Here is a 144179-nt window from a genome sequence, read left to right on the forward strand (position 1 = left end):
TATTATATTTAATTTTTTTTTTTACATGTGTGTTTCTCAAAATACATCTAACTATTCTCCAGTATGCAATTATATACACAGTGGAATTCATAGTGAAGAAGTAGGTGGCCCAAAGACAAACATTAAGGGGTAGTGGCTGCTGGAATAATAGAAATATTAGTGATCCTGAAATGTTCTGCTGGAGGAAGTTATCTCTTAATAGTCAGAGGATCAAACCCAATTATGTGAAGAAATTTTTGTGTGATAATTTGTTGTAAATCAGTTGTCAAGTTTCAGCACTCAAGATGTAACCAAAAATTAATATAACAACCAAAATGTCGATTAATGAAAATCAGCTGAAACCAATCTAGTTTTACATTCTTCTGTACATATTTGAACGTCAATGTTGATTTTAGAAGTGGTCTGAAACAGATTATTCATTATTTTTTGTTTTTTTCTGCCAATATTATCTGTGAAAAATTGTAAAATTAATAAAAGAAATTACTCTGAATTTCAAGGATAAAATAAAACAAGAAATATTAGAAGTGACTGATAAAGATACATCTGTCTTACCTCACACAGCAAAATGATTGAAAATTAGTATAAAGCTTATCCATGTAACAAAGATGGAAGAATTTGATTCTGTTTCCTCATACTACAAGAAATTTATAAAATTAGCTTGGTTTACATTTGATATTTCTCATTGTAGTCACAGATCTGGTAGAGCTTCTAGGCTTTTTTAATGTACTACAATATAGGAACAATGCTGTCAGTAGAACATTGTATCCTAATTTATCTAAACCAATCTGCTGTTGGTATCTAACTTTAAAATATAGTACTACACACTACAACACGGTTTATCATTCTCTGAATGTTAATCAATTGTTATTACTGCCCTTGGGCTTTTGAAAGATTGCTTTAATTACTAAGTCATTTCATTCCAAACTTACGCGCCTGGATCAAAACAAACATAAGTAGGAAACAGGGTATATACATTTTTTGTTTGGTTTTATTTTTTTTTTTTTCAGGGTCAGACTGCTGTAAATTCTGCAGCCTATCAATATGAACACAGAAAGTATTTAGGTGAGTAGACATAAATGGTGGCTGTCTTCTGAGTTAACTGTAGGTCTTGTTTTCTAGATGTGGACTGTCACATTCAGTATGATTGGGAAAAGTACTGTAGTTTTTAAGAGAAAAAATGCTTTGCATAGTTATTTCACATGTGGAACCCAAGGAAAAAAGACCACACTACAGCAAAGGACGTGGTGTAAAGCGCATGAAAACTGTTAGTGCACAGCTGTATGTGTATCCATGAGCCCTTCATCACCCTTTCAAAGGGATGAACGTGGCTGGAAGTGTTGACAATTCTCTCCTGGACGAGTGTGCCTGTGGGCGCCTGCCTGCAGCATGGCAGCTGCAGGGACACCCCAGCAAAGCAGCAGGATGGGGCCAGGCTCTGGCCAACTTCTACAGCCAGCAGGTCTGGAGGGCAGCCCCACCCCATGCCCTGGGCACCTCCCTGGGGATGGGATGGGCATGGGCTGGGCTGAGGCTAGGCTGCTCCTGGGTGGGGTCCTTGGGGGGCAGGTCAGGGCAGTGGGGGCATGGGGACCAGCCCTGCTGCGGTGTCACTGCGTCAGGGGCTCATGGGCCTGGGCCCTGGCCAGAGCCACGGTGACAGCTTGGCCAGGACACATGGGTGTCCACAAAGCCCTGCCCGGATAAAAGTGATCTTGCAGAAGGTTAACCTAATGAAAGGTAAACGTAATGAAACATGGTAATTCCTCATTAGTGTCACCCTGTTCTTCTAAGTTCTTCTAAGCCTTCTGATGTTTACATTCTTGTAATGAACTTTCTCACACAGTTTTATGTAAATAATTATTGTTTTACATTTTTCTCTGAAGAAAGAGAAATTTGTTGGGCTGTTGTCTTGTCCAGTGTCATTGGAAAGGTAGCACTTTCATCCTCCAACCCACTGTCACTTTTGAAAGTCTGAAAATGTTGGAGTCAAAAATTAGACTTCCCTTCTTTTTACCTTGGAGGTTCTTAGGTGCATGTTGTTTTATTTCGTGTCCTATAGCAACACATTAGCAAAGAACCAGGACACAATGCAGCATATCTGTAAAGAAACTATGTTCTTCTCAACACATAGTTCATTGCAAAGATTATATTGTATTTTGTTCTTTCTATGTCTTTTCTAATCTGTCAATATGGTTTTTTAGAAGTCTTTAAATCAATAAAATTTATTTAATTCACTTAAAATTTCTCAGGCTTTGTAATATTTTTGTTTATTTATAACAAAGTTAGGTCCTCATAGAACATAGCTGCTTCTCCAAAACAATGATCAAGTAGTCAAGCGGAAGACAGATCACTCTTGTTGTGACTTTCTTTCATTTTCCAGTCCTTTCATTTTCCAGTCCTTATATTTATTTTTCTAAGTGTTTTCTATTTTTTCTATTATTATAGGGTAAAAATCTCTTGCATGATCAAACATCTTGAGTTTGAAAGGTCTGATTAGATGATTATACCTCATGACAAATGCATTTTAGCACATAATCAAATTAAAGCAATTATCGTTGTTTAATGAGATGTAAAAACTGCTGAAGATATATTTCCAACCCATGTGCTAAGACATGAATTTGAGGCTGAGGGAGCAGAGGTTCAGGTCTAACATCTTTTCACAGAAGTTTATGTAACCCAAACCAAAAAGGAATCATCCTATAGATCAGAGGTGGGAGGTTGTGTTGTAGTAAAAATGTAAGATGTTTAAGATATCACAACATTTGCTGATTTCAGTAGAAGTGTACCAATGTGGTTGTTGTGCCAATTACCACATATTAAAATAAATTTAGAGAAATTCAAGAATAGGATAATAAATATCTCTCTAGTATGAATTTATTTGTTATGATAGTCTGAATACTTAATGAACTATAAAATATTTTTTCACAATTAATGGTATTTTGGAAATTAGATACTTCAGATGAGCACTTTATATTGTGTTTTGCCACTGACTCTAGTCAGATAAAAAAAATCAGTATTACACATACTCTATAAAAGTAAAAGAATGAATTTTGTTATCAGATATATTGTCTATAATGCCCGGCAAAATTTTAGAATCTGAGTATCCATCAAACTTGCCCTATTCTGAATTCTACTTTATCTACAAAAAGCACATAGTAATTGAAGTTCTAATTGTGGATATTCCAACTTTAAATTAAATAGTTTGGATTACTTATACTCAATTACTTTTATTTGGGCATAGAATACCACATTTAGCTATTGGGGAAAAAAGATATTGTTCATCTCTATATTATTAAAATTTCTCTAAAATATTATATTTCTACAGTTCTAGCAAAAAGTACTGAAAGTGTATTTAGCTATTTTTTAAATTTAATAAACAGCAAATACATAGCATTTTGTATATTTTCACAGTTATTCAGCTGTAGTTCAGAATTTTTCAACTATGAAAGATAACAGGAAAAAAATGCGCAATAAATAGAATTTCTGACTATTAATAAGCAAGACCCTTTCATTTAAAAGAATATGTAAATAAAATATAGTGCCTTACTTATCTCAGAACAACATCTATACTGTAGCAAAGCTACTTGTTTGTCACATATTTTTGTTCCTTAGTCACAGGTAATAGTGTGTCACTCAGCACACAGGCCCAATGAAGAAATTGAGAAGAAACCTTTCTTCCTCCTTGGGCTTTGAATTGAACCTTATATTCATATCTTGTCTAATTTTTTTTCCGTCTTCCTACTCTCTGGATGAATGACTGAGAGTATCTTCATACATTTCCAGATATTCTGTGGAATAGAATAACTTATTTTTAAAAATCAAAATTTGCTGTAAAAACCACTTAACGTACACATTTATGATCCAGTGTGCAAGGTTTATTTTTAATGTATTTTAGAATGTATTTTCAGAAAGTTCCTTAGGGTCATGATTTTTTTCCATTTTTGAGAGTCAAATGGTAACACAAAGCTTTATTTCTGACATAACCTGTACAGTCACATCACATACAGATGACAATAATAGGATGTCTAAGAAACAAACAACTTTTTATACATATGTTTACAGGGATGGAAATGTATTATGAGGTAAGCCTTTGTTACACTTGATATATTTCTCGATTGTCCACAGTTAAATATATTTCAACTGGCAATTTAAATATGAAACCTGAGACTTCCAACTGAATTATACATCTCTTTACAGTTTCTCTTTATCTGTTTCTTTTCTGGGCTTTTTTAGAGTAATTGAAGGGCAAACTGAGAGGAGATAATACAATTTCTAATCCCTTCCGTGTTTATCAGTATAACAGTGGAAATATGTACAAGATCTATAAACTCTGTACAGTTTTAATTGATTTTTTCCTATTTTGAGAGGGTCATGTTTCTCTTATTTCAATTTGTCTCAAAGCACTAATTTCCAGCATTCCTATATTCATTAAAATACTTTATCTTGAATCTGAATTGATCAACTAATTAAAAGTTCAACTAAAAAAGAAGACTAACAGATCAGTTGATGAAAACTGAAGGATGCAGTATATCCTGACATCTCTGCTTTACTCTTCTTCTGAATGGAGCTGTACAGTATGGAATAAGAATGCTGATCTTGCAAGAAAATTCCCCTCTGAAATATTTTTGCAGCTTATACACAAATCTAATGTGAGTACTCTACCAATCCCAGTTGTGTAGTAGAAGTTGAAGTGAATGAGCATGGGAGGTCAAGGTTAAAGAGCTAACCTACTGTAATGACAAGAATATCATGGAAAATCACAAGACAGAAATCTCTTTGGGCAATGAACACGAGGAAGTTTTCAATCCTTTAATCATTTATTTATTCATTCATATATTTGAGTCTGGAATGGTTTTTAAGTTATTTTTATTGTCCTTTTACTTAATGTTAGTGCTGATATTTTTGAAGTAAAAAGGTTCTTCTCATCCCATCTCCAGACAATCAACAAATGTCTTAATAAGTTCATGCTATGGAGACTAAAACCTGTGTCTATGTTCATTAGATTAAGTACTTTACTACTAAGCCTTCATTTAAGCATTAGGAAACAGTTTCTTTTGAAATATTTTTTAATTTAGGAGTACAAATAATTATTATTATATGCAGCTTAAAATTCTTTCAAAACATACTAACTGGGCAATTTATGAAATTACAAAAGACCTGTATACACTTGACAGATCAGAGATTAGATTACAGATCAAGTGTGCAGTCTGATAAATTCTAAATTAAAAACCAAAATAGAGAAAAAAATGCACAAAACCTACAGAAGTTGTAGTGCTGCGAGATAAGCATTAAAAAATGTTGGACTGTTGAGGGGTTTTTTTCTGTAATTCTTAACCAAAATTCTCAGCCAGTTTCAGACTGGGATTTCCATTTGCATTAGTGCAGAAAAAAATGTTTAATGCTAGCTGGTCAGGAAAGGGCAGGCAAACCAAGCTCTACCATGTGTTGTGCATTCCATGGTAAGCTAAAGGCCTGAAGGAAGTCTATCCTTCTAAATGACAATTTGGTCTTTTTCTCAGCTGCTGGTGAAGTGCCACATGTATTGCTCATTACACAAAGAAGATTTTATTGCTGTAACAGGGCACATTGAATTTAATGTTCACTGAGGACATCACGCAGTTCACAAGAGTGAGTCACACAAACTTTAGTCATTCGAGCCTTTTTTTGAGCAAACTGGATAAAAGGAAGAAAAAAGGCTTCAGCTATATGCTAGATCTTAGACTTATATAAAGGGGAAGTCAGGAAAAAAAGCAAACAAAAACCCATCCTCTTAGAAAGGAACTTGGAACTGAAAGAAATACAGTCAAATTCATGTATTAATGAGAAGAGAACATTTGGTTTCTTGTCAGTCAAGTTTTCTAGCTGAGTATCATTTCTTATTGTATCAACTGCTATGAACTGAAAATGTGCTGGGAAAGTAGTGAACTCACTGGGATCCTTCTTTTGAGCTGCACTTACAGTACTGACTGATGACAGATACTGGTTCAGCACCATGAGAAATTTTCATTTTGAAGGACTAGCAAACTCAGGGAAATTCAATTTATACGGGAGTCTTCTGGTCAGGTTTAATTCATGTGTGTCTGACAGGCTGTGTCTGCACATTATTGTGATACCTCAGGCATTTTCTAAATACTTCTGGGATTTTTAGAAGAGGAAGGTAGGTAATCATGCCGAAAAGAAATATTAAGCAATTGCTCATCAGGCAGTATAACCTTCAGAATGTGATGAAAAGCATTCCTTCTGGTTTGTTCTTGCATGTTCTCTTTTTATTTAAACCTGTGATAAAAAAAGGACAAAATGCAATCCAATAAATGCTCTCTAATTAAGTGCAAATACTTTTTCCCAGTAAGAGTCAGGCATCACTGAACTTTTTAATATTAAATAATGCTTTCAATTAAATATTATGCTCTCAAATGTAAAAGAAAAAATAACATGAAAAAACTTAAGTTCTCTGACACTCTGAGGTAAAAAATCCAGGATGACAGGATAGTTTCATCAGTGTAAAAAACACAGAGGAGTACTCAGTAATGAGTGCAGTAACAAAGCAAGTGCAAAAATGCAGAAATTATATTTTAGTGTCCTTATTCTTTTCTTTCAGTTGCTAAATGAGCTCCATTAAAAAAGACAATGCCTTCCTCTCTGGTTCTACCCATGCATTGAGAAAGTGAAATGTAATTCTCTGCTATATAACCTCTTTAGTTTGGCTGTATCCAATTACAAACATAAGATTGAGTAGTATTTCTTTTATTAATTTTTTACGTTAGTCAATCAAATGCTTAAATCAATAAAAAGAAAGCCTGACAATTAGTCCTATCATTTATAATAATATCTCCTTTCTCTTTACTTTGTCTAACCCTATGTTTACAAATCTTTTTACTGACTCTGTATGTGCTTAAGCAGTAAATTCTATCAAAGCATATTTTATCTCAGGCCTATTGCAAATCTGTGGTTGCTACTTAGTCACTTAGGTACCACACACTGATTAGGAAACATGCGGTCCATCATTATAATGGTTTCAGGTATATAAGGCACAGTTTATTTTAAGTAGTGGTACATGGAAACAAGTCCTTAGATAACCCACATTCTTGATAAATCATTTGGATTTTTATTATATACTGACTGAAGGAGAGTGCAGATGTCAATCCTATCTTCCCAGCAACAAGCCTGATTTAATTCTCCACAGTTCTTTCCACGCTTCCCCAAAGTTTTCTTAATGAAAAAGAGAAATCTGAAGACTACAGAGATAATTCTGATAATTTTGTCATGGGTGTGACGTACTCAGTGATTGGAATGGCAATCCAAAATCACAACTTATGAGATTCCAATTCTATAGAAAGAAAACATCCTGCTAGTACTGTGACTTTCAGCCTTTCCACATATCAGAGGATGTAGGGTTTTGTCTCTTCAGAGTCAAAGGTTGGTAGGATATGAATTACAAGTTGTCATCTAGAGCCGGCAAAAGAAAACAGGTTTCAAAATAAAATTATTTCCAAGAACAACAACAACAACAACAAAAAAAGCCAACAAAACAAAAAAAAACAAACAAAAAAACCAAAAAACCAAAAACCCAAACAACAACCAGCCAAACAAAAATCTATGGCCCCACCCACACAACATGAAAAAAACAAGATTGTGAAATTTTTAGCCTAAGTAGGAGGTGGACAAATAAGAGATGAATGTTTACTTTAAAATATAAGACAGCTTTTTTGCAGGAGGTAGATGATAAATATTTAAGAAAGCAGCCTGTGCTATTATGTGTACTTTATATAGGTACTTTACTGTAGCTGTTATACTAGTTAATAACTATTTAAAATATAATAATAAACAAGGAAAGTTCTGTGACAAGGTTTAACTGCATTTATAGTTAATAAATATATCTTTAAAAGGACACTGAACAGAAATTCTGATATAAGGAATGTGCTGCTCTACCCCCTACTTCTTTCCCCTAGGATGTCTTAAGAATAAATTTCTTCACTGAAGGAGGCTGAGAAGAAAGAATCAGAAAAGTGTAAAACATGCTCATTGCTCCTAGCAATAATCATAAAATCATGCAAAAAAACATAGGGGGCACACTCCTGAAACTGCTAATAAATGTAAAGAGATAAAAGCTGTGATTCATTTTAAAATAGTGTGATGCACATGTTCTCCATAGTCAATGCACTTTCTTAGATAAGAGATGCATCACTACTATAATGCAATATTAGTATCCAGTATACGACGTTTCAGCATTTCTACATTGTAAGAATGGTAATATCACGGATGATAATTCTTTGATTTCCCTATTAAGCCTGAGCAATGACACTATTTCATTTGATTTTCTGCTCCAAATCTATGTGTAGGGTGACTACTTAAATGAACTGCTCACATATTTTCTATGGAGGAAACTTAGAGTGCTGCAACATATGGCTCAGATATAATGGAATTTAGTTCATTAATCTGTCCTGAATGACCATCACAACAGAAAAAGCTTAAGTCAAGAACTAAGTGAACTGAATGGACATTTGAATGGAGATAGCCATTAAACTAACAGAATACTATCTGTGTATGTGTCAAAGGACAGAAAAGGGGTTTGCTGTGGCTGATAAAAATATATTGAATAATGTAGGGGCTGAGAATGATGTAAATCACATGGAAAAAGGCATAGAGATTGTAATGAATTTGGCTGGGAGGAAGTTAATTTTCTTCATAGCAATCTGTATTTAGATTGGCAATTTAGTATTCTAGGTTGGTGAGCAAAATTGTTGATAGCACACCAGTTGTACTTATTCTTGAATAGTGCTTGCACAATGTAAAGACAGTATCTGTTTCTTTCCCTGCTTCCCCTGTCAGCAAATTTGCTAGGGGAGAACAAGAAACTGCAAGTTGTAGTAAACAGTGTCCCGGTCCGTGGCAGCAGGGTTGGAACTAGGTGATCTCTAGGATCCCTTCCAAATACCTCTCTGTGATTTCATGATTACAGAGAGATACAGCCAGAGCACCTCAAGCCAGCTGGCCAAAGGGACATTTTATACTTTGTGATGTCATGGTGAGCAACAAAACTGGGGCTGGGTTATCTCCAAAGTAGCCACTGCCCAAGGACTGGCTGGCCATTGTTCTGCAGGTGGCAATGACTGCTTTTGCACCACTTGAGTTTGAGGGTTTCTTTTTTTTGCTTGTTTGGGGTGGGTTGTTTTATTTGGTTTTTTTTTCCCCATAATTTATTAGACTGCCTTTATCTCAACCCAGAGGTTTGGGTTGTTTTCCCCTGTTTTTGCATTTCCAATTGTTTCCCTCATCCAGCTGGGTGGGGTCTTATCTGCCACCTTGGGCGAACACACTATATACAGGAAATTGAAGTATAAATACAATTAAAAATGGTAAGAGCCCTTTTGTTTCTACCCCTTTTCCTGGTGCTGTTCTTCCACTTACTGTGCTCTTCTGTGTTCAAAGACTGATGGCTGTGTGAAGAAGGTGGGGACCGGGGTGTATTATAGCAAGTTGTCAGTGTCTGCAGCCACCTGTTGGAGAAATACCATTCTCATGTTAATAGTTTTTTTTCCCCTCCAAGAACAACATTTACACATTTGATAACAGTTTTACAACTCTGATCTTTCTTCATTAGTCTGCAGCTCCACATTACTTCAAATTCATGATATATGTGCTTTTTTTATGTCTTTTAGATAGTTTTGCTCAGATCTGTACTTCTTTAATTGACTGTGGGTGAGCTGATTATAGCCCTTAGGTCTTTTGTGCCAGACCAAAATCCCATCCCTTACCCCATAGCTGCACTCTTCTACAGTGTGTTCTTTCTCTACACTTCTGAAAGCACCTGCTATTCAATTAAACTATTAATTCTCTATGTTGTCATATTAAGGTTATAAATATCTATAATATAGATATTTATAATTTATAATATTTATAATTTATAATTATAAATTAGATATTTATATCTAAATATAAATATCTGGATAGAATAGTTCCTAGTTGTTACTAATGTCTATTTAAAACTTGTCTTGTATCATATACAGATAATTAAAAGTAAAATAAAATAGTCATGGACTGCTGGTATCTTAGAGAAGATGCTGATAGAGCTAAACCAAGCAGAAACAAAGCTACAGGAAAGTTGAGAAAATTTCTGACAGAGCAAATCTGAAAAACAGCAGTTGTGACACCTTTGACTTCAGTACAAGGCTCACAACCCATCATTGGCAATAAAGGGCTACATGTTAAAATTAGCTCAAAGAGAAAGAAAATCAGAGTCAATATTTCTGACATAAAATTATACACTTAAGGTGAGAGGGAAAGGAATGGTATTGGTAAAATTTGCTTTTCAGGAGAAGTGAAATGTTTCAGGATTAGTGTCAAGTATCTGAATGCAGAGTAGCAAGTGCCTGCTTCCATTTCTTACTGCAGGCTAGATTCCAGTATTCATGGTTTATTTCTTTATATAGAACTGTATTCACAGCAAGTATTCAAAAATATTCAAGGAGAATTTTCTATTGATTTTATCTGAATATATAGCTGCCTTTAATTGCAGCTTATTCAGGTAGTGGTGAAAATATCACTATTTTCATGTAGCTAAATACATGCCTAACTAAAAAACCTTCAACAAGTTATGGTCTGAGTTTTATTGCATGTAATCAAGATACTGTTGCTATTACTAGAGTCAAATTGGAAAAGTTCAATTTGACAAAAGTGGGAAAACCAGCGGGTGTCACAAAGACCTGCAAGTGACTGTGGATGGATTTTTGTGAAACAGTAATACTCATTTTGTGACCCAAAGAAAGTCAGACTGGTTGTCTCTGAAGACAGCAGTATGGAGTAAGCTGAATCAGACACTAATAACAGAATTTTATAAAGTCTTATTTGTTCTTTTGACTGTTGCTATTGAATCCAGAAAGACTGGAGTAAAATCCAAAACTAAATTAATCTCATTAATTTTTAAAATACTCAACAATTTCTAAAGTACATAATATAACCAACAATTTAGATTCCTAATTTAGGCTCACAGATATCAAAATCTTAGCTTGACTGTGGACAAGAATCATATTATAATGGATTGTCATGAGATGCAATCTGCTGGTTCAATTTTAAAATTTTTTGCCTTTTTTATCCTTTTTTACTTCAAAAGAGAATAGAATATATCATAACTTCAGATGAAAATAATTGAGTATAATATAAAAATAATACACTGATTCTTCTGTAAGAAATTTAGCTTTTTGTTTGGTACTTCAAACTTGGTGGATGTGTTTGGTATGTAAAAGAAGTGAAGGTATGTGAAGTATAAGGGAAAATATATGGAATGATAAGTGAGCAGAAGAATGAGAAAAGAAAAGCAGCTTGAGGAGTAGTGGCAATACAAAGATCAAGAAGCTAATTAACCAAGGAAGGATTAAAAATAAGATTGCTTCATTTATTCCTTTGGGAGACAGAAGAGTTGTTAATTCATATTTTCTTTAGACAATTTACTTCCTCTCACAGAAAGTGCTCTCCAGGCTGCAGATTCCCTCTTCCACCACAAAAGTATCCTCCTGATTGAGTAAATCCCTTTTGCTGACACATGACCACTGGTGCTTTTGTGCCAGTGATCCATGAACTTCAGTGCACAATTGCACTGTCTTGTCGACAGGAGGAAAAGACTGAATCATGGCAGCACAAAAATGCTCCAAGGAAACAAGGGACACAGAGAGCTCCCAAGTAATTCAATGTGTCATACTCTGTTTTCAGGCCAAAGTAAATCTGGTAAAGGCCAAATGGACAAACTAGACTTATAGTTCAGACTTTAATTCAATTTGAATAACTCAATATGAATAATGTTATTTAACACCATGCTTGAAATCAGTTATGCTGGATGATGTGGTTTATTCTTTAGAGTACAACAGCAGAACATCAGCAAGTTTGATTCTTTTTTGTTTAAACTGTTTAAAATAATCTCTTAAGTCAATGATATTTCCCAAAAATAGGAAGCCGGAATAATTTAGATGAAGTAATTAGAATAGTAATGTTATCTTTATATTTTTATAGGTAAAAGAAAGTGGAAGAAAATAGTAAATGCCATATGCATTAGTTGTAAATATCAAGAACACTGATCTGGATTGATCTGCTGTTTGCATTCTCATGCAAATCTTGCCATTCATGGTTAATCGTTAGAAAACACAGATAAAATAGGAGAATTCAGTAACTTCCAGAAGTTTGACAGAGACTGACAACACAACTGTATTCCAAATGCTTCTGAAAAAGCTTTGACAACTTAAAAGAAAACAACAGCCAGACAAAAACCCATTAACTGAGATATTAGATGCTGTACTGGGTGGGGGGAAAGAAGTGTACCTGTCTCCTACATGTCTCATAACTAAATATATAACTTCAAAAACACAGGGTACACATGCCACTACCAGTTTACTATGGCAATCAGGAAGTATAAAAGCAACTGTATTTCCTATAAAAAAATCTGAAGTTTCTAAAATTCACCACTATGCTTTTCTAACTGCCACTAGCTCAACAAAAATTGCATCCATTTTGAATAGCTAAGAATGTGATTGCTAATATTAGTTTCTGTATATTCCATTATAAAGAATATTTTGGTTTTCTCAACCATTAGCTATGTTAACAGTACAAATAGTCATATATGTAGGTTTTAGTTTTATATATATTAAAAACCATTTTCATTTACAGAGCTTTGAAAATAATTTTAATAATCATGCTTAAAGTACAAAAATAATCCTCTGGAATATTAAAAAGATAAATTAAAATTAAGTACTGCATAAAATTTGTTTTTATTAATTTCCTTGCTATTTTGTCACATGCTGCTGTTGTTGAAACATGTGGAGGAATAGAATGTAAGAAAATAAAGATAGTGCAGAAGGTAATCTCACACCTGAGGAGCTGCAGCTGTACTAATCACCAAAGATTAGGAACAGGCCTGCCTATAATAGGCCACAGCTGTGTCCAATAGGAAGATGAGTGCCACAAAAGAGTGGGTTAGAGTTTGTTGATTGTGATGTGAAGGAGGAGTCAGTGCTGCAGGGAGCTGCCTGTGAGAAAGCACTGGGAAGGTATGGAACCTTTGCAATAAGGTGATAACAGAAACAAACAAGAAAACAGAATCTGTTTGAGGTTGTTAGACTAGGATGTTGATGCTTTTATGACATTTCCAGCAAAATTTTAATTTTTTTTTTTTATTATGTTCATATGAGCATATTCTGTTACTCTTCTACCAGAGTCCCCAACTCTGTGTGACTCTTTTGTTATATGACCCCAAAGAGGTTGTTTTAGATAATCCACATGCAGTGTGTAGTTCAATAACAAATTTACTTATGAAAAATACTTGATGTTGCATGAGATTTATGAATTAGTAGAGTAATGCAAAATACATTGCATAGCAGAATAAGAATGTAAGTTATGTCTAACAGAATATGTATTAATTGTAACAAACATTTCAATCCCATTGTCATTCTCAAAATCAGTATCTGATGTGCTCACCACCACAATGCTGAGCATCCCCAGTCCCCAGAATGGACTGCATGAGTTGTGTATTCCAGCTGAAGCTTATTACTCCCTTCAAAATACTTTTGAATTTCTCTAGTTTCCATAAACTATGTCAGGCTGAGACCCATATTCGCTTCTCCCCCTCCCCACCCCCATGCTTGGCTAGCTAATTAGGGGCACATTTGCACTGTTTTAATGAGCTCAGTGGTAAACCTTTACACTACTTGATCCATTCCAGAGCCCTGTGCCTGAAATACAATCAGCTTCTACAACAGCTGTGGGCAGTCACAGCCTGCATTACTCCCAGAGCTTAATAGGCTCATCTCCCTTACTGTTCTCTGAGCGTTCTTTCATTGTAAGGATTTATTGGTCAGTAACACCTTCCTTCTCCAAATTTTTTGATGTCAGGAACTAAAATTTTTGTTAAAAGGGCAAGGTTAAAGAAATTCTCTTTGTACCTGAAGGAAAAAGTGAGGAGATTTGAAGTTAACTCAGCATGATAGATAAGGAAAAAATGTAAAACTACTTAGTACAGCTATTATTGGCAACTCATTTTTATTAGCATATATATTTTGAATATTATAAATAGTATTTATATTTTTGTTTTTTATTCCAATATTAGTACTGGAATTTCAAGTGCACCTTGAATTTACAACTCTTAGCTGTCGTGATATCAGTCTGTATGTGTTTTGATTGAAGAGCCCCTCTTGCATGGCCAGCATTATCAGTGGCAGCACTGTTGGCAGGATATAATGTCAAGCGTTGCTTTCACATCCAAGCCAATTTGAACTGTAAAAGCTAAGAAGAACTTTTGTATAATGAAATCTGTTCTTCTGAGAAGCAAGATACATGCAGTATTAGTGAACTCTGTTTCTTGAGATTATACACCCCACTATTTACCCAAGTAAATTTCTGAGATGTGAAATTATAAATATTTCCATAAAATTGACTATAAATTTATTTTTCCTAGCTAGGGATAATATGAATATTTCCATTTTGAAAATATTTAGAAGACACTGAGATACTTTGATTTGTCACAATTTGTTGCATATTTCTCTATCTCACAGGTAAGTTGTCTTTGAAATATTTCACTCTGCTTTCCTTTTCTAACCATGCAGCTAACATCCACTGTGTACTCTGCTATCACTGTGTTGTTTACATTTTCACTAATTTCAATTTCTATTTAAATGCCTGTAACATAGATACAGTGTGTGGAAGCATAACTTCCCATTTCATTTGTGTGCTTGGCTCATAAATGCATAAACAAACAAAGGGAGGAAAAAAAACCTGACAGAAAAACCCTGACTATTTTGTTATCCTGTTTTGTGGGTTCTTTATCTTGTGAGCTATTATGAGTCTTCTTTAGATTTATTTTTTCATGGTAAAGTGAGAGCTACATTCACCATTCTTTTTCTAAATAATGTCTAAAACATTCTACCCAAAAAGGCTAACTAAGAATTGCATATAAAAAGAGAATAGCAAAAGTAAAGCATGCAGAGGCTATGGTATGGCATAAATATAAAACCTTGAAAAATATATAGATACTGAAACATGGGAAGTTCCATGTGAGGATCAGGAAATAATTTTTTAATGCACTGGCACGTGTTGGCCGTAGAGGCTTCAGAATATTACAGAGGTTGTACAGCATGTAGATTGCTGGAAAATACTCAAAATTCATTTTGACATGGTCCTGGGCAAAATATTACAACTGATCCTCCTGAGTAGGGTGACTAGACTAGGTGACCACCACGTGACCCTTCCAACACCAACCTTTACTTGATTTTTCAAGTTTCCTTTCAGATATAATTTGTAGCAGGAGAGGGAAGGCAATGAATTTAACATTGCTAGCAAAGCTCTAATGAATGTTGTAGAAAAGATTACAACTATCTATTAAATTGATGTGGAAGTAAAATTGATTTTATAAACAGTGATAAGCAGTGAGCTAACTTAGAATATTTTTTTTACTGTCTTACATCTTTATGCTCCAGAACTCAGCCTTGTCATCTTGTCTGTTGTATTCCACTGGGACAGATTTTATGGTGTTTCAGTTACACTCTACAGAAAACATTTAAATCCATTTCTTTAGCCTCTGCTTTATACTGTGATGTGCAGTCCCTTTCTCAGTTCTTTGCTGAGGCTTTTATTTATGGAGAGGAATGAAGAGCTAAAGATTGCAAAATGCCAGAAGGAATTTTGCAAAGTCTGGATCTGTACCTCCAAAACTGTATATGAGTCATTCAGTGGATACAGTGACTGTGTTGAGTCCCTCTGACATGAGGAAAAAAAACATAACTTGTGGTACATTTTTGTCTAGACCAGTAGTTAATTTGTTGTTGAAACAAAATCTATTATGCTTTCAATTATCTAATTGTGTTTAATTGTTGCTCTGGAGTTCTTTGAGAGTTTTACACTGCAAGTAGATAGAAGCTTGTAAGACATGTGAGTATTAAAATCCTTCATTTGCCAAGAATACCTGGAGTTATAGTAGTAAATATTTATTTGTGGCAGGCAGAGCTAGGTTTACCTATAAAGAAAAACATGTGATAGCTATTTGTATGTGGCCTGTCATGCCAGGTTTTTCTAAAGTAATTGAGAGGTTACATTCTTTTCTTTGTCATGTTATTCAGGATTGTGTCACTAAGAGAAGGCAACTATAACTTTTTCCAATAGAATTGGAATTTTAGGATATTTTCAGAAGTTCTTAAAATGTTTTAAAAAGAGAATGAAGCTATTTGGAAACTCTAAATGAAATTTATAGATAAGTTTTATTAGCATCAAAATGAATATAAACTCTACCACATTTGATCTTAAGTATAGAAATCATATATGGAATCTAACAAACTCTTTGTATGGACCTTGAAGAAAACTCAGATCATTATGACTCAAATATATAGCCATGTCTGTGAGCAAAGAGCAGTTCATTCAGAGCCTTCCAGTGTTCACATTTTTTTCAAGGGTTCTGAGGAAGCCTAATCAATTTACTGCTACTGAAATAAAACAGTTGTTCAGAAAATCACATCAGTCTTGCCTTAGGCCAGTAATAAAGATAAATAACTTCTCCAACCAAAACATCAAGACATCTTTAAAAGTTGGGTAGATGGTCCAACATGAATTTGGCCAGAAGACTAGACTTAATAATCTATATTTCAGTATTCTAGCATCTTAAAAGAGGTTTCTTGTTACATTTGAAAAGTATCACCACCAGCAAGAGTTTGTCATATCAGTAGAAATTTTGTAAAAAATAACCTGGCTGAAAAAGAGAGCAAAAAATAGAGGCAGCTCTCTCTTTAAACATGAAAGACATGTAAATGATAATAAATAACCATTCACACTGTATTTGAGAGTGTCATAGAAATAGGAATCAGAGTGGATACCATTTCTGTAATAACAGATTCTAAAGCACTTTTTCAACATTTTTTTAGTTAATACACTAGAATAACTATGAAAATGATGCACCACCTTACATCACTGACTCATTCAACAAGACAATGGATTACTATCTGCTTTTTTTCTTTCCCATATATAACCCCATATTTTCCTGCCTAAACTCAGATACTGTCTCTTTCAGATGGTCTGACATAATTATTTAAAGAAAACACTTATTAACTTTTCTTTATTGTCAATTTTTGTGATTACTCTTTTACTTAAGTCTTGAAGAAGAACCAGTCAGCCTGGAAGCATATATTTTTAAAGTCTAAAAGAAAATGTACTCATTGTTTTGGAATGAAAACAAAAACAAGCCCATATCAGAATTAAAAAAAGAAACAGGAAAAACACAAAAAAAAACCCCACAACAAAACAAACCCCAAACAAACAAAATCCAAAATTCATAAGCTCAAAAAACACCAAAACCAGAAACAATAATTCATAATATATTTGGAATTTATTAAGTTAAAATCCCACTACATCAGATTAGAATTGGATATGCTAGACAGCCACCTGTGTAAAAATGGAGAAAAGAAAAAACTTGTCTATTCTAGAGAGGAAAAAAAAGAGCTAACACCCACACTTCCATATGTCAGAAAAGAAATAAGAAGTTGAGTCAATTACCTACATTTTATAATGTATATATAGAGAATGCTGGTAAACAATGTTAACTAAAAAGCTTAATTTTCAATGGAATAATCAAGATAATTAAAAAGAAAAATCAAAAAGCAGGCCTAACAACTCAATTGCATATATTATTTACCAGGAATTAGTGTTTTATTACCATTCTCTAATAGTGGTAAAAGTAGGATCATATGTTTTAGATGCAGAAAAACCCCAAGAGCAGTTATTGAAAAAGAAATTGGAGTAAAATCCCAATTGATTTGCATACAGTGTACTGGCTCTAGAACCAATGCATATCTCTGAGAGAAATAAATGCTGATTAAAAATATGGGGAACAGAATTATCACAAAATAATTAACATAGGATTAGAGTAGAGGAAGCTAAAGAACGTGCTGCAGTAGAACATGTAACATACAACTTTTCTCCCAGTGCTCTTCATGAGATCCATCACAATTTATTTGTGCGCCTTGGGAAGGGCAAGTAAAGAATTTTTATGGATTTGTTCCTGGAGTGTTATTTTGCAATATATGCTGCTTTACTTCTGAAATAAATAAGAGTCAGAAAGAAATTTTAAGAACAGACTCATTCAATGTTGTATGCATCATAAAGGCAATCACAAACAGTGAAAAAAATTGCAAACCAACATAATAGAGGGTACAAATAAAATTGAGGCAAATTCACACACACAAAGCTTTATTAGTGATGTTTGTAGCTGATGGAAAACTCCAACTTCAAAATTACTTTAGGAAAACAGTTTTTAAAATTATGAGGATAGTGGGAGAAATGGGAAGAATCTCTCCCCCAACTCATGTATACCTTTTTTATGTATTAGTAGCAGTTATCCTTTATGTTACCTATACTAGGTCTTCAAGTTACAAACTGAAACATATGAGAGTACAGAGGCAATCAATTTTTATTATGGATTTAGACAATATCTATAAGACAAGAGTGAGTAATCAGAAGAAGAAAAGAGTGTTTTAAGCAATAATGATATTAACTTCCTACAAGGAACCTGATCTAACAGACATAACTATCCTTCAGAGTCTGACACTGTAAGATTGTGAGGATAGCAGCACCTGAGGCCCTGGGTAAAGACACTGTCAGAGCAGCTTCAAGATGCCTGATGAAAGGTAGCAAGAGTCTAAGTGAGCAGCAGGCTACAGAGACAAAGATCCCCAGTATAACAAAAGCTAAAGCAAATGCAACACTGCAATATAGTGTTATTTGGACAGAAAGTTTCCTAAATTAGTCCCTAAATCTGATGATCCTGCCTGTGTTTTTTATTGTTTAGCTATCTCAGTGGGTTGGTTGCTCCACATTAAGAGTAAATCCTGGTGAAATTCTGCACTTATGAGAACTGTTTCAGATTTTGCAAAATAAGCAGTAAGTAGTTTCTTGTGTCTTTGATACACTGGAGTAATTCTCCATTAACACTGTCAGCCTATTCTGCATGCAGACTACCTCTGGTGCATTATCAGCAAGCAAACTTATTTTGAGCATATTAGAATTGCTGGGTATTTGACAGAAGAAAATGTGGGTGGAAACAGGAGATTCATGACTTTCATTAACTCACACTTTAATAATGGTTAAAAAATAGTCAATGAATATTAAGTAGCTAACTTCTTTTTCCTTTAAAGGATGTTTGTAGTATTTAGAAACATGTATGATAAAAGCTGTGTGGCAGTCTGTTTAGTACATACAGAAAAGTTAAACATGGAATTTGCCAGGGAACATTATAATTGCAGTTGAGAAACTTTTTGTCATTGGATCTTCAGAGTCATAGCATGAACTGTTGTCTTGAGTTTACATACATATTATTCTAATGACATGTAATGATCACATGATATCAGAGAGTCTATGAGGTTTTGGAAGTTAACATTAGAATTATTTCAAAATAATAAAAATATGACATTAATAAGAACAGCAGCTACACAGACAAACAGCAATTTTGCTTTAATTGCTTACAAAACATTGCAGAGTCCTAGCAGAAGGGTATTAAGGAGTTACAGAGCCAAAAAACTTAAAAGGTTAGGAGAAGCTATGACTAAAATAATCATAACTTAATAAGACCTGTTTATGTGCACACCTTCTGTTACAGTTTTACTTATGACCCAATTTTTATACTACGGATTGCCTGATCCACCAAGTTTACAAAACACATAATTCTGAGAATAAATCCCAGTTGTCAGAGGAAAATATTTCATACTGAGAGAGGCAAGGCTACTAGAGCTCCTTGCCCCCATATCCAGCCTGAAGTGAGGCTGAAAATATGTTCCCAGTGGACACAGACAAACAGAGAACATTTGGATATACATTTGGATATGAAGGGCTGTCCACACATATCCCAGAGACGCACAGAGAGCATTCACATGAACACAGACAGCATCAACAGGCTCATCCTGCTACCCTTTCTGATTGAGCCAGGGCAGACTTCAGTAGTGGAAATAAATATATCTATGAAATATGTTTATCTTGGCAGCAGCTGGGTTCAGACACCCAGTGTCTGTGCCTGGATCCCAGTATCCCCAGTTGCTGGCATCTGAATTTACAAGCGCCCAAGGTCACAGTGCTGCTCCATTTGTTGGTACAGATAATTTCACTCACACAGAGATGTCCACGGGTTCCTTGGTCCCACAGCCAACCTGCTGTGCTCTCTGCCTTAGACACACACACATCCAGAGCAAGTCCTTGGTCCCAGGACACTTCACCTACTGTCTGGATTAGCCTCATTTTCATCCCAACAGTCACTTCAATTTCTGTACCAGAGATTCACATATGCAGAATTATAGAACTTCTTGAGTTAGAAGGGACTTACAAGGATCATCAAAGTCTGACTCCTGACCCTGAAAAGATCCCCTCAAGAACCACACCGTGTGTCTGCAGGTGTTGACCAAAAGCTTCTTGTACTCTGGCAGGATTGGAGTTGTAACAGCTTCCCTGGGGAGCCTGTTCCAATGCCCAAGCAGCCGGTGTCCAATATCCAACCTAAAACTCCCCAGATGCAGCTTGAGGCTGTACCCTCAGGTCCTGTCATTGGTTACCACAGAGAAAAACTGCCCCTCCTCTCATGAGGAAGAGCTTCATTGTAGACTTCATTGGGGTCTACCCATGGTCTCTTCTGCTCCAGGCTGAACAAACCAAGTGACCTCAGCTGCTCCTCATACAGCTTTCCCTCTAAACTTTTCACCATCTTCATGGCCCTTCTTTGAATGCTTTTGTATTGTGGTGCCCAAAACAAATGTGTCAGGGGAGGCTGCCCTGGTGCAGAGCAGAGCAGGACAGTCCCCTCCCTTGCCCAGCTGGTGATGCTGTGCCTGATGCACCCCAGAACATGATTTGCCCTCCTGGATACTGGGACACTGCTGACTCATATTCCAGTTGCCATCAACCAGGATTCCCGTGAATACTTTTCCATGATGCAGCACTACAGCCTTCCATTACATTCAGGGTTGCTCTGTCCCAGGTGCTGAAACCAGCGCTTGCCCTTGTCAAACTCCATACATGCACAGAGTAAAGAGATTCTTACCAGAACATAATTGAAATTGGAGTTTAGGTAATGATTGGAGAGACCACAGTGATTCAGGTACAGGGCATGGCCAAATAAGCCTATTGATCAGCCCCTGCTTACTGTGAGAATGGACAGTTTGTTTTTTTTTTTCTGTTTTCCTTCTAATTCCCTCATTTATTCTTCCCCAAATCAGAAAATCCTTTCCCACCTTTGATTTCTGTTCTAAATACCACATGAAAAATTCTGTAGTATCCCAAAATGTTTTTCCTGTGCATTCCATAGCATTTCCTCCATTTTTAGGCAGCAAATAACCTTAATCTAAAAGGTGATCAGGAGAGCCAATTCCATGTCTCAAGAATGGGACTGATGACAGGGCCTAGACAGTGTGTGCCATCCTTAATCTTTACTTTGACTTCCTGTCTGTCCCTGTACTCCTGTGTTTCTCTGGTGTTGCAGAGATGGGCCCTTTGGTGGGCTGATGGCTCTTCTGGGATGTGATGGGAGCTGCTAACAGGGTATGATTTCCCTGATCTAACCCAGAGCCTGCAGTTGTCTCTTTGTGCTCCCTTTAACCACATATCCTAAACCTGGACATATTTTTCATAAAAAAGAATATGTCCAGGTGACATATTTTTGCTCTCTGCAGGACTCCTGCTTCAATTGTTCTAAACATTGGAAAGCATTACGTAAATGAGGCAGAGGAGCTGCAGGAGAAGGCAGCTGAGAAATGCCCAGGGAAATTATCTACTTTCAGGTCTCTGCTCAGCTTTCCTGTGCAAGTCTGGATCAGTCACTTAAATCACATTATCACAGGTGGACAATGATTATGTATTCTTCATTTTCTGGGTGACTGACTTTATTCCCTATGGTCTGATTTGCAAAACAACTGGGTACTCATAACTGCAGCATAAGCTAGTTAGAGTTGTGCTTTGAATTCATAAACTGTAATATACAATTATATTCTCTAAAAATCAGGTCCAGGTTATGTGAAATTGGGCACATACAATTAGTGACTCTTTTTGACCTTATTATCTCAATGTCTTTGTTCTCAACCTATGTTTTATTAAATAGGATATAAATAATAATGACATCCTTCCACATATAATGCTTCTACAAAAATTAGTTTGTGTTGGGGAAGCTACCAGTTATTGTTACTGTTAAGTCTTCTATATTATTGACACAAACCAAAATATTTTGTGATTGAATAAAATACTGTAGGAGCTTAGGAGCCTTCTTCACCTATCTTTTCTTATCCTTCATTTTCTAATAGAACAGATATTACTTATGCTACCTCATTTAAGGGATTCTCCTTTCTAAAAGATCTCAGGGAATTGTATTCCTCCCTATAACATCCTGACCTTGTCCCTAAAGCTGTTTGGGTATATGGCCTGTCACACATATTGCCAGTTCTACTTTACTGAGGCTCTTTACTAAGAAGATGTTTGCATATGATTTTAAATACATTTTTGACCCAAGTCAGACGAATGTCTATGTGTAATAGTGTTGCTACATCTCACATTAACAAATTTTGTTGCAATGAATACCATGCAGAAGTTGGTGAACAAAAGTTTTATACTCAGAAAATATTGTAGAAACATAGCAATAGAGGAAACAATTATAAACTCTATGAGCACCATGGATTCCACGTAGTAGAAAAGTATTTACAATGTGGTGCTAATATAATACTGAAGACAGTTTCAATGCATCTGCATAACACAATGAGATTAATCCCACAAATTTTTTCTTTTGGTTATTCAGCTTTGCAAACTTAGTAACTTTAAAGTTTTTCTTCTGTTTAATAAATAAAGGTGCATAAGATTCTTATTAAGACTCACAATTGAATATATTTTAATCTGCTGTTGAAAAGCTGTCAGCTTTCAGAAAAAGAGATAAATGCTAAGAAAATTGTCTATACTAGGTTAACACTGATTTAACTATGTGAATGAGCAAATATTCAGTTGATTTTTATGTTTTTGCATTATGATAACAATGAAAATTAATGAGTCATATAATTACAAGAAAAGTGAGGATAGAGGGAAAAATGATAAAATTGAAAGTGTTTTTACAATTTTATTTAAGCAGACATTCTTTTGCATAAAATCTGTATAGAATGAGATTCTGTTATTTTCCTGAAACGCTATTACAAAATAACTCAGGACAGATTGAAAGCACTTGCTATGATTAGTATTGAAAGATGGAAGTATTTTTCGAAGCCAGTTTTTAAACTTAGAAAATGATTTTATTTGCATCCTGATCCTTGTTTTTTTTCCTCAAACATATCCAAGAATACCCATACTTTCTTTAATTCATATTGTGCTTCCCAGGAATAAGAAAAATACTCAAGCTTTAGTCAGCTATAATCTTCCAGAAATATCAGCAAATGTATTTGTTCATATAATAGGAAAAAACAAATTAAAATATTAATTAAATACATATCTAATATGCAATAAATGACATTTTTCAAGTACTGTATAATTCTGATGATGTCATAAAATGTACAGCGCAGGGTCATCCTTTAGCAGTGTAGGAATAAGTAAGAAGACACAAAGTGATATCTCTTGGTCTTATATTATTTTGACAATGCAGGGTAGGGTTCAAGGGGTGTTTGCAACTCATTTTTGCTGTCAATTTCTATACATTTAGAAGGTATTTTTGGGACATGTATGATGTAATATTTGGAAGCCAGTAAATACTGAAAAATCCTGTAGAAAACATTATCTTTTTTAGAGTGCTAGTCAGTGCTCTGTGATAAATTTATGAAAAATCTTTCCTTAGGCATGGAAATTCCTCTTCAACTTAATTTCATGCATGATTCATTCATAACAAAGAGCTATGTTCAACCTCCCAAAGCATCCCTATATTGTCTCCCATAATTCTTGCTTTACTCTGTCCAGCTCTGTTAGTCCCATCCCGGTTCTCTTTTAGAAATTGTTTATCCATTAGGTTGAGAAAGTCATACTTCTTTCAGCAAAACCTTCTATTCCATGGCTTTGCCATTTAATTTATACACTCTTGATAAATAAATAGTTATATAATTTTATTAAACAGAGTTTACATTGTTTGTTGTGCCTGAAATAATATGAGCGAAACTGCATTAATTCATAAAAGAAACATCTAAATTGTCACATTTACTTAGTTAAATCATGTTGTCAAGGAAACAGGGGTGACCTTCTCTAAAGAGAAAAAGTATTTTATGTTTATGAGGATTTCACTAGTTCATCTGTATTTTTTTTCATTAAAAGAGACTAATTTTAATTTCTACAGCATGCAGTAATACAGATTAAACTTCCATAGTCAATTTGTATCAGATATAAGAAATAAATTTTTAATGATTTGCAGCTCATTTGACAGTGGTTAGTTTATATTTGATTGCAAGAAGTAAAACTTTTTTGTCATCAACTTTACAAAGTTTTTCTGCCCACAAACACCCATAATGCTTGAATTTTACTTTTTCTACTTCACAGAATTTTAATATACCTTTAAAAATGTTTGTAAAGAGATTGTCAGTGTGCCCTGAATCTTATGAGACATCCTTGTAGCCAGTGAACTTGGAAGCCTTGCTTGTGACTGAAAATTACATACTACTTAATGAGTGATGTGAGCAGATTGTGCAACACATCAAGTTTATGCAACAGCCACAAAATTCTATGTAAGTTAAATGTTTTCATGTTTCTGAAATTTTCAGAAAACAGACCTTTTTCCCTTTTATCTGAGTTTTAAAAAAGATGTAAAACCAAAGATGCAAAGACTAGATGTCATGGTCAAGGACTATCATGTCACTTGTGTAGATGTTCATCAGACTGCAAGGTGGATATTATTGTTTAATCTTGTGGTAATAATCTTCCCTACTTTGACCTAAATTACTCTAGTATAAGAACTAATAGTGCTGAAACTTGCTTTGAATTTAGCCCTACATGTTTGCTACAGTAGAAGTTGTGCTGTCACAGAGCTGGCTGGAAAAACTACTGAATGCCTCAGACATCTCTTCAGTCTCACATGTCAATTGCAGTTACAATCAGGAGAAATGTCTCACACTTAGCTCAATGAATACAGTTAACTCCCAGCTTTTTATCTGGCCTCCTCTGTAGACCGTCTCAAATTCTAAAGTTTGCCTATGCAGGAAAAAGCCCAGAAAAAGAAACAAGAGCTGAAGTGTTAAGAGGACAAATCAAAACTCTTTGATTCGATACAGCTCTCAAGAAGGCCAGTGCATTAAAGGAAAGCTTTTGTTACTATATTGTTAGCATTAGTAACTGATGTGCAGAACAGGTTTTTTGATGACAAAAGTGCCAAATGAAAATAAATAGTGGAAGTAGATTTAGATTAACCTAAGAGTGAAAACTTCAGAATATTTTTTCTCTGTCCTAAGGATACACTTAAATATTTTGATGTTTTATATCTATGTTTTGACAGCATTTTGGGACAAAAACAGTGTGATATTTCTTTTCATGTTTTCTTTTCCTTTGGAAAAATGGATGTATAAATTCTCTGTTTAAAATTAAAAAATGGAAATAGAATAAATTTAAAGAAAGGAAATGGATATCAGCTCCTTCCTAAGTTACCTTAAAGGCCAGAAATAGCACAAAGCATCAGGCATTCCATTCATTTCAGTATGAACTCTCTTAGGTTTCATAGCTTGGGAACCTTAAACTCATACTTTGGACACAGACTTTATGTGACATCAGTGTCCTGATGGAGAGAAAGTTCAGCTCCATTAGTGGTCATCCCATAGCTCAGTGAAACTGCTGGCTAACAGCAGAAAATTGGCTGTTGAATTCATTTGACCATTATGAAGTTTCTCCTGAGTAATGGATGGGTAGAAGTCATAAAAAATCTACTCCAGTTATGAAAAGAAAATTAGTTCAGTCCCAGTAATTTACTTTCTGGAAGGGAACATTTCTCAGCTTCTCTCCATGGTATTGAACAGCACCCAAATAATCTACACAGTGTGAACACTGGATAGAGTTAAGATTGAAGAGTATGACAAACTATGGATGAATAGGCATCATGAGATATCAGGTTGATCTGACATAATATGAGAGATCATTATTTTCATGGTTACAGAATCATTAAGGTTGGAAAAGACCTCCAAGATCATCAAGTCCAACCTGAGACTCTTCTCATACTAATAACTTTATCCTGACTACTGTTCTGGGTTAGATTGCTTTTCCAATGCACTTTTGTTGCATGTAGCTAGCTACCTGTGGAACCAGGTGTATGACAATGAGTGCCTGTTCATACACGTTCATTCATATATGCTCACATATGTGGAAATACTACAAGTGTCTAAACATCTCTGCTTATTAGAATATCATTATTACTGGTTTTCTAGACAAAGTATAAAGAAACTGTCTTTTACTTTAATCATTGTGGTTGTTGCTCAGCCTCTTGCTGTTCATTTTTTTATTCCTTTTTCCTTTACCTTCACCCATCTTATTTTCCTTTCCCTGTGTACCTGTCCAGACATATGTCCTACCCCATACATTTTGCCTTCTCCAAACATTTATCTCATGTTTTATTCTTCTTATATCTCATTATATCTCATTTTTTGTCATGCTACCTGACTGTCAGACCTACCTGTGTGTTTATTAGATACTGATAGAAATTAATGCCTTCATTAAGACTGCATCTCTTTGTTTCTACTAAACAGTTTCAAGTAATGTCATACAAAAGCAATGTGACAAGATTTATTTTGGTTAAAACTTGGCAACAAGTACTGTTTGCCTTTGAAAATTATGTTTTATACTTCTGTTTTCATCATTCTGAACCTTCAGTTCAGATGGACACTTCAAATTGATTGGTTTTGAACAATAACAAAAAGAAAATATATATACTAATGATTCATAGTTCAGTAAACTGGCCTTAGAAAGATTGTTTCAGGGTGACCTCTGATTTTTCACACTCAATTAGCTACCAAACAGAAAATGTAATGAAAAAACTTACAGGAATTGTAACTTTTTAGCCCATTATTTTTCTCTCTGCCATCACAAGATCATTATTATTTGCAAAATGTGTATCAGGGAGCAGGTTGCTGCTTTTTGATCATAAACATTTTTAATGTATTTGATACATTTCTCTCTTCAGCATCTTTAGCTGAAAACAGTTATTTTTATTGCTTTACTATAAAATAATATTTTTCCTAAACAAATCTCTAGTTAATAAGAAGAGAATCCCAGTTTTAACTGAGTAATTATACTAAATAGAACAAGGAATTTTTACACTACTGATAGTTCATTCATAAGAAAGACTTATCTCAGCAATTATACACGTTAGATTAATAGAAATTGCTTTTGTCAGAGACTTGCTTATGTATTTAAACAGCATATTTTTTCTTAAGCTCCTTCCTTAATTGTGCAGCTACTGTGGACTCTTAGAAATATAGCCTTAATGTTTTACTTCATTAGCTTTTATAGAGCTGAAGACACTAACTTTGAGGATTGTCTTCTATGTTTTTTTGTCTCAGAAAGTGCACTTAAAACTGCAATAAACAGGCAACTAAAATTTGTCCAAATTTGGAAAGGCTTGTAATTATCAGTACAAACATATCCGTATCAATGGGATGTACTTTATTTAAATAATTTAACCTCTATATCCCCGTATTTTATTTTATTATTAAAAGAAACTTCAACAGAGGCTTAAAGGAAACTGTCATTTTACCGATGTTTGACTAGAGTTACTAATTTTTATTTCAATCAACATTGTAATTTCTAATAGTATTTGCATTAGGTTAGCATAGTAGAAGTACTTTTGGTGAAAGAAAGTTTACTTTTCATCTCAATGTGCTGACTGTTAAGGAATAAATAAAAAAATCAGTCACTATCTATTTATTTTGTCTGATATTTGTATGGCAGGCTGAAAAGTCTTCTGTGTAGTTTGCATGATATATTCCAATTTAACATCAGGCTAGCAATGTAAGGAAAACAACCATTAAAAATTCAGCTTTTTATAAAATGTGACTCAGGAATTATATACATATGCATAATAATTCAGGAAGATGAAAATATTGGGCAACATTGATGAATTTATTGAGGAACTTGTTAGAGGATTTAGGTAATGATAAATATCAATAAATAATAAGAATTTCAAAAACATCATTAAATGCCTGTCTTTCAGAGAACAAGTAATGGAGAAAAATATAATTGCAGTCTTTTTTCATGTTAGAGTCATACTGAAAAAAAGACAAGATGATAGCAGAAAAAATAATTCAATTCTTTCTATTGATGTATACTGTGGAAAACCTAAGATATATTCCTGCATCAAAACCTTCATAAGACTAGTCTCATGATAAAGCTTTAGAACGGTTTGATACAGTGAGAAATAATAGGATGCTAGAAATCAGATATAGAGCTCCTGAATGAGTTCTTGTGTTTAATATGTTGTCTCAATCAGCCTCCTCACCAGAAACAAGAAAAGAGACAACAGTGGTAAAAGAAACAAAAGAAGACAAAGAAAAGGACAGCAAAAGAAAAAGGGACATGTAAGCAAGTCAGAGATAAGTATAGTACCTCAAAGATCTCTTGCAGTTTTTAAAGGAGTCAATGAATTGATATAGGTATCAAGGTATCAATTTCTTCTTCAAAGACTTTGGTTAATTTCTTTAAGTTGTTACAGGGTAAGAAGAAAGATAGCCTTATAATTTAAAAATATCAGTGAAATACAGTAAGGGAAGGGTAACCATATGGATTAGTTTTCACAATGGCTGAGGGTCACCAATGGAGCCTCTTACAAATTAGTCATGGAATTACAATTGCTGTAGAAATTCATAAGCTATCTACAATGGGTGTGAATAGTGAACTCTGCTTTGCTACCGATATAAAGTATTTGGGGCTCTACAAAAATAAAATGAACAGAGGAGAATTGGAGCAAATCTCACATAGGAGTAATTGCTCAGTGAAGCAGTAGGTGAAATTCAGTGTTCTGAAGTAAAGTGGGGGGGAAAAAAGCCAGTCCTTGCTATGTGCATACAGCAGCTGGCATGAAATTAGGTATTTTTTCTCAAGCATAATATTATTAGATCATTGCAGATAGATCATTGAAGTCCTCAAAGTTCAGGTGCATTCAAACAGACGTAGAATTTAGGGGAAAAAAAATAGTAGTAAAAATTTAAAAAACAAAAAAGCCAGGAAAACTACAAGAGGTTTAAATGTACTAAGACCAAAACAGTCTCATAGTGAGGTGACTGAGGTAAGTCCAGGGGTGAGGGTGAGATCGAGCTGTGCAGGGGGCTCCCTGGGCTTAGGGTCACCTGAGCAGCACCTGCCTGGAGCTGGAAGCCCTCAAGAGCTGATCAGGCAAGAAGTGGATGCAGCTGGGATCAGCATGGGAGGGAATGCTGTGTGTGGAGAGCCGTGTGGCTCAGCAGTTCATGTGTGGAGGGAGTGCAATCTGCAAGAGGATCCCCAGCTCAGGTGGATGCTGAGTGCTCTAGGACTCTGCCCTAATGGTGGGCGCTGGCCTCAGACCCTAAACCAGTGACTCCTGACACAGTCCCTGTGCGTTGCTTTCACCCAGATGCAACTGCTTTGGAAGGAGACTTGAGTAGAGGTGGTAGCTTGCAGTGGAAGCTCATGCCCTTGTTGGAGCAGGCTCCTGGCCAGACCTGTGGCCTTATGGAAAGAGGAGCCCACACTGGATCAGGTTTGCTGGCAGGACCTATGACCCCATGGGGGACCCACACTGGGGCACTGAAGGACTGCACCCCATGGAAGAGACCCATGTGGCAGCAGCTCATGAACTGCGGCCTATGGGAAGGATTCAAATTGTAAAGATTAATGGAAGACTGTCTCATGTGGGAGGTCCCTGGGCCTGGAACATGGAAAGGAACCCTCCCCCTGAGAAGGAAGAAGTGGCAGAAACAATGTGTGATGGTCTGATTGTAACCCCATTACCCATCCCTGAGCACCCCTGAGGGGAAGGATGTAGAGAATCAGGAATAAATTTAAGCTGGGGAGAAGAGGAGTTGGAGAATGATATTATTAAGATTTAGATTTACTTCTCATTATCATACTCTGATATTATTGGCAACAAATGCAAGGAATTTCCCTGTCTCGGGGCCTCTCGCTGGTCAGAGTGACCCTGAGAAATGTTAGAAAGTCTTTTCCCAGCCTGGTGCTCGAAGAAGGAGTCAGAGCTCTTCAGTTCTCAGCCTCAAGGTTGTTTCTTGTTCCTTATCTTTAAAATATTTTCTCCTGTCCAGCTGAGGTCCGTTCAGCAGGACAGTCCAGGCACTCTGCCTGCCCCTGGGCAGTGTTACCTTTTTATACTAAAAATTACGTATACACTATTTACAATTACTTTCCAATACCTATCATCTATGTTAGACAGTGAGCTTCTACTCTAAACTAATCTAAAAGTGCCAACATCATCCAGAAGTTGGAGGCTAGGAAGAAGAAGGAGAAAGGCTGGTCACGCCCCAATTCGTCCATCTTGCCCCCTGAACCCCCATTCTAAAACCCCCAAAATCTACTTTTTCACCCCGTGAAAAATTCAGTATCATTAAACTGTCGTGGCTTGCAGATCTTCATCTAAGGTTGGTAACTTGCTCCATGGGTCATAATCAAAACCACAGGCATCTTGGGCTCTGTGCCAGGGTCTCTGAGTCCCCTGGTAGGGATCTTGGTCCTCCAGGGCAGCCAGAGGAATTTCCTGGGTTCTCACATTTCCACAAGTGTTTTACCCACGGTGATAATTTTTGATTGTCTCTTCCTCTCCTTATCTCAACCCATGAGAGTTTCATTATATTTTCTCACTCCTGTCCAGTTGATGAGGGGAGTTATAGAGTGGCTTAATTGGAAATCTGGCACCCAGCCAACATCAAACCACAACACAGACAAAAATGTTGTTTGTCTAATATGGAAAACTGAATTCACTGTGGTAGTTTCCAATTTAAAAATTTCCATATACGACCTCTTTCTGCAGTTTTCAGGTTAATGCCAAGATCCCTCAACTTCTAATATGAAAAAATCAGTTTTAATAAATAAGAAGCCCTTTTGTTTGGGGATATTTTTTTTTGGTGGGTGAGGGGAATAGAGGAATATTTTTGAGATCTTTTTAAAACTTGCCTTATAGAGGAAACCTCTATATAACTTTGTGTGGTTTGGGGTTTTTTTCTTCAGGGAGTCAGGGAGAGGTGGTAGCTTCCCAAGCATGCCCAGCTAATTTATGCATACCTGAGGCAGAAAAGTACATTTTGGACTCTCTTACAAATCAGAATTATTTTCCTTCATGTAATGGATTACATTATTTATCATGAACAGATAACAGCTGAGATCTGTAGTATTTGTGCAGACTCAGACCACATAATTAGACATGCTGCAGGTTGCTGTTCACAATGTCTTTGCAGTCTGCACTCAGTTTTGAGACTTAACGTAATGGATTCCATATATTTCTTTCCTTTTCAGAAGAAATGCAAAGAAAAACATGCAAGTGATAAATGTGTCAGACCTGAATACAATTTTTTAAGTAGTTTCTCACCATATGTAAAGCTGTTCTCAGTCTTTTCCAGTTTTGGACTACCACGGTCACCAACACTTCAGTTGTTGTCCCTCCCACATATAATTGCATATGGCTCATACATCTCACTGTAGTTCATGCCCAATCCATGGGAAAATAAAAAAAATGGTTTCATTTCAGAACTGCTATAATTCCCAAATTTTGCCAATCTGTCCAATTTTGCATTGATATAATTACCTACTTAAAATTGCTTCAGTAACCAATTGCATCAGTTGCATTTCTCAGTCTCTGATGCTGGTCTTTTTATGAGGCGTTTAGGAAAAGGCATCTTTTTTATTTTTCGTTTTATCATTTATTATAATCCTCAGACTCTGTTGTAGGTCTTAGAACAGTAGTTCACTACAATAAGAGCTATCTGCAGTGCGTATCTAAAATTCACACATATGAGGCACAAAGTAGCTTTTAAGACTAATAGGTAACCAGAACAATTGTGTACAATGGGTTATCCATTAACTCTTTAGGGCTTAGAAAATGTCTAAGAATGTCAGCAAAGACAGATGCCCACTTTTAAAATAAACACTAGTTACTTTAGTGTGTTACTCTGAAAAAACAATTTTAACCTAGTCAGAAGAACTTTAAGTATTGTGGGATATCCACCATATTAGATGAACTATGGCAGCTGGTCTTTCATTACTTGGATGTTCTTAGGGAAGAAATTGTCAAAGGTTTTTTAGAAAAGCTTGTCAAGATATACAGTATAAGGAAATTAAAATTAGGATTAATTTATTACAGAAAATTATTATTTTCAATTTAGATTAATTTACACTTATGATATCCATAACAGACAAAACACTGGTTTATAGTTTTTCCAACACTAGAGTGATAAGTCCTACTTGTATTCCTAAAGTAAAGCATATCTATTTTTATCCTGTTTGTGACTCAGCTAGATCTCACTGAAGATCAAAACGATCTATAAGTGCATCAAGAAGTTGTTGTAGATGACCTTTTATAGGTATTGAAGTCCTGTATTTTGTTTTAATTCTATGAAGTCTGGATCTATAGATTGGGGATTATACACATATAGTCTTTGGTGTGGTTGAAAGAATGTGCAAGAATGTGCAAGAAACCCACCAGGTGTGGTATTCAATTGCTCAATATATTATCCTATTGAGTCTAAATGTTTTTGGTAGAAGGTAGCAGAAAAATGACCCAATTTAGCTGAAAAGAAGTCAAAAAATTCTTAAAATTATTATAAAGTTTGTTTATTTTTGTCAGCTATGCTATCACTAGTTTATTTTCTTTCAAGTTAATGAAAAGAAACTTTTCTCCATACATACAGAACACACATATGTGAAATAGCTAAAAAACTAAAACATATTCCTCCTATATGAAAAAACCCACAAATCATAAGAGGCAAATAAGTTCTATATATGCAAACTTTCATTGTATAAATTCAAAAGTATAATACAAAAAAAAACAGTACTGCTTTTTATCTGCCTATTTCTGGTACCTCTCTATGAGAAATTTCTTCAGCTTATTTTTCTGGACATGACGGTCACTGACAGATCAGCTGGGCAATAAGATTTTTGGGATTCAGAAAACACAGTTAATAGAATCTATATTCCTAGACTGTATAAAATAACAAAGTGTGTTATACTCTCCAATATCATTTGAAGGTAAAGGCATCTTGAGCCATAATGTCAGCAGCAGTACCATCCTGTCATTTTAACAGGATATGAGCTCAATAACTTATTGTCATGTACTATAATTTGAAGACCTATTAAAATTTGTTTCATGGTTGAGTGCCCTAGAAAATACACAATAGTAAACTGGAGGAATGATTGTTATCACAGGAAAGGAATAAATTGCTTAATGTTTAAATATTTCCACATTTCAAGATACACATTTATTAAGATTTACTGGTCTCCAAAGTCTACTATATTATTTTCTATTACCAATTTTTTTCCCTTTTCTTCCCTCCTTTTAGGTTGAAATAATGGAGAAGAATGGAAGAAGGGAAGAGATCTCTTTGATCTATATTTAAGATTAGGTGGATGTGGATGAATGGAAGATTGGTTGCTAGTGGTCAAACTGGACACAAATACCTGTTCACCTTTCAAGTGTGAACAAGATAGAAATACTGCTCTTAGCCCTCTATGTGGCCCTTATGTTTTGTTGTTATTTCATATCATCATTAAGCTGAATGATCCTCCACTGTGATATATTCTGAACTGAGAAAAGATAATTACAATTTTATTACAATATACTGTGGTATCACTTTTACAGATGGATGAAATGAATTTCGATGTGTGTGCAAAAAAAGTCAAAATTAAGGGTTAATATAATGTGAAATTTGCTCATATCGTTGTTTTGACCCTCTGTACTAAGGATGCTTCTTTTTGTTCTAAAGGAAAGAATTCAGCAGATAAAAAGTGGACACAAAGGGACACTTTTTCAAGAGTAACAGGGAGAGCAGCACTGAAGTATGAAAAGGGAGAAAAAAACAAAAAAAAAAACGAAGCCAGAAGGTATAATCTGATCTGAAGCCTGTGACTAGCTTAATAAACTTACTGAATTGCTTAATAAAATCTCAAGCATAGGAAAGGACTGCATAAACTGATAATAAATTAGGAAGAAGTGTGTAGCAGAGAAAGATGTTTTATCTCCATTTTAATTGTTCAAACATTTGCATGTGTACATATAAAAGTTGTTAACTGAGCTGGGACTTTTAGAATTTAAACCAGACATGTTTTTATCAAGTTTTTTAGCAGCTTATGCCTCTCAATATCTGACTGTCCTGTCAGATCATCAAGCCTGAGGCAAGCACATACAGCTATACATTTTTACCAACTTAAAAAACAGGAATCAAATGAATAAATGGATGAATAAATAAATAAATATCAGAAGGACTTTGAAGCCTCTTTCATTTTCTTCCAAATATATTTTTGACCTAATACAGTACAGAAGATGTGTTTCCAGAGGGCATTTAGCAAAGTCCCTTGGCAGTAGAAAAGACCTCTCATGCTCCACTGTTCTCCATTTTGGAAACAGTTAATGTACTGCTTCTATTTGTGCTTGGTTTTCATTTATTTCTTGACACCAGGGTAATATACTGAGTGTGCATTCCCCTTCTCCTGTTTTTCTGCCATTTGTAAAAGGCCAACTATTGTAAGTAGCTATAACAGATGTTATTTGAGTTGCATTGGGCATTGCTAATGAAAACTGCTGCATTACAATGTTTTTGTCATTTCTGGCAGACCACATTGAACAAAAGCTGCTTTTAAACTACTAATCAAAATACCTTATATTTTTTACCTCAAATTTGTATAATGAGTTTCCATTAACAGGTTTTTTTTTTGTTTTGTTTGGTTTGGGTTTTTGTTTTAGATTTTGGTGTTGGTTGGTTGGGGTTTTTTTGTTTGTTTTTGGGTTTTTTGGAGTTTTTTTACTGAAGTAAACAAGGGCTTTACGAACATTAAGATTTATTCTATATTTTATTTCATGAGTTGTATTTAACTCCCAGCCTTTTAACAGAAAATACTCTTTCTAGCAAGTTTCTAAATCCATTTTTCTGAGACAGTTCCGATTTGTTAGTTCTATTTGTTGATGCAAATAAGCTGCTGAGTAGTTAATTGTGTTACTTTTTCTACAGATGGATTATATGTCCATTATATTATGTGTGTATTGTATCTGTGGCTCACAAAGCCTAGCCTCTACTGTCATTATTTTGGTGCAGATACAGTATTAATCAAATTTGTTATTATCTTGCCATGCATGCAGCTGATGCAGTGTGTCAAAGCTGGAAAACTGTGCCCAGAACTTCCAGCATTGTCAGTTGGATAATACTTCTGATGGCTCCAGCCCTTACCTGGTGAATAAGTTATACCGCTAAAAAGTTAATATAAAACATACTACAACAAATAAATTTATGAATATGTAGCTTAAACAAAGATTTTTTAATCCTAAAAGCTGGGACGTTTGGAATGAGGCTAAAATAGAGCAGGATTTATTATGCAAAGAACTTGCTGCAAAAAAAAAATCAATTCTTTTAAGAAGTGCTGAGCTGAGTGTAAGGGACAAGCTTTGGGGCATAAAGCCATTTAATCTATTGTGACAAAGCAGGAAAAGAACTTCTTAAGCAACAAAAGGCCAGGCCACAGGTTTGGCATTTCAGGATAAGAAGCTAAGGATAACATTTCCCACTACAGAACTTTGCCCTTTTTATTCATAAGAGCTCTTTTTTTTTTTTTGTTTCACTGACAGTAAAGTTCAGTGCAAGCCAAGGGGGAGACGTTACTACTTTTCAGGTGCTAATATAGTCACACAATTGTATTTATGATTAGAAATCTGTCAAATATTTGTTTCAGTATAATACTTTTCTAAGCTTATTTAAGACTAATTTAGTTTCTTGATTACTACCTAAATTAATGCTTTTGGGCCCGTGAGGATCTCTTACATTGCTTAAAAATTGCTAGAGAATTTCTCTTCTTCTTTTATGTGCACGCATTCAACACTGCATTAGCAACATGCTTCTTTCTTTAATACTTAATCCATTTAGACAATGCTATAGAAAAATGTAATGTTCTCTTTTTCAAAATCCTGTTTCGAGGGAAATAGAATTTATACCCTTACAATCTTATAGATATGGAAATAACCTTGCAGTCTTATGGAAAGGTGACTTGATTGAAGTCTAAACTGCTTGCAGATTCCTATGGAGTTTTACAATTTGTCTAACAACAACCACAGAAAAAAAGAACAGCAAAAACTCCTTGCTACAACCTATGTTCTTTCCAGTATCATTCACACCAAGGAAAAATCTTTATGTTTTTAAAAACACTTGAGCATTCAGTCTCTCACTGTCTAACATCTTTGTTGACTCACTTGTTGTATTTTCAGACTTCATGTCTACATTTCTTTCCTTCATGTTTGCCTAGCAGGCATATGCCCACACCCCCACCTCTCCCACGAGGAGCTAGCTTGTGCCTGGTGTATTCCTAGCAGTTGTGTTAGCTTTGGGAATAGCTTTGATGGAAATAGCTGTGTTAAACAGGACTTCTTTTACTACACAAAACCCTTATTCTATCACAATATATTTAGAAAATCTGTCATTTGAAAACCATTTCACCTGCATTTGATTATACACATTAGCTTTGAGTAAAAATGGACCTTCTGTTTTTCTATTAATGTCATGCATGATGATAGTAAGAAAGAGGCAACCTCATGAGTTCAAATAGAGACTCTTTAGGCTAAAATACACAGCTCAGTAATATAAATCATTGAGTTAAATATAGTGCAGACAGGTGGGTATCTTTACATCTAAGGTCTGAAGAGTTAATAGAAGAATAGTAAAAGTTTAAAGGCAGCATCATTATGCAAGTTGGTCCAGGGTGAATTTAATCTAAAACTTTTTTAAGACAGGAGTTATTGACCTGATTCTTCAATACCCCATAGGCTCTTCTCTAAAGCTTCGGTTCTGTATTACCTTTTGAAGTTGTTGAAGGATAGGTGAGCAATTTGCACTACCAACAGCCTAATTAGGAAGAATGATGTCCCTTGGGACAAGAAAACCTTCTTCATATTCAATCATCCAGTCCAAAAATATACAGGGTGGGGTAATGAGTCTTAAAAATGCCAATTTAGTGAGTTTCTAATCACAGATACTTCATCAGCTGACAAAATAAAAGCCTCAGTAGGTATAGCACTTCAAAATCTTGGACAATTTACATGTAATTTCAAGAATCAGCAGGGATACACAGCTGGATAAAAATAAAAAGCTTGCTGTAATTGAAAATTGCCTTGCAGCTTGTTTGTGATTAAAATGAAGTTTGGTTCCTTGAAATCTTGCTTAGCAATTAAATCTGTTTTACTTAGGCAATGAAATATTGTCTATTGTCCTTGAATGATTAAACCGGTACAGGCATGCTTTAATATTTCATGGTAATTGAACATGTATGCATACAGAAAATTTCAAAAGCCCATGTTAAACAACTTGGTTCTTATTTGAACATATCCAAGAAATGAACTCTCTCACTAGAAAAGGTTGTGATCATCTATATTATTTGTAAAGAATCTCAGTGACAGACTTGTGTTTTGCATGAAACACAAAAAAAAAAATCTGCACTCTTTACATTTGGAATAGTTCTCTCCAAAAGCCAGGCGATAACTTTACCTACACATGACTGAGTTTAAAGTTCAACTTAAATTTAGAGTTAACCTATAATAAGAGTTCTTGTTTATTTTGACTTTCAATTTTTGTGTGTCTTTGTTGTGTTGAATAGATCAAGAAATGTGAGAACTGATTCTCTTACAATAAAACAGCCTGCAAGAGACTTCAAGTTTTTTATTTGCTTGTTTGTTTTCTTAAATGATTTTATTAGTTTTTGAGTTAAAATAATACTAAGAAACAGTTGCAAGTGAAAAGTGAGATCTTACAGTTCTTCAAGCCATTTTCAACATAAGGTTCATCTATTTTCATTATTTTTGTTTACATTCAGGTGTAATGAGTCCCCAGTCCTCACTAGGTTTACATAGGAGAGATAAAACTTGAATTAATAAGGTAAAAAATTAAATAATAGTTACAATTATTGAATCAGAAAGAAAACATTTGTAGCATTAGAAAAACAAAACCCCACAAAAGCCGCAGGGAAATTAATAATGTATCTTCTAATCCTCAGCAGACAAATCACCTTCTTTATGCATATCCTATCCTTAAATATGCAATAGACATACTCATACCCCAACCCTCATTTTATTATTCTTCTTATGTATTTCTTCAGTATGTTCAGTATATTTTTTGCATTTATTTATATTCAGTATATTCTATGCATTTCTTCAGTATATACTTTCATATTTAGGACTTAGGTAATACTAGAGTTTTAATAAGGTATATATTTGGAAGTTAGAAATGATATTGAACTGATTTAAAGTATTTAAATCTGTAATTGAATTAGTAGATAAAAACTTGGGGTTTTTCAACCTTTTGTTTGAATCCATATTGAGGATGTATTTAGCTCCAGATAACAGACAGATCTTTCTAATACTTCTTCAGAGTAAATGAACCAAAAGATCAATCCATAAAGGAGAGATTCCTACACTGGCTGAACTTATAAAAATTACCTGAGAGGACAAGGCAGTATTTGTAGCTTAAAGGCAGTAAATTTTCACTCCAAATTTGGAATTAGGAAAAAAAAAGTCAAATAAGTGTGGAAAGATTATTAAAAACAACCTGATTGAAATGCACTCTAAGAGGTGCTGAAACATTGCTTGACAGACTCAAGTAAAAATCAAGAATGCTAAAGGAGACTAAATTAGAAAACAGTAATCACTTCATTGACCAAAACTGGGATGCGAAAAAATATTTAAAGAATTATCCAAAAAGGATGATACAAAAAAAAGAAAAACATGGAGGAGCTTTTAAAAAGCAAAAGAGTACATACACATCCAAAAAGTAATTGGAGAAAAAAGGTTCACTAGCTGAAAAACAAAGCATTCATTGCCACCATATTAAAAACAAACAAACAAGCAAAACCAAACTAAACCATAAAAAAAAAAAACCTCAAAAAAAACCCCAAAAAAAGAAAACCAAACCCCCTCCAAAAAACCCACCAAAACACCCTAAAAACTCCACAAAATCTAAATCATAGTTTTGATCTAGAATTCTCTTTTCTGGGAAATATGCTTAAAATATTATGTAATTCTGAAAGAGTTTCAGTAGCTTTATGCAGAATATATTCTCCTTGGTATTTTTAACAGTGATTGTCCTTTTAATTTTCAACAGTTTTTTGCTCTGCTCATGTCCACAAGCTATTCCCACAACCAATAAAAGTATGCAATATTATATCTTGAAAATTACTAATTATACATGTAATTTTACAGTTCATATATAGTATTCACTCAGTTTTTAAAATACTGTATTTGTTCAGATCTGAAGGGAAGGTTGAATATTAACAGGTTTTTTTTCCTTCCGTAAGGTACTGAAAAGAAAGCTACTGTGTTTATAAGCATTTGTGAGAATGGGTGGGAAAAAAGGCATAGCATGGGAGGAAATTGTGTACAGAAGACCCAACATTCATAGGATAAGTGAGCCATGACTAGAATCTCATAGATAGCATGAGGTCCTGACTTATTTGAAGGTGAGGAGACTTGTATTTGACTTCCCAAATTATCTGATGCCTGGAGAGAATGAGAAGCATTCTGAATGAGCTGTAAAATAGGACATGGTAGTTTTCAAACAGCATATTGGAGGTCCAGGCATGCTGTTTGTAAGGAAATACTAATCATGGATCACAATAACACACCACAGGATGAAATTTTCTGCCTCAGCTGTTGCAGTCATTTGTTTTAGTATTGTAACTCTCTCTGTCTAGGTGTAACTCGTGAGGATGGATTCCACCATCCAGGTATTAGAATGCTCCTTGTTTCATCCTCAGAAAGATATGATCTGGTAGCTATGGCAAAGTGGAAGGTGAGGGAGATCTATGAGAAGGGGGACAGCCTTCTTGGCATCAGGAATGATAAACAAGGAAAAAAAAACTTTCTCAAAGGCTCTGCAGTGGCAAGAGTCTAGGACCACAGATGTGAAGTTTGGTATGGTCACTGTTGAACTGGAAAGGAGAGGACATGAACTGCCTGATGCATGGAAACTAGAAGCTTGGATTATGTGGCAGTAGAAGCAAGGCTTCATCTCCCCCTAAAAATGTTTAAACCCATGGTCTTGACAAGGAAGCACAAACAATAAATTCAGACATGAGGATTCTGGGCCAGACTTCAAGGTATGATGAGTCCATAGAAGAGGAAGTGAAAGGTGCTAGTGATTGCTGACTACCTCTTGCCCAGGACAAAAGCATTAATTTGCCAAATATGTCTAGCACTGCTTGAAGCAGCAAGGTATCTCCCTCAGGACATGTGGCAATGCATAAGCCACTATTTCCTGTGCTTCTGACTGCTCTACCCTGCTTCTCAACCACAGCACAAACACTGCAGCCAGAGAAACTCCCAACATGGCCATGGTTGTGTCAGGACTGTGGGTGAGAGTAGGGGTACAGAGGGCCCAGTAATGTTTTCATCAGCCCTTCTGATTAAGGTAAAACAAAAGGCAGAAGTATCCAAGTGCTTGACTATGCATCTAATTTCACAACTAACTTTAATTTTTCCATTATGGTACCTTGTTTAGACTGAAAAGCCTAATCACGATTGTAGGATATGCTATTGATGATGATGTCATGATTGCAATCATGATGTCCTGATACTCATGACTGATGTCATGAAGACTTGGAGGGACACACAAGTATTTGGAGCAGGGATATTTGAATAGGTGTTCTGGTTCAACCCACCCCAGAACTAAATCCCATATGGCCACTCACTCACATACCTCTTGTAGGACTGTGGAGAGAATAAAGACAGTAAAAAGGAATAAACTTGTGGTTTGTGATAAAGTCAGTTTAATAGGTAAATAGTTAAAAGCCATGTGTGCAAGCAAAGCAAAACAAGAAATTTATTCACTACTTCACGTTGTCAGGAACATGCTCAGCTACTTTCAGGAAAACAGTGTTCTATCATATGTGAAAGGGAATTTTGGAAGACAAACACCATCCCTGCAAATGTCCCCCATTTCCTCCTTCTCTCCCCCAGTTTTATAGGCTGAGCACAAGCCCATACTGTATGGGATATCCCTTGGGCCAACTCTCCTGGCTGTGTCCCCTTCCAACTCCTTGCACACCTCTAGTGTCCTCCCTGGTGTGCTGAAGTGGGGTGTAGAGCAGAAAAGCCTTGACTCTATGTCAGTACAGATCAGCAATAACAAAAACATCCCTGTATTATCATCACTGTTTTCTGCACAACCCCCAAAACACAGCCCCATACTAGCTACTGATGATTCAAGATGAGAAAAAAAGAACTTTTAGAAGGAATGGGGTGAGTAGGAAAGAAAATGTAGTATGAAAACTGCTCAAACACTGAGTAACAAAATCAGAAAGGTCAAAGCTCTAGCTAAAACTGGCAAAGATAATAAGAATAATAATTTTGCTTTGAACTCTTTTCAGGTTAAAAATAATCACAGTAACCTGCACTGGTATAACAGTTTGTTAATCATATATTACTCTCACTATGCCAGGTTCCTATACATCTTATAGGGTGACTAAATTTTTACTGTGTGGTAAAGTATTGCAACATTACATTTCTAGGTAGATTATTGAACACAAGAAGAAAAGCAGGAGGAGAAAAGAGGGTTATGGCAACAATTATGTAGTCTTACTTATTTCCTGTAAGGAATTAATGTATCTTCCCATAAGCATATCCTATAGGATATTGAACACAATTAATCTTAAGAATAAATGATCCCATGGACTATTTTCCTACTTTTTCTCAGTATCTATTAAGCTAAGCTGAAAGAAAGGGCTCAGCATTGAGAATAGTTGCTATTATGCCTGAGTGATTGTCTGGCATTATTAAAAAATGTGAGTTTTAACCCATCTGCAGTGCATTTTATTACTTTATTAGGCATTCAGCAAATTTTCAGTGCTAGTTTTGAGCTAAAAATGTCACAAGGCAGGTTAAGGCTGAAGATTTAAGTTAGTTGAAAAATAGAAGTTTCTGAAAAACAAGTCTGCTTGTAACAGACTCAAGAAAATTGTTCTCAATTTATAAAATGGAGTACCTGGCTACTGTAAGAGATAGAGCATTTCTCCTTGTAATGCTAGTACATCTACTCCCCAGAAATGCAAACCCTGATTATTCCTGATTTAGTTAATGAGCTTTATTTCTTGTCTGGTCTCATTAGGGAGCTATCAACTCTGATGTAAAACAGTTCTCACAGCATTTTCTTTGGCTCCACTTTGCATAAATAACAAGTAGATATCTGTTGGGTTCACTTTTAAGATGCTACTAAGGTAGTTTGCTCAAAAGGCAAATTAAGAATAAAACTCTCCCCACAATAGCATGGCTGACTACAAGTCATCCAAGGTACTGTGAACTAAAGTACCACTATATAAACTAAACCAGAAAAAGGGATAATATGTTCTTTACCAAAGTGAGTTTTCTGCCTTTTAGGGCAAATTTTTTTGTTCTTGTGGAATTAAAATTTCTTGGAGACTGAAAAGGTGATTACAAACTTTTCAGATGTTTATCAGTAATCCTCAGTGATAGTTCAAAAATTAGGCTTATGTATATTAACAAGTAGTTCCAAGTAACCAGTAATACTAGAGAGGAAAATAAAGACTGGGGATGTTTTTCAAAACACTCATTTGCCTAGAGAAATATTTCTGTGTGTCTTACCTTCAAGTAATTTGAGTTATACTGGGGACAGACACAGACTTGAGTAGAGGTTTTCAAGTAATACGTTGAAGTCTAAATAGGTTTGGGCTGTGAACATGTAGTATAGCATAAGAGGACCTAAGGAAAAAAGTCAAATGAGAGAAATGGTGTTGTTTTTAAAAGATTGACTTCTAGAATGGAGATGTATTTTCTGAATAAAATGGTAAAACATAGCAAATTCAACATCCTTGTTATTTGCAACATTATATGTGGTAAATGTAAAATGGATAGCATGAAAGGCAGATGTCCAGAGGGAGCAGTCTACAGTGTTTTAATATGACTGGATAAAATAAACTTTTGTATGAATGATTATAAGGATATTTTCATTAACCTTCTGTAACTTTTTACAGATATCTTGTTTCTAATTCTAGTAATTTAGTGTCATAAATGAATAGAATTCAATCACAAGAGAACTGATAAAATTACATTTAAAACACAACAATACAACCACACACTTTCTTTTAATTCTTAAAAAAAATGAGTGGGGCCATTTTAAATTCTTTTTCCTGCAAATAATTTCTCAGCTAATTACAGGTCTTCTGATATTCCCTTTGAAGTGGAAGCAACTCCAGGTACAACACTGCTTTCATGAAGAACTTGAGTTTGCTCTGAAACTATTAATAAATCCTAGATATTATTCCAGTTTATTGCAATGTTTTCTATGTGATTATATTATTTTGAAATATCAGAAAATATGCAGTCACCCTTTCTGGATTTTTCTAATTCCTGGATTCACACATGACACAAAGGATGCCTCACAGGTGGCTTGACCCATTGCTTCCTCATTACACTTAGAAGAAACCTATGTGACATTCTGCTTTTCCTTTGCATAAGAGAGATTTAGATACACTCCTTAGCTTTCAAGAATGCATTATTTAATATTCTCTTTATGCTGATTAGTATAGTTGTTTTAAATCAGGTCAACAAGATGTTTGTTCTGGCCTTCAGCTGGAATAACCTGCTTAACATAAATCAGTAAAAGTCATAAAGCAAGTTATTACTGTTAATTTATATTTGTGCATTTTATCCAGAGAAGATCAGGCCCTTATTTTTTTGCTGCATATTCTTTGATCATAGCTTTTTAGAAAGTAAGTCCAAGATTGATGGTGTACTGCATTCATTCCATTAATTGGAAAGATGTTTTGTGTACAACTTCTAAGTATAATATTCTATTATATTATTTTCTAATTTAATCTTAGTTCAGATTTTATTTCTATTTAAGCAAAATGAGAATTATGTTTTTCCCTCAAAATCTAGAAATTCCTGATGTGTAACTCTGCTACATCTCCTGCTGTATAAATATACTGGAGACAATATGGGTTTGTTGCTACATTTACTTAATTAGATAATAATGAAATTAATTTTCTTGGAATAAATGCTATCTATTAATTGAATGTTAATTTTTCACAAGCAAATATTGAAGTTTAAAGCCAATTCAGAGTTATCCAGGGAGTTGACTTGTACGTACATAATTATTTAAAATATCATGAATCAAATTTATTTACATTCCTTTGTAAGTTTGCTGATGAATAGTCACTACCCAGATACTACTGTTAGATCATGAGAGATATTTCTACAGAACCTGAGTAAGTCACATAAAAAGTGAAATGTGGTATCCATCCTGATGGCTGTACCCTCATGTGTATGCTGCTATCTATTGAATTTCCCCAAGAGGTCTGATTAAGAGCTGTGTCACACCCAGAAAATCTGGTGGCAAAGAGTAATCTGTCTTTGCTTTTAAATAGCATAATTTTAGTTTTTCTGGTTTTGTGAGTTTGTTTTGTTTTGTTTGGGTTTTTTTGTTTGGGTTTTTTTTTTGTTGTCGTTGCTGTTGTTTTATTTAGTTTTGTTGGTGAACTATAGTTCAGTATCTTAATTTGCATTAATTTTCTCCTAGGAAATTCTTCAATAAGTCCACATTAAAAACACAGTCAGAATGAGTAATTGAACTGAACAGTTAAATAAGGAAATTATTCTTAGTTTATGTAAATGACACTTTCTAGAACAGCTTAGGAGCATGGATAGAAGAAGGGCTAACATGGACTCTTTAGAAAACAATAACAATATTTCCTTTTTATTTGTTTTAAATTTAATTTATTTTTTGTTCTTTCTAATCCATTTTATGTTATTGATTATGTTTTATTCTAATATTTTTCTTTCTGTGCTTGAATGAAATCTTTCACATTTCCATTACTAGGAAGGCAATAAAGAATGGGAAATATCCAGGAGTCCACAAAAGCAGACAGAAAGATAGATGTGCATTCTAGATGTGTCTGTGTCCATCTGACAAATTTGTCCTGCTCAGATACTCTAGTTAGATTCATAGTTAGTAATTTATATCAGATTTAAAATATTGGGCAATCATAAGAAACCATTTTCTCATGGTAATCATCTTTGATGTGCTTCAGATTCCTGCTTTGAATTAGAAGAACATTTGTTTTGAAGGCAAATTCTTCAGCCACAATGTACAGGCTCTTCTGGGACTTCATATTCTCTTCTAAACAGAAAGTCTTAGGTAGACTTTGGAAGGTACATTTTCATTTCAGTGAAAAGTAGTGTAATCACCTGATATTCAAATATTTGCCAAATGATGCTAAATTGCTCAAGACCAGTATGATTTGGGGTCTTTTACTGGAGGAGATCTTCTAAATTTCCAAAGCACCATCAAAATATGAGAATGTAATGGGAGGCTACACCTTTGTCTCATCTACAGGATAGATCAATCAGTCCCCTTTGCAATCATAACGTTCTGGGGAGAGACTGAGGTAAAGATTACTAGTGGTCTTTTTTTTTTCATTCCTCCTGAAAGAATTCTAAACTAATAATAGCTTACCATAGGCTAAAATGCCTAGCTATTTATATTTTTTTCCAAATAATTCTAATACCTTCATAGGTTGAAATTATTTATATTCATAAAATTTGAAAACAGGGTTTAGGAAAGACTTTATTTCTTGGACTGACCTGAATTTCAGCCCAATTTATTTAATAGTAAATCTGACAAGCTTTCTAAACTATGCCACAAAGGCATAAGCAATATTCTACTTTCTCAAAGTTATACTGGGCATTCAAACCTGATTATGGCATATTTTACAGCTGTATGATCTGGAAGTTCTATGACAGCTCTCATACTTGACATTCACAGCTACTACAAAGCTGCAGAATTCTGGATCCAAAAATTATGCCCAGGTAAAGTTGTCTGAAATCTATTTATAAACATTTTTTAAAGATTTAGTGTAGATACCAATTGCATTTCTTAATGCAAATATTCAGAATATAACTAAATATTGCTCTAAAGATTTAGTTTAATACAGTTAGCTCAATTAAAAAAAAAAAAAGAAAATAATATTTATTTTGTTATATTCAAACACAGTGACAAAATTACTTGGATTTTTTTCCACAGTTCAATCCACTATAAATTATCCTATTGATTCCTATATTTCTTCAACATCAGAATGTCAGAGAAGTACAGCAAGATTGAATGGTAATTCATATTGGTTACATGTGTGGATAGAATTAAAGTCACATAGCTATAAGTATCTCTCTGGGATTTTTCCTTTGCTGTAAATAGTGTCTCAAACTAGAACTTCAGAGAAACCAGAGACTGTTATCAAAATGAAAGTAAATTAGTAGTGGAGAGTTCATGTACTGTAAGGATTCAATAAATAGAAAGACACTTGTTACACCTGTGGTGATTTCAGCTGTTAAATTGAAATTATTATTTCAATTGATAAAGGTGAAATAAATATTAAATTTAAATAATCATTAATAATAATTATTTTCGAAGTCAATAAATACCAAGTTTCCAAAGCAATACTTGGATATACAATGATTTCAGTTTTAATTTTTTGTTGCATGCTTTCAAAAAATATTTATAAGTTAATTTTATGATTAATTTATTAGCATATGGGATATGGTAGCCCTTTTTAAAGTATATTGTATGATGCATATTTAAACTCCCTTTTAGATTTCTTTGTGACATTTATGGAGAAAGTATAATTCCAGTTCTTCATTTTCCTTTGAGAAACAAACAGACTGCTTTTGTGAGTTTTAAATAAGTTTTGATAATGGGGCTTAGTAAATATTTGCAACATTTTAGATGAACTATCCTAAAAGGCATACAATTAACAAATTAAAGAGACATTGCAATTCTGCTGTAATGATTACCAGGAATTGCATATTAATACTATGCAATCAGTATTAATAGGGATTAATAAAAACCAAACAAACACCACTTTTTTTTAATAAACTTAATTTGGATTTCAAAATGATTGGATTTTATCAAAACAGATAAGTAAATATTTTCCTGTAAATTCTTCTGTAAATTCTCTACAATTCATTTAAACTCATAGGTGATGAATGAAAACTTATGAAGATTAATCTTATTAGAGTTTTATGAAATATTAATAATTTTTTAATAATCATTGCATCATGGGAACATGAATAAAGGAAATTAATTTACTTCATGAGATAGGAAACAGTGTTCACATTACTACTGTAAAATACAGGGTGTGGAATACGGCATGAAATGCTAGTTAATCTGCATTAACTTGGTGGAATTGTTCTCCATAATTGTATTGAATAAATGGAGATAGGATACTGTTTGTGTCTGCATGTGTATGTTTGTATTTACACACGCATTTCTGAGACAGAATCAAGAAAAATATTAAGAGCTCCTGACTGCTGTGATTTTTCATAAGGACGCATTTTTAGATACATTTGTGATATGCAAATATGTATTTACATACACATATAACTGCAGTTTCTTTTTAGAATTTTAGTTAGCTTTTATGCTGAGAATTATAAAACAAAATGAGAAAGGCATGTCTCATTTTTACTTCTCCTTACACCAAGAAAACACTGTAGAACAATAAAAGATAACATCTCACAACATGCCCTTTAAACAGAATTGCAGGAAAACTCATAACATTTCATTTGCTGTTGTCAAAAGTCAGCAAGAACCACTCCAGAAGTTTACAAAATAAAGGTCTTAAAATTAAGAGAGCACTTGTCTGCATTTTTTTGCTGAAGAGAATTGTATAATTGATAGAAAGAACTGTTCCTATTATAAATTCATAATGACATTTTTAGATAGTGGATACGAGGTCTCATTATTCCCATACTAATTGGCATCAATCTAATCTCACTTCTAATAGAATGGAATTAAAATAAATTTCATCAAAGTCTTGTAAGTCATTTGGGTTTCAGTTTCTCTGGATTTTTTTCTTTCATCACAGAATCAGTCTTCAGCCTCTCTGTAGTTTTCTGATGTCACACAGAGAAACATGATCTTAGAAGGAACCTCAGGAGGACTCTACTCTTACCTCTTGCTCACAGAAGGTCACTTGTGAGATCAGACCAGATGGCCCAGGGTTTTGTTCAATCAGGGTCTCAAAAAGTCTCAAGGATGGAGACTGAACCACCTTTCTGAATCCACCTGTTCTAGTTCCTGACTGTCTTCATGAGGAAAAATGCTTCTCCTATATAGAGGGAAGATGTCTATTGTTGAAACTTATGATCATTATATCTTGTCTTCCTGCCATGCACCACCGTGATGGGATTTCTCCATTTTGCCTTCCGCAAGGTTTGTTAGTGTCAGGTTCCCTCAAATCAGCTCTTCTCAAGGCTGAACCAGCTGCACTCTGCCAGCAGCGTAGTGGTTTCCTGCTGAAACCAGGTAACCTGATACTCCAGGTAACCAGTATCTTTATCGAGTAAGGGTCACAAAACTGACAGCCTAATGACCCATGAGGAGAGGGGAATAACCATTCCTCTGTACCTCCTGACCATGCTAGTCCAGCCCTGGCTGCTCTTGGCATTTTGTCTTCCAGGCCATGCTGCAGGCTCATGCCCAACCTGCTATCAAGCAGCATCCCCTTAGAGCCTTCTCTGCCAAGGTGCCCCCCAGGTGGTGAGGTCCCAGACCATGTCACGCCCAGAGGATGAACTGGCATTTGTTCCTCATGAACTTCATGAGGTTTCTGGCAGTCCATCTCTTCCCTATTTTGTCCAGGTCCCTCTGGTTTGCAGCTGCAGCAGAAAGTATCAACTGTTCTGTGTCACTGGATGCCATCTGCAAACTCAGTGAAAGTGAATGCTGTTACATACCCAGCTAATGCTCTTTGTTTAACAGCCATTCAGAGAAAAAAGCTTGCTCTTAGTAAGAATTCAGGTGAAGATTGTAATTATTGCCATTTCATGTGCCTGTTTATGGGGAATTTATATTTTTATCAGACTGGGAAATGTTCTTCTGATTATTTTTCTTGGAGAACGCTGCAGCAAAACTGTCTGTATACTAATAATTTTGTTATAAAATTCAATATGTTTGTATATTTGACAGAAGAGTCTTCTAAACATTAATTAGAAAACTATGTAGCAATATTATCTCTGATGAAAAGATGTCTTTTTACCCTGATGAGTCAATATTTAGGTTCATAGATCAAATTTTTAATCATCTACTTCAGCACTTGAGTGGCACAAGTAATTGTGTTGGAGTTAAGTCTGTATCTCTTTTTCTCTATCTCTGTATCATCTGTATCTATATCTATATTTATCTAGATCAGTGATTTAGATGACAGTGAGATGAAAATGTTTAGAAGACTGGTAACACGGTTTTTGCTTTAAAGTGGCACTTATTAATTCCATTCATTAATGACACACTTTGTGATAATATTTGATTTTTATGCAGCATGAATCACTATCACTACAAACACAAAGCTGTCCATTCTTAAAAAAAAATTAAAAAATAGCAATTTAGCTGTGAACACTGTTGACATATGGTTAGTATTGATGTCTGTAGTCCTTGATAATATTCAGTATGGAGGTCAAGGTGATCAGATTTGACAGCTCCTTTGCCAGAATGATTGGAGCTGAAACAGAGTTGTCTTCTTTCTTCTCCATTGCATCATGTTTGATATTCTCATTATGCTTTCCCCCCTCTTGGAAGGGGGGGGTCTCTGCTGTTCATGATACTTCTTCTCTTGGTTTGAGTTCACTTGAATTTCAACAATTTGAAATAAGAAGATGTTTTATGTCAGGTAAAAATCTCTTAACTTTTATTTAGGTGAATTAAATTATAAGTATAGATATTTGTACAGCACACCTCTACTTTGTTATTTGGTCTGAATATATAATTCACAGCCTATAAAAAGGAAAGTGCATACAAAAAAGGGGAGAAATATTTTTTAACATTGTGGTTCGGCACAGGTCACTGTGCTTTTCACTATGGATTCATGCCATTATTGAGCTTCTTTTCTTTCTTGTCATATTTGTGCTTGCTAAGTTTACAAAAGCTGTATGACACTGATGTATTTCTCCAGTGGTACTGACAAGTACATGTTTTTTTCAACGACTCAAAATTTAAAACATCTCACACTGCTGCATCCAGATGTGATATGGTGTCACTGATTTAAGCTTAAAGCTGTGACAAGGGTTTAGTAATCTGATTTCTGCTATGTTTTTTCTTACCAGCTGGTATAATAATGCCAGAATCAAAGGTAATTTAAATGGAAAATTTTCAAAATTTAGACCTAGGCATATATTCCTTCAGTATCCAGAATAATTCACAAAGTTTTTAGTAGGCTTTTCACAGACAAAACCACAAATTTAAAGTTCTGAAGCAAAGAAATTTTTTCCCTTTCTTGTCATGCTTATGGATATTTTCTACACTCTAAATGCAGGAAAGTTTGCTACACAGCCAACCATTCTCATCTTTGTTATGTCTTCCAGGTAGATAAGTCAAAACCAGGAATTTAAAAAGGGAAGCTCTTGTATTCACTACCCTCAAGTCTATTCAGTTTGTGTATAACATCTTTTCCTTTTTCTTGACTTAAATTTTGGTCCATCATGTGTCTTTACATATGCAGATCAATTTTAATCTGATATAGCATAAAATTTTCTTGTTCTCAAGATAATAATTAATTGGATTATTTTAAGATTAAGAATTATATTTCTGTCAATGTAGAGGTAGATTAAGTTTCACCAATTTATTAATGATCCTGGAATTAATAGAAACAGAACTGTAAATAACCTTGGTGAATGTATACAAAACATATTTAGATGTATGAAAAATACGCATAGTTAAGGGCTTTGAAGGCAAAAATAAAAGCAATAAATCTCTTAAATCATTTTGAAAGTTTTTTTCTGAAACTTTTTCAGAGCATGAGGTACTCTTTCGTTCCAGTTTAGGCATAAATGAAAATATAGCGGTTTTCTTTCAAGTATAATTTTAAGCACTTCAATATACATTCCCTAATTGTGAAGCACCTTGACTAAAAATTCCATTGAAATCAGCACAAGTTGGAGAGACAGAAAGCTGAAGAACAACAGAAATTTAATTCTTGATATTTAAAAATTTACTTCCTTCCTGCTGGTATTTCTTGTATTTCAGGACAATAGTCCTGATGAGATAGTTTTTAAATATGGGATGAAATATTAGAACACTTACAGAGTAACATTTCTTCTAAACATTTTCCATAATAAATCTATATAAGCTTTTTCTGCATTTATAAGAATATTTATGTCTAGTTCATAAAAAGAGACTGTATATAGTGACTTTTCATATGATATTATCTACAGTGAGAGAGGTCAGATTTTTTAACATTGTCCAAATACTGATTTAAAACAAGCCTTCAGTGCACAAGTGTCGCTTATTGGCTTGTGCTCTTAATTAGATGAAACCAGAAAACTCTAAGCAACCAAAGCGCAGTCACTCATAACTTTATTCATTAGTGGTTGTAAGGTAATTCCTAACTCAGCCCACGAGGCTTTATCAGTGTTAATCTACTATTCCTACTATTCAACTTGCTATATATTGAGAAATTCTAATGTGTGTTAATTAACCTCTTGAGTATTGCAAATTCCAAGTAACCAAATTAGTTCACCCACCGTATCTACCAGAAGTTTACTGTCTTTACTGTCTACCTTTCAGTCCTTTCAGTGTGGTATTTATTTTTTTTTTTTTTTTTTTTTTACTATTTAATGGATTTTAGGATTTTAGAATTGTGGAAACATTAGAACTTTGATGATATTTTGATATTCAGTAAAAATGAGATTCTGGGTTTATCTCAGATAACTCATGCAGAATTATTCCGAACTCAAGAACTAAAAATTAATGATTCCAATTGGAATATGAGTATGTTGTCAAAAAATAATTTTCCACAATATTTTTCATAAGCTGCATGTTTAAAAATAAAACTTAACATGAGATGCAGACAAGATTGATTTCAGATTGTATTTTACGGGATCCAGAAGTTTAGTGATAGCACTAGATTCACATGAATACAAAAGGATTTATGTGTTTGTATTTTGTGGAGGGGGAAATAATTGCACAGTTAGTACCTCCTGAACACAAGGGAGGATATAATAACTGAAATCACCTTTGAATTAAGCTCTAGGAGACCAAAGAAATGCATAGATCAGAATTAAAATGAGGTGCCTGACAGATAATTAAAACATGGATTACAATTCCTCTGTACATATAGAAAAAAAAATTTACTTAAACTGAAGTCATAGATAAGAACTAGACTGTGCTTCACAAAAACTTGTAATTAAAATAATTGTATAAAAAGCCCATAAAACTTCTTTTTCCTTGCATTCTTACACAATAGCTTTTCAATACCACAACTTGATTAGAAACATTTTATATCATAGGAGTATAGATGACTCCCTTATTAAAATTTTAAGATCTTGAATCCAGACCCCCCAGATAATATATATACAGATAAAGTACTGAAGTATTCGAGAGTTTGTGTTATCCACATAATTACAGGACTGCTGCTTTAATGTCAATAATGAAAATGAATGGAAATGTATGTTTTCAACAATTCTTTGATATAATTTCTTAGTGGAAAATTTGGGCCATGTTCCAGTGTTTCAATCAAAAGACACTTCTTAAAACAAGTAATAATTTATCTTATGATATGGTAAAAATACTGAAACAAGAATTAGTTAAACTGCTGTGTGCTAACAAAATGTTGCATCACTTTACCAAGTTCAGAAAATATCACCAAAGAGATTTGTTCTACTAACAGGTGCAGTATTAATGGATAGTTTGAATGACAAATCATCTGTCATTCAGAATCTCTTTTATACTACTGGGTACCTTTGCAATTTTTCAAATTGATCAAGAGTTGCCATTTGCAACATTGATTAAGTTCTTAGGTACCAGAATCATTCCTATTTAACCTTTTCCTCCAGGAATAAATTTGCGTGAAGGCAATATTAAATAAATTTGTATTTTCTTAGACAACCCATATTATTCTCTATTCATATAAATCTTATGATTCATTATTTCACTGGTGTTTGGAGTTTTAGATTGTAGCAATCAGTGTTTCTATTCTCATTAGAACTTTTTTGCATAATTAAAAAAAAGAGAAAAAAAGCTGCCGAGCCCATGTAAGTATATCCCTTGATAATAAGATACTACTGTTGAGAATGTTAAAACTCTAGACTATAGGGAAGTGCTGCATTTAAAAAATCTGTAGAGAAATAAGCAAGAATTGATGACAACTGAATTATTTTCTTTCATTTTTATATATATATATATATATATATTTATTATTTGTGTTTGTAGTACAATCACATTTATCTACTGATGACATAAATTTTTTATGAGGTGCAAGATCTATAAACAGCTTTTTTTGAAGGCAGTACCTTTGCTATTGACAGATTTGTGACATTCCCTGGCCTGACATCTGCTACCTTTCTTCAGCAGTGTATTGAAACAGATAGAAATATCAGAGTGCTCTGGTTACAACCAAAATGGCAGGAAAGAGAATATTATTGTTATTTGAAGAAAATATATGTAATCTTGTCACATAATGTCTGTATTGAAATATTCCACAGTTGCTAATTATACCCTGCTTTTTATTGTTAAAATTTCTTGTTGCATACACTATACTTACCATCCACAATGTTTCTTCTTCTTCACAGATCTGAACATAAACTTTTCCTTACATCAGTGGTACAGTTTTTATGGACTCCACCAAAAAATCATAAAGTGATGCCGACACAGCCTTTCTTGTATTATACTTTTAGTTATTTTCTAAACCATCAGTTTAGCTATACTGTTCATTACTCAGTAATGAGAGAAAGAAAGGTATCAACTTCCTGGAAAAAGAATAAATAATAGACTTGTATTCCAATTTACTTATTAAGAAGATTCTTATTCTCTTTCTTTGTCTTCCTAGTCAGAAGGAAGGAATATAAATAAATGTTTTCTCTGAAGATTGTAGTATTTTAGATTTCTCAAGAACAGGTTTAATTCTTGCCTGAAAACATGATGAAGAATCTTCAAAGTCCATAATAATTTTTCACATTGATTTGACACAGGACTTGTGCATGAGAAAATTTACACTAGAGATATCCTCTCTTGGTGGGGTTTGTGTGTGTATATATTTGCTTTTTCTCCCTTTTTTCCCAGTAAAAACATAATTACCTGATGACAACATTATTTGGTTTTGGTGCCTTTTCATGCAAGGTATTTGTGTTACTAGGAGTTTAATTTCATCACACCAACTTCTATTGTGGAAAATCCTCACTCTTTGCATTTCTCTCATTTTCTTCATTAAATTGCTGATAAATGAAGTTAGTTTATAAGAAACAGCAAATTAAGAAGAAAATAGCAATATCATAGTTATTTTAATAAAGACATAGCATCTCTTTTTATAGTAGAAAAAAAGGAACAAAATATATAATTTTTTAACTTGTTTTTCATACTCTATGATTTCTGGATCAGTTTATATCTTTTAAAATTCTCTGCATTTGATGTAAACAAAGTAATACGAATGTAATTATTGCAAGAAATTGGCTCACATGATCTCAATAACTCTTTCCTTTTCAACCATAAGAAATAATTCAGCTTCCCAGTAACTGTAAAACTATAAATACATTGCTATAACTGTCTTTACTGGACCATTAATCACACAGCCATGTTTCTTTCTCTAGGATTCTTCAAGATGAATCAGTTTAACTGAAATTTATTGTATCTTCATTTCCCTTCCTTTCTTTTGCCAATTACTGTATATTGTCTTGCCATGCCTGAACTGAAAAAAACAATGTTAAATAAATGCAAAAATAAGACTAATAATATCACTCTAATCTCAAATGGAAAAGGAATGTACATAGATGTTACACTGGAGGCACTGTTACATTCACAGATTACAAAGTTGCAATAAAAGGCTGCAAGTTAAGAATGCAATTAAGAAATCCTGAGTTCTGTTTCAGACGATTTTATGTTAGTAAATATATTTGACAATTTAGTTTGCATCATATATAAATATAAGCAATATACAATATCATAGAAAAGTCTAAATACTAATAGCAACTTTGTACATAAGGAAATATTTCTGATTATAAAAATGAGGTGGTTTTTCTAATGACTGTTCTTACCTAAGGGACATAGCATTAGGAAGAAAGGTAACAAAGGGCCACAACCAAATGATCACTTTTTCAAAGCATTCTAGCTTCTTCCTGAAAACCAGCAATATTTCCAGGTATGCCTTCAGAGGCTGGTAACCTTTAAAGAATCAAGATGCAAAAATTTAGTTTAGTTTACTTTAATTTTAGTTTAGGTAATTTTCCATTATATCCTAAATATATGCACTTTCACTTTATGCTCACTTTTCTTCCCACCCCTCAGTTTATGTCCCTCTCCAGAGGAATGAATCCTACAGTAAGCACATCCTTGTTACAGTGTGTGTGCTCTCATTTAATCTTCAGACTTCTAGCTCTTGTAACTATTCTTTGTGTCAAAGCTTGTTCAGATGATGTTTTTCTTCTTTCATGTGTACTATTGGTGTCATGTGGAGTTATCCTTAGTCACAGTTTTACAAATCCACTGAACATTCTGAGCTGGAAGGGACCCACAAGGATCATGCATTCCAATCAGCTAACAAGATTCTTCTTGCTGAAAAGTGAGCCAATAATTTGTTTAGTTTAGAGTCTACGTCTTGATTATCTTGAAATTATGCGTTTTATATCTCATTCTTATTTTTGTCTCTGTCCACTTCCTGCCCCCATCTTCAGACCTAAAAAATATGGTGCAGCTTTTGTTGCTGGTTAGTCCATTTCCTGGTTGTTTTTTTTCTTTTTGTTAGTTCTCCTCTGATTCCCAATATACTTCATAATTGTGGCCATTTCTCTATTTTTGTCTGTGGATTTTTTCCTCCTAGATTAATTTGTCCTCATTTTATTTTGGCACAAATTTCAGAAGATCTTTTTGCTTTTGTCTTTTTCTTTTCTTCAGATATTATTTAATTCCTTAACAGTGCTTTTCATTTTGCATGTTTGCCATTTGGAAAATAAAATCCTATTTTCAGCAGACTGTAACAGTTTGGATTATAGACTTACCTCACTTTGCTGCACCTGTTCCCTTGCATTTAGCTTACATTTATTGTAATAGACTGTCTTTTGTTGGCCAAATAGCTGTTAAAATTCAAAAATAAGAGAATTTCAGATGTATCTCTGACTCTATTTTAGTGAACCTGTATTTAATTAAGCATAAATTCCACTGTTGGAGCCTGGGAGGGAATCATGAACAGTGATGGGTGATGCCTGAGGACACTAAAGGAGCTGCAAAGCTGCATCATTAGCAACCTGTATCTACAACCCTAACTACACTCATAATATGCAAAATATGCACACAGTGGTATTCCAAGCTGCATGTGTCCTCACAGTAGAAAAAAATGTTCATATATTTTGCAACACTGGCATACACTAATTTCCTGAAAACAAAGAACTGTGAAAACCAATATAATGTTTGTTTTCTGAATCTCAAGTGTATGAAGAATTGAGTTTTAATCATCCTAAAAAAAGGTTCAGGTGCATTGACTTCTTTAGGTGCTGTAGGGTTTAATGCCCTAAAACATGCATTGTTTATCTAGCTTTTAGTCTATTGAAATGCCTTCTCTCTGGGATTGATATACAAAGTTCTAACACATGACAGGCATAACTTTTTTATTACATTATAGATCATGGGTTTGATATAGCTGACAGGCTCCCTAATTTTTTTTTTGCTACTGCTGTTTTAATTAAATCAAGGCTCTTGTTTTCTTATACCATTATTAGATGTAGTCATTTTAACTTGAAGCAGTTAATATGTTTCTGCTTCAAATTTACTGTTTTCTCTACCTAGCTTTATTTTGTCCAGACATTATTTCCTGACCTTTTCCTAATCTGAAATCTAAACCTTAAACTCTCTTCAAGGATTTGATAACATGGCTCTGACATCTTGAGCTATTGTGCTAATACAGCCTAGAAAGCAGAGATCAAACTTGGCAATTTTATTTAAGATATCTACCCAGATGCACCCAAACTATGGTTGACTAAATGAGACAAAAAGAAATATCTGAGGAGATAAAAATCAGAGAAAGAGTTGTTAATTTTCTTTGTGCTTTATGTATTCTAATAAAGTCAGGGGTAATTGCTATTAGATTGTAGGACTAATACTCCAAGACACAAAACAATCCCTTTGCCGCACTCTACCATATGCATTTTAAAAATGAATAAAAACATTATGTAGTTCCCTTATCTTTATGCTCAAGTAATTTCTCAGTTAGTTGTCACAGAATAAACATCTGCTCAAATCTCCTTGGCACAAACCCCCACTTGTTATTCTGCCAGTTGATTCCTGATGTGTGGTTTGAGTCCACATTGTATCACTCTTAGGAATCATTTTGCTGGCATAGCTTCACAGATGCACAGTATTTAATGTTGTGTAGATTTGTTGGTTTTTTATTAATAGATATTTCACCAAGACATAGAATAATAGAGTTCTCCAAGTTTCACCAGGTGTGACATTTATATTTTAATCCTTACATAACACTTTTTTTCAGGATCTTTGTATTACCAGACTATTATTTTTAAGATTAATTAAAATGTATCTCCTATTCTATCTTTGTAGCTGTTTTCTTGGATTTATAATATGTAGTTGAGAAAATATTTGTATTTTGTTCCAAAATATTTCTCACCTTGTAAGCTTCTACTTTTCAGACTTTGTTTTACTGATCTTTTCTACAGAAATATCTACATAAGTATGTTTCTTGCTGCAATTCTCTATTTAGAGAATAACAGAATCAATTAGGTTGGAAAAAGACCTCTGAGAACAGCCTATGGCCAAACACCACTATGTCAACTAGACCATGGCACTAAGTGCTATGCCCAGCCTTTCCTTAAACACCGCCAGGGATTGTGATTCCACCAGCTCCCTGGAAAGTCCATTCCAATGTCTAATCACCAATGTCTGTGAAGAATTTCTTCCTAATATCCAACTTAAACCTCCCTTGGTGCAGCTTAAGACTATATTCTGCCTTCCTGTAACTTGTTACCAGTGAGAAAAGACCAACCCCCACCTGGCCACATCCTCCTTTCAGGTATTTGTAGAGAGTGGAAGGCCTCCCCTGAGCCTCCCTTCCTCCAGGCCAAGGAACCCCAGCTCCCTCAGCTGCTGCTCATAGGACATGTGCTCCAGATGCTTCACCAGCTCTGTTGCCCTTCTCTGTATCCACTCCAGGCCCTCAATGTCCTTCCTGATGAGGGGCTCAGAACTGGACACAGGATTTGAGATGTGGCATCACCAGTGTTGAGTACAGGTGAAGAATCACTTCCCTGCTCCTGCTGGCCACACTATTTCTGGCACAGTCCAGGATTCCATTGGCCTTCTTGGCCACCTGGGCACACACTGGATCACATTCAGCCAGCTGTCAGCCAGCACCTCCAGGTCCTTTTCTGCTGGGCCACTTTCCAGCTATTCTTGCTCCAGCCTATATTCACTCATAATGTTAAATTCATAGTGTTAAAAAATTACTAAGTTGAAGAATCAGATGTTTCCCTTAAAGACACAGAAAAATTAGTTCCTTTAATGTGTTTTATCTATGTTTTGTAAAAAAAAAGTCTGCTTAGTTAAAAGGAAATATAACAACACACTGCATGCAAAAACTATTCTTAGGAAAAAATCAATCAATTTTGGCTCTCTATATATGTGCAATACACGTGTAAATTTCAGTCTACTGAAAATAACAGGCATTTCAACACCCATGGACATAATTAATGTGCACCTGGGCATATGTACCTAATGTATAAGATCTTGTTTTCCTTCCTTAAGATGTTTTAAGAAGTTTCCTACTGAAACCCATAAGGATATTAAAAGCTAGCTTTTTCCCTTCTTATTAGGACCCCCTCACTTCAGATTCATAGCCTCTCACGAACCAAAGTGAACAGATTTTGAAAGAGGGACAAAATAGCACTCCAAAGAGCTTCAGTGTTAGAGAAATAGAATTTTCAAAGTAAATATACTGACTGTGATAGAATTTGAACTATGATTCCAGGCATCTGCTTTCCTCACCAGACCAATTAGCTTATGTCATTCAAAGAATTGGAGTCAACAGGCTCTTCAGAGGCAACATGTGTCACTGCACAATAGAGACTGCATTTATCCTGTTGAAATTGGATAAATTACTAAAGTACTGGTTTTTATGTGTGCAAAGAATTTATGAAATTTATCTTCCCCGGTTAAAAAGACTTAGGGTATTATTAAGACTGCTAAATTTCACCATCTCAGATAAGAATGGTGGTTTGGGGCAATAACTCATCTATATTCCTGAGATCACACTTTTATAATAACAATTCCACTATCAGTTACTTAACTGATAAAAAAACCTGAACACAAAAACATGTATAACTATAGTTTTAGGATTCTGGTCATTATGGTACAGGTACTTTGGGCTTGGATTACCTTATGCTTTTGAGCACAACTGTGTTCACAAAAATTTGAATGTGAGATGCATCGCTGACTGAGTCAAGAAGTTAACAGTTTTGAATCATTGCAACTGACACAATGGAAACTAATTGTTTCATAGCTCAACAGATATACACAGGCATAATTATAAATAGGAGAATGTTAAATGAGATGAAGCTCCCTACATTATTACTAATGATCACTTCTAAAAGAAGGAAATCCTTCATTAAATGCATCTTTGCTCTTGAAATTAAGTTCATTCTGATACCATTTCAAATGATGACAGCGGAGGTGAAAGCTTTAAGTAGTCATTTTAGCTTATTGTGCAAATTAATGAATGTCTCCTGATTTAGTTCAGATTTTTAGTTTCTCATCATGCAAAAAAAGGAAGAAAACTATCTGCAATAATTGCACAGAGTATATTATTTACCTTGTTAGCCTGAAAAATCGTCAGGGAGAATGTGTTTCCAAACCACAATGTCTGATGCCTGATTCAGAACCACTCACTCTGGAGGAAGTCTTAAAATACAAATTTTCTGAGTACTATAATTTTGCATATTACAGTAATAAGGGGTGGAAGTGGTCCTATCAAGAGGACTGTGGACATGGAGATGCATGCAGGCATTTATTCTCACAAGCAGAATATCTTTATAACTATAGACATTTCATATAGAGTTTTTTTCTGGAAATAATGTCGACATGTTGTAGGCCCCTCCAAATGTTATTTCTACTACTGACTTCTGTGGTGGAAACACCACTTCTCAAAGTATGAGTAATACCAAGTATGGGATTATGCAGAATCAAACAGACTAATTTATTAACTCATTCTGCTTTTAGAATCATCAGGTTTTGTAATTGAGGTTTATGTTCTAAAATCAATGAGCTGTAGTCTCACGATTTCAGTTGCAACATCACCTAGACACAAAGGCACATTGCCTGATTTTAAAATGTCAGTATGCTTAAATGTCAAAACCTTATACACCTGAAAGTAAATTTTTTCATCTCTCAAAGTGTCTCCATTTTTTATGCTTGTCAAAGGAGAATCTGAAAACAAAATAAAGTAGGTCTGGTTTAATGATCATTTTCTCTTCTCTGTTATTGAATCATTGGTGAGTATTTCCTAATGGTGGATATTATTGAAATGGTTTAACCGGGTTTAAAAAGTTGCTCAGGCTCTTTTAAAGCTTTCCAGAATAAGAATTTTTATATACAATCTTGATCTTGTAGTTTCTGTTTTGTCAGGTTGCCATTTTTGTTATCTCCAGGGGTATACCATAGCAATTTATTATATTGTGCAAACACCCTGAAATAATGTGTGTGTATATATTTGATTTGGTTTTGCAAATCTAGAAGTGCTATCTGAGACTACCAATGCTTTTAGAAACAGGAAGAAATTTTGCCAGTCTTTTTACCTCACCTTACACTTAATTCATTCTAACATCAGTATGCCAAACAAGATTTTATGCCTAGCTGCATCATTTAAATTGAATATTAAATCAAACAGATTATTTGTACATTATAGTTATGAAGCTAAATTGTTCATTACCAATCAACTACAAATGCAAGGTAAATTTTCATTGATTTTTTTGTTGCTGATGATTTTGTTTCAGTTAGTAACTTGTGTGTTCTTGGGTAAACAGTATTATATTGCATTTTATTATTGTTATTCTTTTAATCTAAAAACAAGCTTAGAAGTTATTATGTGTCCAAAAAAACCCAAGCAAACAAACCCCCCTAGAAAGTCAGGAGACAATTCTGACTAGCTGCAGAACTCAGAGCAATGTTATCCATGTAGACCCTTCTGATAAATTAAGTATATAGTTTTCAGATTTAATGCTTATTGAACTATTCAAATATATTCACAATACTAAGTGTAGACAGTTCTGAGTCTGACAGGAGATTTATGAATCACGTCTTTTTAAACTGGTTTTGGGTGTTTTACAACCTTCAGGAACCCTAAACAATAGGACTGTACTGGCACCTTGCATTGTCACCATGATGTGCTTATTAGATCAGCTGAGGAAGAGCTAAATTCTTTGGATGCACTAATTATTTCTGTATGTAGGAATTAAGATATTTAGGACCTTCAGCTATTTTTCTCTTCTTTCTGTGCAAGTATTTTCAGACTGTGTTATAGATACTTACTTAAAAGACAGCATAGTACTTTTTTATTGATCTATTTAAAGAAAAAAAAGTGAGTTGAATTCTTGGAGGTCTATTTAGGAGAGATTGGATGGATTTTTAAGCAGATGATACTGAAGGGTCAATAAAGAAATGCAGAAGTCTTAAGGGTTTTATGTGGCAAGCGTAAGAAACAGATTCCAGGGAAAAAAACCAACAGTAATCATTGCTATTCTGTAGTGTTTAAAATTTCTGGATTCGAATTCCAAGCATATATTATTTAACTTTATTCTTTGTGGTACACAGTTTAATCAAAGCATGCTGACTATGAGAAACATAAATGGAACCATTCACAGTATTCACAATTTATCAATGTTTTTAAATATGACATTTCTATTTGCTGTTTTCTCTGCTACATATAAAACATTTTCCAATAGTGAATGATTTGTGAAAAAAAGTCTCTATCATGGCTCTGGAAACATTCTTTTCAAGTTCTTTTCAGACAAAAAACCTATGACAAGCACTTGCAACAAGCATATATTAAGGACATGTTTGAATATCCTATCCTTTGCTCATAGAACACTGCTTCAGGCAGGATAAAGACTTTCTGCAGCTGCAGTTAGAACATTTTATAGTACAACAGATATGCATGCCTGAGATTATGTAGATCTCAAACCAACCTCATAAGGTTACCAGCAATGCCAACTTCTCAAAAACTTTCTATATACAGAAAGCATACGTTGAGTATATTTATTAGGCATCCCTAACAGAAGCTAAGGATAAATATACTCAATGTATGCTTCTTTTAAAAGGTGTTTAGATGAATCTCAGATAAAAGATAGTTAAATGTGACGTTATTTGAAGAATTTAATTTTTAAAGTCCAGATGTTAATAGTGACAGATTTTTTTTTAATTTGGCTGGAGCACAACAGGAAAGGTATGTTATGAAACAAGTAATATTTCTTTTAAAAGAAAGGAGTCCATGTAGCACTTGGGGAAGATATTGAAAAGTTCTTTTAACTTTAGCACAATAGTGTTTGATCCTTATGTATGTGATTACTGCTTAGTTTTGTACCATAAAGTGCTTAGTACAAATGCCAGAGATTAATGTAATTTTGTGTTAACTCCCTACATCTGTTCCAGCAAATACTTTCCTGGTTACCTATACCAGTGTACAAGCAGATATATTAGTACAAGCAGATATATTAGTTTTAAGAATAAAAATTTTGTGCCAGACCAAAGATGATAAGTATTTAATAACCTGGCGATGTATTTGGGATATTCTCAGGGAGAAAAGATTCATTAGAAGATCCAGTACCATAAAAGCAAAATTTCAGGAACAGGAAAGTTCCCCAAGTTATAACCAGAGACCCTCAAAGGCCTCTACTCATATCCAAAAAAATCTACAGAAATCATTAGCATGCATATATATATATATATATATATATATATATATATATATATATATATATATGTTCTGTAAATGTAATGAATATGTATTATGCAGATAACCTGGTTTGTTAGGCTGCTGGGTGTGCATATTAGGTGGAGCAATTCCCCCTGCACCCAGTGCTGCAATAAACTAATGCCAACTTTCTAACCTAATGAACTACTTGGAGAGTTTATTTCCTGGTTTTCAGCCACAGGTACATGAAAAGACTTTTTTCAGGAGACAATAAATGGTCCCTAGACTTTGTCAGCTATGACTAGAAAGAGAAAGATGTCTTGTAGAGCACTTTCAAAACAATCATAAGACTGTTTTGACGAACTTGATGAACTGTTGTTCTACAAGTCATATTATCATAATGCAGCATGTGACTTATTCTTAAAAAGAAACTTGAAATATAGTTATGATTTTATTTTGTTTTCATTGGGAAGGGAAGTTCTGCAGAGGGTGTGGAAAGCAAAGGAGAGACATGGTGCAGGGTTCTTTCTGAATCCTGATAAGGAAGTTCCAACAACAAATGGTGTCATTAAATAGCTGTTCTAAAAAGATACAATAAAAGGAGGAACATAGATAGCAAGTAAATATTTCTTCAGATGGTGGGAGTCTCCCTTTTGTGCCCTTCTGGATGCACCCTAAATAGGGGATAGGATTCTACTATTGAGAGACAACGCAGGAAGAGATTGTGCTACTCCTTTACTGAGATAACATCATTGCTGTGTGTTGCCTACTTCTCCTGCAGCACTCAATTTGTTTCTCATTTCAGGAGTTTTTGCTCCACTCAACTCTCTGTGTAAATTTCTCTGCATTCTTGTATTATCTATTATTTTTGTTTGTTGGCCATGAATTTTGCCTGTAAAACTGATATTTAAAGCTAAGAAACATATTATTTTATTGTATATTCAGATTTTAATGACGCAGCTACACTGATAAAGATCCTTGAGTGACTACACCAATTAATTTGGAGAATTTGGAGAGGATAACCTTCAGGTTATTTACAGATTTAACTACATCTGCTTAGAATTTCACTTTTTGTTCAGCAGGTTTCAGGTTTTAAAACTTCAAAATCTCTGCGCTGTCGAGTTTTATATTCAATTTCCATGGCTGTCTTTCAAAACCCAGAAGTAAGCCATGTGACAGCTGTATTTTTGAGTGATATTTAAGAGGGTTTTTTTTCAGTCTCCTAAGAATTAAAATTATTGGATGTGAATTCTCAAAGAAAGATTAATTACTTAATCTTTCTTCTAATTCTTATTCCCTCTCAAAACTGCACAATTTCTGTTAAATTTCTATTACAACTTGTTGGCAGTAAGTGGATTTTCACTATGTCTTAATTTTTTTAATATAATTTTCTATTGATAAATAGTCTTCCAAAGACTCATTATGGAAGTAACCAGCATCATTGGGCTGTAATGTGATATTTCCTTTTTCAGTCATTACTATTGCTCCTGTTTGGTTTAGAAAGAAGAATGCACTGTCAGACGTACTGAATCTTCCCATAAACCAGAGCTCCTCTCTACATTATTTAGAGAATGTTGTGATTCAGATATTGAAACGATCAAGTAACCTTTTATTAATTATTTTATTAATTGTGTCCAAACAAACTTAGGGAAAACATATTATTTAGTTCTACAGCTTCAATATCCAAAGAGGAAAAAAAAGAAGACTTTATAAAGGTGAATTAATTTTCTTTAGTTTGTCTCAAAAAAAAAGCATATTAAAGCATATTTATTGTAGTTTGTCATAAAAAAAGCAAAAGCTAAACTTTGATATTTGAAAGTACCCAGGAAATCAAAAATTAAGACACTGATTTCTCAAAAGCTGCTCAATAAATGTTCCCTTCATTTATATCTGGCTACATTTTCAAGGACTTGTTTTGAAGACTAAAGATCAAATGCAACTCTTATAGATAAAAAGCTTCAAAAATTCTCTGAATTTCACTTCAGTAGCTTTCATGTTTCCATGTTTGTTTTTCCTTTGGCATAAATGTCTATGGCAATTATAATATTTAGAGATATTTACTGCTACAGAAACAAAAAATGAACACCAAATTTCAGGTGTTAATACATTCAAATGTAAGGATTTTCATAATGTCATAATATCTTCCAGGTTTCAAAACCCCAACAGAAGAACCTTTTGCAGAATGTTTGTTTTCTTATGTTTTCATTTCTACATAATAATGAAGAAAAAATAATGAAGTCCATCCTGGAATAATTTATACAGTATTGCTTAGCAGATAACTGCTGTCTTATTTATGTCTCTTACTGTCTGCACTTATGCTCTGTTTTATGTCTCCTAATTACAGCAGAGGTGCACAAAGCATACCAGTGGTGAGTTGTGCCATTATATACTTTATAATTATATTGTATAATAAAATATGTATTTATTACTATGCCTCATACACAATATTTTTAAATAATAATTACTTTAATATTAACTTAAATATTTTAAAATATTGTGCTATTTTTAAATAATGCATTTCTAATTCAAAAGATCATATTAGAAATATAGCTCAATGTCTTGGCAAGGACTTAAATGACAGACAGACTTCAAATTCTACTGACTAGGGTGGATGAATTTGACTTGGTAGAAACTGTTACACAACAATCCAAAGTAGAAAAATATGTATTTAAATATGTGGGGCTTTTTATGACACTAAGGACATGAAAGACCCTGAACCTCATATTCAGTCCACAGAAAGATAATCCTTTCCTCTTTCTTTACAGGAAGAAGGCAGTTCCAGAACTCAATATTAGGAAATATCATGATGCAAACATATTTGACAACTAGTTTTTAGAGTTGCATGGCCAGGGAAGGATGATCTAAGAATGGCAGAGAAATTTATGAAGCTTATTTCTTCTCATACGGAAACAACAAGAATTTTGATTTCCCATTCATCTCAAAGCTACATACAACAAACACTATGTGCTGCTTCAGGGTGGTTTGGTAGGTCTCAGGAGGGTATGTATAAAAAAGGTAGGTAGAAAGCAATCTTCGAGGCTGAGCATGAAAGTGAAAAAGAGGATAGAAAAGATCTTGAATGTTCCAAATATTGGGTAGAAAAACATGCGTGTTTTAGGTGTTTTTAGGTTTTTTTTCCCAGTCTTGTTTAAGAAGGGGGCATTTAGGCATTTTCAGGGGCAGGATACTGCTGATGTAATGTGATTTTTGGCCTAGGATATTATTGCCATTGTTATAGTCTCAGATTGTTAGGGCCTTTCCATTGCCAGTGCTTAAGGTTTTATTCTCAGTGCAACAAACTCCGAATCTCACAGTGCAAGCCATACAAACTCAAAATCCTCTCCCTTTATTATCTTATAAATCTGCAGTGATTACGGAAGGGAAGAACAGTAAATACAGATTTTATAGTCTACTATGTCTTTCTTAAATCATATAATAAAAACCTTGATTAAAATGCTAAATTAAGATTGTAAATGTGGCAGTTCAAAATATTTTGAAAAGATGGAAAGATAAGAATATAAAAATCATTTTATATGCTTACGGTCTTGATCCTTCTTTTCATTTTACTCAGTGCTGATAATCTGCAGACTTGAACAGAAGCAGGATCAAACCTCTCAAGAGCAGTAGCATTTTGATGTATTACACTAATACATCACCCTATGCAGCTCCTTGATGATGTATTGCCCTAGTGCTTTATCAAAGTGTCACTGCCCTGATGAAGGCATAGCACCTTCCAGCAAAGCCCTGGATGAGAAGTTATGTTGGAGAAGAGGTTATGTTCTGTTATATCCTATGCTATACTAAGGTATGTTTCATGCTGGTATAAGGAACAATACCAGAAAAAGAGAGATGAGGTTCCAGGGTTAAGTGGCAGAGGTGGATACGCCCATCAGTCAGACAAAATTCACACAAATAAATTTCAATAGGACTTTGGGCTGCTAATGTAATGCTATTTGAAAATTTTTGTCCTTTACTTTTTTTTCAATATCTTGATTTTTGATTTTGATAAAAAACCCCTAAAATATGAAAAACTTTTAAGAATATTTTCCTGTAAAAATGGTGTCTAATGAAAGGAGAATCTTTACATTTGGCTAAATTACTTATCTCAAACCATCATCAAGACACTTATTGACTGGGAAGACTGGGGAAACTGGCTGCACAAAATAGTTTGATAAAATTATTAAACCCTCATCTCCACTCTCAAGATAGTGAGAATGTTCTCAAATTGTTTTTTTACATAAAAATCTAAAGAAGTTTAGAAGATCCAGTAAGATAAACCGCAAAGATCACAAAACCATTCAGTATATCTCTAAGCATATTTCCATTGCAATGGAGGTACCAAATAAATATCTAAATAATCACATTATGTAAAAAAAAAAAAGGCACAATTTGCTAAAATGGAAATAACATATTTGATGAGAGATGCATTATAAATGTCTTATAGCATCCCTATTGTTACAATTCAGAATACGAAAGTAGAAAGATGCCTAATAATGAACAGGTTTTTTTCAAAGTTTCAGTCCAGCTGGATGATCATGTAGGACCTGATTCTGCCATCATGATGCACACTGATTTTTGCTTTATTGAGTACTATAAATCTAGTCATGCATTCACATGAAAGTAATCCTATTAATGACTTCAGAAAGAGTACACTCAAGTTGAAAAAAAGTTGAAAACTAGGTGATACTTTGCCTCAATTTGGATTAGGTGTTTGTGATCTCTCTTTTCTCTAGCATCAGAAAAATCACCTTTTGGGACAAAGAGAAATTTTCACTCTTTGTATTTAGGACACCTCAACTATACATCCTTACATATTACAAATGTGTTTGGGTCTCTGTATTCAAACTACTTTTCCTGAGATTTAATGTTCTCTAAAGGAAGCAAGATATAAACTGGATAAACTGTTACTGGACAGACCTTGATAAAATCTTTTCTAAGAATACAGCTTAAAGATCTGCACCCAAGGATCTTGCCCATCATTCAGCAATGGCAGGGGAAATACAAGTACAAGAAGAGCATGATGTATTCTTCTATTTGTGAAGATTTTCATTCTGATTTTCTTGAAAAAAGAGTGGATTCCATGAAAAAGTATCTGTTATCCTAAAAAATTACTAGTAGGCTTGGATTTGTTTTACTATTCACACATTACTAGGAAAAAAAGTCTAAAATGAAATAAGTAAAAATTATTTATTATGTGTAGGTTGCAGTTAGACTACCTTTTTTCTTCATTTGTAGAATTTTGCTAAGAATTCTGTTCTAATGACATTGTTCAGAGTTTGGATATTATCTTCTATTGTGTATGTTGATGAACAATGGATTTAGACTAATTTTCTCAGACTTCATAGAACTACTTAATCATATTCTTTTCTTTTAATATCTATTGTCTTAATTTTTTAGCACTTGTTGCTCATTTTTTTAAGAAGAGATGTGGAAAGCCAAGAATGAGACTAGTAAGAGTACAGGGTAACACTCTGATGTTGAATAAGGTCATTAATTTTACTGTGCATCCCACATGTTCATGGAAATATGATGTGTTGAACATTCCTAACTTTCTTTGAAATGGAAGAACTTTAGAGAACTAATAATTTTCTTGCAACAAAATACAAAAAATATGATCTGTCAAAATAGCAAATTGGGTATCTGTGGGTGGACACATCAGACGGTTCCTTTTATGTTTCATTACCTCAACACTACATTTGTAAACAGGTGAAAACCATGAAAATATAAATAAATGATCACAAAGATAAATAAATTTATGATGGGCTCTGTCAAGTTCAAATATGAGCTACCATAGTGCACATTGCCATTTCATATTTACAGAAATCGATTTGGTCTTCTACTGACACATACCAAATAAATACCATTATGTTCCATAATTTGAAGAATTTATTAGTTTTTACTTTTTATTTGTAACAAACAATACTTCAAAACACTGATATATTTTATAGGTATAGTTAACTTTTCCTCCTTTTGCCATAGATATTAGTTTTTGTTGGCCATTATTTGATAGCAAGGTTCAGTAATAGCCTGAAAGACCGTCCCATATTTACATAGCTACAAAAGCTAGTTTACTTAGTATGGCACAATAATAGGTTAGATTGTAGTATGTGTAAACTGTATTGCATGTGGTAATAAAAACTGATCTCAATTTTCAATCTTTTAAAATTAGAGTACTTGTATAGGAGACATAAAGATCTCAGTTGTCTCAGACACTGCTAAGACCCACTAAGGGACTTTGCCCACTGCAACAAACTGTGTAGAGAAGAAACTGCTCATGTGTGACTGCCAAACCCCTTGAATATGCCTCTGTGTATTCCTGGAATTTGGACTGTAAATTAAGCCACCAGATGGGAACTTGAGATATGATAAAGGTGGTACCATTGTCCAAATATGTAAGGCCTAAGGAGAGGTAAGCAAGACTAGGGGAGAATAATGTACCACTGCAAACAATCCACAAGGAAAGCCATCTCAGCACCTGTGCTGATAATCAGCTCTGACTGGGTCTGCCAGGGGGTCACCATAACTCACAGACTCAGAAGAAGAGAAATACTAGAATGGGAGTACAAATATATAGATAGTGAAAAGTTTTGAGTGACTTTGGGACCCTCACCACTGAGGAGCCCAGGATAAAGAGGACCAAAGGGATGTCATCTGGATCCACGGGTGGAGATATCTTTCTGCTTTACCTGTCTCTTTCTCACTGTGTCCCTCTTCCTCCTCCTCTTTTTCCTATCTCTTTCTATATGTCTCTCTACCTCACATTTACTGTTAAATAAAATCTGCACTATGGACTTTGGCATACGGTCTTGTTTGCACCTCAGTTTGGGCAGAGGCATCTCTCAAGAACTAGATCTTAACAACTGGATAACAGGAAAAGTGAGTCAACTGCTTTTCTTGCCCTTTTCCCAAACTTCTTTTCTCTGGCTCTTTCATTCTCTGAGTGGAAAGAAGCTCCCCACTGTTACATAATGTTATATATTCTATTCTACCACAGGCCTTTCATTGCCGCTGCACAGAAAATACAATTGCATCTTATACTTCCTCTCCTTGTCTGTAGCTCTTGTCTTCTGACTATAACCTGAGAAGAAAATAACACAAGACACAGTATCTTTCTTCTAATAAATGTCTTTCAATTTACTATGCATTTTTCATTTTAAATGTCATTTCCACAGTAATATTTTTTCTTGGTGAAATTTCTTTTTAAAATTTAAAATATAATAAGATAAAATAAAAATAATATTAAACTTAATAATATGGAAAAAAAACCATTTTTTCTGAAAATCTATGAGTTAAATATGACAAATTAAGTGTCATGTTTCTGAAAAGATTTTGTTGAGTTAGGCTGTTGAGAAATAACTTCATTAAAGAAGGTTATTTTGACACTGAAACCAACATAATAATATAAATCAGACTCTGCAGGAATTGTTTTTCACTTGATGGGCTTAGATTCCTGTTTGTATCAAGAAGCCTGTGTCCAGACTCTGACCAGTGGTGAGGGGCAGTCCACAGTAAGTTTGGTCATGACTATCAATGCATTTGTGAACTTATACCTGACATTTCCCAAGTATTCCTTATAAGAAGCAATACTTTAAAAGTTTGCTCTTATGACAATCTCCTGCTAATGCTCAGTCATCTGCAAAAAAACAACCCATTGCTTTCAGTTATCCAAGGGTGAGATCTGATTTGCAAAGTTATCTTGGTAAAGACAAAATTACTTCCTGTAAATATTTTCTCTACACCTGTAAACTATAATGGATTGACAGTGACCTTCCCTTCCCCACTGAGATTGTGGCTGTTTGCATATTTCCTCCAGTCTACTTTTCACTTGAAAAAAGTAGTTGAGAGAGAAAGTCAATATTTTGGGCTGTCTCTGTCAAGGTATGAGATGTAAGGTTGTTTTTTTATATATACATATATAAAATCACTTGTATCTTTTGTACCCAAGGTGTCCAACAAGAATGGCTATAGACATTTATGTTTGTGTGTGTATAGATCTCCTTTCTTATTAGGGTGTGTAAGGTAATATCAGAACAACAATCATCACTGCAAGTTATTCTAAAATGTCTTTTTATTTATTGTACATTCAGACAAACCATAAACAGTCATACCTATAACGTGAATAATACAGGTGATAGTGCTTCCACGAATTTATTTCTGTGTGATGTAGGACTAAATATTTTGGAAAAGTCTACTTTAATGCCCCCAAAATATGTTAATAGCTCAGGATAATTTTTCAATTCACTAGAAGATGTAGCCACTAATAAAGCTATTCATAATCAGAAGATTTTATTTTTAGGGTTTGAAACCCTGATTTCTTTGCCTTACTTTTCTATTGTGCTCATTTCTTCCTACTTAGTAGCACTGGCAAAACTTCAGATGTAAATTTATTCCATTTTGCATGTAGTTCTTCTACATAACATGAATCGTGCAGCACAAATGTTTTACATAACACGATACACTTATTTATCAATATATTATTTAACAGTTAAAACCATCATTTAAAAATGTCAGACATTCTTCACAAAAATTTTGAACTATATGTGTCTAGACATATTTAGAAGGCATATAAATTTCAAATAAATTTGGAAAAAGATCTTCAGATTTAAAAAAAAAAAAAGAAAAATACCATTAGAAATCTTTTCTCAATCTGATCTGACACCTCCTCTTTTTTTGTTCCTGAGTGTCTATATTCAGGTCTTATCACTACTGAGCTGCTCTAGAATCATATTTTCTGGTTACTCGGAGCCCTCTGTCAAGCCCAGGTGCTGAGAAAACATCTGTAACAGGACATGCAATTATTATATCTTGATCATTTTGAAGATAAATTTGACTTTTGTTTTCTGGAAATTTCTTGAAGTCGTCTGTGTAATCCTTCAGAATCCACTCAAGACACTGAAGAGCACAGGGATCACTGCAGGCACAAAGTCTGCATGGTCACCCTCACAGATTCATACCATACTCGTTACTACAAGAGAGAATCCATTACTGTTCCTTAACAAATGAAGTTCCTAAAGATAAAAGAAATGGGATAGCAAAATGGCTAATTGCTAAAATGGTTGCTTTCATCCTCCAGATGGAGATTTGGTTCCAGTATAGAGAGGATTAAGTGAAATGGAGACTCAGGTTCCTGTCCCCGAATATTCTGTACCCCAGAAAATGAATAGTTTTAAAGGAAGAGGGAATCATGATTTACATTTCACAGCTACAGTTTTAAATGCCAACATATAACATTCAAGTATAGCATTTAGCTCTCAAAACAATATGCTTTTATCAGCTTTTGCCACTTTCTCCTTACTTCCCCCATTAGATCTTTCCAAAGCCTCCATATGTTTACATGCTGGTAGAGTTTCTGCCTTCTGTAATAAGGGTCCTTTTCTGATACAGACCTTGACCAGAAAAACACAATCTTTTTGCATATTTTTATCAACAAATACCAATTTTTTTCTGGATTTACTGATTTTAGAGCCAATTTCAAGCTTGCCATACTAAAAGAAGGGCAACTACATGTATTGTCTGACCATCTGCCCATATACATATCCTGGCCATTTATTTTAGAATGTTTTACTAGCTGTTGTTAAAAGATATTTTGCAAGTTCATTGTTGAATGTAGATGGACAAAAATCCCAGGCAAACCCATCCAAATTCCTTAAGAAAGAACAAGTGGATAATTAACACAACAAAACACAAAAGAAAATAGTGGGAAATGAGAAAACATATATTAGTATATGCAAAATAGATAAACAGCTACTAAATTAATGAAGTGAAATATAATCTAAGAGAATGTCTTGTCTCATAATACTTTATCTTTTATGGCTCCAAACATACAACTTACAATATTCCCATGGCAACCATTTATGATATTACAAAAGATTTATAAACTTTTGTAAAAAGATTATAACTTTTGTATTAAGGTTTACAACTTAAGGGGAAATAATCCATGAATGAAGATTAACTAGAAAGAGAAATAATACTTTCACACAAATATGCTTCTTACACTAACAAAAATATGAAAGAAAATTAAAAATATAGACAGCATGGTTCTGAATTTTATGCTTTCCTAGGCATTCTTTTTATTTTGACTCACAAATTCCTGGGTTTTAGAATTTACAGTGCACCTTCAAATTACAAAGAGGTAACTGTCTGTTGTAACAGTGAGTATGAAATTGTTGTTTCTATATGGAAAACATAAGCTCCAACATTTGCTAGTAAACAAAATGGCTAATTCAATGGAATCTGCTGCTTTGCATCTCTAACTGAGAAACATATACCATTCTAGCAGTGTCAAATAATTTGCTAAAGAATCTAAACAAAACATAAACATACAACCTTTTTTTTGCTGATGTCTGGTACCCTGAAATTTTATTTTCTATTGCCTTCTCTCAAACTTCAGCCCTTCACTGAAAATACTGAACAGAAAATATTTTTAATGATTCCTTATCATTATTCCTTATATACATATTTCAGTGTATATACAGAGTATCGAAAGTTTTAAATATGAGAAACTTCAGAGAAATAATGTTATTATGGAAATAATTATTCAAATTAATTTCTATATGAAATTATGTTTAAAACATGAACACGATTGTATCATTTTACCTTGGGTGGAGTTTAGAAATGTCTCTCTCAAAATCTGCTAAGTTATTCTAACTACACGCTTATGATGAACTTCCCAGACTTGCTATTCTATGGACTAGAAAAAATTTTAAGCAAAGTTTATGATTTCATAGTTTAGTGACATTGATTTTTATACTTCCTGTTGAATTATAAGTGGGAAAAATGAAAATGACGACTGTGTTTGAATTTTCTTTATTATTAGTATTCATAATGTTTAAGTTGATTAGAAACCTGTTGTTTTCCTGAAAGTATCAGTAATTCTAAACAAGACCATTTTGCCTTTCTTAAAATCAGTCTTTGTGGGTCTAATTATTTCATAGAACAGAATAATCAGATTACCAAACCCAAAAACCTAGACATCAAGAAGCTGTGAAACCAATAGGTTCTTGAATTCCTACATTGTATGTGTTATTTTTCCTGTTCCAGTCCTTGTGTTAGCTTTGAAAGGGAATTGATAGTTTGTGTAACTGCCGTTTCCATTTTTCAAGTACTCTTACTACTCTTTTCCTATACTACTATAATTTAGACATTCAGGGCATATTCAGATAATTATATTTACAGCACAAAATATATCAGTGTTCTTCCATGGAAATATGTATTCCATTATGACATTAATGTGTTAAGTCCTCCTTAAAAGTAGTGGAATACAATTTCCAAAAATCACTAAGATATTATCACTTGAATTTCTCCTGATATTCTCTCCACTTAATCAGGTCAGAAATAAGCAATAGCTATTCAAAATTTTCAACAAGTCTTGAGAAGTCCTATAAAAAAAGAGAAAAAATATTATAATTTCATATTATATGTTAATGTCATATCAAAATGCCCATGAAGTGAACCTAACTCTCATGCTAAGCTTTGACATTTAAAATGGATCTAGATAGTACTTAGGGTTTTTGTAAACTGATTTTCTTTAGAACAGAGGAGTTGTAATTACCCCTTAAGTAAACTAAAAGTAATTTTATGCAATTTAGATGTATTCAACTGTGTAGCTACATTTTGATTAAACTTATTGTTGGCCTATGTATAATCACATGTTGGTTTTTTTTTCTTCTCTATCTCTTTATATTTAAGGATCAGTGGCATTATTTTTATTAGCTTACATTTTAGACACCCATCACCAGTTAACATTCTATTTCCCTAGATTTTATTTACGAGTCTATGACTCAGAGGGGAAAAACACAAAGAAATCCTCCTAATTCTATGAAACATCACTACATTACAATAAAGTAATGAAAGGCTATTATGTTTCAGATTGGTCTGTATATTCAAGTTCCTGAAAGAAATGGGTTGCTGAATTGATTATAATTTGTGTGGAATGGACTGTATATGCATGTTAAGCAATTTTCTACAAAATTACACAGAATTGGAACATCACCATAGCAATATTCTATTGTATGCAATTTTAACTAAATATTATAATCTTAAATAGAAACTTTTTTGATATGTGTCATGCTCTGTAAAATTCAGTTTTACTGGAAGGAATTTTCAGAAAGTGTGTGAATGCTTATGCAAAATAAATTTTGTAAAATTTGCTAGGAATACCAAAAAAGTCCAAGAAAGTTCAAGTGAGTGTTTAGTGATAACACTTAATGCTAATGTGTTTAAGGGCAGTAGTAGAGAAGATGAGGTGAATTTGATTGTTCTCTTCCAGTACCTTTTCTCCTGGTCTCTATGGAACCCAGCAGTGCTTTATACAGATGCACTCAGCCTTTCATGGCCAGCTGCAGGATCTTAGCCACTCATTTCAAGTAAGAATTATGAAAAGGTTCATTCAGCTTCCTTGATCCTGAATAGTGAAGACTTCTTAAAGTTAGTATTTTTTGCTTCTTTCCATTTAAAAATATTCCTAAATAGGAGCTGTTCCATTATCCCAAAATAGAAAGTCAACAATACTTCAGCTCACTCCAAACCATCTGTTTACACTCATTTCTATCTCAAACTTCTCAGCCATTTGCATTTTGCCCAAGCTGTCAGTTCTTCCTTTGCCAACATTAAATAACATCCCACAGTTGTGGTAGTTCTTTTCAGTCATAGTGCTAGAATAAATTTTCATCAACAGAGGGAACATCTTAAGATAGATGTATGTATATCTGAAAATTATGTAAAAAGCAAGTAGTGCAGAAATGCTATGTTGTTTAATACACAGTTTTTAAAATTTGTTTCATTAACCATATACAAGTTATATAATGCAAATACAGACATTCCTTTAGTATAATTTTACCATCTAAATAATGCTATTTGTATTCTCCACACAATGTGAATTTATCATTTCACCTCAATTTGTTAGAAAAAGAGCCCTATTACCATTATGAGCTAGATAGGACTAAGATCATTAGCATTTAAAATCAGATTAAAATCTCTTATCTTTCCTGGTTTAATTTTTTAAGTAGTCTCCCTGTTTCTCATGGGGATGTGCTAAATAAATTAAAAAAAAAGAAAAAAACCACAATGGAAACCCTGTCATCAAAAGATATCGTATTCTTTTTTTAATATATTTTCAAAGACATCTCCTACCTTTTGACTTCAGACACACTGACTTATTTTGTATTACATTTCAGTGTAATTAATGTACCCTTATGCATAATGTGCAGTGAAAAGAGGTCTTATATGAAGAAACAAGAAAGATAAATGATCCAATATAAATGAAAAATACTTTGCTAGTCACTTAGCAGCAATAGGTCTCCTCAAGATTGTTTAAAAAAACCCCTGATTTTTGACCAGGTTTTGTTGTAGATCTTGAAACCAGGGCATTATAATATCAGGTCTTGATGATGATTAATACATGAAGTTGTGCCCAGAAATATTTGTCTTAAAAACTAATTTTAAAAATTTACAAACTTGAAAGGATTTACAATGTTATCAAATTTTTCCCATTCATGTTCCATCTACCATCTGTTGTCTACAGAAGTTGAAAGATTACAGAATTAAGTTGACACATTTGGCTGTATTAATTTAAAATCCAAATCACTAAGAAATGAGAGGATTCTTTATTCTTTATTCTTTCCTTTTTCAAAACATGATCTAAAAAAAGCACCAAACCCTTCTTCATAACAAGTTCTGAATTGTTGGCTGAAGTAAGTAAAGTCATTTCTTATGTAGATAACAGACTGACAGAGACAGCCGCAATGCAGTTTCTTAACACTGCCTTACTAGTGTGTGTTTGATCTCACAAGTACCTCTTTTGGGAAAAGAGCTCACTCCATTTCTATTAATGATAAATTTTGCCATTCTAAAGGATTTCCTAAAATAGATGTTTCTTACTGTGGTGGTGGTTTAAGGAAAACAAGACTGAAAACAGATATATCAGCATACATCTAGAATAACTTCATTGGTTTCAGTGCTGTGATTTCATGCAACAAGAATAAAATACATGGTTTAAAGACATATTTTATGGAAACATTGTAAGGGAATGTGAGCCAGAAATGTAAAATGATTATAAAAGAGTTTAGCAAAGGGATAAAAAAGTGAGGAAAGAGAGTATAAAAATCAACAAATATTCAAAAGAATGAGAGGCAGAGAAAAATCATCAATCATAATTTGATTTTGACTCATGCAGAAATCAGTAAAAAATTCCCCTGCACATCCAGTCATGAGCTGCAAACTGTTGTTAGAAACAGTCTAGTGGTCTAAGGAGGCAATATAAAGATTCTCTGTTATTAGCCTGTACTAGCAGTCTGCGGAATTTCCTCAGGATTAGATACCTAAAAGTTTTAAAGATTATATGTTTAAGTATGAAAAAACTTCAGCATACTTAGCTCCACTTTCCACTTTTCCCATATTCCAAGAAATAGTAATCTAGGTGAACATTATACCTTTTATTCCAGTAGTGATCTGATTATGATTAATGAAAATGTTATTTGTACTTGCTTGAAAACCCAAGAGAAAATTATTTTTGCAGGTAGTGTTCTGGTTTGTAGCTTCGCAAAACAACTGTCTACTGCAGGTTCAGTTCTATAGTCTCTTATCTATACATATTATTTTTTAATGAAAGAAACAAAATACAGAGCTGGTCTTTTGCTACAAATACCTTTCTCTGTTTAAATCTTAGGAACTAGAAATCAGTCTTGAATTTCATGCTAAAAAAATCTGTCTTCTCAAACATTTAATGTTAAAAAAATTTCACCTGATTTTAGATAATATAATTAATATGAAATCATCCTATCTGAAATGCTTAATGCAGGCAACGCAGAGCATCTGAACCTTTCAATTATAATTTCCAAAGTTTGTAATTTTTTAGAGTAATGTAGGTCAGTGGTCTGAACACAGAATTTTATAGAGCACACACAATTAATCAGTTCATTAAATATGGAAAGTGACTGTGGAAGCTAAAATGCAGGTCATCTGTCCATTAAAAAAAAACATTTTTGCCCTTGAGTTGCTGGTGCAGCAGCTCTTCCTACATTTGTGTCTATCATTCATGTACAGAAAGTTTAGTACCAGGGCCAATATAGCACTCAATGTGTGTGTGCGTATATACATAAAATTGATACAGGAAGACCTATTTTAATTTTGTTTTTAAATATTTGAATTACTCAAGTAATGGTTGGCTTGACTAAATTGATAATTTTTGAGAGAAATCAGCTCAACAGAGTTCAAAGCAAATATCCATAGTATTTTGATTTGCAGTTTATCAGGCTGATAAAATGTGAGGGCTTAAAACCTTCACATTATATACCTATACCCTCTGTACCCTCTGTCTTACTCTTAATTTACTAGATTTTGAGGAATCTAGTAATGGTCCCAAAAATGGGGACTTAGTCCTTTTCTTTATTAAGACTCTACCTCACAGGGAAAGAAAAGTGAAAGAAAAAAACCCTTGTCTTTAATAAGGCATAGGTAAATGGACAACAGGGTTAAGATATAGCAAAGGAGACCTCTTGAACAACAAGCAAGATAGGAAACCCATAACCAGTAACCACAGAATGATATTTTTCCATTTCCTTCATTTAATTCAGTGAAGTAAAAGCAGCAAGCAAAATCTGTACTCAAATCCACATGGTATTTCTAATTTGTCGAGCCACAGTACAAGGCAACCTTATGTTAAGATCCAATTATTATAGAGACGCCTCTGCCCAAATTAAGGTGCAAATGAGACCATACGCTGAAGTCAACAGTGCAGATTTTAGTTATAAATGTCAGGTAGAGAGAGAGAGAGAGAGAAAGAAATAGGAAAAGGAGAAGGGGAGCAAAGTGAGAGAAAAAGAAATAGGAAGGGAAGCACAGAGAGATAGACAGATGAAGTAGAAAGATACCACTCCTGTGGATCCAGCTGCACCCTGTTGGTCTTCTTCTGGTCCTTTCAGTAGTGAGGGGTGGTGAGGGTCCCATGAAACACAGAGTTCAATGGGTTAGTATATGATCAGATGTGGGAATGCCCAAGCACCCTCCTGTGCAGGGATGGGGGAAGTTCTACAGACTCTGGATCTGTTGCAGCACTTGTGGATCACATGCAGTCCTCGGGTGGAAGGCCTCAGAAAGGAGTCCGGGAGGTGCTTTGGAGGTCTTTGATGGTTTATGACTCCTCAGACATGACAGATGCCTGTCATGTGAATGTCCTGTGGGAATGACCTTCTCGCGAGAGGGGCCTGGTTTTACAACTGAGGCAGTTTGTGTAAGGGAGGTCTCTCTGCAGGGTGTGTCCTTTATCTGACTTGTAGCCTCTAGTGCTGGGTGTTCACCCCCTCTGGTTTCGCCATCACCCCTCAAAAAACTCTCCTTCCCCTCTGTTGTGGGGAAGTGTGTGCAAACCTGGCCTTGGCAAATGGGCCTGTGGGCTATAATCTCCCCCAATGGAAGGAGCTGATTTTCGGGACAGCTGCTGGGTTTGGCTTTCTTTATGCATGCACTCCTCTCCCTCATCCTTGTTTACTTCACTTTAGACCTGAGATAATTAGTCAACAAGAAAGACAGAAACCTCTTGGAGTGAGTCCAGAGGAAGGCCATCCTTGAGGATGATGAGAGGGCTGTAGTGCCTCTCCTAAGAAAACAAGCTGAGAGGATTGGGGTTGTTCTGCCTGGAGAACAGAAGGCTCTGAGGAGACCTCACTGTGATCTTCCAGTGCTTAAAGGGGGCTTATAAAAAGAGGGAGGCTGATTTTTACACACTTAGTAATTAGGCACTGGAAGAGGTTGTCCAGAATGTTTGTGGAGTCCTCATCCGGGAAGTGTTTAAAACCAGATTGAGACTGGATGAGGCCATGAGCAACCTAATCTAACCAGTGGCACCCTTCCCTATGGAAGGCAGGTTGGAATTGGACAGTCTTGGAGTCCTTTCCAATCTATGATACTCTGATTTGCATGTGCACATATTTTAAATATATCTATAGAAATCTTATGTCTAATCTATTCATATTTTTAGTAGTAATATTTATTCTAAAAATATTTTTGTATCATAGAATATTCAGACTGATTTGCATATGGATATCAGAAGCTAACCCCACATAAGATTAGAAGTGAGACCATAAAATAACAATTTTTAATAAGGCTAGTGGAAGACATAATCCAAAGCTGTGAATCATACTGTGAATGCTCCAGAAGATTCATGGCATGTTAAAAGTTTTCAAGTGGGTCTTAATTTGTTTTCTGTTGCTTCTAACCTTATTCAGTGAAAGATCTGGCAGGTTTTCAAAACTGTTAAATCTTTTATCTCAACTTCATATTTTGTATATCTAAGCAGGCATTTTTGAGAGGAAGCGCTGGTTTTACAACTTTGTTGTCAGACTGTGTTGCATCTGCCATCTAATCATTAAAATGTTTTTCAAAAAGACTAAAGATAGTTCATCAAATAAGAAAAGAAAATACTAATTTCCATTAGAGGCAGCTGAAGGAAGAAGGACATCATTATTGCAAACACTTTAGTGAATTTTTCCTTGTTTCATTTTCTACCAGCTGTGATGTCAATGAATATCTAGTCCTGCAAAATTTCACACACATGAGTAGTTCTCATTGCTTTTAAATTAATTACTGTCATGATAAAACTATCAGCAAGAGACAGGCTATTTGGGATGGAATCTATACCTGGTGTTTAATTTCTTCCAGGAAATGTAGCCTCCAGGGGGCTATGTGAAATGGAGCTTAAACCTCTTTGTGACTCTAAAAGTTAGCAGAGTATTTTGTGTTTATTTTGAACTTCTTAAATATTATAATTATGTTCTTGTTTGTTTCTGTTCCTTCTTAGTCCTAAATGAATTTTGCATCTGTGATATTTCAGATTTTCTTCCCAAAACAAGAGATAAATTGCATAAAATGGTAAGGAAAAAAGACTAACAGCTGAAAAATATTCCTCAGCAATGTTATGAAATTGATAAGTGGGTAGGAGTAGACTTGAGTGTCAAATATTTAGGAAGTGAACAAATCTTACCCTATTTTTCTCCTTGTACATATGAAGTTAATTTATCTTAGTAACATAAAAACAATTTTCTGCAGGTTTTCTATACCAGCTCAGGCTGTCTGCATACCTAAAAGTGCCAGTGGGTTGGGTTTTTTTCTAAAGAATACTTCTGACACTGTCTTTTCAGTTATGAGGTAGGAAAAAATTTAGAAAACAAGCTGTTGAAGATTTTTTTTGTTTTTGCAAAGTTCACATCATCCAAATTCCAGATACATAAACAAATGATTTCTAGTGTGCTTGATTTCAGTACAGTTCTGCGGTTTTACAGCAAAGACTTTTAGAGTTTGGTACTCCTGTATTCTTCTTACTTAGGAAATAACATCTCTTCTTTCTCTGTAGTAGTCTGAACAACATGCTGTACTTTTGTGAACTGATGGATGTATTTTTCAATCTGTGAATCTGATTCTTTATAAATCCCTCAAAATTAAAAATACGTGCAGTCATGTAACTGCTTATGTCTTTGAAAAGGATTTATTTTTTTCATACTATTAAAAGAAGGAGATGAAACTCAAGAAAGTGAATAACGGCCTCTGATCTGATGTCAGTTTTCTCAGAACAATTCCAGATTGGTTATGCTCAGCAGGAGACAAAGTGCAAGTGAATAATGTTTATTTCACTCTGAACTGTAAAAAGGATTTAGGACTGCAAAACTGAATGTTCTACTGCTGATAAAATTCAAAAAATATCTAGGGGGAAATTCTTTAAGATTCACTTATGTTGCACCAGGCAGCTCAGAGAACATCAGTCCTGATGGACAAGGGCAACCATTATGTACATTACTGGGGTCAGTGAGGAAAGCTAAAACTGAATTATTAGTGTCCTGGTTAAAAGAAGAGTGGTGATTAAAATCTGAAACCCCTGTTTACAGAGATTTTTTCAATGTAGGGGAATTTAATTGGAAAAAAATATAGTCTAGATTCTTTAAGGTTTCTCTGTGACTTTTAATAATGGCATGCATACTATCAGTCCATGGTTATTATAATCATCCCATGAACTCCAAAAATACAGAAAGCTGTGAGTTTGGTAGATGCTACCCGGGAAAGTAAGAACATAAATAGGAACATAGCATTGACAATGTGAAGATTTTTTATGTGTTTGGAAAGTTACTGCAGGAGCAGAGTCAAAGAGACCTGACTCAACCTGAAGCAGATATTTCTGTGTTCCTTTTGACATGACAACCTGAGAAAGAAAGGTATGTTTAAATAATAAAACACATAGAAATGAAAAAGAAATCAAGTGCTGTTTTTATAAAGGGTATCTAAATACGAACAGTGGCTACCTGCTCTGTGTCTCAATATCCCTCATAAAAAAGAATTTTATTTTAATCTTTAAAAAATTATTTTTAAAAGTGAGCTCGGATATTTAATGCAATATATAGATTCAAGGAAAACAAAATTTATGACAAAGCACTGATAAAACCTTCTTTGATGAGCTGAAAGGAGATATGAATTTTGAAGGGGCTGGAGAGAACGCATTCATTATCTTCTTTTCTGAGATGAACTAGTAGAGAATCTCAAAAGATGAGGTCAAACATTTCTTCTTTGACACCGATCTTTCCCCTTCATCTCCATAGATCACTTTAGCTATATATGTCTTAAGAATTTTCAAAACTGTAATGATTTGCTTTGCTAACAAAAACACAAGAAACAAGACAGTTTTTGTTTGCCACATCTCTGTGTAGAAGTGAACAAGGATCTATTTGATATAATTTACATCTTTATAAGAATTTGCACCTTGAGATAATTATTTGAAAATTAGAGCGTTTCCAACTTTGTTAGACCCCAGACATTCCTAAATCTTATCCAGAATATTATTTATTTTTATGAAACAAAAACATTATGACATTTATAATATTTTGTATTAAAAAAGGAAAAAATATAAAAATATAGTTTTAAATATGAGATACATAATTTAGTTCAGGTGCATTCTGTCATTTAGAAGTTACATAGAGTAATGAATAGGAACAGCAAAACAATACAACTGCAAAGAACTATTTTTAATCAGTTTCTTTTATACCTACAACTTACAGTGTAAAAGTCTTCCCTCATACTATTTTTTTATTTGCTTGTGATTTGTTTCAGATGTTAAATGCCATAATAATTATAATATTCTTCTCTTTCTCAAAGAGACTTTGAAAGTTTTCTTGGACACATCTGCTCCATTACAGACTTTGGAAGACTGGTGTGTTAAGTGGATCATTTTTTCTACATGAATGCTGTAGAATATGTATCAAAGTTTTTTCACAACATGACTATATGAGATTTCTTTCTTCCTAAAGAAATAATAGAAAGGAAAGAAGAAAAAGTTTAACTTTAAATTATGTAGCTTTCCATATGCCATTCAGCAGGACTTATGAAGCTAAATAAAGGATCTAGCTGAAATTAAAAGTGATATAAAAAGTACAGATTAATTTTGAGATGAGGACATTTCAAAATCACGTGTTTAGTGATTATCATTGTTATACATACATTATTAAAATCCAGTGGGAAAACAAGTGTGCCCTTCCCTTCCCTTCCCTTCCCTTCCCTTCCCTTCCCTTCCCTTCCCTTCCCTTCCCTTCCCTTCCCTTCCCTTCCCTTCCCTTCCCTTCCCTTCCCTTCCCTTCCCTTCCCTTCCCTTCCCTTCCCTTCCCTTCCCTTCCCTTCCCTTCCCTTCCCTTCCCTTCCCTTCCCTTCCCTTCCCTTCCCTTCCCTTCCCTTCCCTTCCCTTCCCTTCCCTTCCCTTCCCTTCCCTTCCCTTCCCTCCTCTCTTCCAGCCTTTGGAAGGGTGGTATTTGCAGTGTGTCATTTTTTTCTATGTGATTATTGTAGGAAGTAAATTTCCTGTAGAAATAAAGACAACACACTAGTAAATAAACATCTGTCAGAAAGGGAATTTACATTCACATCTTGCATATATGGAAATACTTTATTTTTTGACATACCTGTGGGTACCTGAGAGTACTCCACAGATCCTAAGTAACAAAATATGCAGAAGTATTTTCAAGATTAGGATCCAAGGGCTAATTCTCTAGAGTAAATATATTTTGAATTGGAAAAGTACTGAGAGAAAGACTGATAATTTTCAGTTAAAGAATGAAGTATTGAGGTTTTCAGAGAGCAGAAGTGTTATAGTCCCAGTTCTTATACATGCAAAAATAGCACTGCATTTTTTCACAGGCTGGTGTCTGCAAAGTTGAAAGTTGGAAAGGTCACAGAGAAACACTTTTCTAAAAAGCTATGTCTCCTTTCTTAACAGGATATCAGGCTGTCAGTATGCCACTTTACTTCTAATGTCTACACTACAGTATCCCTGGATTTTTTTCAGTAGCTTGTAATTACTAAGGTAAAAAATCCCAGTGTAGATGCTGTACCTTTTTCTAATGCATTTGGCAACATTCAGAATACTTTCTTCAGGGTCTGAAATCTCATCATTGTTATTTGTGATTTCAAACTAATTTCCCTTTGGACTCCTGAACCCTTTTTGTTCACAAACACATTTCTTCCACCTCTCAATTCTTTCTTCTGTGAAAGCTCTCTTCTCTCTTCTTGAAAATAATGTGATTCCTTGTGACTGCTAAACATCTGCAGAGGCAAATCAGCTGCCACATTGCTTCCACAAGGAGAAAGCTAAAAATCCCCTAAACCCCAGAAACTGTCTTGCTTGAATGCACCTACTACCTATATCTTGATTCTCTTTCTTTCTCTCCCTCCTTGAATTCTCCTTGAAAAAACTGCCTGAGAACTTACCTTGATTTTGATGAAGTAGTCTGCAACAAGGGATTTGCTAATCTGTTCTTTTACAGTTTTCTCACTCTTGTCATTAGTTAATATAGCCCTGCCAGGTCTAGAGCAAGTTTTTTACTTTTGTTCTGAATAACTTACAACTGCTCTCAAATTCAGTTCCTCTTTCATTTTCTGCAAAAGAAGCAGAATATTAAACCAAGGTGAGCACTGTGCCATAATTAATATGCAGGTGGCATTCACAGGAAGCTGCCAAGCTGGAACATATAAGACTTGATACAGTACATTTTTTCCATTAAGTTATGTAATTGTAATAACTATCAATTAAGCAGCAGAACTAATTTCCTTTAAAGATACTACCCTTTATTTCCTCTCCTAGGAGTAGAATGTATTATCAAAGCCCAACAGCTTCTGCTCAAGAGAAAATCAAGCAGGTTTCAAAGCCAGGAAGTGTCATTGTAATCAAAACTAGAAAGATGTAAATGGACTTTCCAATACTGGTATTCTCATAAAACTAACAACCAGGGAGAGCAAACAAGCAGCAGATATCATGCAGGCTTCACTATGTGAGTTGAGGTCAAATTTCTCTTGGAAGCATTTTTGGCATGTTTTTCATGAACTTTAAATGCATGACACTTTTGTGCAACACAGTTACAAAAGATCCTTTGAGTTGGCTATGGTAGTAAAGCAGAATGGAAAACCATACACTCTGGACAGTTTAAAAAATTGGGTTTTTATTCTAGAAACTAATAATCTGGGGGGGAGAGAAGAAATTTGTCTTTTTCTTTTTTTTTCTTTTCCATTAGGTTTGAAAGCAGAAAGATTTGAAAGCCCTTACAACAATATAATATTTAGCATTTTTCAACATTTTGTCAGAACCATTCTGGAGCCTCAAAAGAATAAACTTTTATAGTCATAGTCCTAACTGCCTAATCTCATGTTCAGTCTTTGAAATTTACTTTGCATAAATTAAATTACTAATTTTAATAACTATATATCTCTTGTTTTATTTCATCTAATCAGGTAAACTAGTGCTACAGTAGGGGAAAGAAAAATATCACTAGGCATGAATCCACTCATCATAAAGTAGACATTTCAAGTAAATTGTAAGGATCACTGTCTAAAATTGTAGGTCCACTTATTGCATCATTTACAGATCCTTCTGTTCAGGGTTATGTACTTCAATTGAGATTATTTAAATTTCAAATATTTAAGCAAAACAAATATTAATTTTCAGCAAAATTTGTTGGACTAATGATAGTGTTCAACATTTGTATATGCCTTTTCTTATCTAGATTAATCCAATTTTAATAAACATTTTAGACAGTAAAAATATATATTGTTAACATATAATAAACAAATAAACATATGTAATGTTTAATCATACTCTAATAAACATTTATGAGACAGTGATCACAGTTTTTTTAGTTCATTTTAATGATAAGAATAACATGATAAGGATTGTATCTTAAAAATTGATATTTTTAATCATAATGTTATTAGGACATGAAGTACAATTTTTTTACAAAACACTATGCTCTTGTTAGATCTTATTACATTCCAGCTTGGTAGAAGAAAAATTCCCTAAAACCACATTTCCAATTAATTAGAAGGTTGGGCAACTAGATACTATTGAAGGGAATTCAGGTTACAAATATGCATTAAAAATGCAATCATATTCTGATATATAACACATTGAAGTCAAATTATTTTTGAACATATTATGAAGTCTATTAAAAACCCCCTAAACATATATACCAGGTAATTTATTTTTTATACTCTGAATGCAAGAGCCCTGAATTAATTCAATTAACTTGTTTGTAGTTAATATCTTTAAATGTAGCATCCAGAGAGAGATAAAAAGTGTTTTCAAGAGGTAAGAAGACCTTTCCTTTATACAGCATTTGGAATTAGATTATTATTTATTTAATCTATATGAGTACAAACTGTCCACATGTGGAAGATCAAAAGCCTGAGGACATATTTTGTACACTTCTTTCTTAAGAAGAACATGGTAATGCCTGTGTTCATTTTTTCCCATCACTTTGTGTAGGATGAAATAAAAAAAGAACAAACCAACCTGCCCCTCTAGTCTGCATTTGTAGAGGCTTGTGCTTACATCCAAAGTGACAGAATGTTGCGAGAAGAATTATGTTGAACAGCTTCAGTTTTTTGCCACTTTTATTGTCTATCACCACAGCAGAATTTGGCAGTTTGCCCAAGAGGGTAAGGACAATACTACCAGTATAACGTTATCACAAAACTGAGCTGTCGGTCTGTACAGCCAGGAGTTTCCTTTACATTACTGCCACATGTGGGGATTTTGTTTATTTTATTGTCTGTTGTTGAGTTTTGCTGTGTTATTTATAAAGAAAATTCTTCAGTATCTACTCCTTGAGCATTGAATCACTCACTCTGGGAGGAGAAAAACCGAGGGCAAGAGAAGTGAAGGGCACGGGGAAAGAGATCAAGTCTGCCATTCATAGGGATCCAACTAATTGCTTTTACAGGTTATGATGATGTTAAAAAGACAAAATGAGTCTGGGAACCTTCTAGGTCCCTGAGCTAAAATAGGTAAAATTTTAATCTGCTAGTACCAAAATGATCACAGGGTAACTTGGGTTGGAAGGGACCTCAGCAGGTCTCTAGTCCAACCTGCTGCTCTAAGAAGGGTCAGGTTTGAGGACAGACCATCTTATCCAGAGTTTCATCCAGATATGTCTCAAAAACCTCTAGGAAAATTATAGCATATATTAGACAATCCAGAAAGAAAAGGGTATTCAAAAATTACTAATCTAACTCCTACCTTTAAAATACAATATTTTAAAATGAAACCCTATTGAAAAGGAACATGCAATATTGCATTAATATTCTGCCATTTACAACGCTAACTTTTCTAAAATTTTTTTGCAAGTGCATATTTTGGCAAGGATTTTAGTGTCTTCAGTATTTGATGTTACTGCAACTTTATTAGGCAGTATTATTTCTTTGATCATTTTTACCTCAGAGGATCTCAGCTGTGTCTTATAATCAGGGAACATGATTCTTTTCGACATGTTATCATTTTCCACAATAGCAGTTTTGGTTCAATATTTATATATTATCAGGTGGATCTATGCATAATTTGGATCTGTGGGGCTTTGGGGCTTTTTCTGCTTTTAAGCTTCAGAGACAAAAGCACAGAAGTGTATTTTCAGGGAGGGTTGCTGGTTTACTTTTAGTAATGCCATAAATGTGATTTCTTTCCTTTGGTCAGAAATATAGGCATGCAAAAATACTTACTCCACTGGACAGACATCTTCTGAGTATATTGAATCTTGCCATTATAGTGATCATGATTAGGATGATTGCTTTTGTTTGGTAGGAAAAATAAAACCAGATTTAGATATGAAAGAAATAAAGATCACATTAAAAATGAAAAAAAAAGTCATCTTATTAAAAAGTTTTAAGAAAATTGTTTCCTATGCTTATTTTTATGAATACATCTTTATTTCACTCAGCTCTGTAGTTTTTATACATAAACAACGATTTATTATTAAAAAGTATAGTTTAATTTTTTATATGTATGGAACTGAAGTGTAACAAGAAGCAGATTCTTAATAAGATCAATATTTTAGCAGAATAATATATGCTTGTAGTCTGTTTGCACCAGGAAAATATTCTTTCTGACATACATAATTCTGACAATAAGGAAGGAATGAACACTACAGATTTCATAAGTACTGAAAAACAAGAATGTCTTGTATATAATAGTTCCTTATTGTTTTGCTGCTGTTCAGAGTTTTTCTTTTCATATTTTAAGTACTTTCCTGTGATCAACCTGATCTCCTTTTCATTTTTTCTGCACTGTAGAGATATACAAAGAAAACAGTCTTACTAGACATCAGAATTATGACAGAATTTTTAGAATTTAGAATTTTTAAAACTCTGATTTATAAATCATGCCAGTTCTGAGGGTTAGACTTTGTTAAAAAAAAAAAAGGTATAAGTGTGGTTTTGTTTGCTTACTTTGCTTTAGTTTCTTTGTTTATTTTAATAAGAAAAATAAAAGTTTGCTATAGGGTGCTGAAATATAATAAAACAATCGAAATAGGATAAATTATTCAAAAGTTATGCTCATTGAGTAGTATTCCCAATAGAAATTCTGTATGGAACCTAGTACATTAAAAACCAAAAACCAAAACCAACCAAACACAAAAAAAAAGTGTTTCACCTTGAGAAAATAATCAAGGTCAAGTCAATGCTGCAAACCTGAATATGTTATGATGTTCACTGTAACTAAAATTGAAATCAAAACAGTAAGGGAGCTCTCTCAATTGAATTCAGTGTGTGTTCACATAGACAGCATGGGTAGACACCACGATGAAGTGAATAATCACAAAGTTCCTGTTACTGATTTAGGTTGCAAATCACTCTAGGGCTGAAAGATGTTGTTATGCTCTTTGTTCTGTTCTCTTTTCTTAGGGAGAGGGATGAAAGGAAATGCAGAGCCGGTGTCCTATCTGCATTTCCTAACTGTAAAAGCATATGGATGACTAGAATTTTACAGACTTTGAGAGTAGTCTTTGAAATCTGGAAGGCCTTTATTACAAAACTTTAGACACAAAACACCTGCATAAAATGGCTGGGTTGTTTGTGTTTGTTATTCTGGGAAAAGCATTGAGTTAACAAAGAACGGCCAAGTGTTGCTTGGCATCTGGATGCAGTGGCAGATTTCTACTCTGCTAAACCAAGCTACTTCAGGAGAAATAGAAGAATATCCCATTTGTCATGCTTTCTTGAGAACAGAACTGCTACAGTCTTATATACAGTCTAAACATCAGAAATTCTACTGACAATGTTACCAGCTCTTGATTTCAAAAGAAAGTTCAGCCATGACTGAGCTGCTTCCTTCAACCCACAACAAGATTTCATAAAAATCAGGAAGAGACACATATGGGAAGAGACAAATAAACAGGCAGAATGTATGAACTTGAAGGTGAAAAGGTTTTAATAGGAGGAAGACACAAAAAAGTTCTCTTTTGAAAGTGTATATATCCATATATTTCTTTCTTTTTTCTTCTTCATGCCCGTCACACTTATGTTGTACTGCATTAGAGAGTAGGGGGTTGACAGAATAGAGAAAAGGGATGGATTTTGGTAATGTGTCTGCCAGAATACATCAAAACATCATTTTCTGCTACAGACTTTAGATGAAAAAAGTAAAACTAATACTGAATTTTACTCCCTGTCACAATAGACTCCTTTGACACAGAATATTTTTCTTGTTTTGTACGTTTTCCAATCAATTCAGTTCTTATGTTTCTTTAGTATTGCTTATATTCAAAGTCAGAAATTCCCTAAGTTACCAGAAAAGTAAGTTGCTCTCTCTCTTTTGTAAGCCCCCTTTAAGTACCAAGAAGCCACAACAAGGTCTCTCTGAAGTCTTCTCCAGGCTGAACAACCCAAGTTCTCTCTGCCTGTATTCATAGGAGAGCTGCTCCAGCCCTCTGAGCATTTTTGTGGTTCTCCTCTGGACCTTCTCTAACAGGTCTATGTCCTGCCTTGAGGACTCCAGATCTGGGTTCAGTATTCCAGGTGGGATCTCATGACAGCAGAGCAGAGGGACAGAATCACCACCCTTGACCTGCTGGCCACCCCTCTCTCTCATACTCTCTCTTGATGCAACCCAGGATGCTGTTCCCCATCTGGGCTGCAAGCACACACTGTTGGCTCACGTCCAACTCTTCATTTACAAGAACCCTCAAGTCCTTTTCCACAGGGCTGCTCTCAATTAGTTCTTTCAGTACTTGATCATTTCTGGGGTTGCCCCAGCTGAGGTGCAGCACCTTGCACTTGTACTTGTTGAACTTCATGAGATTCTCATGGACTCGCTTCTCAAGTTTGTTCAGGTCCCCCTGGATGACATCTCTTCCTTCTGCTGTATCTTCTGCACTGCTCAGCTTGTGTCATCTGCAAACTTGCAGAGGGCACTTGATATCAATGTCTATGTCATTGATAAAGACATTAAAGAGCACTGTTCCCAGGACAGTGTTCAGAGGAACACTTTTTACTGGCCTCCATCGAGTCATGGAGCCATTGACCACAACTCCCTGGCTGCATTCAGCCAGACAACTCCTTATTCAATAATTAATAATAAAATCCATGTCTTTCCAATTTGGAGATAAGAAAGCCACCAAAGCACAGGGCATACATATATTATTTTCCGAATTATTCTCAATTTTTTTTAAATAAAAACAGTAATCCACTCTTGGAGCAAGTATTCTGTCATAAAATGTTTAGGCAGGAATTAAAAGCAATCTTTATTAATTCTTATCAGTAACTAAATTGATAACAAAGGGGTAGGCATATAATCTGCCTGACATTAAGTGTAGTACCTGGAATTTCATCCAGAGAACAGCTGCAAAATAATTCAGATTATTCAGAGACTGGTGAAGGACAGAAAAAGAATATGGAACAATAGCATTTCAGATTAAAAATTATTGCTCAATATTATAATTGAAGAATGTGGGTTTTATGCTCTTAAAAGGACTGAATCAGAATACTCTTCTATCTCTATAATATTCATTTGTTACATAATCACAAACAGAGCCCTAAAAACATAAGATTCATCAAAGCATAAGTCATCAACCTCTATGATGCTTTGACAAGGGGGAGATCATTTTCTAGCCGAAAAAAGATAGATAGCCTTAAGAAGTGGAAGAATCATAGAACAAGCAAGATCATAGCCTGAACTCTTTTTTTCAGAAGTGTGTTTTGTCTTTGAAATATTGACGTTTGAAAAGCTATGCTAAAAAATCTCCAACAACCAACTAAATCCCACTAGAAAACCCCAAATCATCACCACAAAACAAAAAAAAAGCAAGCAAAACAAAACCCTCATACAGAAAAAAACCCAAAAACCAAAAAAAAATCCGCCAAAACCCCCCAAACTGAGCCCTTGTAAATATATTCTTGGTAAAGTACAACAAGGTAAATATTCACTGCAAACTTCAGAGAGCACTGGAAGGGGCTTCTCCTCCTGAGAAGGTGAGTTAGGAGCTGAGGGCAGCAACAAGACTGGCAGAGGCAGCCTCAGACTCACTGGCAAGCTGTGTAGCCACAGAACCCGAGCAAGAAGGGCTCGCCTGTAGTAGGAATTCTGGTTTATCAAAGAGTTCACGGCCGCCAGACAAGCCCACAGTGATGAGGGAGGTCTGAGATCAAGATATCAGGCTCCAGATCGGAAAGGTAAATGGCACAAGACAGGACTGAAATGTGGCTCAAGCAGAATCTATCAAGGAGCATCACCTCAAATTAACATCGCGCAAGTGTGCAGATGAGGATTTTAAACAAATTCAGCTCATGTATGGTCACTTTTGTACGTGAAATTTGACTAAAGCAAATATATTTAAAGAGATATGTGGGGAAATCTCACACATATCAGATGATGGAAATATGCAGCAGTAAATACTAAAAATTATTTCAAATGCCTAACTTCTCCCATCAGGAGGACAACTGAAATGCATTGTGATACAATTTATCTGTTACACTGAATAGGCAACAAATAATTGACAGGTAAGCAAACCTTCCTGTAAAAAGTTTAGGGATGAGCTATAATTTGCTAAAATATACCTATAGATGAATAACTTTGTATAAATAAAAATAAAAATAAGAATAGATAAATTATTATTTGCTAATGAAAATGGGTAATACTTCTAAAATTTTTAATAAGGAATTCTTTACCTAGCTGTTACAAAATATTTCAGAAGAAAATGTGGTATTTTTTTTCACAGGTTTTGTTCTACTGATCTCAGTTCTTAACAAAGCTTTTCAATTTCTTGATGCCTTAAGCAATACTTTGCAGAGGCATACTATGGCAGAAAAATAATGGATTTTCTCTGCACATGTACATTGGTTAGAGCAAGTATTTTCTACATGTAATGTCTGCTTTGCCAGAGATGAGAAGGGAGATTGTTTAAACAATTAAACATGTGATTTCTAGTCTCCAAAGCAGGATTATAGATGTTTGAATAATATTCTGTCAGTGATGAAATTAAGCAACATCATTTTAAAACCATCACTTTATTTTCCAGAAGCTCATTCATTGGCAGGGGACATTTCACTTAGTTTTGTTACATATAGATCATATAAAAACATCATTGGGAGTTGGGAGTGTACCATTGCAGCAAAAAAATATAACCCTGTTCTGAGCTGCATCAGCAAGAGTACAGTAAGTAGATCAGAGGATGCTACCATTCCTACTCTACTCTACTCTACAGTCATTAAATTAAATATCAAATGTATCAGGCTTTTTTTATCTTGTATATTGTATCGGGCTTTGGTTCTCCCATTTTAAGCAAAAAGTTGACAAGCTTGGGTGGGTTTTTGAAATGGTTGCAGATAACTGTAGTGCTGGAGAGCATGCAGTATGAAAAAAGGTTGAAAGCATTTTGCTTGTTAAACCTACACAGGAGAACACTACGGGAATCTAATCACAGTCTTCCAATACTTAAAGTCCAGCTGACTGTAGAGGTTGTGTTTATAAATACCTCCCCCATTCCTGCTATTCTATTTCTCAGAAGATAGAGACATACCAACTAAACATGATAGTATCAAGATTGGCTCCTCGCAATTCATGCTGTCTTTAAATACAGTTTTGCTTTATCCTCACAGCCTCTAAAGGACATGTAGCTCAGTTTTCTATTTCTCACTTCTAATACATGGATGTTCATTCTCAGTAATGAAAAACCCACTTAAATTCAACATTTCTTTGAATTTTTATGTCAGTTCTAATAAAAATTTCATTGTTGATGTTTTGGATTCAAAAAGTCCTACAGTCTTAGCATATGAAGAATTTCAATGAATGTGAGCATAATCTAGGGCAATAGTTCTTCAGAAAAAAACCCATAAAGTCTATTATATATATATATATATACATATATATATGTGTGTGTATATATATGTGTTAAGAGAATCTATGAGGCTACACTTGAATTACCTTTGGAACACTGACAGTTAATATTTTTCATTTAGAAAAAATTACATATTTTAGTATAAAAGAAGAATATTCTTTACTCTATTTTTTCTGTTGAATATTTACAGCATCAACCAACATGGATTTTAGACATGCAAATTCAAATGCAAAAAAGAAATTACAAGAATAATAGAACAGAAATACTGCTGGAATATTTTAAATAGCTTCTAAATTGTTCATTTAAAATACATTTTGTTTCAATATGAAACAGTTCATTTCCCCTGAAGAAAGAGTGACTTTTTTTCAGAAATTAATGTTCAGCCAACATTATGTCTTTTATAACCTTTCGAAAATGTGAGTATGCTGATTAATTCACAAGACATAGATCTTGAACTACCCTTCTAAACATCAAGAGCTTTCATTGAAGGCCAACCCGCAGCAGCTTATTCCAAAGAGACAAGTTTTGACTTTCAGATTTTCATGAGGTCTTTCAGTCTTTATTTATGCTTATGCTGTATTTAGTTTATCTCATCTGCTTTCAATTATTGTGACTGCATGTGTTTTAGTTTGGGAGTTCTTATTTCATTTTGGTGTGGTTCTCTGTTTTTATTAGGCCTGTCCTTTCTGATGAAGAAGAACTGATTCCCCTGGAATTAAACATCTTCCAAGGCAGAGCAGGAAAACTAAATACATAATTATTTACAGCATGTAAATATGGGTCATATCTAAGGTCTTTGTGTCTATACAGTAAGATAAACTCTAGATATAGCAAAGGTTACTAGAAAGGTTACAGTGCAAAATAACTAACTAAATTTCCAACATCTGTTTAAGACTCCGTTTAGGACAATAAAATAGTTGTCAATTATTTTTTATAAGTAACATCTAGGTAAATAAACTTCGTAGTCTGTTGATGTTTTCTTCCTGTACTATAGTCATATTAGCAAAGTTAATTTTTGCCTTTATACTGTCATTAAAGAACCTATCAACTCACTGAAGATAGTTACAAATGAAATACTTTTATGGAGAAAAGGCTAATATTACAAGAAATAAAATGCTAAGAAGGTCAAAACTGTAGGAAGTTATCTGTTTAATAATGTACTTTGCTACTCTGGGATCCCATATTGTCTGTTTACTCAAGCAGGTGGATTTGCTGAAGAAGTGCTGATGATGCAATGTACTGACCCACATTTCTGTTCCCAATGGAGTGCACCAGCTGGTATAGTTTATGCTTATAGTTTAAACAAAGCTAACATTTTTCCCTTTCCATTGTCTCCTGCTGAAGGAATAGGAAACAATATAAATGTTGTCAAGTTGTCTTATAGGAAAAGGTCTATGCTTACAGTTATTTATGGGTTGGCGTTTTTTCTTTCTTATTGTGTATTATTTCTTTTGAGAATATAAAATAAAAATTTAGATCTGCGAAACATTGCTGATATACTTATGAAAGTGCTTACCTTATCCTTAGATGATAAACACAAACCTTGAGATTATTAATCATTTATAATTGACATTATTCTTTGAAACTTACTCTACAAAGGAAAAGAAACTATTGCTCACTTTTTGATTGTTTTCTGTGGTTTCATTTCCACAGATGTCTAAAATGGCACAAAAACAATATTAAGATATCTAAAGTTTAACCTCAAATTTAGCATTGTACATCTTGATGGCTATCTCCTCTGAGGCTTTTGAAAATATTACAGAAAAAAACAGGGTTAATGAACTGTAAAGGTTAACTTCTGTCATATTTGAGATGCTTTATGTGGTTGTGATGTTTGTTTAATTAACAATAGCACTTTGACTGCTCAGATATCTGTTAAAAAAAACCCAAAAATGTCTCTTTAAGAAGCAAGGTTGTTGAAATGAGGCACTTTAATTTCAATGTGAGTCAAATATTCCAACATGTGAAAATGTTCTCAACATCCAGGAATATTTTGGCCTATGATTTTTCATTTAAAATTAAAATATTGTCTCTAAGTTCCTAATTACAGAACCTTTTTAGGTTATTTGTGGCTCAAGCATAGTCTTTTGCTTTACTGAACTACATCAGCTAAATTCTTTTATATTATACCTAGAAACTGATCATGACTGATCCTCGTGTGTAGAGTTAATGCCCACAAACAATTTTTGCATACATTTATACAGTTTTAGGGAAATCAATATATGAATTAGAAGACATAGTATTTACTGAGGGATATAATTACTTTATGTAGATGTAGTGGATGTGTCTCAGGTATAGATAGCTGTGGATTAGTTTTGTTGTAAAATTGCATGAGGGCTTAATTGCACGTGTTGTGAAGGTTTTGGAACCTGCACTCATTCTGCAAGGCTTGCAATCAGATCATTGACTACTGATAAATGTGGTTAATGAGAACACAGATGTGTGCTTGATGAAAGTTGTATTTGATGTTGATCGTGAAATAATACTAGGAGAAAGAAAATGGTTAATGTGAGTGAATGGTGATGCACAGAGCTCAGTAAATGTGGAGCCATGACTTAATCTTTGATGCTGAAAGTCAGATTATCTGTTGGCTAGTTTTCAGGACCATGGTGAAACAATATTTCTTGATTGCAATAAAACTTGAATGCTCATTGTGAACAATACTTTTGCAAGTTGTGGAGTTTTAATGCAATTTCTACTGTCTTTTCCAGGCAACTCCATAATGTCAAAAATTCCTTTGAAAAAACAAAACAAAACAGTATTTGAGTTTTCCAAATGGGTCAGAGCTTTTGATTTTTTTTCTTCTTATATTTTCTCTTTTTTCATTCACTAGCTTGCTTCATTCTAAGAAGCATATAATCCTGGAAATATTCTAAGAAATATTAGTCTTTAGAAAAAGCATTTTGATATGAAATTCTCCATGTGGAAGAAGCAATTTAAATTTTGCTAGATAAAATGCCTTTATTTGTCATTTTGCACTGACATATTCAAATGAAAATGTGTACTCTTCTGTTTAATCCTTGAGATAATGTGTATTTTATTGTGCTTAGGAACCATGACAACACAAAGAGATGTTTTGTATTTAAACCAGATACCAGAGTAACATAAGAATATGAGTGCTTGTATAACTTTAGATCGAATAGGACTGAGTCACTGTAATTGTGTTTTAGAATTTATGAAAATTTATTTTTCTTTGTATCTGTAATGGCAACATCTATTCTGGCATAGGCAAACTCACTTGTGGTAAAACCTGTACATAAATCAGGCATTGTAAAAGGTCACATATTGAGCTCCTTAGTCATCAGGTGTTTGGTTAAGTAATAATAACAATACTTCGTTCATTCTTACCTATGCTTATGACACCAAGCTGAGTCATGCAGTTGACACACCTGAAGGATGGATGCCATCCAGAGGGACCTGGACAAGCTCAAGAAGTGGACACATGGGAATCTCATGTAGTGCAACAAGGTGAAGTGCAAGGCGCTGCACCTGGGGTGGGGAGTTGAACAGATTGTGAGCAGCCCAGCCAAGAAGGATTTGGAGATACTGGTGTAGGAAAAGCTGGACATGAATTGGCAATGTGCACTTGCAGTATGGAAAGCCAACCACATCATGGGCTGCAGAAAAAGGTTGAGAGAGATGATTCTGCTCCTTTGCCCAGACCCCATGCGCAGTACTGTGTCCAGATGTGGTGTCCTCAGCACAAAAATAATACAAACTGTTGGAGAGGCCAGAGTGCCACAAAAATGATGAGTGATGAAGCACTTCTTCTTCAAGGAGAGGTTCAGCAATCTAGGATTTTTCCGCCTGGAGAAATCTACAGGGAGAATGTACTTCGAGATGGCTTAAAAGAAACATGGGAACAAACTTTTTAATTGGGCTTGCAGAAATAGAACAAGCAGTTGAGGTTTTAAACTAAATAGTCAACTCACACTAAGTATGAGAAAAAAGTTTTATGATGAGGGTGGTAAGACACAGGAACAGGCTGCTTAGAGAGGTTGCAGATGTCCTATCCCTGGGAACATTCAAGGTCAGATTGGACTGGGCTTAGAGCACAGTTGGAGATGTCTGTGATCATTGCAGGAGAATTAGACTGTATGGCCTTAAAGTTTCCTTTCAACCCAGATAACTTATGATTCTATGGTTGCACTATTTATCAATCTGATATCAGAGTAGAAAGATGTCATGTGAATTGAAAAAGGAAAAAGCAATTCCTTAACATATACATATATATTTTCATTCTTATTTTTTTTCTTTTTATTTGGGGAATGCTATGCTTTTAATTTGTTCAGTACTTGGAAATGAAATTTCTTGAAATTTTCACATGCATATCTCAGTGTTCTATCATTTTTTCTTTTTTTTTTCCTTTTTTTTTCCCTCTGGAAAAGAAACCAAGAGAACTTTTCCTAGATTAATTATAAAAAGTTAATTCAGTCTTCTTCCTATGCCTTTTTAATATTAGTGTTCCCAGGTAAAATTACACTGTACTATTTCAAAGGAAAGCATTTTTTATATGTCAGTGCATGCCAAGCATTTATAAATGGTACTTACAGGGATTTTTTCATACTTCTTTTCAGTTGTTGTACCATTCTGTCATTACAATTCCTCTGAAAGGAAGGGAAAAATGCATTTTTCCTCCTGAAGACAGAATTTGAATTACTGATACCATGAGTTTGAAATAAGAAATACATTAATTGTTTTAAAATTCACAGAGCATCTAGAAAACAATGCCCATTACTGCTTTTTTATGGGTAAAATGTCTTTTTATTAAATATGGAAAAAATATATGGTTTCCCTTGTCCAGCTTCAGTGTGCTTAACCGAGATCTCATTAACCTGCAAGATGTTTTCTAATTCAGTCACAGATGCAGTCATGAGTAGTCGGCTGGAAATGAGGTAATTGGGGTGTGACAGAACTCTTAGTTTGTATCCATAATTCATTCTTCATAATAGAAGAAAATGTGAAGGTGCCCTATCAAAGAAAGTTTTTATTATAAGTTTAGATTTATAAAAGGTGATAATCGCTTTTCTGGTTTTGATATGAATGCACCATTTTACAGTACGAAGAGCAAAGCTCAGATTTCAGCAATACAAGGATCCAGGGAAATGCAGACTGGTGAGCCTCACTTGATCCCTCAGAAGGTCATGGATCGAATCCTAATTTCCAGGCACATGAAGGACAAGAAAATCTTCAGGAGTAATCAACATGAGTTCATAAAGCAAATCAAGCTATCATCAAGCTATGCTTGACCAACTTGGGAGCTTGATCATATCAAGCTGGCCCAGGAGTGTTGATCTGCTTGACAGTAGGAAGGATCTGCAGAGAGATCTGCACAGGCTGGATCAGAGGCCTGGGGCTAATTCTATGAGGTCCAAAAAAGCAAGGTACTGTATCCTCCCCTTGAGTCACAACAATCCCACACAGTTCTACATGGGGAAGAGTGGCTGGAAAGCTGCCCAGAAGAAAATGAGCTGGGGCTGCTAGTGGACATCTGGCTGAATGTGAGGCAGAGTGTGCCCAGGAGACCAAGGCCAATGGCATCCTGGCCTGTGTCAACAACAGTGTGGCCAGCAGGACCAGGGCAGTGATTGTCCCCCTGTACTCGGCACTGGTGAGGCTGCACCTCAAATCCTACGTCCAGTGTGGGCTTCCCACTACAAGAGACATTGAGAGAATGAAGCAAGTCTAGAGAAGGGCAGTGGAGCTGGGGAAGGGTCTGGAGCACAGATTTTATGAGTGTCTGAGGGAGCTGGGGTTGTTTAGCCTGGAGAAAAGGAGGCTCAGGGGAGACCTTATCACTCTCTGCAACTGAGAGGATGTGGTAGAGAGGTAAGCATTCATATCTTCTATATGACAAGTGAGAGGATGAAATGACCTTGAGTTGCACCAAGGAGAAGTTTAGATTACAGATTAAGAAAACTTTGTCACTGAAAATGTGGTCAGTCATTGAAACAGGCAATCTAGGGGAGTGGTTGAAACACCATCCCTGGAAGTCTTCAAAATATGCAGGGGTGTTCCACTCAGGGACATAGCCTGTAGGCTGGACTTGATTACCTTGATGGTCTTTTCCCACCTAAATGATTCTATGAGGAAATGCCCTGACTTGTAGAGAGCACTAGATTCTGACTACCCAGATTTAGGGAAGGTCTTTGACACTGACTTCCATAACATCTTCATAGAAAAGCAGCGGAAATAAGGGCTGGATATGCAGTCAGTGAAATGCATTGAAAATTGGATACCAATAATTTTTGAAAGAATGTAGAATGAAAATACTACATTTTTTGAAGGAGTGCAGAATTTCTGTCACTTTTACAGAATTGCAAACATTTGGAGGTGCTTAACCTGAATATTTATTCAGAAAGGAACACAGTAGAATTGGAAAAGTTCTTTTTCTTTGCCCTTCAATATTGGATGCTCCCCAGTATATTGCCCAGATAGACTTGAAAAGATTCAAGGATGTACTTCTTCACTTTGAAAAAGGGGCATTTTGCTGAAAAATATGGATTATTCCCTCAGGAGTTAATTTTGTTTTGTGTGACTCTATCCTTTCATCTCTGGATTGTTACATTGTAAGAATTCTAAAGCCACAATTAAGACTATTCCTTTCTTTCATGTGCTATATTTCTACATGGAAGAAGTTTATTTTTTTTTTCACCACCAAGAAAGATCTTCAAACATCTATTGCAGCTTCAGTTTCCTTCTTTTATACAAGCAGAGAAAATGTTATCAAGTCTCTATATACATATACCTTGTATCAGTCTACAACACCTCACTGACAGGCCCATCTTCATTTTCCATAATGTCTATGTTGTGAAAAACACATTAAAAATATTCACAGCTCTCAATATATAATAATTAATAATACTGGGGAGAACTCACTTAAAATCCCCAAAGAAATAAATATACAAGATACTGTACCATAGTAAGGGTGTTCTTAGGTGTAACTTTAGAAGTGCTATCTTTCTTTCTGCCTAATAAACAAGACTCCTTAGCAGGAGAGCTGAGTGGCAGAACTGATAACAGCAAGAGCACGAGAGACTGTGGAAGAATTTCAAATAAAATAATTACCTTTACTAACTCTGCAAGAGTTTCAGTAAATGCTGAAGAGGAGAAAATTGCAGGTGCTGACTTCAGAGAGTTGTAAAAAAATCTCTGTAGAAAATATCCTAAACTATACATTTTAAGTTTCTGATTGTTTTTCTCCTATATTGCCTCCTGCTGCTGAAAGCCACCTGGTCTCTGTTACATCTCCTGTTCAGCATATTCAAACTTTGCTAGAACTGCTTCAGGGTTGAATATTTTAGAATAATGTTAATATAGCAGATTTTGACATTCTATTGTTCAAATGGCGACAATATTTTTTTTCTAATTATTTTTTTGCTGGGTTGAAATTCAAACTCCCTTCAGAGCAAAGGATGCTGAACTCCAGACTAAGAGAACTTAGCAACAATTTATTTTTTTTCCCTAGTTGCATCAAGCAGGGGAATAGATGACTTTTGTATTTAAATCAGCAGAGTCACATGAAAGAAAGAGCAACATCTGGCCAAACACCTACAAAAATGGTATTCATGAAATACTATCATCCTAAAAAGCTGATACACTATAATGATAACTGCTCAAATTTTAAGAGCTTCATTTCTCAGAGGTGCTCTTGCAGAGAGCAGCTGAAGAGCACAAGTCTCAGAAGTGCTGAACACATCTCAGTAAGATATCCCATTCTCTATTCAAGATCAAAATACATTTTAGATTGGCTGGAACCTGCGTACTCACTTAGAAGTCTGTCTTCAGAGATCTGTTTTAAAATCTTTGCTAGAGAAAAGAATTTACTGCACAATGCAAATTTTTTGAGAAACATATATTCAAGATGACTGATTTTAATAAAGAGTTATCAATTCTTTATAAATCAATCAATGTTTTAAATTCATCCTAATATTTTAGTCAATAATTCTCAATGGTTTCTCCCTTCATCCCCCGCCCACCCTAGAAATTTAAAGAGAAATGAAATGTAGATAGAATGTGGATATTAAAAATCTTCAGAAGTAATTTGCTATAAAGAAAAATTCCTAAATATGGATTTCATGTAGATAGATCAACAGACTCAAATGATTTTCAAGATATACTCTTTTTGTCTTTGGAAGCACTAGGGATGTAGGCAGGAACACTACGTATATTCTTCAAGCTTCAGAAATGTTGGGAGAAATAAAAGGGAGAGGATGTAGCTGCTGACCCAGGGTGTAATGGAATAAGACTTGTTTTACTATCAAAGCTGCATAGATGCTTTACAGATCCTTAGTAACAAAGGTTTAGTTGGTCAAGGCTTTCTGGCTATTTATGATTTTTTTTGTTATATAAACAGTTAATTTTAAAGTTTAATACATAGTCCAATGCAATTGTAAATTTATTTTGAAACCCTTTAAAATTACAATAATGATTAGAGTACCACACAAGGATACTGCAAAATTTAAGTATCACCATTGTCTAATCTATCATGCAGATCTCTAACAGAGTTAATAATGGTATGAAGCATAATTGCTGCAGCTTGCACAATAAGAATACATTGCTATTTGTCTGAAAGGAGATAAAGCTGAGAAGGAATTGCAATGTTCTGTTATTGAACTATATGTTTGAAATTCATGGAATTGCTGAATGCATGTGGAATTATTTCTAAATTTTGTTATAGCTATGCTTAAAATTTTGGTTGAGATGTTCCCTACAATTTTAAATTTCAGACTTCTTAATAGAAGTAAAATAAAATAATCTGAACAAATATTAATTATTTCCATTAAAAAATTGCTAAGATATTTTGGGGATTTCATTGACTGCATTATCACATTTCATCGAGAGGAGTATCATATCTTCAGCTTTGAAGTAACACAGTAAAGGTATACACAGTCTTTATGATAGAACTTAAAGTGGCAAATTCACCCCTTTCATAGTAGTGAAAAAAAGTGAAAGAAATTCTAATTCCAATGTTTGTGACATGTGAAGGTCTGCTAGCAGTAACTTCATGATCAAACAGTTATTATCTGGTAAAAAAATGCACAGAAAGATTCTGGAAGCTATAGAAGGTGGCTCTTATGCAAGCTTAATGGTATTTTTAAGGCAAAAATAACTTTTAAATTTAAAAAAACTAAAATTATAGATGAGAGCTACTAATACTGTGTCCATAGTCCTATAACCTGTAACTAACTTATATTCTTGTACATTTGTAGTACTTTGGTAGAATAAAAATTAAAGAAAGAGACAAGAATAGTGTTAAAAGGAAAAATAAGTGTACTAAAACACGAGGACTTAATAAAATATTAGTAAGGAAGTTTTATAACATAAAGATCTTGCAACTCTTATGAATAGAGAACTAAAAGTTTTGCCACAGTTTGATAGGAAAATTGCATAGGTTTAATAACAAACCTTCAAGTATTTCAGTTATAATCAGTTAAATTTTCATAGTTAAGAACAAGCAGTAGGTGTATAGATGGTACAGATGCTGAAATGCATAACTAGGACAGATGGGAATAGGATCAGATGATAAACAGTATCTTTCAGCCCTATTTATATATCATTAATATTACTGAAATTACCTTTTTACTTCCCTTTTTCAACTACAAATGTAGACATCCATGGATTACAAGTCTTAATTGCATCTGTTGCTGACTTGAACAGTGACAGACAGTGAATGATTTCCATGGATGCTGAATAAAGCATTCTATGATAAATATTAAACAGATGGTCTTCATAAAAAAAAATACTATTTTTTTTTACATTCCGTTGGATTTCTCAAAAAGGGCAGACTGCTTAACTGAAAGAGGAGGTACAATATGCATAATACAGCAAATAATTTCATATGGAAATTGCTATCTTGGTCCTGTGATGGTAGTTTGACAAATATTGTTCCCAGTAATGTTGATTCTGATAGTATAAGGTAGTTGTTTTATCATTACTGCTGAGGCTTTGTTCTTCATTGGCTCATCTTCAGGAGTACAAGGTTCTTCAGTTGATCAAATCTAAAACCAAAAAAAGTTTCTCAAACTGGTTGTGTGATGCTGCATAGAAAAATTTTAATTTATTACAGTGTTATATAAGTTAGGATTAAACTAATGGAAATCAGTATTTTACGGAATTTTAATATATACTTTAAAAAATTTACTGAAATATCTTTATATATTTTCTGCTTCCACATAGCACCAGAAAGAAGAAATACTTGTTTTTCATTGCTATGAAATCAAAGGAAGAGAAAATATATGGGGGAGACAAGTATTTAACTTTTCTTGACAAAATGTACATAAATACACAGTCTATGCTATCTTTCAAATTTTATACTTTTTAAAGGGAAATAGAGAAGGGCAATATAACAGGTATTTTAAAAAGTAAGCCCTTGCTGGTCCTATGGAAGACAGCAGTGCACCCATATAATGTAACTAGCTAGTAATGAATGACTGAAGTTATGTTTTTAGTACGTGTATTTGATTTACTACAAATAAAAATAGTTTTTCCTTGTACTAAGACAAAAATAGTTTTCTGTACATAAATACATTTTGATACTTCATTTATTTCCTCTGTTTCTTCTGTGAGTGTGTGTATGCAAATGTCGATATCTAAGCTCTTTGCAAAAATTTCAGCATCATTACTCCACTATTACAAAAACATGAGAGGAATTGAAATGATTTCTTAACAGACATCATACAAGCTAGGGATAGCCTATTATTATATTCCTGTTTGGAAACAATCCTAGATGTCTCCTCTGCTGACTTGATAGAGCGGTTAGTAGTGTCTTCCCCTGTAAAATATAAAAGATCCATGAAATATATGGACTGTTCGATACAAAGCAATGTACTTATTCCTTAAATAGCAGTGGAGTTTAGTTAAAAAATTTAAAATAAAGTAAATACAATAATAATTATATTTAACATCTACCAAGGTTCAGTGTACAATTTCTAAGACTTCCTTCTTCTACTTAAGAACCATTCTAGTTAATGAACACTTGTCATCTTAGGAAATAAATTCTTGGGTCACGACAACCTGAGCTAAGCAGAAAAGTTCTTTAGTAGAGAGCTGAATAATGCCAATGAACTGAAACACCGACAATTGTCTTAATTTAGAATGTCAGTGAATGAAGTAATGTAAATAGTCTCTATTACTGAAAATTGGTCCAATATTTGTAAATTTTTACTAAAAAGGCTGTTTTATCTAAGGTAGATCATGCCTTTGTCCCCTTCCTTTTTCTGTAGCTATAGGATTTATCATCTGCAAGAAACTTAAATGTTGTTTTCAAATCTGATGTGTGAAGGTCATAAAAAGTAGATCACCCTGTCCATAAAACTGCGACATTTCTATCCACTCATCTCTACATTCTGGGTCTTACCACCTTCTTAATTTAAAATATGTGACTCACTGAGGTGCATGGAAAATTTCATTCATGGAAATTTTCCCTTACATTTGTGACAGCATGGTCAGAGAAATATTAGATATGGGTCTATCTCCTCCAAGTTAAATTTCTAAACTGCTAAAGACAGTGGAAGTTTCTATTCTTATCTTTATTAGGTATGTACCTAAAAGGCAAAATACCTGTGAAAAACAGGACTAACAACACTGGCCTATCACACTCCAATTGCACTTAAGAAAACAAGGGATTTCACAGGAGATGATATGTGGTATGAGGATTTCTCAGAACCTGGAGAGATAGTTTTTAGTGCAAGTCTGAAGAGAGGAAACCAACAGACAATGGTCCATGAATCTCAGAAATATTCAATTTTCTGTGAATGATAAGAAGTGTTATTCAGCTTCCCTTTTAATTTGTTGCAAATACCTTAGAGAAAGACTTCCCAAGGATACATACATGAAGACCTCATGAGGACTCTGGTCTGCAAACCAATCTGATGATGAAGGTGGATAGTTCTTTTAAAATCACCTTGATATTAAAAGTCTAGTTTATACCTCCTGTATTATCCTTCTTTTTCCTTTTTGGGCCAGCTAAAAATGATGATGAGTAAACTGTATAGGATAATTTGTGTTTATTAAAACTGAGTAAAATATTTAGTAAATATTTAGATAAAACTGACAATATTAATTAAATATTTAGATACTGGCTTCAATATATTGTTTTGTGGCACAAGATGGTGATCATGAATCTTTTTAAAAGGAGATGATTATGATCAACTCCATTTCACATAAGGTATTTTCTGAAAATTTAATCATCGGCTTTGGAAGTGAGTTAATGGGTCCTTTTCCTTTCTATCGAGCATATTGTATTTAAAATTTCCTTTGCATATACAGAATTGAGAAGTCTGATTAAATATGCATGCAACAGAAGCTAGAAATAAAGAATTCAAAGGACAACCATGGGGAGATTTGATTGGGCTGAGCACTTCACAAGCATTTCTGTAGGGTACTGTAGGTACTCTTTCAGATTAGAAAACTTTGTGACTAGGATATAATGACTTTCGATTCCCTGTGAAACTCTCTCTCTTTTTGTCTTAGTCACTTTTCTCTTATATGACTAATGATATCATTCAAATGAAAGCCATGAATCTTTCACTCAGTAAGTTACAAAAAAGAACAGCACTTCAAGCTTTGAAATACTAACAGACTAAAGGAAAAGAAGGCATAAGAAAAAGAATGTGACCACTTTTCTCTCTTCGGTGACCAAATAACCACCTCAAAGTTAGTTATTCTAGCTCTCTCAAAGGCTTGCTTCAAAGAAGTCTTTTTGAAGCTTGAGAATTTTGTGACTGAGAACAGAATAGATATGTGAAGCCTACAGTCAGGATGAGCAAAGATCAGAAAATAGCTGTCTGGATAGAAGTCTTCTATCAAAAGATGTATAGTTCTTACCTGGTTTATTTCAGAATCTTTTCTTTTTCAGGTATGAATATAAATAATGCATTTGGAAACCTAGGTGTTTAGCAAATATTTTGCTTGAGAAGTGCATCCACGCACCGTAAACATAACAGAAATAGCAGTCTCATTCCCAAAAACTTACCAAGACAGCTCTGATCCAGAATAATGTTTCATGGGCTAGGTCTCCTTTTTCTCTATTTTATCATATCTGTACCTATATTTCAGGGATCTAGTAATATTTATGTCCCAACTCTTTGAAACCATTGAATTTCAAGTTATGAGTTTCTTACCCAGAAAATTCAGAAAATGAGTCTGAGAGAGTCTATGCTGCAAGTCACAGGATAGAATGTTGATGCTATTCTGTCCAAAGAATAGTATTATAATAAAATATTTAAAGTATAAAATAATAAAATAAAGTAATAATATGGTGCTCAGTAGTTTAAATATTGTAATCAAATACTTATCTAGAAAAAAGAACCATAGAATCATGGCCCCATTTGGATTGGAAGGGACATTCAAAGACCACCTAGACCCACCCTCCTACCTTTGACATTGCCATCATCCACTATATTAAGCTCCTCAAAGGCCCACCTAACTGATCTTGAACCTTGATCACTTCTAGGAATGGAGAATCCGCAACATCTCTGGGAAACCTGTTCCAGTGCTCCCCCACATTCATAAATAATTTCTTTCTAACATTCACTCTAAACCTACCCTCTTTCATTTTAAAACTGTTATTCCTTATACTGTCACTAGAAGCCTTAGTAAAAAATGTCTCATCTTTCTTATAAACCTCCTTTATATATTGAAAAGCTGCTGTAAGGTCTCCTGAGAGCCCTCTCTTCTCCAGGCTGAAAAGCACCAAATGTTTCAGCCTTTTTCACAGGAGAGATAATTTTTGTGGCCCACTTCTGGACTCACTCCAATAGGTCAATGTCCTTTTTATGCTGGGGGGCCCAGAGCTGGATGCAGTACTCTTTGGGGGTCTCATAAGGGCAGAGTAGAGGGGAGTAGAGAGGGGAGAATGACCTCCATCAACCTGCTGATCATGGAAGGGTAGTCTTTTCCCCATCTCCTGAAGAAAATGATTTTACCTTCCGTGTAAAGGCCATAAACCTTGTTATATTTTTAGGAATGAATATATATATATGTGTATATATATAATGTTTGCATGCTTAAGAATGGTATGCAGCCTGGACTTCACAGCATGGTCATATGGAGATTTGATTTCTGTTCCCACCTTCAAAGAATGCCACAGTGTGAATGAAAATAGTCCCATGTTTTAATTTCCATCTGATATCTGAAGTATCTGATAGTCTCCTGCACTAACAATATGAAAGATTATGTTCTGGAGTGAGTGAACTGTTGCTTTGTTTCACCTTGATAACCTTAAAGTGACAAATTTTTCATCGTCAAATTGTAAATATCTCTTCATTAAATATTTTCAGCATTTTCAAGCTAAACAGACTAACAAATCATCAGCCTAGAGGCTTTCTCTGTGTCATATTACTTCACCCACTGAATACTAAAGGTTTTTTAAATCTTGAAGGTATTTTTGCATTTCACCTGTAGAATGCAACATTTGTGACATTTTAAAGATTTAATTAAAGAATACTTCTCATAGTAGAATTCCACAGGAAGTGCTGGGTGACAAAACCCCAGTGTTGTGAAATTAATTGGACCACTAATGTATAGCTGAAACAAGTCAAAAGCTTGAACCAATGAAACAACTCATTAATCTTCAACCAGCTGTACTGTGCTAGGTGAATAATTTCTGTATTCACATCAAGTTATCTTAAAAAGAAAAAAATCTGAAAAGCTAAGGTATTGTTTTTAATCAGGAAAAACTATTTTTCAGGACAGAATATATTGCATAGGCATGTTTATCACTCGAATTTTTTTTTCTGAATTAATTGTTAAGGCTCTTTAACTTTTAAAAATACGTTGTTTACATTTAAAAATGATAGAAAGCCTTTCTTTTCTTCCTTTCTTTCTTCAAAACCTATATTTTTAAGAAAGAAAATTTTACAAAAGGAATAAGGTAGAAGGGTTTTCTGGTGGGCATAGTGATAAGAATTTTAAAAGATTGTGTATTTTGATACCATGTTTTCTTCATGGATTATATGATTTGTACAGTATTTCTTGAAGAATGTCAAATAAGTTTATTGGCCTGTGTTTTAAAGCACAGAGATAATGGCATATTTAGAATGTAGGCCTGCTTTTCTTAATTTCATAAAAACAAGTAGCTTTCCATACATGGGCACACAGACTGAAGCTCTGTGAGGGGAGCTGGAATCTGACAGTGATGGGAACTGAATCAGTAAGGCAGAAGGGAAGTAGGAAAGCTGAGGGAGATTCTACCTAAATCTCAGGAATGTCTCCTCAGGTTTCTTCTAGGTTTCTTCCATTCACTTGACATGCAAGCAAACACTTCCCTTTAGACTTTAATATAGTAAGACTTGTTTCCAACAATAAATTAAACTTCAAAGATTATAACATGAGAAACTCACAGATCATAGAAGGGGAAAATTGATTGGCCAAAACTGACCTGGGACTAAACTTGTAACACAGAACCAGAAGAAACTATCAAACTTCATAGACAGTGAAGTAGAATACTTAGGAGAAGGATGTGAAAGATAGGGCATGTGGAATGCCGCATTACTAGGAATTTATGACTAATGCTGAATGTAAAATCAGTAAAACAAAGGTCAGCGGTCAGAGAGAAGCAGCTGTTTATTCACAACTGGGGGAAGGGAACTTGTAAGGTAAAGCAAACCATATAATTGAAGCTGCTCAGTGCTTCCTCTCAAGCAATTCTGCTTCTGATTACAGCAGCTTTGAGCAGGAAGATAAATGTGTGGCTGATCTGATCATTGATGTAGCTGACTTTACTTTGTGACCAGGAGAGAGCCAAGATGTTTTCCCTGCCACCAGTGGGAGATCTTTCAACAGAGACAAATAAGATAATTTGAGACCCTAAGAGAATGCAGACGATTCCATCAAATAAAAATACATTTCTATTATGTATAATGCAATGCTAATTGCCAAACATTTTTTCTTTAATGGATCTATTATTTTTTTTTCAGTTGCTAAATTAAATTACTCCCTGTCTGTTGCAAGGAATGTACTTTCTCTTATGTGTTTCTTCCAAATACAAGAATTTGAACTGGATCACAATGATAGTGGTGAATCAGTCAAGCCATTGCAGAGCAGGATTAGCTGTCAATAGATAATTTCACTGTAGAATTCATCTTGACTTAGCAAAAGTGAATGACAAATTTCTTTCCTTCTATGTTTCTCTAATGAGGAGTTATTGAATTGCTTAAAAAGGGACCTGATTGGTGTTTCATATTTGAACTATGATTTTTAAAATATATAATGACTGCAAATTCACTACTGGCCTTTGAAACCAGATAAATAAAAGAATATAAGAAAAAATTCACTATAACGGCTATAGAGGATTGACCCTTGCTGGATACCAGGTGGCCACAAAAGCTGCTCTACCACTCCCCTCCTCAACTGAATAGGGGAGAGAAAATATAAGGAGAGACAGGGCAGGGAGAGATCATTTGTCACTTACTGTCACAGGCAAAAGAGACTTGACTTGAGGAGAGTAATAGAATTTATTACCAATCAAATCAGAGAAGTGTATAGAGAAAATAAAACCAAATCTTAAGTTCTGTCTACCCCTCCTCTCCTCACAGGTTTAGTACTACTAATTTCTTGTGCTCCTTCTCCAGAACAGTGCAATGGGACTTGGAACAGGGCTTGCATTCTGTTCTTCACCCATTGCTTCCGCCACTTCCTCCTCAGGGGTAGGACTACTCATACTCTTCCCCTGCTCCAGTGTGGGGTTCCTCTTATGGGAGACTTCTTCTGAGAGTTCTCCTGTGTGGGTCCTTCACAAGGGTTGCAGTTCTTCACAAACTGCTCCACCATGGGCTTTTCTCTCCATGGGGTCACAGCTACTGTCAGGAGCCTGCTCCAGCAGGGCCTTCCCTTAGAGTGACAGAATCCTTTGGGAATCCACTTGGTCTTGTGTGGGATCCTCCAAGGGCTGCAGGTGGATCTCAGCATGCCTGTGTTCCTCCATGGCCTCAGGGGCACAGCTGCCTCACCATGGTTTGCACCAGAGGCTGCAGGGGAATCTCAGCTCCAGTGCCTGGAGCAGCTCCTGCCTCTCCTTCTGCACTGACCTGGGTGTCTGCAGAGTTCTTCTGACATAATCTCACTCCTTGAGTGAGATTATCCTTGTTGTTGCAATTGTGCAGGAGCTTTTTGCTCTCCTTGTTAAATCTGTTATTCCAGAAGCACTACCATTATTACTGATGGACTCAGCCTTGATCAGTGGCAGGTCAGTCTTGGATCCAGCTGGCACTGGCTCTGTCAGACATGTGGGAAGCTTCCCAGAGAAGTCATCCCTTGTGGCCCCACATTACTAAACCTTGTCACTGAAACACAATGGCCCACTGTCAGTATATTGAAAATATTTTCCATGTGTGAAAGTGAACACTCTTTACTTAAGAGGTACAATAGCCAGGTATAGAATATATAGCTCTATGCACTGGCAAAAGCATGCATCCCAAAATTCTCCAAACCCCCTTGTGAGAGTAGCAAAAAGAAATCTTGACAGACTGATGTAAAGCTCTGAGAATAACTGAAAGACTGTGAGTATTCAGTCCTGAAAAGGCATTGCTGAGAGACACAGCTATCTATATTTACAAGTGTTTCATTTCATCAAAAACATCCTGTAATCTTGATATTAAAGAAACCCCAATGCTTATTCACATGAATTGCAGGCTGGGAACTGATGCCATGTCATCTTGTCATGCCAGCTCTGCATTTGTTCCTTACACTTCTGTCATTCATTAAAAGCTGAATAGAAAATGTTTCACAAGTAACAATGCAGTTCACAATTATGTTATTTGTTAAAATACTTGTAACTCTGAAAAAGAGCAAGTCCCATGTTTTATAGATAAATGAGGTTTTTTAACAGATACATTAGGTATTTTATCAATACTTTTCTGAGCATAGTGCTGAATTCTGATCAACTGGAAAATTATTAAGTCCAGTAAGTACAAGGATAAGTTCAGCATTTACTTACAGATTTTAAATCTCATGTGTTTTGTTTTTTAATATTATTTTAAATATTTTCTATTTTATTTTGTTTATTTTTAATTCTTTTTGGCTGGAAAGTTACTGAAGAAATGAAAGAAATTATCTGAAATTATTTATTTGGCTCTATCTTGTTTGTTGTGATATCTTTCTGTGAGAAATATGGGTCTAATTCAGAATCTTTAGCAATTTGATGTCTGTTCTTCCCTTCCATGTCATTTTACTTTATGACCTAAAGACACAGTATTTACACAGCATATAATCACAAAAATAATACAATTAATTGTTTATAGGCATTATTTTTCAAATGGGAATTTCTATTTATTGTAATATGCAACATTTACCGAGTAATTTTGTAGATACAAAAATGATGCAATGTGTGATTTGGTGTGTCATTTCAGAACAGCTCTTGTACTAGGATCAGCTTCAGAAACCAGTGGTGATTAAAATTATAAATTCTGTCAGCCATTTGTAGGAACATGCCTGTGTTGGGTTTTGAGCTTATGTGACAGAGGATGAGGTAAAAATAAAATAATTGCTTTTAGTGGTTTGAGGGTTAGGTGACATGCAGGAAAAACACTAGTTCAGAATGTTCATTTTCCTTCAGTCCACTCTTGTTTCCATTACATTCTGAGGAATGTACTGTTCAACTACAGATCAGCATCACTTCTATGCTTCTAGCACTAATAATTTAAAACCTTACATCTCTGATATTGGCTCCCTGCTAAGCCTCTACCCTTTCAATTATAATATTGACTTTTCTTTATAGTTTCTTGCAATACTTCTTGTTATGTTATTGGTATGAATGCTCATTCCTAAAAAGGTCAAAGGAACACTGCAATGTACTTCTCAGCCTTTGTACAGAGGATTGCAAGCTTGTGAAAAGGGACTTTTTTCTTTCTTTTTCTCTTGAAAATTACAAAAATTCCTAACCTAATTTTATCAAGTGTATTGAAAAGGTGTATTTCTGTGTATTTGCCAAGTAATCATGCTCTCCATAGGTGAGTTACCTGCAAGATACATCATAATACCTGCAGCTTGCAGAAGATGGCCATCAGTGATGTGCACGAGCTTAAGAAAGGTCTTTCCAAACTATTGCAATTATGACTATATTGAGATGTTTTTTTCCTCTGGGGGAAAAAATAATCTTGTTCTTGCTAACATTTGAGATAAATTAACTTGGTTAATGTGTGTTTCTCTAGCACTTCCCCTGTCTTCCTTACTTTCCCAGAAGTAAATGCTAGCTCCTTGCCCTTTTGGACCAAAGTTTAATGGATAGCATGTCAAAATGGAAGTAGCAGGTGGTGTACCAGTAAGCATTTCTGCAATACTATTGAGAAACAGAAATGTGAAATAATTACATTAAAACCAATATTTTATTTAATGTTTTCAGGCATCAGCAGGAATTTATTACCTATCAAGCAGACCTAATTTCAGGCACAGCTGAATACCAACCAGAAAGAAAGTGGCCTTCAAGTTTCTCTTCAATTTTGTTACACATGTTTTGAAGATATCAAGGGACCCAGGTTAATCTGCATTTGCACAGAACCAGCTGTTACTGTCTGCATCATTACATTTCAATGTGTATTCCAAAAGCAAAACTATTTTTTTCTTTCAACTTCAAGTTCTTTCTTTGTCTTCTTATAGGTCTTGTTGCTGTTTTCTTGCTTCATCATCCACTTCTAAAGTACCATTTCTTATTTTTATCCTGTGTGATTTCATTTTTGACCACATTCACAAGCACGTATGGACCAGCAAATTTCTGGACTGGGTTAGGCTGTAGCTTTTCAATTTGTCTTGCTTACAGCAGGGCAATATGCTTCTCTCAACAGCACAGTGTCTCACGGCATAACATCTCCACTGCTGCAGGAAAAACACTAACTTCACCCAGGACTGGAGTGGGGACTCCCCTTTCTTTCCTCCTTTGTCAATATGTTTTGAAGCAAGGGTGCAAAAGAGGTATTTCTTTAATTCGAGAAAAAAAAAAAGACTAATACTTGGATACAATTATTTTACTTACCCTGTTTTGTGTCTAACACTTCACTGTCTGAACATTACAAACCTGTTATTCATTACTATTTGTTTTATTTTTCTGTACAGAGGATGCACATAAGATATTATTTAATTAACATGATTGTCTATCTCAACTTGTACAGCTATAAAGATCATAAAATGTTCCACACACCTATCAATAATTGACATAGGATAGCACTGATACTTTAATATTTATGCTATATATAATACTTCCAGCATTTCTGGCATTAGCTTTAAAGTTCTGTGTGAGCATAAGAACAGAACTTTTGGTGGGCTGATGACTTTAACATTTAAATAGTCCAAACTTTCAAAGGATCTTTTAAAATATTTCTGTTCTTTATTTTATGCATATTTAGTCTTTAAAACAAATAGATTTATAAACCAGGGTGCACAGTGCTGCCCTTTGAAAGGGGAGATGAATGAGACAGTGCAAGGGAGTGCAGCTATAGCATGATAATGGAAGAGGCAAAGGCCAGCATTGGATGGCACTGGGAATATAAACAGCAATCAGTTAAAGATAAGAAATGTGGACAAAATTATTTTGAGGGTAACAAAATGAACAAAGAGCTAGTACCTAACATGTAAAATATATGTGTTAAAAAAAAATAGAAAGTTAAACTGTAATATGGACTTGTAGACTTACATAGCAAAAGCAAGGTGTAAAGTTGTGTTAGAAAATACTCATAAGTAGTCCCAAGTGAATCCCAGACTAAGGAAAAGAAAATGCCACCATCAAAACCACATATATATGTGGTGAAGAATTTGGGATGCTGTCACTTTGATGTAATATCCTCATTCTTTCTTCTTGAGGAGTACTAGTATTGTGTATCTGAACTGTAAGTGTAATGTGAAAGAAAAACAATACACTAGGAAAATTTTGTGCAATAGTTAATTGCATTAATATTTCTTTTGCCTTGATTGAATATTTTGGATTGTGAATGCCAGCATCACTGTGTCAAACTAGCTGTTATCAATGTCATGGTTTCTTTAGATTTTTAAGATTCAAGTTTCACTAAAGTTCTTGAATTCCTGCAAAAAATATGCATCCCTTTTTCCCCCATTACAAAACATGAAATGTAACATGGCCAGCCTTCCAGCACAGCTCACAGAGACTCTACCACTTCCTGTATCTCAGAAGTTGCCTGACCAGGAATCATGGCTTTATTATGTGCTCAAAGCTGCGTAATGGGAACTTGTGAATTTTTTAACCATACAGGGTGTGCCATCTGTCATTTGTCGGGGAATGTGCATACAGCATGTACAAGGTTGGTTCATAGACCATGCATTCTACCCCATCCTAAACATTGGGTTGATGTGATCTGGGGGTTGGTCTGGCGGTTGGCTTGTTTCTTGTCATTTACAGTTACTGGGAACCTTGGGAGCAATAAGAGTGTATCTAAGCATGGAGACTAGCAACAGATTTTGCACATCATAAGTGTATCTTCTCTGTGTCTAACAAGTTCTGGAAATGCAGCCTTGATTTTTCTGAGATCTGTATGACAGATTTTATCATGATAAATTGGAAAGACAGCATAAAGATTGCCGTATCAGCTAGTACTCTGCCAAGATAAACATTATTTGTTTACTTTCTGTCTGACTGTTATTGCCTACCACACAGTCTGCCTTTTTTATCACCTATTTAATGAACTGCAGAACTATCTTTCATTTGTTCTTGTTATTCATCTTGGCACAAAGTTTCTGAACGGGTGTGTTAATAGAATTAATGCACAGCAGTAAAAAAGAGTAGAATCCCGAAACAGAATTAACAATCTAATTTACTTTCACCAAACAACTACTGAGTGAACACATATGCCACTGAAACAGATTAGCACAAGTGCAGCATCTAAAACATTAATGAACTGCAGTGGACGTGAGTGCCTGCTCTGGACACTGAAACCTGCACATGTGTGAATTGCAAGAAGCAGGTTATACAACATCTGCCATTAAAATTTGAGCTAGATTATTTAACATATGTTTTAAATAATTAAATGACATGATTTTATACACAGCGTTCAAATGGTTTTGAAATGCAATTATTCACATAAAACATATGCTTCTGTTGCACCACACATGCTTCTGGTTAGAAGTCCATGAAGAAGCAGAACCTGACAGGCAAACACAGCACTCTGTAATTCGTACATTTTACATGAAACATATGGTCTGCAGTCAAGCACAGAAAGCATCATATAAGGTGAAAGCCAGTACAGCAAATTACAAATCAGAATAGCACAGGAGAACTACTTTTGAGAACTGTTTTTTGAAAGCCATTGTATCTGTTTGCTTAATTTATTGACACTATTCTTTATGACTTCCATGCTATGAGCAATGCTCTTCAGTAATAGCACTTTAATATCCTTCCAGAGACTAAGCAGCAAAGTGACTGTACTCTTGTATCTCTGAGGTGAATATATGAAAGTCAACATTACTTAACATATCTCTGTTCAGCAGAGACATGGTAAAAAGAAAGATTGAGTTAAGTCCTATTTCCTCAAAATCCATTCTTTTTTTTCATCTTTGCTGTTGTTGTTGTTCTTGTTTTAGACTTTACAGTGTGTACTAATTTAATTCAGGATTACCATTGGAATGTCTCAGAGCTGGAGAGGAACATCAGCTAACAGCATGCTGGGGCATCACTTTAATAGATTTGGTCAGTCAGATGAAAAACCTTCCATTATAACCATCTCCTAAATCTGATCTGTTACGTGAAAGATACTAAAGCTCTTGCCTTTCTTTGTCTGTGATAGAAAATGCATTATGTGTCTTCAAGAATTATACACAAAAGGAGTTAGATTCTGTTTGTAAAACAAGCATGCCTGCTGGGTTTAATCACCACAAGCAAAAATCCCTTTAAATCTGCTACTAACAGCACTTTGGCATCTTTTATTAGTGAGTCTATAAAAGCCTCTTTGATTTTTCAAAATACATTGGAGCTGTTTTCTTTATAAGTGGTGGTACAACAATATTCTAACTGACCTTCATCCTTGCTATTGCTTTTGTGCTCTGCATATTCTCTTCTAATATTAAAAAAAAAAAAAGAAATAAACTCAGGCAAAGAACTGAGATGATTAGTCATTTGCCTTTCATCTCTAGGGCTACAGTCAAATGTGCTTTCAACAGGAGTATCTTATTATCTCCAGATCAGATGTCTTTAGGTCTACAGTGTAATGTGTTTTGATGACCTTGGATTCTAGGCCAAAAAAAAAAAGAACAAATGCTTTCTTGTTTCTATTTGAATACTAAAAATTTCATATTCTCCTAATTGATTAGAGGAAAAAACCTTCTGCTGATTCAAAGAGAACTGAGAGAAGAGTAGAAAGTGTGGAATTGTACCTGCCATCATTTTATATCGCCTCCATTTAAGAAGCAAAACTTCATGTAATCATATATCAAATATACTTTCCGTTTAAATTTTGAATCCACTACAAGTCAGTTTTAGTTATACCTCTAGAAATAAGTAATAATATCCTTACACTAATTTCAACCAAACAAAGGATAATTAGACATCGAGTGTGGGTGGTATCCTCTCAGTTCATCAGTCTGCAGAATGGTTTTATATCACAATTTAAAAGATCCAAGAGACATGCTCTATAACCAGTAGCACAATACAGTCATGTAGAGGTGATCTTTTACAGAAGTTATGAGTAGTGGCTGAGCTTGTCCTGATATGGAAAAATTACCAAAAATAAGCTGTAAATAAATTTTACTTCATTTAGATTTACATATAATAGCTTTTTTTTCTCATAAGTGCATGCCCACTTGTCACAGAATCACAGGATATTTTGGTTGGAAGGGACATTCATGGTCATTGAGTTCCACTCCTTGCCATGAGCAGGGAAACCTTCCAGTAAACCAGACTCCTCAGGGCTCCATCCAACCTGCCCTTGATAGATTTCACTTCTTGATCTTTGAGAAGAATCTCACTCAATATATTATATTAGCTTTCAGCCATTGTTTTCATGCTATGAATATTTTTGAGCTGAAACCTGGTGAAATGACCTCTTCAGAGACAGTAAGTGAATAAGAGTGGTTTTAGTAGAGCTTCAGGGATATAAGTAAAAGGTTAATTACCTCTCATTAGGGTCTTTACAACTGTGTGTATTAGTCTAATATATGTCATATCATTTAGATTCAAACAGCATTATTTCCTAAAACCCATCTATGAATAGCAGCTACTCTTAATTGTAAGGAACTGATCAATTGACTTCTGTTGCCTTATGTTAATTTTCAGTTCTGACGACAAAATCAATAGGAGGCCAAAGAAATTCTCTTAAAAACCCCAAAACATCTGTCACCTGATGTGTAGATTAATCATTCAAACAGCTGAAGTCTAAAAACCTTATTTACTCCATTCAGTTACCTAATTATGGCAGTAATCCAGGAAAATCGAAACACCTCCAGAACACAGAACCAATTATATTGGGTTTTAGTAAAGTTCCACCACTGTCCTAGACTGTAACAAGTCACAGAACAAAACTTTTAGCTGTTCATTATTCCAAAAACATAGACTCTACAGAACAGTCTTAACTATCCTAGAACTTTGGGATGTTTTACCTTTTTTTTTTTTCCCTCACCTTACCAAAATGGCAACATCTGTAGCTGATGGCTTTTCCTGCAGTGCCCGTCTGCAGTGGTGTATCTCGAAAACTGTTACAGGAGGAGTTTGTGATCCACGTACTTGATTTATATGCAGGTGCATGGTGACCATTTACCAACGAGCTCCCGAGGAAAAGGGGGAGTGGGGAGCTGTGGTCAGTTTGTGGCAGTTCATCCCTTCTGCTGCCTTGCTCCACGTGAAGTCCCTTCAGTGGGATGCAGTCCTTCAGCAGACACTCCTGTATGGGTCTCTCCCGCAGGCCATAGTTCTCCAAGAACTGCTCCAGCATGGCATCTAGCAGAGGCTGCCCCACAACCCCTCCAACAAAACTTTCCCTCTTAAAACCTAGACACCCTTATTCTAAGTTTTCTTCTTATTCTTGAAGAGAATATCTGAGTACACCATCTCTGAAAGCACAAGCAGACATAAAATTCTATTAAAAGCTATTTTTTCTGTAGCACAGAAGCAATCCTCAGGCATTAATTTTTTAAAAAAATATATATAGTGCATTAGAGACTAATTCAGATACCTCTCCCTGAATTTATAAAGTCTGATAAACTGCAAAAATGTGGCATGTAAACTCCACTTCATTGGCACATATACAGAGCAATGATTCTGTCTTTACATTCTCATTAAAATTATTTTCCTGTGTGTTTTAGCATAAAAGTTTTTACTTCACTTATCCCAACTGAATGCTAAAAAATCAGATGTTGAAAGTGTCTTTAGAGAAAAGAAGTAAGTTGCTACCTAAAATTAAAAATATTTTGCTTGAAATAGAATCTTTTTTAAACACACAGATTGCCATACATTGAATATACAACTTGCCTATAGGCAAATCAAGTAGAATTGCATGACAAGTAGTGGAAGGAACAAAGGCAATAAAAGCAATATGCTGTAAATAATTTCATAATGGACCAGGTCAACTTTTAGTTATAAAACACCAGAGGATTCAGCTATATTCTTGATTCTTAAATATTAATCTTATATGCTGCTAATACAATAATTATAATCTATTTATTTAAGAATGATTTAAAAAAAGAGTAAAAAGATAAATGAGTAATAAAATCTTTTTATCAAAGAATATATATAGTTGCAGTGATGTTACACACACCTCATAATGTGAAAGTCAAGATAATGAATTATAATAAGGACCTTGATAAAATATTCAGATAAGCTGGAACCACCTGCAGCAGAAATTATACAAGGAGTAGCACTCCTTGCAGACATATTTTTGGCTAACAACGAATAGTGATGTTACAGGAACCCAGAAGCTGAACCACTTCTTCCTAAGAGAGCTATTTCCCAATACTGGCACACAGTGTAAGCATATGAAGGAACTGTCTTGGGTTAGCTTACAGAGGATTCACAAACAAAGCTTTCTTGAAATTACTAGACCTTTTTAGCCAATACTTTGTCAGTAAAGACAATATCCCCTAAAGACAAAATGTGGTGAAGAATCAATAAATGAGCAATTGTACTTTGTTGATCTTAAAAGAAGAAGAACTGGATCCTTTTCCTCCTTTCTGGGTCTTGAAAAAGACAAAATTATCAGAGCTCATAAAATCCATGTATAATGAAGTCATCTGAAGATAAAGCCACTCTTTCATGTATCGTTTGACAAGTAAGTGAATTCAATTAGGATCAAAGATGCAACTAGCTGTCCATAAATTGTTAGTATTTATCAGCCTTGGCTTTATACTCTATTAATTAAAAAGCTAGAAGAGATGCGTATTTAATATGCTGTTCTGAATATCTTTCTGCTTCACTAGACAAATTCCAGTTTGTTTTTGAATTAAAGTCCCTTTTAAAAATAAGCAATCATAGATAAAAGGTTCCTTTGCTAAAGATGAACCATTTTAAGGTGGTAAAGCGGTCCGAGTTTGATCTTAGAGTAAACATCTTTCAGCTGAACTTACTGATTTCCTAGACGCTGGATTTTTTTTCTCACTTTTAACACAAATAAAAGAAAATTAGGATTTATTATAACTCTCCCTGCTACTTAATGTAACCTTCACCTACTAGTTCATTAAAAAAAAAATTAGTTCATTGAATCTCAACTTCCAAATAGTTTCTATGGTTCTTATATTTATACTAAATTGAGGACATCAGATACAGCTCCAGTGTCAGTGTCCCTTGAACTGAAAAAAATAAACAATTTTTTCTTAGTTACCGATTGCTCAACAAATATATTTTAGTGCAAGTATATATTTTAAATGTGCTTTTTTAATGTTTGATATTTTTTCTAGGTATTGTTATCAAACAGCAATGCATGGCTGCATATGAGACACATCCATTCAGAAAAAAAAAAATTGCATGTTATTTAAGTATTCCTAAATTTATTTAATATATAAGTTAATTTTGTGTCACACATTTTTACAGTCTATATAAAATTTTCAACAAGGCCTTTGGCCACCAAGCCTATTATATAATTAAAATACAATTATGAAACAAAAATGCCCTTGAAAATATATTCTAATTGGTTTTGCAATCAGGGAACTCCCTTTTAATACAATGTATTAGAGTACAATATTGTGTCAACAAGCATAATTTCAATGATATATATGTAATATATAAAGAAAAATAAAAATTTTACCTTATGATTAAAACCCAAATGAAGCAGTTGATAATTGTAACAGAAAATGATGCTGAGCACCTAGTAACCTAATGCAGTATGATTGATATTCTGTAATGAGAGGTTAGCACAATGCCATTAATATGTCAGAGTAAAAATGATTTCTAGGTAATTTGTCTTTGTGACTTCTGAAGTTTTACTTAGGTCTAGAAATCTTTTATCCTTTTTCCAGAGTCTGCAAAATTGGTCAGATTGTTCAAAATTTATTATATGTATGTAATTAGACCTGACAGTTGGGTTAGTTTCAAAATGGCATTCAATACAATGAAAGGCTTTTCTTATGAATTACCAAGAAATTCTGAGTGGATATGCTTACAAAAATTTTGTTTCAAATATGTTGAAAACCAAGTCAAGTATTTTAAAACTAGTCTATATTTTTCTTTCTCTTAGATTTTAAAAAAGTTTTACTTATATGATATCTTAAGAGGAAAAGAATCCAAATAAATTATTAATTTCCATTTAAAATTGTTGGGTTTTTTCCTGACATCAAAAATTTGTCTCTTTAGAGGAAATCAGAATCATTTTACAAACGTTATTTTGGGGAGACTAACTACATTCAATAGCATTTTTGATATTTTATTTTAAGTTATACTAAAATTTGATTTTTAATGAACAGATGTTAAGCATTCTTAACAATACAGATGTCTTGCATGCCAAGTTGACAAACACAAAACCCTCCAGCTGTTACCTTTGTAAAGTTATGTCTGTATTCTTAATTGGAATATTAATCTCTTCTCTTTTTGTTCATTTCACTGTTTTTATTATCTCATTTTTGGCTTTCCTTCACAATTTTTCCATGCAGAAAAGTAACACAGTAATAGATCAGTTGTATCTGGGATGAATTGATATGGGAATTTTCATCCAATGTGATTATGGAAATACAGTTTTAAGATTTCAAGTGTTGTCATAAGTGATTCCTCTTGACAGTAAGATTTTAGGAGTCATGCAAGTTCATACTTTCTCAGCCTAAATATAAATTTTTATTTCAGACAACATAAAGTAATACCATGAAAGAAATCTTGCCTGCTACTTGAAAACATTAAATAATGCCTTCAAGATTAAGTTTATCTATTTCAAGTGTCAGGATTGTCACAATATGTCACATTACATTCCCTTATAACAAAAGCGTTCTCACACACGGTAGCACTTGTTCATGGTCTCTTTCTCTCTTACATTTGTGCATGCATATCTATGTGTAGATTTTTGTGTGCCTGCACACACACACATAGATACAGAAATGCAAGAAAACACAATCAAATTTCAGATTAAACATAAGACATGCAGGACCCATGTTCCTGACCAAACTTACCCATCAATATTTCAGCTAAGGTAAAATGTTTAATCCTGAGAAAGGTTCTCTTGGTGATAGATTACAGAGCAAGTTCAGACAGGTATCAAGGACAACGTGAGAACAGGGTACCATGCCATTTGCCCTTGTTATTGTGAGACATGAAAACAAATCATTGCAACTAACAGTGTTTGCTTTAATAGACCTTCTATTGATATAAGTCATATCAATAAAAATATCCCCAAAATCTTCATCTATCTTTTACTGAGCTAGATAGTGAAGGAATTCCAGGAGTTAAGTACTGCTTTCTGTCTTGCTATGCTTTCTTTTCAGCTTCCCTTACTGCGCTCAGTAAGGAATTAATAATAGCATGAACATGATCACTGAAGCAGGTAAAGTAGTTGAAAAGTAAATCACATGACACAAGAAATCTTAACACTCAGGACTAGCTGAAAATAATAAAACATAGCTCATAATCCCAGTTCTGTTTTGCTTTGTTTTTTTCCTCCAGCACAGAAGTGCTTCTATTTTGATACAGTTCTGGCTGTCAGAAAGTGATCTGACTGGGATCAAAACTCAAAAGCATGGTGTACCAGCACTTCAGAGATCAGAGCCACTGTCAGTGGGATTTTGCTACCAGCTATTAGAGATAGCAAAATGGAGAGAAGCAAAGGAGTGAAAGCTGATCTTTCTCATGCTGAAATCAATAAGAGATTTGCCACTGACTTCAAAAGAAACTGTGTAAAATACACAACCAAGGAGAGAACGGTCAGAGGAGTAACTAGAAAGAGGAGGAATGTACGGAACAAAGCATGAAATTTAGGGAGTGAGGAAAATTATTTGGGAAAAGGCAAAAATGCAACAGGTTAGAAAATAGGGAGAAATTTTGATCTCAGAAAATTAGTTTTTTATATCCTATCTTTATTCTAGAAGTGAGAGTGAACAAATAGTTCCTAAAGCAAATTAAACAAGTGAGTTTATGTGTACGCACACATGCATGCATATATATCAATTATAGGAATATTTGTGTATTTACTCATGTTTTCATTATATTTAAATTCCAGAGAAACAAGGACTGTCTGCATGCTGAGGTAAGGCTGCAATCACATTTAACACAAAGAGAACTTGTGGAAGTTTTGAGAGACCTTGGGCAATTTCACCAGTGCTCCCAGGCTGGAGGCTTTATGGCAGGTTTGTTTACTACTGTTCTTCTTTCAATCAGTCTGCCCTGTTTCCAAGCCCTACATACCTGTCTTGCAGCATGAACTGTGACATAAAAGGGAAGACAAGTAAAAAGGAAAACAGCATCTGGCTCTGTTTTGGTAAAATAATTTCATCCAGTTGAAAGCTTATCTTAGGACTCTAATCTGAATTTGTTGTTCAGATTTCTCTATGTATTCAATGGAGAAGGAAAGTTTTCTCCAGCAACAGATTTGTCAACATCTATTTTAGAATTGTAGCATTCTTTACTCTAGAATTTTTCCCCTCCTTGTGGGAGGATTCTTATTTTTCATTGATGAGCTACCAATCCTTAATGACTCATTTAGAACAAAAAATTGCTTTTAAGGTTACAGTCAGATAACTGACTCTTTCCATTTACCCATTCTAATTGTATACTAAAATTATGTATAATTATAGAAAGCCCAGTTAAAGGCTATACCACTTGAAATAAGACAATATTTCAAATCTGAGCAAATTCATTTATATTAATGATACATGGTTTAACATCCACTCATTTAATTTTTGCACTTGGGATGAACAAACATAATATAATAAAAAAATACACATACACATGAAATACTGAGGAATTTTATAAATTAAGAAACAATTTATCCTGAATAAATAGATTACATTAGTAAATAAAAGTAAGATTAATAAATGTTTCTGATTTCATAAGTTTTGTGCATTACCTAAGTGACCTAAGGTAATGATTCAATAACGACAGTACTCCATTGAAAAAATACCCATATGAATGTGTGATTTTTTTTATGCGTGCATGCATTCTTTTAGTTCCTTTGTGCATTATTTAGTATCTGAAAATTAAGAAAAGTTGGCTCTGAAAAAAGTCATCATAAAGTGTCGACACACCAGGTAACAAATCAATGGTTCTTTAAATGACTTTGCTTTCTGGAGGAAAATATATTTCAGTTTGGGGCCCCTAAATTCATTATGTCTCAGTGTATACTGAGTGAAAAACACTATCTCTGTCATTAATGTGTTTATAAAAGGGTCTTGTCTTCAACACCAAAGAGTCAGTTTTCTTGCTTGCTATTTTATGTATTCTTTGATGTATTGTTTGACATTAAAAGCTAATGCACACATCAGTTTTCAAAGACTTTTAATTGATTTTAAAATGTAGGTAATTTTTTTAACAGGAGTTATCTTATGTACATTATTAGCTTTTAAGAATTATTGCAATACCTCTGTGAGAAATTTAGATTAAAAAAATATATATTTTTAAAAACTCTTCAAGCCTCATATTTTAAAAAAAATCAATTTTAATGATTTAGTTTTTCCATAGTTATGATCCACACCTAAAATTTTCAAGCCTTGATGAGTTTTTGAGTTTCTTTTATTTTTATTCACTAAGTATTTCTTCATAAAGGAAAAAACACAGACAAGACAATTTAACTAAGTTAAGCCATATAATACAAAAATAAGCAAACAAGACCAGGTCTATATTCAGCAGATTTTTAGAATACCACAAGCCTGTTTTATTGGTCCTCTTTAATGGTATGACAAAGAAGTATCATGAGAGAAGTTTATCATCTACAGAAATTTTATTTCCAAATATTATGTGTTAGCTGCATAGGAATACCAAAATCATAATGAAATATGAAACCTTATAAAACTGCTAATAGATATAAATTTCTGGCTTTTTTTGTCATACATCAAGCTACCCTGCTTCACATTTTTTTTCTGTGTATCTCCCTAATCAAAATGGAAACAAGTGTAAAGTTTTTGAGGCAATATTAAGGTAAGGAAAGCTCTTAAGACTGGATATTGCCTCTTCCATACAGGACATAGAGAAATAAACAGAGAACCTATGATTGTTCTGCTTCCCCAAGTCACTATAGGGCAGCACTGGTTCTGTTGAAGCTGGGTAGCTCCTTCCCAATTACCTTCTCACAGATGTCTTCTATGTTGGGGTAGTCATCTGACATTCATCAGTGCTAACTAAAATAATTTTGCACATCTACCTATCCTGTTCACACTCCTGAAACTTTTTTATGTTCAAGAAGCAGAATGTAGGCACGTTCTTCAGTGAATGATTAAGCAAACAAGTAACCCAGAGCAGTTACTGCTCACAAAATTAATCAACTTACTCCATGTAACTTAATGAGAGTTACTTGTATTTTGAGTTCAACTCAAAATCCAAATATTGATTAGCATGATCTTATGGTAATATTAGTTGGGCTTCCAGTTAGTAGGTAAAGAACTAAAATAAGTTTTTTATTACTCTAATTTTTAGACTAGACTTTTTAGACTGTCAGTGCAATTAATTTTTGAATAGCAATATTTAGAATGTTCTTATACCACTTTTAGGTGATCTCCATTTAATAACTAATTTTAATATCTCATGTAACAGAGTATATCATTGCAGAAGTTAATTTTGTGCTGACCTAAAGCTTCTCTGTCCTATGCCTCTAGATACATAGATATTTAAATATAGATATTTAAGGGGTTTGTTAGATGTGATGTTGCCATAACTTTCCAGAAAAACTTTCGATCCCTGTTTGCTTGAATTTTGACATAGTTGTCTTTCTTTCCCCTCTCTGTGAATAAGGAAACAGAATTAAATGTTAGCATTAGTATTTTGATAATCTTTGATCTGGGATCTGCAAAGACTATTACTAAGTGGTCAAAGAAAGGGAAGGCCTTATTCTTAGATCAACATCAAAAGGGAAAATTATTGTCAGAGATTGACTTCTTTTTCCTTTCTCTGCAGACAATAATTTCTTATTAATTTTGAAGCTATAAGAATTTCACCCTTGTCATCTTAAAAAGCTCTTTTTACAATTTCAGCTGTGGCCCCTGAGAATTCATCTTCAGTAAGGATTTTTCAGGATAGAGGACAGTATTTCTTTCATTTTCTGCTCCTGACAGCTACAGGTAATAATATCACTAGGTGAAGAGATGAGATCTTCTGCATTCAGAACACTTCCTAATAAAGCCAGGTAAGACTGTGGGAGAAAAATGCATCACTCAAAGTTAAAGGAAAAAGTACTGAACCTCAAGTGACATCTGGAGCTGAACAGGTGATTGCAGTTTCCAAGCAGGAAGAGTGTATAAAATCAGGAAACCCAGGGTGAGGGCCACTGATCCTAAAAACTAAAAGCAAGTACAGGAGAGCAGGACTTGAGTGGTCTGGTCAGAGTCCCTCTCTTATTTGAGGACTGTTTGGACAGATCATGCACATTTTAATAACTTTAAAACTAATATTCTGCTAACTTAAATGAAAACATGGATAGTTACAAAAGGGATGAAAGTTCAGTAGTAACTTGGCTTTCCCAGAGAACATAACAGGCATATTTTTCATGTTTGAATCACTGAAGAGGGCTATGCTATTTTTGTGCAGATTTTGTGGTAGTAAAGAGTGCAGATATTCACTTACCCTAATGGCATAGGAAACTGGGAAAAACCAAAACTTTCTTCAGCAGACCATCATAGCCACAGCAGGCAAATACAGAGGAAGCAGGACTAAATGGAGCTGAAATTTGTTTGAAGTCTCTCATTTAAACTACAGAATACAAGACTGCATGCATGTGGCTTGAACAATAGGTAGAACTGCAACCCACTTGTAAAGAGGTATTTTCATGAAGGATTGGTTAATTTACATGCAAGGGCTGTTCCCAGGGTACACAAACACATTGAACAAGAACTATGAGAGCAGCATCTAAAACCCAAACCAAACAAAATAATGTGATTCTTAGGGAAAAAAAAAAAAGGTGGAAACTTGGAAACTGCAACCAGAATACAGAAGCAAAGAAATCAAAATACTGAAGTGCAACTTAGAGAATGTGGGATTTCCAAACAAAATCCTGGTAACCATAGGGAAGTGGTAGGAACAAGACATGAGATAAAAATAAGGAAAAAAAAGAAAAATTCGAGCGAAAAAAGGTTATTTTATACAGCTTCACTAGAGGAATAAAGGAATAATAAATTACTGATCTAGTGATGTCAGTAATAACATCAGTAATAATATAAGTTCCATTAATCTTACTTTTTTATATTGGATAAGAAAATATATAGATATCATTTTTAGCAAAAGCAAAGTAATATAAGGAGATGTATATACTTCACATACAGTGCAGGTGGAATAAAAGATTCCCTATGTAGAATTCCATGGTTGTTGGAAGGATGCAATTCCTGTTTAAAGGAGAACTATGAAGAAAATAGTGAACAAAAGCCTCTGAGCAGCAGGACAGTGCAAGGCTTGGATTGGACTGCACTGTGATACTGGACTGTCCACAGTGTGAAGGGAGCATGGAGTGTCTACTGATTTTACAGAACATAATGATATTTTAGTGAGGTGTTTATCCAGAAGACAAGCTATGGTTACAAACACATCTCTGCTTACAGTTGTGGGCTGAATTCTATTAGCCCAAGTGGAAGACGGAGGAAGAAAGCCTGCAAAAAGATTGAACACATTAACACAGCCTCTGAAAGTAGCACAGACTGCATGAAAAGCCAAATTGTGATAAGAAAGCCTTCCAATAAAGGAAATACCTTCTTTGATTGAAAAAACACCTAACAGGACACTGAAGGAAGTCACAGTCTATTAGAACTGACTGAAGACATGCTGACCAGTTTATTCAGTGAAGGGTGCTCACTGTGATGAATACAATGATTTTAGTTTTGTTTGGATAAATATCCTTTTCCTTCATAGCAGTAGTTTTCCACATTAAAGAGACAATTGGAGTCTGAGTGAAAAGATAAGAAAAAAACTATTGAACTATTGAATTTCCATCTTTCTTTACAATGTGTGCTTTCAATGACTTTTTTGGTTTGGTTTTACAAATAATTCAAGTACGCTCTGTTCTAAGAGAAATCAATGTAATTTTCACTTGAAATAAAGACTCATTTTACAAAAAATTGAATAGTGCCACTTTTCAGAATTACCTGGCACATCTAATTACAAGCCTGCTTTCTAGAAATAAACCAATGTTCTCCTGACAAATACACTTTGTGTGGTAGAGTATTCCCCTTTGGTTGAGAAGCAGATGTATATACGCTTAAGAAAACAGAGAACAACACAAATAGAAAGTATGAATCCATGTTACCCTCCTGGGAAGCTGACTGTCTGCTAAACATTTCAACATAGTGATAAATATGAAACTTAAACTGATGTCATATATAAATGCATGCAAAGCTATAAGTTTTGATTCAATTCAGATATGAGTTCAAAGTTGAAAGTATATTGTTTTAATTGCATGATTTTTAAGGATACTTACCACTAAATCTGCACCTTCAAATTCTTGATGCCTTGAATTAGTTTCCAAGATAGGTATTCAAACTTTTAAACTAGTTTATCACTGCTACCCTCTGACATTATTTTATATTACACTACATGTCATATTAAATAAATAATAATGTTATTAAGAAAAATTACATCTAATAAATATATACTATATATTAAATATATATGCATATAGTGCAGCATATTTAATATTATGGATGTATGTTCATTAAGAGTTGTTATTAGCATTTAAATGATGCAGTGGTAACTATGGCAGAGACTCCTCTGCCATGAGGAGATTGATTCTCCATTCAGGTTTTGATTGATACTGTGCAATAAATGAGGCCAAATCACACAAAAGGGAAAATGATGCTTTAGATGAAAATCCACAGATCTCTTCTAAAAGGGCATATTGCATTTGTATCACTGTATTGGATGGAATTTATGGGATGGTGGGATGGAATTAACTTTCTTCTTAACAGCCTGAATGGTCCTGTACTTCAGATTTATGAATAAAATTCTTCAGTGTTTTGATAACACATAGTGTTTTGGCTATGACTGACAGTTCTTGCACAGTGTGAAGGGTTTCTCTTTTTTGCACTATGCCCCCACAACAAGACTGCTGCAGGGGGACAAGAAGTTCGGGAGTGAAAAAACTGGGACACCTGACCCAAACTGTCTAAAAAAAAGAGGAAGGAAGGATGTTCATGGTTATGGAATTTGTCTTCCTGAGGAAACATTATGTGTGCTGAGGCCCAATAATTAATCTCTTGTGTGCTTCCCAGAAAGCAACAAAACATCTACCTGGAAATGAAAAACAGTAAATAAATTCCTTATTTTGGTTCGCTTATGCACAGAACTTTTGATTCACCCATTAAACTTCCTTTATCTTGATCCACATCTACTCTCTTTCATTCTGCTTTCTTCTCATTGCATAGGAAAGGAGGGTGAACAAAGAGTTGTGTGGATGATTGGCTGCTAGCCAGGTTCAGCCCAGAGAAATCACACATTCTACACAATAAGCAAAAGAAGATTGATATTGATGCTTGTGTAACGTGAAAAAATATCCTTACAGTCAATACATGAATTGAGAAATCTGTCTGAAATGAGGACTGAATCAGAGATTTACAATCTAACAATGGAGTGCTTTCTCTTCACACACAGTTTCCAAACCCAAAAGTGTTAAAAACAGCAGTTGATCAAGTCAGTGCAAAGCCTACTGTTTGCCAAATGAATGATACAAAAACTGCAATGATTGGATCATCGTGTGAATATTTTGAATAATGTGGATAATAAGAGTGTCATTGATATCAGTAATTCAAGCAAGATTTTTGTAGAGACAGCAGTAAATGTTAAACAAAACTGAGTGTCAGCATAACTAAAATAAATAAATACCACTTTTCTAAATTTTCAGTGATCATTAGAGCACTAGTTAAAGTGTTCAAAGAATGAATGCTTAGTGCTGAAAAGAGAGACACATAAAAAGAAGATAAGCAGAAAAAAATCTCAGACTTTACAGACTTATTATAGGGAAAAAATATGTCAATTTCCTGAGGAAAAAAGGAACACAGTAAAGACAGTTTTCAGAAGTAGCAAGGGAAATAAATTCTTCATGAGTTAAAAAAATTTTTATCACCTGGCTATATTATAATGAAAGGGAGAAAAACCAAAGTAGTAGAAAGTGTGGAAAAGAAAGAGCATAGGAAAACCTTGAAGTCCCCAGCTGCACATTCTCAGGAAATTTTTCTCTCTCAAAGTAGATGCTAAAGCAGGAACTTACTGAAGTATATGAAACTACAGTACTCAAGGCAGGAAGGAAGATACTGTGAATAAAGTTGGAAAAGAGTCTCTGGTTCATTCCAACAGGCAATAGAAAATAGAAAGGGAACATTCTTCCAATTCAGTAAGCAAACCAGAAAATATGACACATCCATAAGGACAGACATCTCAAACTTTTTGCTATGTTTTTAGGATAAGTAAGAATCCACAGATGTATGAGAAGATGAGGCCCATACTATGAACAGTCTTTAAAGAAATCTTAATCACAATTACACCTCTGAGTGTATTGGTCCCGCCTTTGCCTACACTAAACTTCCAGAATCCCAGTCAGTGCTGGCTTCAAGCCATAGTAATTATATCAGTATAGAATTATGTCTGACTGAATGAATGTTTATTGTTTTCACTAAACATTTTACAACCAGCTAATTTAGTGGACATAAATCTATGTAGTTTCAGGGAATTACAGGGTTTGATGTATAACCATTATCATCTGGCATATTAGTGGAAAGTAGTTCAAAATGTTTAAAATATGTTGTTACATTAGGCTGTTAAAGGAAGAGAAGCACTTTTAAGCCACACAGTTTGAATCTATTTTTCCTTTATTATGCAGGGACATTTAATATGTAATCCTGATCACATAAAGGAAAAATGAAAGGTTAACCTTGATTTTGGAAATTGCTGGGGCAGAAGATTTGCAAGGAGTATGATGTAGATTTCATTGTGTCTTTTCTTTGTACAAGATGTATATAAAGATTACTAGTCTCAGATCTTAAATATTTTGGTGGTCTGAGACAAGTCAGTTCTATAAATTATTCTAATCTTTCCTACATTAAAATCCTCACAGGCTGGTTTAAGTTTTATGCTGGATTGTCACCATATAAATTTCCTGGACAAGTCAAACACATGTCATTTACAATTACATTATATGATACAGGAATGAGGTAATATAAGCTTGCACTATTCAAGCAATGTTATGTGTAGCTCCTAATAAACATAAGAAGATATTTTTATCTGGTAAAGCACAAAACTATAACAAATGGTGAAGTACTTCTTTTTTAATGAATAGCAGAGAAATGACAGTATGTATGTTGGTGAAAGAAAAATAATAGCAATAATGTTTATTAGCACTTTTCCTTCATCATACATTGCTATTCCTCTTGAGAAAAAATGGGGAGAATATATACTAAGTGTCCATATTTCCAGAACTGATAAATAGAAAGATATTAATTCCCTGAACACCATGTTGTTGGAAACTGGAAAGATATTCTGAGTATCTGTTGCTAAATCTTCACTCGTGTTTCAATATGATTTCTTCAGCATCTTAAAGAACTGCTCTAAATACTTTTGTATAACTCTGCCAGGATTTTTGACCTTTTACTAAAGCATACTTGCAAAAATATGGTAGAAGTCACAGAACTATGGCTTATAATTTAGGTTAGATGTTAGTGTAGACAGTCCTTCAAAGTTCTCTTGTGTCTCCTAAATTAATAACTGGGAGGAAAAAAACCTACAACAACAACAAAAGATGTAATTTGCCAAAGGTCACTATCAAAGCTAGGAGCAGAACATAATTTTCAGATTGCAAGGTAATCTTTAGTAATATCAACATAATTCCTTCTATCACATGGTAATACTAACAAATTTGATGTCCTACATTAACACATACAAAACCCAAGCTGTAATAATATTTGCATGTACAAAACGTCTTCAGTAATCCATGAGAGTCCATCTAATTAGACTCTAAATTACCATGAGAAGATTCAAGTAATTATCAGTTTTGCTGTTTCTGGGGAAAACTCATCTGAGTTTCATCTGATGTTATGAAGTTGATTGCACTGTCTTCACTGGAATTAACACTAATAGACACCGGAGAGATTCACAGGTCTCAGGTTATGAAAATATTTAAGTACTTCCTTAATTTTAAGCAAATGAATAACCCTTTTGACTTTGCTACATCATACCTCTACAGAACTTGAGATTGTTGCCTTAATGTCTTCTTGCACTCTGCAATCAGAAAACTGGACTTTGTCACTGATGTTAAGAGATATTATAAGTGATGAGTCCAACTTGGCACTAGTTGGAAAGCATCCTGAGGGATATGGGTCAGGCAAAGGACAAAGTCAGGACCCAGAATTTTAAGAAAGCAAATTTTTATTTATTCAAAGAATTTGTTAATAGCAAAGTGCCCTCAGGGACAGGGGTGCAGAACAGAGATAGCAAATCTTTAAGGAAACGTTTCATAGAGAACTAGAGCTCTAAAACCCCAGATGTAAGAAATAAGAGAAGGAAGGCAAGAGACCAGCATGACTGAGTCAAGACCTCCTGGTCAAACTAAAGGTCAGGAAGAAAATGCAGAGGCAGTGGAAGCAGGGCCAGGCAACCTGGAAAGAGTAGGGTAATGCATAAACTGGTTTTTTACCTGCACTGCTAAGCTAAAGAAAAGTTTGGATTGATTTTCATTAATTTTTTTCAATATAAATTCCTATGAAAGAGAAATTTGAAGATTAAAACAGAACTTAGCAACATTAATTTTTCATTAATTATTTTCAATATAAATTTTCATTAATTTTTTTCAATAATTTTTTTCAATATAAATTCCGATGAAAGAGAAATTTGAAGATTAAAACAAGAACTTAGGAACTAGAAGTACATAAGAGTTTGCATTTCCCATTAACACCAGGTTGTTTTTGTATCCATGCACATACAGGAATGAGCAGTATAGCTTTCTAAATTAGCAGGTCTTAGAAACATGATTTGATAAAATAAATAAATAATGCTTTCTCAAGCAAGAATATATTTTGCTTGCTATTCTTAGAAATTCACCAACCATCTGTGGTCTAATATTTGTTGACCTCAATACATTATGGATGGCAATGCTAGATAAATATTTTTGTTAGGAAATCCATAAGAAAATGCCTTGGGATTTAGCTGCATGGCTCACAAATCTCTTCACAGGCTGTTGTTTTTTTTTATCTGTTGGTTTTTAATCTGCTTTTATTACACATTTATGCATATTTTAAAACCAGACACTAATACAAATAGGAAATTAAATATATAAGATGTTATCTTTGCTTTTTCCTACAGCTCTAAGATAATGTGTAGAGTCTGTTCCATTTTCTATCAGCCACTCAGTTCTTTTTTATAATGAAAAATTAATCTTGGTGAAATGTTAAGGAACTCACTTTGTTCTTATTGCTGCCATAATCCTTTTAAGAATATTGGGATAGATGAGATTTCTTATCATGAGACTTCATTGATAAAAGCTGGGTTTTTCTCACCACAAGGTAGTTCAGTCAATTATTTATAGCCTTTTCTCATATACTTCCACCTGTCTCATGCCTGTACAGAAGTTTATCTTGACTATTAGACAGAAAGAAGTCTTGAAGGAAATAATGAACTCTTGGTATGTCTTTCAATTTTTCTTAACTCTATCATATGCAGACTGTGTTTTGCAGTGACATTGGAGTTTGGAAGATTTGGGGGTTTTCTTACTATATGCAAAAAACGAATTCTTGCATAATTTTTATTTCTTGCCTTCTTGTGAACTTCATAGATTTATCCCTACAGGCATTTATTCTGATTCAATTTCATAAGATCTCTGGAAGCCCATTCCTCCAGCCTGTTGAGGTCCATCTGGTAACAGTCATTATCCCAATCATATTGACTCATTACTCTATTTGGAGTTATCTGTAAACTTGTTAATCAAGCACTTCATCACCTCCTTCAGATCATTAAAAAATATCCAGGTCCCACTATAGACTCCTGGAGTATTTTCCTTCCTACTGCTCCCAAGATAGACTCCTGGAGTATTTTCCTTCCTACTGCTCCCAATGTAGTGATTTTAATCACTACATTTTGTGGCAAATCTTCCAACCTGTTCTGAACACCTTTTAGTCATTCTCTAATCTAGACCATGTAAGTCTAATTTTTATACAAGAGGACCCAAGGTGACTATTAAGACTGTTACATGAACAAGCTGGAATTAAATGTTTTGAATCAGTGACTTCTGTAGTGGATAGACCTTTGCTTGATACCAGGTGCCTACCAAATTGCTCTACCACTCCCCTTCCAAGCTGGACTGGAGGAAGAATATAAAATGGAAAACAACTCTTAGGATGAGATAAGGCAGTTTACTGAGACAAGAGAAAAAGTTTGTGCATGAATAAGCAAAGGAAAAAAAAAAGTTTAATCTCTACTTTCCATCAACAAGCAATGTTCAGCCACTTCCCAAGAAGCAGGGCTATCACCACATGTAGTGGTTGGTCCAGAAGGCAAACAAATAATTGCAAATAATAAATGCCTGGTCTCCTCCCCATCATTTCCACCTCCTCTTAGCTTTTATATCTGAGCTGATGTCACATGGGATGGAATATCCCTTTGGTCAGTTCTGGTCAGCTGGCCTGGCTGTGTCCCCTCCCAGGCTCTTGCCCACTCCCAGCCCTGTGATGGTGGGAAATGCTGAGAGACAGCTCTGCTGCTGTGCCAGCCCTGCCCAGCAGCACCCAAACCACTGCTGTGCTAGCAGCACCTTTCCAGCTGCCAGTGCCCAGCACAGCTCTGGGAGGGCTGTTGTGAGAAAATTAATGCCTGCTCAGCCAGGCTCAATGCAACTCCAAATGAGGTTCTCTCAGATTTTTTGTTTGGTTAGAGAAGAAGGAAGAATATAAAACTGGTAAATTGATATAATCCAATTACAAAGTCTGTACAGTTAATACTGCACTAAAATCATAGTCTCCTTAACAATGTTATATGGACTTCCACAACATTAAAGTTAAGGTGAATTTATAAATCCAAAATTCTGGTTTTGGTCGGCTTGATCTTTATGCATACTCTTGAAATAGGACTATTTCTTAGATTGGATTATTCATTTCCCCAAGAGTCTTCAAGATACTGAACACTCTGGCCTCCATCCAACAAAGCATTTACTCACATAATTTCCTATTCATTTTAGTCTTATGTTTTGGAGGCTTGAATTTAAGCTTTAGTGCTTGTTTGGACTTGGGTCAAACTGTTCAGCAGCAAGAAGGAATGATCCTGCTTTAAGTTATTCAGAGAAAAAAACAGTAATATTTGGACATAAATGATAAAAGATGTTTTCTTTAGGAGACATGAAACAGGCAGATCAGTAAAGAAAATGTATTTCAACTGGTTCAAAGAAAAAAAATATTCAAATAAATAATCTCTTGTTCCTTGTAGATTGTATCTAAAGAAGAAATACTATCCCTTAGGCTTTATTTTTCCAGTTTCCTTTATATTACTTTATTAGCTCTTTCTTTCCCTGAGAAGGTTTTGTATCTCACTTTAAAAGACACAATATATGATAATGAAAATTCTGTTGCAGTTGTGCACAATTAAGTACAAGCTTGTATAATTTAAAATTGAAAATGTTATATATATAGTTGTATAACCCACACTGAGACAGAACACATGAAGGAAGAAGATGAAACTGTATGATAGCACCTGCAGTACTTATCAAATTCACTAATTTGTATTTGTGAAATACATATATATTAATTCTCCTTACTTAGACACATTTGTGACAGATCTTTCTTATATGGAAAGATTTGTGGGAGAAAAAACAGACCACCAATTCCAAATGTTAACCTTGCACCACCACCATGTCCTTAAGTGCCACACCCAAAAGTTTTTTGGACACTTCCAGACATGAAGACAATACCACTTCTCTTGAAAGCCAGTTCCAATGCTTGACGACAATTTATGCAAAGAAATTTTTCCTCCCATTTAATCTAAACTCAAGTACTCCCAGCACCAAGAAGTCCACATTTAAATCCTGATGCCAAGATAAACAAGTCAACAGATAATAAACATTAAAAGCTTGGCAGCAATAAATGTATGTTTAGCTTTTCTTTTGAGCTTCCTAATGATGGTGTCATTAGAAACACCTGCTTAGGCCTGCAGATAAGGAGCAGCTGTTTGACGAGACCATCCTTAAGGGATATGTAAAGTAAGCACAAGATCCTGTCTGGTGATTTGCTGAGCCTTAAAACAAAGCTGTCAGTAAGAGACTATGTTAATAAAAATGCAGTTCTTTAGCATGACACACTGCATTCAGAATCCTAACTTTATACTTAACTAAAGAAGACAAAAGGTGATCAGACTTTGGTGACAAAAATACAAAAATCTGGTGTATCGGTGATTAGTGCAAAGATACTGAAGAGACTATGACCAAGTAAGCTCCAAGCTTGATATGCTATTCCATCAAATGATGCCAAGTTCTGCAGAGAGTTCAAACATGCAGTCTTTCCAACTCTAAGGTCTTTTTACCAACTGTATTTATCAGGTCTATCAGAGTTTACTTTACTTGGTTGCTTGTTATAGCACTGAAAAGGGCCTCCCACAGACAGTTTTTGGAAATAAGTTACATTTGCTATGAACTGTGAGGTATGCACTTCCTAAAAAGTAATTATTGGGGAAGACAACATGATGGAAGTAGAATAGTTCAGAATGTAGTAATTTATTTTATTAGAAGACAAAAAACACAATGTGTGAATTAAATAAGCCAGAGGTTTACATTTAAGTAGCAGTCATGTTGTTCTACAAGTGTCCTTATTAGGAGTGTGTAGGTGTATATATACATAGATCTCTATATATAGTGGGGGATGTGTATATATATAATGCTCTTCAAGGGAAAATTTTTTCTACATAAGGACTATTTTAAATAAACCACTAAACATATGCAATTTTTTTATTGTCTTTAAAGAAAAGATTAGCCTCCATTAATGCAAAATTCTGTTAATATTGAAAATGGGAGTTAATACAGGAAGTAGGAACTTTCAATAAAAAATATTATATAAGTGCCATGAACAAAATACTAAGGAAAAATCCATGTCTGTGTTACCTCAAAGAAGATATATTATAGAAGAATAAGCCTCTGAATTTTCTAAACAGCTTATGTAGTGTGAAAAGAACACAATGTGCCATACCAAAGAATTTCATTATATCCTAAAAATTTCATTTATGTCTTAAATTAGAAATTATCAAATGCTATCAAGAAGTGAAAAAGTCAAGTTTCTTTCCTCATCTATCAATTTGAAAGGAACATCAGCCTCTGGATAATTGCTTTGGTTTTGTTTTCCCAGATGATGTGGTTTACTCTATTTTATGTCAAAGAAAGCTTAAGGACTTGTTCCTCATACACTAGAGTATTAAACACACAGAAATTTTTCCTACAGTTCAAAAAGGTTTTTCCCACCATTTTGTCATTTAATTCGTTTCCCCTAGTCCTAAACAATTTAGATGTTTTAAATTAGTCTTTTCTAGTGGAAATAAATGTTTCCTAGATTGATCAGACCAACAAACTCTACTATATTTAAATCCCAGACCCGATTCTCCAAATGCCTATATAACTATTACTTGCATTCATCTTCCTGATGAATTTGACTTCAAAGGGATGAAACATGAAAGTAAAATTAATCAACTGCAGTAATATTTGCTGAATTGGGCCCTTAGAGAACATGTTATTCAGGCTAGAAATGCATAAAGCACTAAAGAGACAATATTGTAAATAATAGTATTTCTTTATGTGATATATTTTGAGAAAATGTAAACACGAGTTCTCTCAATCTAGAGCATACTCTGAGGTAAAGTGCATTTTTTTGAAACTCTGTCCTCTGCACAGAATATTCAAATTATCAACATGCAACAGTCCTTTCTTCTCCCAGAAGAATTGTATGCATGAAGTGGTGATATTTCAAACATTATTGACAACTTACCTACTTCTAACACAACACCTGGATGGATAGAAGACAGCTAGACAATGAGATATGTAACTCATTTTGTAAATGTAGAAAATCTATTCAGATTTTTCCACAGCTTGAGTAAACACCTCCTGATTTAGGGTAAACACCTCTCAGTTTAAGGAAAGATGAAATATCCTTCCTGTTCCATCTCCCTATGTCATTAATTGGCCCTTTGGTTTGTTTGCTGTTATAACAAGTTTTCATATTGGTACTGGAACAATGTTCTTTTAAAAAATTACATTTAATAAAGAGATTTATCCAAATTATTATTATTATTAGGGGTTTTTTGCCTCTGATAAATAGATTTACACCTCTGTCAGATGTAAATACTAAGAATTTCTTCTATCTTAATTTCTCCAAGTTTTTAACATTGTCAACTTTTTACTCTTAGCATGTCACATTTGCTTTGTTTTTTACTTTATTCTTTATTAAAATATATATATTATTGTCCTCTTAAGTATATATTTTATTGATTCATGTTACCTGAAAGGGTAGCGTGAGCTGCCCATCAGAGGGCACTAACAGAGCATCCAGCTTCTTATCTCACCCTGCACAGGATATAACGTCACCTGTGTGGCCATCCTGGTTTCAGATTCCCTTAAGTGTCTTATGCTTGAAGCTACAAATCAATCTTGTAAGCACTGAGGGTGTGCACAGATCCCTGAAGGTAGCTTTTCAGAGATACAGTCAATGCCTACTTCAGCAACTTGGATTTACAGTAAATTTAAGCCTAAAGGCAGCCAGTGCAGAAGTAAACAGAGCAACATAAGCCAGTAACACACTAAAAAAAAACCACTAAAATAATTTTGGCTTTTTTTTAGATAGCAATATATGTTAGAAAAAATGTTTTAGATTAGACCCCTTATTTCATATTTGTACTTTTCTGAACATTCTTTTTGCTTTTCACATCTTTCATCTCTTAATCAAACATTCTCAGGTGAATTAAATTGAATTTCACTCATGCAACATTGGTGAATTTTTTTGAGATCTAAAATAATGTAAACTACATCAGAGTTATTCCATAAGGTACCATGATAATTGGAAGAGATGCTTGATATTATGTCTTCACCCAGCAACATTTATTTGAATTATGGATGCAATTTTAACTCCAAGTATTGTAAACCCCTGTTTTATAGTTCTATAGTTTATAGAGAACGCCGCATAAAATACAGTGCTTTAAAGCAATAAAAGAAATTTAATGAGAAGTACAACTTTCACATGTATAAAATACTTTACAAATGGGTTCATTTTATTAATATCTGAATTTTGTGCATTTCATGGCTGGCAGTGTTGTTAGAACTCTGTATGTAATGAAAACTGTCTTTGATCCTGTTAAGAAATGATAGTGAAAGAAAAAAAAAAAAATTTGAGTTTAACTATTAAGTAAAACTCTAAGAAGAAAAAAAATTCTGACTTCTGAAACAATTTTAGGAAACCTTATTTTGAAATTAATATCCATTACTTGTGAGCATGTTTTTTGAAGCTCTGCAGTATAGTTTAATTTGGTTTTCAGAGATAATACATGTCATGTGAGCAATTGGTAAAAAAAACCCAGAAGTTTGTAACAAACAGACCTAAGAAAACAAATCTCAGAAAAGGCATAGGTTTTACAAACAAACCTGAATGATTTTTGTTTTGAAGTAGTAGTATGCTTGTTTGAGATTGCTACAAACTGGCTGATCATCCTCAAGGAAACTCAATCCATTAAGGGACAGTCATAAGAAAAAGATATTTATCTTGTGATCTTCCCTTTTGAAACTACAATAAGGAACATAGTGGCTGAATCTCTTCACTTGCCTAAAGACATGCACAACTTCATAGTTCATTGTTTTCAATCACCCTTTTTCCTTCCTATAGTCTTGGATGTAAATGTGAAACTGCAGTTAAAATTGTTTTTCATATAAAAATTCCTAATAAGAAAAACTGAATCAATCATATCTTTCTAAAATAAAATTTTCCATGTTTGTCTTTTCTCTTAATTTTTTTCTTGGAATGCATTGTTAAGATTATTAAAATGTGTATTGCCAATAAGTATTCACTACTGAAAAGACACTGGTGTTGATACTTTTTTAACATTCATGCATATGAAAAGATAGTATTTACTTGCTGCTCAAATTCACAGTTTTTCATATATATTAAGATGCTCTACTGTCTCAAAGGACATGTTATTGTGAATGAGTGAAAAAGAATAAAGAAGAAATATTTAAAAAATTAAACACATCTGATTTCTAGAGTATTTCCTACCTTAACCTTCAATTATAAGCAAGATTTTTGTGATAATTATCTTTATGAAGCAAAGGCAACATCTAACTACCTCATTTGTATAATCATAAAATATTTCAAAGGTTTTACATTTTCCAGATTAAAATGTAGTCTTTTAATATGTACAAAATGGTTTGGAAAACTGTGGGCAATGTTTCAGAAGCCTGAAAAAAAATATTGTCTTCTATCTCTGAATTCCTCTTCCTGTAAGGATTAAGCATAAAGAATATAGAGAAAAAAACCTGGTTCTCTACTTGTGATGTTAATAAAGCCATATGATACAAAAAAAGCTTTTCCATCACATATACACATGGTTGCACTTGATTGGCATGAAGCATCTCTTAAAGGCATCCATCTCTTTATGAATGGAGTAGTGATCCATCACAAATAGTTTTCTTTGCTTAAAAATTAGGAAGAGAATTAAATATATTTATGCTGATGTGCTGGTTTTGGCTGCAGCACAGTTGATTTTCTTCACAGCAGCCGGTATAGGTCTGTGTGTAGGGTTTGTGCTGAAAACAGGGTGGATGATACAGGGATGTTTTCATTACTGCTGATCAGTGTTCTCACTTTTACCCTTCTGATTTTCTCTCCCCTCCCACTGAGAGGGAGTGAGCAAGTAGCTCTGGGCCTTAGTTGCCAGCTGGTGTTAAACCATGGCAGCTGGTTTTCTTCTGTCTCTGTTGAGATTATTCACGTCACCTGTTTTACACTCCTGAGTAGACATGATTGTCTATTTTTATTATGCAGTTCTGTGCAGGCATCCAGAGAAAAAAGTATTAGTAACTGAAGTAAAGCACATCAAATAAGATACATGTCATCTGACATCCAATGTTCTGTGTCTGGTGTAATCTAGTTGTCTATATTTTCTCCATAGCTAGCAGGCAAAACTAGTTAACATCAACTGGTCCTTCACAGGTAGTGCTTTTGAGCTTGGATTTGTTATCTTTAATCTGTTTCTTGTTACCAACAGACATAATTAAGCAATTAATTTTAGGCACTTAGCTGGAGTTATGGGAGATGGTTAATAACTAAACCAAATAAACAGAAAATTAAACCAAATAAACCAGAGGTCTATTAATATTTTTCAAAATTTACAGATGAACCCCATTTCTATCTGCAATTGAATTTTAAGCTTAACATCTTAACAAACAACCTTGTTGATGATCCTTCTGCATTTCAATATTTAAAATTGGTGTATTCTAATAATATAATTGGATATTTATATATTATTGCGCCCATTAAAATCCTATCCAAATCACTGGTATTTGATTGCATTAAAACCAGAGGGGAAAAAAGACACCTTTTTACTTACTATAATGTAAAAATCCTACTATTGTACTTTTGGATACTATTATGCCTAGTTTTGAATAAATCAGTGAACTTTAATGCACTACATTACGGCCTAATCTGCACACATCTGGAAACAAACTGGAACGCATAATTAAATATCCAGGTTAGTTAATGTCTTGTACCAGAGGACCTGCCTTAGTGAGTTAGTGAATTGCTTCATTTGCTCCAAATTCTTGTTTCTAGATCTGGCTAGTAGTCAGTGTTTCTTAACAAAAAGTTCTTGCTATTTGAAAAAAAATCTTTACTCTTATAGCAGGGAAATGTAGAGACTGATTTAGGCTCACCTCTCCTGCTATGGAGAAGCAATGAATAGTCTTGTAGCAGGCTAGCCAGTGTTAGAAGCAGATCAGGAAAAGTTTTCTAGAATCACAATTAAATCATAAAATGGGAGAACATAAAAACTTACAAACCCCTTATATTATTCACAATTAACATGCATTTTTGTAGTTCTGATGATTGAATCCTTTCTCAGCTCATCTTCACTTTATAACAAAAAAATATTATTTTTTAATGCAAAATGTACTGTCCAAATATATTACTTTGAGTGACAGTATATTTTTTCCTCGGTGTTCCCTTTTCTCTCTTTTGGGTATGTTTCATCACCTTTTTGGATTGTGAATTTCAGTGTCAGGAATACTTATGTGAATTACAAGAGGTAATCTGAGCTGTTAACCTCTTATTAGAATACAAAATCTATATGCAGTGACACTCATAGGCCACTGTCTGAATTTTAAGCATTCATAGCCATTTATCTCATAATACAGTTTAGGCTTTCAATAAGTGTTTAAAAGAGTCAAAAATAAAAACTCTTGCGGAAGTAAAAAAAAAAAAGAAGAAAGAAAACATCTTTCAAAAGAATAAAGTATAATTTCACAGTTTCCTTTAGATTTTTCTAGATTGAATAAACTGAGGGAATAATATTTTGAAGACTAGCTTTCTTACACAGCCACTCAAGTAAAGAATATAAGCAGAAAAATACAGGGAAATTCGCTAAGAGGGGTCTTTCAGAACCTCTAAATATGAACATAATGTAAATACATTTTCATAAACAAGAAGGTCTCTGTGTGGAAAGCCTGAAAGAAAGGCCTCAGTATTGATTTAGATTTTCTGCTGGTTTTTGGTCATAAAACTGTCCTAGTTACAGGGACAGGAGCAGAGTTTAGCATTATGTGGAGGTGACCACGATTGTGTATTTTATACCTCTCTAGCTCATTGTCAGTGGAGTGCATTTTTAAGGCAGCAGGGGAAGCAGAAAGGTGGTCATTCTCAGGCCCAGGGCTGGGTAGGGGAAGGGGCTGGCTGGCTCCCGCCACAGGCTGCTGCTGTGGGCACGGAGCTTGCCCAGCACCCATCGCCCGGCAGAGTAGCTCCTGGTCCAAACCAGCTCTCCAGGTTTTGTTCTGCCCCCGATTTTGCATTCTTCCTTGACTGGGAGAAGGAGGTTGAGCCGCAAAAAGAACCTCTCTGGTGCACTATGCTTTCCTCTCATGAGCACCTCATGGCAGACGTCATGGGGGCAGCCACAATTTTGGTTTTGCCCTGGATGAGGAGGGGGCACGTGATACCTTGCCTTTGTTGGTTAAGCCATTCTCTTTTTGTGAACTCATTATTTATTATTGTTGTGTTTATTACAAGCCTCTTTAGAAAATTGTGACTCCAACTTCGGTCTCCCTTAACATTTATTTCTCCACACTAGAAAAGGGGATGTCTTGAGCAGCCTTAATTTCCCCATTAAGTTTTTAAACCCAGGACAAAAACTAAATTAAAAAGTGTGAGTAATCCATTTACATTTGTCCTTCATAAGTTACTCAACTTCCCACAGTATTCTTTTTTCCTATTACTTTGTCACTGTAACCTCTCATATTATGTAAATCTTACCTTATCATTAATCGTTTGTGTCGCCTTTGCATGAATCTCATTAATCTCTGGTACATCTTTACTGAGATGAAGCAACCAAACTGAAAATAAGGTCGCATGAGGACTTTCTAAAACATAGTATTTTTAATATATATTTGTATTTCTATTTATCTGATTTATTTTATCTTGCTTTAATAGATTTCTTTGGACTAGTTTGTTGATTTTTTTTTTGTAAGAAAAATGTTTCTTTTTCTGTTTCTTCTGAATGTGCTTGAGTAAAATAAAAAAGTTCCCCTTCAAACAACCTTTACTGATAGCCAACAAAGTAGTTATTGATGTATGATACACTTCAACATCTGCAAGCGCAAACTATAAATAATGCATTATACTGAATAATAATTTTTGTGGTGTGATATCATTCAACACACCACTACATGGGGTATTGTACAACCACACACTGTGCTGTAATTTTAAGTTAGGCATTTTGTTTTTCTGCAAGAATTTAGTAGTTCAGAAATTATATAGTCACAAAAATTAGATAAT

This window comes from Molothrus ater, chromosome 4 (genome assembly GCF_012460135.2).
Source record: "Molothrus ater isolate BHLD 08-10-18 breed brown headed cowbird chromosome 4, BPBGC_Mater_1.1, whole genome shotgun sequence".
NCBI classification, from domain to species: domain Eukaryota; kingdom Metazoa; phylum Chordata; class Aves; order Passeriformes; family Icteridae; genus Molothrus; species Molothrus ater.